At 39.9% G+C, this 117338-nt stretch overlaps 3 protein-coding genes across 10 annotated transcripts; 2 read left to right on the plus strand and 1 right to left on the minus strand.

Moving 5' to 3' along the window:
* Nucleotides 1-3561: 3561 nt before the first annotated feature.
* mmp16b (matrix metallopeptidase 16b (membrane-inserted)) lies at nucleotides 3562-28605 on the minus strand. Of its 8 annotated transcripts, none has more exons than XM_037788491.1 (11): nucleotides 27869-28604; nucleotides 23661-23809; nucleotides 23380-23394; nucleotides 22945-23061; nucleotides 20577-20881; nucleotides 14621-14800; nucleotides 14003-14220; nucleotides 13772-13910; nucleotides 12068-12218; nucleotides 9205-9338; nucleotides 3562-7368 (listed from the first exon to the last, which is right to left on the minus strand). In XM_037788491.1, the coding sequence occupies exons 1-11, from the start codon at nucleotides 27995-27997 to the stop codon at nucleotides 7007-7009; spliced, it is 1899 nt and encodes a 632-aa protein (XP_037644419.1). In that variant the 5' UTR covers nucleotides 27998-28604; the 3' UTR covers nucleotides 3562-7006. The 8 variants fall into 8 exon arrangements, with proteins under 8 accessions (XP_037644419.1, XP_037644422.1, XP_037644421.1 ...); XM_037788494.1 differs by having other exon boundaries at nucleotides 14639-14800; nucleotides 27869-28602; XM_037788493.1 differs by having other exon boundaries at nucleotides 9223-9338; nucleotides 27869-28602.
* Nucleotides 28606-38149: 9544 nt separating this feature from the next.
* egfra (epidermal growth factor receptor a (erythroblastic leukemia viral (v-erb-b) oncogene homolog, avian)) lies at nucleotides 38150-89784 on the plus strand. Its single transcript, XM_037787788.1, has 28 exons — nucleotides 38150-38466; nucleotides 63704-63855; nucleotides 65551-65737; nucleotides 65869-66000; nucleotides 66099-66167; nucleotides 67180-67298; nucleotides 67667-67808; nucleotides 68351-68467; nucleotides 69323-69449; nucleotides 69557-69630; nucleotides 69718-69805; nucleotides 69939-70138; nucleotides 70303-70423; nucleotides 70851-70941; nucleotides 72674-72831; nucleotides 74542-74580; nucleotides 74745-74889; nucleotides 75167-75289; nucleotides 76348-76446; nucleotides 78425-78610; nucleotides 78998-79153; nucleotides 80719-80794; nucleotides 81525-81671; nucleotides 81834-81931; nucleotides 82491-82658; nucleotides 85758-85805; nucleotides 85922-86015; nucleotides 87521-89784. The coding sequence occupies exons 1-28, from the start codon at nucleotides 38388-38390 to the stop codon at nucleotides 87862-87864; spliced, it is 3579 nt and encodes a 1192-aa protein (XP_037643716.1). The 5' UTR covers nucleotides 38150-38387; the 3' UTR covers nucleotides 87865-89784.
* A 1780-nt stretch (nucleotides 89785-91564) lies between these two features.
* Nucleotides 91565-116719, plus strand: npc1 (Niemann-Pick disease, type C1). Its single transcript, XM_037787676.1, has 25 exons — nucleotides 91565-91724; nucleotides 96535-96663; nucleotides 96834-96940; nucleotides 97331-97476; nucleotides 97729-97896; nucleotides 98185-98434; nucleotides 98586-98668; nucleotides 100432-100802; nucleotides 101013-101239; nucleotides 102610-102710; nucleotides 104199-104301; nucleotides 104409-104598; nucleotides 104841-105023; nucleotides 105880-105994; nucleotides 106208-106335; nucleotides 106592-106726; nucleotides 106882-106971; nucleotides 107258-107448; nucleotides 108147-108262; nucleotides 109063-109192; nucleotides 109400-109585; nucleotides 111092-111323; nucleotides 112343-112456; nucleotides 112697-112859; nucleotides 114414-116719. The coding sequence occupies exons 1-25, from the start codon at nucleotides 91647-91649 to the stop codon at nucleotides 114494-114496; spliced, it is 3819 nt and encodes a 1272-aa protein (XP_037643604.1). The 5' UTR covers nucleotides 91565-91646; the 3' UTR covers nucleotides 114497-116719.
* The last annotated feature ends 619 nt before the right edge of the window (nucleotides 116720-117338 follow it).

The following is a 117338-nucleotide window of genomic DNA, read 5'->3' on the forward strand; positions in this document are numbered from 1 at the left end:
AATCAAGTCTTTCTCTCCACAACTAATAGCCTTTTAGTTTTCACTTCAGGGTGACCTCTAAGTACCATGGAACCTTTAAATTATAGCATTATAATTATCATTTGTATAATTTATTACGTATTTTTAGGGGCAACTTTAGAGAGCACACAGGAAATGAGAGGAGAGAGACGAGGAATATTGACTCTAAATTGCCTGTAGGGTGAATGTGAGCGTGAACGGTTGTCTGTCTCTATGTGTGAGCCCTGTGATAGTCTGATGACCTGTCCAGGGTGTACCCCGCCTTCGCCCAACGTCAGCTGGGATCGGCTCCAGCTCCCTCGCGACCCTGAATATAGGATAAGCGGTTACAGATAATGGGTGGATTGATGAGATGATGAATATTGTGCAACGAAGGTCCACAGCTACAATCCAATGGGGAAGATTTGATTACATGGTCATCACCCCCAAGCCCTCAGTCCATCAGGGTGGGGGATCTGATAGTTATGAATGGAAAGGCAGCCCTTTAAAAGGCTTCACAGCAGAAGGTCTGAACACTGCAGAAGACATCACCTCCAGCTACAACCAAGATGAGTATCAGAGCTCTGATCATCACCTCAGCTTTACTCCCGCAGCTTCTGCTAGCAGCCGGCTCAGCTGACCAGTCAACATGCAGAGCAGTATGGTAAAGTATTATTTTGATTTTTAATGTTGTTGTTTTTTAGCAAAATGCAAAAATAAGAAAGAGAATGTGGTTGTAATATTTCCTTCCTTCCTTCCTTCCTTCCTTTCAGGCTTTTTCAGTTGCCCTGCTCTGAACCTCTCAGTGCTCTGGTGACCCAGGTGAAGGCTTGGAGCACACAGAAGTGTTATGGCAGCCAAGAGAAGTGCATATATGAGGTAATTTGAACATCTTTGCATTTTTTTAGTGACCAGCTAAAACTGTGCGTACTAGGAGAATTGTACCATTACATCTGTGTCTTTACATACAATTTTATTTGTCAAGTATTAGAAGCTTCACTTTTTAGATGTTTTAGATGCAAGCAAACGCCTCACAAATGGTAATGAATGTCTTTTCTCATTTTTGCACATTTAGCTTAACATGTTTGAGTGTTTTTGTCTGTTAGATAATCAAGCAGCTCCCCGCATACCTTGAGATCAGGCATACATCCCGCAGCACCAACAAAACTACTGCAATTCTCTTTGAGTTCATCCCTGCAGCACCCGCTTTCTGCAAAATGAGGGTAGGTTTGCTTTGTTGACAATCAAACACCACTATATAGGGTATCTTACATTCATATTTAACATGTCTTGACATTGCTTTTGTTTATACTTGCACAGGCTCCTGCCGCAACAATGACTCAGAATGCCACTAGGCCAAATGACTACTGCCTACTCCACAATCTAATCACTGGTATGAGACTCATTTTTTATACATACTTATAGCAGTGTTTCAGAAATAATTATAATACTCTGAAAGGTGTTGTGTCGCCTAACGCGTGTTTGTGCACTTTTCTGTCTTTGCACAAACAGGAAGTGGACTGACTCATGCAGAAGGCTACAGAGAGATCTGCGACGAGACAATGTGCCCCTCGAAGCGATCAGCAGCATGCAGCGCTGAAGGATAAGTCCTGCATTGAATTGTGTTGCTTATTCATCAAGACCAAGCACTTATCAATGGTTTTCCTTCGATAAAAGCATCAGCTAAACACATGTAATGTGAAAAATAAATGCCAAATTAAAATTAGAATAAAACCAATATTATATGCATGGCTTAATGGCTTTTAGATAACGTACCCCTGTAAAGGTTAGCTCATTTAATGGACCAGTTTTAGTATAATAGGAAGTGTGTACTTTAGCCTGTTACCAGAATAATGCCTGTTAATGCCTAATGTGCATATTTTCTGTATATTGAAATTTTTTTTGTGCTTTTATATACCGTTTATGCAATATACTCCACTATCTGTACGCACACGCACATAGGCACACGCACACACACGCACACACCTCTACAACATCGAACTACAACAAGTATCACAATGGAATTTTTTTGTTATCCTTGATGTTCTTTTCACTGTGTATGCACATTGCTGTAGTAACCATGTAAGTTCCTTTAAAATAAATATTCAAATAAACAAAACAAAAAAACTACATGTTTGCTTCTCTTCAATCCACATATCCAGCTCAACGAAGGTCAACTGATTTGCGAATGACCACTTTACAATGGTGATGAGAAATCTAAATGATTTCATGCAGATTATTTGTTATTCATGTGTGTCTATATGCGCTTATCTGCTATCTCTAGATGCAGACAAACACATGCACATATAGCATGGTAAACAATTTGAAACATCAGAACAAAAAGGTACGGTATGTTAATAAATTAGTAGGGTATATCTGGTGATCCGGGCCATCACATTGAAGTTAGCGTGACTAGTGTTTAAAAGCAGTGCACCGAAACTCAGATTATGTTACCAAATAAAATAAAATGAACAAAACATAGGCCAGGTCTTGTTCTAGTTGTCAAGTTTTATTGTTTCGTACCTCTACTCTTTCACGATATCACAAACAGAGACAGAGCTCATTTATTTAATTATGTTTAAGAAATCTCTCTTTTTTGATCAATAATTCATGTTTTAAATGTGTATGGATGAAAGCAGTCAGCAACATTTAGTAGCACTTCCATACCATGTCTTTAATGACTAAGAATCAGCAACATGCAGCAATGAATAATGGGTCCTTCAAACTGAGCTGTCCATTATGCAGATATCAATATCAAGGATCTATCTGTAGTTTCCTTACTGTATTTCCTGTCTTTCTAAGATTAAGACCTTCAGAAAAATGATTGAATTGTATTGTTTGTGCTGCTTGACAACGGTAAATATAGCTTCCTTCTAATTTTTTTTTGTGCTGAACTTTAAAGAGGACCTATCTTGCTCATGCATACTTGTATTTTGGGGTTCTACTAGAACATGTTTACATGCTTTAATCTTCTCATACTGGCTAAAACGCTCTGTTATATCTCCCCCCCCCCCCCCCCCCCCCCCCCCCCCCCTCCATCCCGAAGAGCCCAGTCTGCTCTGATTGGTCCGCTGGCCCACTCTGTTGTGATTGGTCAACCGAACCGAACTCTTCGGACTCCGCTCCAGCTCCGCTCTAGCTATCTTTGTATGAGGGCGTTCCAAACTAGCCGCTTTGCAGGTATAATGCAAATGTGTAACTTGGTGACATCACCATGCTACGGAAGAAAAGGCGGGACTTCAAGCAAGGTGTGTCAGGCAGTTCAGCAGCAGTGTTTCTGTGGGGGAGAGTAACTCTTTTTGGCGTGGACTTTGGACTTTGTAACTTTGCAGACTTTTGAAATGCACAAAAAAACTAAATAACACACTAAAGGAAAGGGGAAAAAACACAAAAGCATAACAGGTCCTCTTTCATCCAAGTTTCCTGAATAAATACTTCTTCAAAGTTGCATCTTAACTGGCTTATTGTAGTGCATCTTCAGGCTGCCACTTTGCTGGAGAAGATTACTGGCGGTGATGAGCTATAAAACGTGTTTGTGTGTGAGAGCATGATACGAGGAGACACTCATTATGCACTTGTTTTATTTACAACACACAGCATTTTCTTTATCCATGGAATGAATGGCTTAAAAACAAAATACTCCCAAGCAGACAATATACACTCTTGTCTTTATGTACATATTATGCAATATGTTTACTTCTCATACACTATGCCTTGGAGTATATACTGCATGAATCTGTGTATAAGATCTCGACTGCAATGATTGCAAAATGCTCCCCGTCTCTTCCGCACCCTCGCCTCTCTGGTGTATCGACTGCTGTCTATCGGCCCCATCTACTTCCTTTAACGACGCTCCAAATTAGCCCTAATGCTTAGCAGCGTGTGTCAAGGCAGACGAAAAAAAAAAGCTCTGAGGAGTCTGGAGATAAACAAGGACAGGTCAGAGAATTGACACTTCCCGCTTACGCTCAGTCCACATCTAAAATGTCAGTTATTTCAAGTGATTTAAGTGTTAAAAAGAGCATTTTAAATATGTAACCTTTTCAAGTTAGTGATTTACTTCTGAGAGATGGAAAAGCATTCGCACCAGATGAATTATTTGTTGTTGAGGCAGTAACAGAAGGAGGAGGATTATTTGTATAGAAAAAAAAAACATTGCATTTTAAACCCACTTTATTGACAGCTTCTTGCCCTCAGTACAATGCAATGCAAGATTTGAGGTGCTGAGCACAGAGGAATAAATGTGGCGATAAATACAGTACCGACTCGCCTCGCCGGCCGTCTTTAATTCACTCTCGCTGGAGCCGTCACACCCTCGCCACAAACACACAAACTGATAAGACATCACACACAACACTGAGCCAAAGGTTTTTGCCTCCACCTTAAATTACAGTGGCCGCTGCGATTCAACACTGCTTTAGGACAGCAAAGATGTTCCTGCCTTTAAAACGTGTTCATTTTCTTTCATCAGTTTGACAATCGCCTGAAGATTGGAACAGGGAGGACCGGCTGGAAGCTAGTAGTTTCACACGGTTTTATAAAAGATGACAGTTTGGATCTGTCAACGGCATCCAACAGAAACCTGCAATGCTGATCAGTCACTTCGTTTAACCATCATGGGAGAGACTGAATAAGCACAAGAGCGTCCGAATGATCCTTGAAAGAATGACATCTTAGTTTAACAACGGCATGCATTGCCCTTACATATGTAGGTTTTTATCCCTTACGAATGATGATAAGATAAAACCACCATCTAAACCGAGGTCCAACCACTTTTACCCTTCTTTAGATGATTCATAGATTATAGACATTTTAAAATCACTTAATTCCTTCTGTGATATGGCAAAAAATGGCATTACCTTGATATTAACGGAAGATTATGTATCCTGTACAGTTGGTGTTGATGACCATTTCAAGTAAAAGAGTAACAAAATCAAGGAGCACAAATATATTAAAAAAAAAAGAAATAGAAATCACATCATGAATGCTCACAGACAGGTCATCCGGCAAACTGAGAAACGCTACACCGCACAACCACATTGTTACATGTATGGCAGCAATCGAAGGCAATTGCGAGACGATATATTTCATATGCTGTGTATTGCATTTTTAATACAATACACAGGGACAGAAAAAAGCTCCTGCTCAGTTTAGCTCCATCTCACCTCAGAGAGAGTTGTTTGTTTTGCTTTATATCACTAAATTGTGTCTCATAGTCAGCTGATTAAACTCTTTGAAACATATTATGGTTCACGTATGACGTCATAAATATATACGACATCATAGATCAAGATATATACGTGGAATATTTGTCATCAGATTAAGTTTTGGTTTTTCCGATATGCCTGTTAGTTAATTCCAATGTTAGTTTTATAAACATTTATTAGTAATTTGTTAATATAACATAAGTATAGTTTTTTGAATAAGTACAATTACAGTTCATAAAACTACCTGGTTCCATTATTGAACACACAGGTTAAATCGGTTGAACTTTTTTTATCCTGACATCCAGAATTCAGACATCAATAAGTTTCTTTACAACAGTTGCTTCACTTTGCATTTCCTCAAAAAAACTATTTGCAATAACTTAGCGAGAAGATGGAGCCACTGAAACAAGGCCTGTGATGACTAGAGATGCAGTGATGATGGCTTTTTTAAATGAGAAATACTGTATCATTTTAAAAATGGGTACATGTAGTTTTTACCACTCTGTGTCCTTTTGCTATGTGAAATATTATGTAAACTTACAAACCTTGTACAAAAGTTGAAAAAAAAGCTGTTTTAAAATGCATGGACTGACACTGTTTGGAGTATTAGTGTCCAAACTTGGCAGGAAAAAAAAGGGAAGCATGATTTGTTAGCTGTTGACAATACAGTACAGTACATATATCGTGTGGCTAATCACTGTCTCTTTCACACACTCACACATACGCTCACAAACACACGCACACAACTAACCTTCCCTTTCTCTCTCGTACCCTCCGGTGAGGCAGTAAATGAAAGCTGATAGCCTGCTTGCCATCAGGTATTTAGCACTGCTTAGCACATTTTCAAGAGCAATGAACCCATTGTGGATCAAACTGTCCTACTACATGCTTCTGAAGTTGCATTATGGGCAGTAATGAATGCATTTATACACTGTTTGTATTCCTACTGTGTCACTCGAGTATCCAGCTCCCACACCAGAGAAGCAGAGAGAAAGAGAAGGGAGTTTAAGCAATCTGTGATTAAGGCAGTCTCATAAATATTGCAGAGAGGTTTTTGGCCCCCGTTTTGGAGATACACTGCCACAACAGTCTTGAGTTCCTAGCTCTTACTAACGGCTGCTTCCTATCCCCACAGATTACAGAGCAGACGGGTGGATGTGAATACCAATGGCGAAAAGAAAATGTGAGTATGATGCCACACAATGTTTCGATCCATGGAGGAAAAACATCCCATCAAAAAACAACATCGAGCAGTAATCCTCTTTGGAAGAAAAGGTCATATTTGGTTTGTGTATCAGTCCTCCACACAATGAATAATCTTTTACAGGGACCGTAAATGAAAAAAAGAAAAGAAAAAAGAAGCACAGCTCAGAGCGATTTAATTAAGAAATGAAAGTAAAGTAGGAGCCTATATCTAATTTGTCCACTGAAGTTAGTGCTAGGGGCTTTTTAAGCGGCGTGCAGAGACGAGGATAGACAAAGGTCCCACTTACAGTAGCTTAACTCTGTCTCACTTAATTGAGTTCATTCCAAGATACAGAAAAAAAGTCAAAGCAGATACATACATATTAGTTGGACACAGGAGATGTGGCTCCCTCACTGTCTTCGCTTGAGTTCTGCTGATCGTTTCGCTTCCTTGCAGCTTGTTACGAGTTCAAGCAGTTTTAAAATCTGCCAACATGGCAATCCTCATGTACTGCACCCTTTACAGTGCTTCCAATTACTGTACTTAGGGCTTCAAGTAATAACTAGACGTCTATCAGAGCTTCACACCCCTCCCTATACAGTGCGATAACAGTCCCTCAGACCCACTCCTGCATGGAGCGCTTGCAGTACAGTATGTGGCGCTGCGTGCTCTTCCTCCTGAACTGGAAAACGGTGTAGAGGAGGACCATCATGCACAGCGCCAGGACGCAGGGGATGGCGATGGCCACCGCTTTCTCCGTGCCCCCCGCGCTGTCCAGTTTGATGACGACGTCCACGTCGCCGTTGTCGTAGTGGCGTTCCTCCACCGCCGGGGGGTTCCAGTCCCAGTCGGGGTCGGCGGGTAGGCCGTCGCAGCCCATGAAGTCCCTCAGGATGGACCTCGGGTAGCCGGGTTCCACGCGAAGCAGCTGGTTGTTGAACTTCCAGTACTCCTTTCCCTTGTAAAAGTAGGTGAAACCTGGAGAGAGGTATTGTGGGACACAACAATGTCACTTCTATACATTGTGCCAGGACCCAAAAATCACCATCCAACACCGTGTCCACACTGAATTCGATATATAATGCACTTCTGTGACATCATGTAAGCAAACCATGTAGGCTACCTATCAGCTGTGAGCTCGAGTTCTGACTGGAGACGTAACCATTTAGTTTGTTCTTTTTAAACAGAAAACACACGTTTAATATTGTGATATTTACTGGAAATTATACAATATAGCCAAGAGCAGTAGGAAACTATCAGCTCTCTTGCGATCGCCCTGCAGCCAGCTGCCACCTTATTAAGAGTTTTGTAATGAAATGATGAGGTATCGTATAAATAACTCCTCATTTCAACTTCACTAATCAGCCGCTCCTGGTTCATTGAGGCGATTTTTCGAGGCGAGCGACAGGAATAAATAGAAACAGCTGGGCGTCTGACAAAAGTAGGCTACAGCTCAAAACAGCGTGCCACATTGCGCTGCATCCCTCACAGCCAGGACATTCCAATAAAAAAAGGACATGGTTCTTAAGCAGTGTTGTTAATGACTTTACGGATAGCACAATACCTGTAGGATAAACTTCTAATGGGTGAGTACTGGTTTGTTTTTGTTATTATGGGGTGGGATCAGGGATTTAAATCTATAGCACTGTAATTGTTGCATCTCATATGTTGCACCTACTGTAATCTGTGTCTGTGATAACATTTGGGTCCAGGGCAGGCTGTTGATTTAGCGTTGATAAATTTGGCACTCTGTGGTGCTGATTAGAGGCTGGTTTGCAGTATGGGAGTTGCATGGTGAGCCTCTCCATGGTGGCATAGCAATTGTCTGCTTTGTAATTGTCTGGAGTGGTTGTGTGTGTACATGTGTGAGCGCACAGGCGTGCCCTTGTGTTTGGGTTTGCACCAGGGCCAATCACAATTGTGTTACACTGCTTGCCAGATCAGTGACTATATGTTAAAGTCTCTCAACAGAAAACGATTCATAACCTGCTGTATGCTTTTGGTTGCTTAGAAATAAGGCTAGTCTTTCAGGTTTTCTACAGAATTTCACAGAAAAGCACAACTCTGAAAATCTTAGTTGAGAGAAAAACGGGAAGAGAACACAAATTAAATTCTGATTATGCGTAAAGTAAAAGAAGAACTTATTATTCCCAAATCATTCTCGCAGAAATGTTGTGTTTTGCTGATCTGAACTGCTTTAAAAGGCATTTAGAGCTGCAACTAACTATTATTTTCATTCATTCATATTAATCGTTTAGTCTATAAAACATCAAAAAATATCTAATTTACTATCATATATTGAAACAAGCAGCAAATACTCATATTTAAGAAACCGCCACTAGCAAATATTTGAAATTTTTGCTTGAAAAATGACTCAAACGATTAACTGTTTATCAAAATCGTTAACGATGCATTTGCTTTGGATCAATGAATAAGTGCTGCAGCTCTAGCGTAGTGTATTTCAACCGCAGTGTTCCTTTCTTCCATTGTTTATCACTCTCCTTTTACACTTGCTATAAAGACGTATTGTGTGCAGATGCTCTGACCTCTAGTAAGTGTTTTAAACACACAATTTACACTGGTTTAAATATTTACATAGAAAATCTGGATATGAAACCAGAAAACAGATAATGTTCGATCAACTTCCTGTTTTCACTCTGTCATGTTGTTGCAGTCAGGACTAAAACTATAGCAACACATTTACCAAACAAATGAGATCTCTCTACAGTAAGTGAAGGTTGATTTTTTATAAATATCACTGTGTCTTACAAACAATGGTTATGTGATGGTGTAAAACTACTTAGCTTCACTGACTATTCAAAGCTGCCATACCGTTGGCCTTATCCACAAAAGCCCCCTGTGGAGAGTCAGGGATGCCCTTCCAGATGGTGATGGGTTTGGGGTAACCTGGATCCATGGTCCTCATGTCCTCATTGTACCTCCAGTACCTACAACAGGACAGACAGAAATACAGTATACAGTCAGTCAGTGACACCTGACCCTGCAGTAACAGTGTGCTGATCTGGGTCGTCGTGTTATCAGCTCATTAAATGTGTGTTATCAGTCTTTATACGAATCATAAATGTGGGTCAGTAGGGGCCTGCTACACCCACGATGTTGTAAAGGTGAAAGCAAAACTTAAAAGGCAAAGGTCGAGGCAGTTGGCCGCCACCCAGAGCCGGTTCTGCCAAAGGTTTCTACCCGCTAAATGGGAAGTTTTTCCCTGACATTGTCACATAAGAGTGCATGCTCATGGGGGATCTCTTGTTGGGTCTCTAAATTATAGAGGACGGTCTAGACCTGCTCTAAATGAAAAGCGTCTCGAGAAAACTTCTGTTATGATTTGACGCTATATAAAAATAAATTGAATTGAAAAGGAACACGATCTAACAGATGTTGTAAAACTGAATGAAATGTTACATTTTGAACACAAACAAAAACAGCTTCTTTAGGTTTAGCCAACAAAAACACTTTAGTTTAGGGAAAAGGTTTGTGTTTTGTCTTAAAAAAAGTGAAAGTGAACCTTAATGTTTTTGAACACAAAGATAAATACACGTTTTTGTTATGCTATATTACGCCTTCCTGTGAGACCGGGTTGCCTATACTATAACTATAATGCAGCTTTTAAGACCAGGAAGAATACATTATCAAAGTTGTATCATGGCATAGTGCTGGTCTTCTACACACTGTGTTTACAGTGACAGTCTGCAGCCAGTCTTCAAAGAAAAAAAAAAACTCAATCTGACCATTTAAAGATCTGCGACTGACTTGATTCACATGACCAGAGAAAGCGGTCAATCCATCATCCATACTGTTTATCTGCCTGGAAAATTTGTTTCAGCGGTTGTTGTGATTGATCTGCTGTTCATACACTGGCGCCCACACATATAAATCTTGCTACACAACAGCGTCATTTCTTTGAATTAGAACAAACACCACCCTGTCACCGAGACAGAGAGAGAGAGATGAAATCATGTTTGAGACGATGGACAGAACGCTCTGTTTGTCATGATGTGCAGCAGCAGGTTGAGGGATGACAGTATCATGACAAAGCATTTTGTCAACTTTCACCATGGGTCCTCTAACCTCTTAGGATATGATTTATCATGACAGCTGAACAAACATGTGAGTCACGCTGGCATACTCTCAAACTTTAAGACCCTTGCAACGGACATAGATAAACAACACATTCTCTGATTCGGTTGTTTTGGAAAGACTCCGTTTTCAGTTCACTTCCATCTTGAAGTAACTAACTACAACCACAAATAAATCAATAGATGCATTCCAGTAAACCAAATAATATAACTACTTTACAGAAAAAAGACTCAAACCCTGAAGTAACGTAATCACAATCACAAATGTTGCTGTAACGCTGGGTCATAATGGGTTGAATGTCTATAAGCAGCATGTTTCAGTCCTTAAAGGAACAGTGTGTAACATTTCGGAGGATCTATTAGCAGAAATGGAATATAATATTCATAACTGTGTTTTCTCTGGTGTAAGCCGCCATCTGACTTCCGTTGCTCCTGAAGTAGTGTTATTACAGTATGGTTAGGATGGCCTCTGAGCGAGGTGAATGGCGTTACCACCGTTTTGCACTCGGCGGTTCACATTATCACAGTCTTGGAAATGGAGGAGTGAGCAGAGCAATTGGTTGCAATCTGCAACCACACCACTAGATGTCGCCAACTCCTACACATTGTACATCTACATAAGCAATCTGCACTTTCACAGCAACATGTGACAGTTTACAGAGCGTCAGGGATGCCAGCTAATCTATGCCAAAATAGAAGATGCACTGATCAATAAACCTGCAAGATTATTAAATATTTCATAGGAAACAATCCCAAAAATCATTAAATGTTTCAAACATAGACAAACTGCACTGATAAAGAGGAACAGAATGGAAGGAGCTGACAAATACTTCATATTTTTTTTCCTTTGTTTGTAGGATCCACTCCTCAGCATACTGTATTATACTTGTGTATACCATTTGGTAACACAATGGTATTACACAACCATCACAGCAAAATGTTAACGTATTTCTTCTCAAAACATTATTAGTTATTAGTAATTAATGTCATCTGAAGAAAAAAAAACAGATGATTTTTATTTTCCGAAAGTTACAGTTAATTTGCATATTGTGTAAAACAAAAATAGACAGAGCACATGAGGAAGTCTGTGTCTGCTGCATCTGTGTCTCTCTCCTTCGCAATGACTGACAGAGTGTCACTACCCCCCTGATGGTGTGTGACACTTTAAATTAGGACCCACGGCAAATTTTATCTACAGTATCTATTCTATTTAAAATATTTTAACTGCATAGGCTGCAATATGGTGCTTTTGACTCTAGGGTCCCCTAGGACCCAAATACATTGGTCTTTTCAAAAAGCACTAACTAAAACAGATACAGAAAACAAAGGCATGAAGTCATTAAGAACAAATTGATTGACAAAGTCATTCAAAATTGGAATGATAGAATAAAGCACCTGTGAGATATGACAAAAAGTATATCTCCAGAGTATATCTCTGGGGTCTGCAGGGACCCCTGTTGGTAGGATGAGGGTTTAATACAGATTTCAGCCATGGATGGTCCTCATAGTACTTTGTTTGCTCTGAAAGTTTCCAACCCAACTACTTAACCTCATAACAGTGCTAGTAATCGCTCCACACAGACCTGTCTCCTTTGAAGAAGTAGGTTTTGGCGACATCCTCCCACCAGACAGCTGTCTCGATACTCTGAGTGGGCATGCCGCTCCCGAACAGCGAGATGTCCTGAGGGTACGAAGGCTGGAGAGTTGTGTCCTTGAAGACCCAGAAACGGTTTCCTAAAATACACACACCAAGTTAGGAGGCTCTGGGACAAAAAAGACATTATCATAAAGATGACCTCAAAAATCGCACCAGACAAAAACACTGCCAGCTCATTCAAGCCTTCTGCGTGTGTTTTTTTTTTCCAGTGAGTCTGTTCATTTCTATTCACATGATTTCAAAGGTCAGATGTATCACCTCGTTTACAAAATATCTGCACAGCAGAAAATCTATGCAGTGTTATCTATAATACAATAAACAGCAAGATGATGCTCTGAAGGCAACTCCGCCGGGACTTGTTGTTTTCAGTTTTATTGAAGCTATTGTTGCATTTAATTCAGTTTGATCATAAGTGCCTCAGGCAGAGTGAGGAGAGCTGCTGTGGTGGTGTGCTTGCAGTAAGTAGCTAGACGCTCACATACACACACACACACACACACACACATGCAGTTAAGTCCCCTTGAGTGAATAAATAAAGCATGAGGCACTCTGATCCCACTGGGTGACAGATGTCATGTTAATCTGCCTGATGGACGGATGGCTGTACTGGACCTGCACCCGTTCTGTTACCGTACACAACGCAAATCAACCTCAGAGTCACCCGCTCAGTCGCTATATGATAAAAGATTATGGTTACATAGACACATTCACTTGTAGTGGTGGTATGCAACAAAATTGTTATTTTTTGTCATTTTTTACATTATTGTGGTATAAAATATAATAACTGCTATATATTTGTAGCTAAGGATAAAGGGTTGAAGGGTAATTTGCTTTATATAAATCTATTTTTATTTTGTTAGAGACTTTTTCAAATTTTTGTGAATTGACTTGATTTATTTACCTGAAGGCCACCGTAGTTCTCTGACAGGCTCGTGAAACTGGTAACGTGAGCCGCAGAGTGCAAAACCGTGGTACCGCCAGCCTCCGTCTGACTTCTGTTGCTCTTAGGTAGTGTTATTATGGTAAGGATGAGCGAGGCGAACGGCGTTATCACGGTTTTACACTCGGAAAGGTGTAGTGAGCAGAGGGGTCTTCAGTTGCAACACTAGATGTCGCCAAATCCTACACACTGTACCTTTATTTTTTTTTTTAAATTAAAGGTGCCATGTCGAATTTTCTTGTAAACACACAAAAGTTATGTTTACATTCAGTGTTTTCACCAAAATGCATTGTGTGTCTAACAAATTATGTTGAATGAATTTCCTTCCTCATAAAACAAAGCTGTTTTGTGTAAAATATTTTAAATCCTGCGTTATGTTTATATCCATGTTTGCTAGCTAGCAGTCTCCTTCTTTCTCCTTTGTTGGTGCATTGCTACATTTCTTGGTGTGTTACCACCAATTGTCAAGCAGCAAAATAGTGTGAAACCGGTGACACAAATGCATATCACATCGCCCGTTTGCTTTCACGTGTGGATGTGCATCATAGTGCATTTGTAGAATATTAACAAAATGGGTACCCACTCGTAAAAACGTAACTCTATAGCACCACTGGTGGCCAAATATTCCACAGGGTACCTTTAATAAATTAAAGAACTGAAAAAAAATGAAAATTCTTTTGCTTTTATTACCTTTGAAAAAGACGAACTTCCCTTCGCTATTTTCATACACGGCATCAATTTTGGGAGGCAGGCCTTTCCAGAAGTAGTTGATCTGCATGGGGTAGCCAGGGACTACTGAGTTGTCTCGTACCCTCCAAAACCACTGGTCCTATAGAAACAGATATGGTAGAATCATCATCATCATCCCAAACTGCTTTAAACCCAGCAGCCGTGTTCACTCAAGCTGATGATCTACTCTACCTTGAACACAAAAAGCTCCTGCCGGAGGATGGCCAGGGTGTTGAAGCCTCCATCGCAGATGTTGGGTTTGGAGTTGGGGTTGGAGGGCTTGGCCCCCTGCGGAGGGCGATGGGGTCTGGCATGGCGGTCATGCTTACGGGGGTCTGAGGGAGGGTGGAAGCGAGGAGGAGGGACCGTGGGAGGGGGCCTGGTAGGCTGCGGTGCTCTATCTGGTGGACCTAAAAATACCAAAAATTCAGTATTTGTAAGATGTAACTATTTCTTTGTCCACATTGAGACATTTAATACGTTTTCTGACCAATGCACCTTTTAATGTTGGCACAGATAATTTGTTAGATGACTCATGTTGCTTAGCTGTTGGCTGTCTTCTTTAACAGCTGACAAATGCTGCTTACTGGCAATCAACCCAATATAACTGGATGGTGCAGCAGCAATAGTGACTAAGTCATTGCAGGGTTTCAGTATTAATATTACTTTGTAATATGGCTTCAAAAAAGTTTTGGAACAATATAATGCATATGTAACATTGCTCTAAATAATTACTTTCTAGCTGCTAGAATTTACAGAAAACATAGTTATGTGTCTTTGTTTAGAGGTACTAACATATGGAAGGGTTACCATAGACCAGAGGGTTACCATAGATTTTCTGGATGCCCTGCAGGTCATCGTGAGGTAGTTTGAAGTTCTCTGTGTCCATGTACTGGTAGAAAGGAGCCATGATGGCGGTGGGGTCGTTGGAGTGTTCCAGGCCGAGGGCGTGGCCCAGCTCATGCACCGCAACCAAGAACAGGTCGTTACCTGGAGAGTGGGGGAAGACGGCATTGTTAATGCAAAAACCCTCCCATCATATTCTTTCACACATATATACGGGCATGTGGGGTCTTTTCCTTTGTCGTTGGAGCTGCAAACAACTGGTTTCTATGGAGGCGGAGGTGCAAATATCCATTGTAACTGATGGCAGTGTGGGTGGAATAGACCTTTTCAAACTTGACAACATAAACATTTTAAATGGGCCCCTTTGTATGTCCCATTGTTAATGCAGTAGCTGACAGGAAGTAATCTTGGACCAAAACTGTTGCCCTAGCAACAGAGTGGCAATGAAAAGATCTATATGGCATACAGTACAATACATACAGTACTTAATAAGAGGTGGATAAGAATGAATGTGACTCTATGTGTGCCGTGATGAGAAAGAAGAAGAAAACACACCCATGCACAGGCACACTCATTAACACAAGAGACAGTGATAAACAAACACATCACTAAGAAATAAGTTAATATGGACATCGCGGTTTTTTTACAATTACTGAGCATCTACTTTATTTAGCCAACTATATATTTCATAAATTATTGTTTTCCCACTGAAGCTGAGCTCATGGCTAAAATGTGGAATCATTCCAAGAGATGGGAAGATGAGACATGTGGGAGCATACGTAGCGTAGGCACAATAAATTCAAGCTCCTCTCATGTCTTGTAGTGACTACTTTTATTAGTCAGAATCAACCAGAAAATAAACCAACAACAAGTTTGATCATCAGTTAACCATTTAAGACATTTATCAAGCAGAGAGTGTGAAATATTTGTTTGTTCCAGGCTCTTACATATGAGAATTTGCTTCTTTCTCAGGTTTACGGTATGTCATTGTAAATTGCAGCACGAAAAGGCGTATTAATGGGACGATAATGTGCAAAGCATTTAGCATGTACTAAGAACGCCTTTCTTACGTAAGGTGTGTAATTTGTACGCCATGTAGTCTGTACTGACTGCAATGTAAACGCTCCTTTTAACCAGGAGACCGCTGTTTTGTTTTCTAAGTTACATTAGTGACATTTGTGACATGTTTTCCGTATTTATGTTACGTTTATGTTACGTTGTTTACGTACTTATTTTAAGCCCAATCATGGTGTTTTTCCTAAACCTAACTAAGTGTTTTTTTGCCTAAACCTGACTGCTGTAGTTTTGTTGCGTGGCATACAAACACGACATGCGAAAAGCCTTACATGCGTCCTCATGACGCACAGAATGTCTGTGTAATGTCGTGTCATTTATACGCCTTCCTGTGAGACCGGGTTGGTAAATTGACTACCATTGGCTTTTGGACTGTTGATTGGACACAACTGAGCAATTCTTTGATATTTTATAGACAAATCATTGAACACATAATTGACAAATAACAGGTTGATTAACAATGCAAATAATCATTACTTGCAGCTCTCAGCTCTCTCAACTTTTAATCTTTTATTTAGATTATTGGAGGTAAATGAAAGGGCACTTTTCCTTTTTTTTTACTCCGTAAGAGAAGATACGCCCCATGTGAGTCACAGCTCACAGCGGGACACACACTCACGTTGCTGCCCAGGGCGCCAGAGAACAGTGAAAATACAAACATTCATATAATGCACCTGAACACATACCAATGTCGGCATAGCAAGAGGAAACATTGTGGGTCTAGTTCGTATCACATTCAAACACACACAGACAAATAAAACAAGAAAAATGGCACAGTCAGTGTCTATGGTCAGCACTCAGCTCATAGTGTCAACCTGATTTAGAGAGAAGTACACCATTTATGTACAGCTTGTGACTGAAGCTGTCCCCAGGAGATTGTTGCCCTTTAAAACATGATATCCACTCCTGCCAGCAGCACTGCGCAGACCAACCACTGACCCTCAGCCAGCAGCTAAAAGGTTACACCTCCCCCTCCCCCATTTATCTAACACAACCGGCCTCTTCCACCAAACCAAAAATGTCCCATAAAGACTCCCAGGAGACAGGTCCGAGCTACCATTAGCGCACATGTCAACATGCAACATTTACAATTACATCGCTGTGAAAGCCCATTAAAGGTTGCACAGCTTCCCAGACACATAAGCAGAGACAGGAGCTTTTCAGAAGCAGCCTCAGCACTCCACATGGATAACCATGGGACACTGCGCAAGGGTGAACATGAATTTGACTTGGGAGTCTGAGACAATTACCATTGGAGTAAGAGAACAAAAGAGAGAGGTAGAGGGAGGGGAGCTGATGGGTGGCAAGCAGTTTCCCAGAACAAACACAATGTGAGCCGTTACCCTCCTCTTCCACTAATGGGAGGATAGAATGTAAGCGTATGGCACATGGGTATTAGCGGAGCAGCCTGGTGGTGCTCTGACAAGCCTGGCGCCCTGTAGGTAGGGTAATTAAAGTCTGTGTGGATGCTTGACTAAGAAAGGCATCTCATCTCCCTCTCTAGGATGCCGCACCCTGCTAGAATTCACATTGGCAGGGTGGTCCACATTACAAGATATGTGGGCCACTGTTACAGTATATTTTATAATATAATCCACAGTAACGTAACTTGATCTATCATAACATTATCCAAAATAACACAACACGCCACAACATAATATAACATCACATCACATGAGATGACCCACACTAACTAACATAACTTAAGATAATATAACATAACATAATGTAACCCATAGTAACTAACGGAACTTAACCTAATAAACCCATAATAATATATCATAACATAACATAATATGATATAACCCATACTAACTAACCTAACTTAACCTATTATACCCATAATAACCTAACGTAATGTAACGTAACGTAACGTAACGTAACGTAACCTAATAGTCTATACCCATAATAACATAACATAACGTAACAGAACATAAAGTAACATAACATAATGTAACAGAACATAATATAACCCACAGTAAATAACGGAGCTTAAACTAATATACCCATGATAATATATCATAACATAATATAATGAAACCCATATTAACTAACCTAACTAAACTTATATACCCATAATAATATATCATAACATAATATAATTAAACCTATACTAACTAACCTAACTTAACTTAATATACCCATAACAACGTAACATAACGTAACGTAACGTAACGTAACGTAACGTAACCCATCCTAACTAACCTAACTTAACCTAATAGCCTATACCTATAATAACGTAACATAACATAACGTAACATAACAAAACAAAACATAACATAACGTAACATAACATATCATAACAAAACCAAACAAAACCAAACATAACGTAACGTAACGTAACGTAACGTAACGTAACGTAACGTAACGTAACGTAACGTAACGTAATAGAACGTAATGTAACATAACATAACATAACATAACATAACATGATATAACCCTCTCAAAATAGCCTATAATAAGGGTGAGTTTATTTCCAGTCTTTTCTTATTTATATATATGAATAAGCTAAAATATAATTAAGGTCAGAATGAATTTAGAAAAATGCTGCTCAAGTTGCTGTGTGGTATGCTAGCACCAGGGTTTACATGTGCAGCAGCTAAGAGGATTGAATGTATAGTAATCTCGAACAGTGTTGCCAGATCAGATTTACAGTTTACAGCCAGATCACAACTTAAAAATCCATCCAATTCAATAAAACCATTCCAAATTACAACCCTTCGAGAAACACTTGTTAAAGCATAAAACCATTACATGTGCAATAGAAAACACATCATAAGCATACAAAGCTTCATATCTGCATCAAATAACCAAAGAGAAAATGTTAGATAAACAGGCTATCACAACCCACAAAGAGTGCAGTCAGACAGCCAAAAACACAAATTCCCATGCCAATGTCAATGACGATGACGCCAAGGTAAGTAGGCTCTATCCCTAATGATGATTGAAGAGATCGTTTCAATGGAATTACATCGCTAGGCAACAGCTTGGGTCCATGTTTACTTCCTGTCACCTAATGTCATTCACATACACTGCAACAGGAAATAAGCTGTGACACATTTGGACTGTTTATGTTTACAACTGTGACATGGTCTATGCAATTCATGTCAATCAAATATTTCTCAAATTAAATGAGTCAATAATATGACTGAGAGGACACAACAAAGTTTACTGAATTTTTGTATCTATGTTTTTGATACCATACAATGACAGCACAACGCTATTTTTCCAAACTTAATCAAAAGCATTAATTTGGATTTTAGAGTGATATTAGTTCCAGATCTGGTAATATTTTCATTTAGAAGAGAATAACCAAATGTTGTCCTGTTTATGTAGGTTGTTTTTTTTTTGCACTTGATGATTTGTGAGAGAAAGCGACTGGTCGTTGGATAAACTACGGACTAGCAGAGGACGAGCAAGGAGAAGAGCAGAGGACGCACAGCGGGTGTGCAGAGGAGCGTCTCACCAGTCGAGAGGACTGATTCTCTCCCCCATCTCCATCACATCGTATACAGATAAGTGCTGCGATCGCACCACTCTCCATTTAAAGGGAAACAACACACTACCCAGGTAGATGAACATTGGTTTTATTTCATTAGGTTTGTTATTTTTTCAGAACTCTGAATTGTTTGTTTTGTTTATTTTTGTCCTCAACCTGAGCTGGTTGAAGGGACAAGGAAAAGATGGTGAGTTTCCCAGCTTAAATCCCAAAAGAACAGGGAACCATATTATGTTTAGTGTAACCGTTTTATAAATGCCGGTTGTATGTTCTGAGTAATCTAAGCAGGTGTTCATATGTTTTCATTCCTCTACTCCTCCTTCAGAAGTACTTAGGTTGAAGGTAGGGTGTAGCATTTCGGGGGATCTATTGGCAGAAGTAGAATAAAATATTAATAAGTATGTTTTCTTTAGTGTGTAATCACCTGAAAATTAAGAATCATTGTTTAGTTAGCTTAGAATGAGCCGTTTATATCTACAGAGGGAGCACTTCCTCCTCACACAGCCATGTTTCTACAGTAGCACAGAACGGACAAACCAAACATTGGCTGGCCAGTTGGTTGCAATCTGCAACCTCACCGCTAGATGTCGCCAAAATCTACACACTAGCGCTTGTGCTTATATCACTCCATAGCGTGCTAAGGAAGTGCTTGCAATAACATAACATCATATCACATTATTTTCACATTTTGTAATGGCATGGATATACACTTTTCTGTCTTCTGTCACCTCTCTTGAAGCATACCACTGAGCTAAATTCACTAAAAACAGAATAGCCATAATCATGTGCCAGCAACCAATGTCTTAAAATAGCAGAGAGTTCTATCATCTCAAGAGCTTATTATGCTGAAAAAAACACCCTCAAAATCCTGACAGATGGGTTGATGTGACTTTACAGAGCACAGCCCGATCAAAAGACATCTCTGCGTTCTTTGTTTTTGGTTAAGCATCCCTCATACCCTGCCCTGTGATACCATCTTATATTGCCCTCCTGCCAAGCCATCTGTATTTCCAGTTTTTGCTTTCCATCCATCCTTATCTGTCTCTCCTGATGACTGCGCTTTTCTTCTGTTTCTCAAATCTTTCCTCATTCCTTCCACACCCCTTTACGTGTTTACCTACCTGCCAACATTCTGCATTTAACAACATTTCTTTCTCTACTTTCTTCCCTAATCTTAATCTCCTTTTTTTATAATATCCTTTCCTCTCTCCTGCTGTAGCTTCTCCTTACTTTTTCTTTCCTCACTCCTTTACCTGTGGCTCTTTGTAGCCTTGTCTTACCTCTTACCATCACCTCATTCTCTCTCTCTCTAGATTTAGGTTTAAACCCACGTTTTCTTTCACATACCGTCATGGTTGGGGTTCCCCAGGGTCCAGGGCTCATCAGAGTCAAAGTGCGTGTCCCCTCCTATGCCTGGGCCCGGGAAATAGGCGTGGGCTAGGAATCCGCCCTCCCCGTCGAAGGGTGAGCTGTCACCGTGGAAACCCGAAGCGAAGATGATGGTGATGTCCACGTCACGCCTGCCAGTCTCCAGCGCGCTGTATGGAACGGCCTCAAAGCGTAAGGGAGTCACACCCTGCCACACGTCAAACGCCCGCCGGATGGCATCGTGAGTCTCCCGGGCGCCCACCTTTGGTGTGACATTTTTTATGCTGTGGGAGGAAAGAAAGCAAACAGATTTGAAAAAGCTGCAGAGAGGTAGAGGCTGAGAAAATGCCCTGTAGGTTGTAGTTTACACTTTGTGTTCATAGCCGTGAAAAATTCCATACTAACATAGTATTAAATACGCTAAAATAGTATGTGAGATTTTTTTAGTATGTCCGAAACCTTAGTATGAAACCAATAGTACGCGAATTGCATACTATTTACCATGAAATATTACAGTATGCAAACACTGTACACTTTGGCGGCATAAATATACCATAATACAATGCGGTAGTAATGACAACGTTAATAACAGACATCGGCAGACAGCCACTTTGCTATATGTGTAAATTAGTCAAATTAGTTCAGACTTTATGATTCTCAAAAATCCTTGTTTGGTCACATGAGATTGGCACGTGTTACCATGGTTACCCGTCTCCATCTGCCACGGAGGCTCTCAGGGAGTGACGTGGTAATAGAGTGGTGCAGGAATGAATTTTAAAATATGGAAATGAGTTAGCATTTTAGCACTTCCGGTTCCCTCGTCTGGAAGTCAATGGGTTATTTGAATGGGTTTTTAGTTAGATGCCTGAAATAAGGTCTGTGGTTAATACAAGCGTTAGAGATTTTAACGTTTTGTTCTACGATATTAAACCAGTCAGTAAACATCCCACTCGTGAATTTTGAAGCCTTTATATGTCTTTAAAAAGGCGGTTGCTAACGTGCTTCGTTGCGTATACTCGCCCTCATGCGACCGTGCTGTAGTTTGTTTATAGCCTAACGTTAGCTTTTTACTTGTGACGATTGCATTCATGCTTCAAGAAAAAAAAAAAGTGGTGTTCATTTATGAAGATTATTTTACGGAACAAAACGTGTAAGTATCAGAAACGTTTGTTTGCCACAGAGCTTATTTTCTGCAATAATCCAAAACCCAATGGAACAAAAATACATCATCCCTGGAGCACTCTATTACAGTTCATTGTGTCCGAAAAGATACATACTACTGTTTATTCACACAAAAGTATGTTGAACGATAGTACACATATTGAGTACGTAGTTCATAGTATGCGTCTACAGACACAGCCTTGGATGCAGATGGTTCCGCAGTCACACATTAGTTTAAACTACAGGGAACAAAACATTCAGCAGAAGCAGAAATAAAATATATACCGAGGCAACCCCGTGCATCGTTATCCCATTAATTTTGAGTGAACATTTTTTACTTTTCAAAATGAGGAGACACTAAAAAAAAAGTTGCACTTGACACAACTATTTCAAGCCCGGCAGCTTTTACTGAACTTTTAACACAGCAGTCGTTATCAGTCCCGAGCAGGCAGAGAGGAATGGGAAATCTTCTCCCTCTCTCTGCACTCATTTTCGTGAATAAAGTGCAGTCAGCAGCAGCACTGGCTCAGCACTGATTGACATTCCATTAGGAGAGGTGGCTCATCAATTCAAATTCGTGGAGGAAAGGAAGGATTTGAATAAATTGACAGTGTTATCGTCTATTACTGCTGTAACCTGTCAATTTGCAGTTGTGCCAGAGACCCGTTTATCAGTTCCTCCTCAGAACCTATTAAAAGCTGGAGCTTAATCAGGCCAGATAAGATGAGAGTTTGAATATTTCTGCTGAGATTACGGACAATTTACACTCAGGATTTTATACGAGGGAGAGCAAAGCCTTCAATCTTCATGCTACTCAGCTAAAATTGTTTTTGTTTTATGAAAAGAATAAATTCGAGGAGGATTTAAGAACTGCCTGATCCCATTTTTCATTCTGCCAGCAAGCTATTTATAACCTGGAAAGTAAACATACTCACAGCACACATGGGCGCATTTATGTGTGAATCTGAATGTGTGATGTTGATGATATTTGTGTGCGTGTCTGCCCCCGTATGTGACGTATTTGCGCGGTCTCTATGACAACACGGAGCATGTGATCCCAGGTGGTTAAAAGAGGAGGAGATGAGAGACAGAGAGCTGAGAAAATGAACACTGGCACATCTGAAACCTACAATAAGCGCCGCTAAGCTCAATGGTCGCCATGACAACTGCCTCCACTATCTCTCACCTGTAGGTGATGTGTGCACGCTGCCACCTCTGTCCTGTCAGCGCGTATCTCCGCTTCCGTGACCTCGCAGCACTTTTGAATTTGTCCGGAACGCCACAGCGAGGCTTTTGCATCCAACTTTAAAGAAGAGAAGAAGAAGAGAAGCTCAAGTTTGCTGAATAAAAGTCGGGAGGAAAATCACCATCGCAAGACAACACAAAGCACTGAAGTGAACTCAGCAGTTCTCTTCCTGACAGCAGCAAAATAAAGAAGCAAAATAGCACTAAAACTACTCCAGACTACAGTCATTGATTCAAGTGTGGGATTAAATTCTAAATGAGGGTTGAGTGGAAATCAAGTTTCATGTTTTCTCATTCATACCACATCAGATTATCACAAGTACTGAACACACACACACACACACACACACACACACTGTAATAGGCAAATTCTCACCTCAGCGTGATATCACTGCATCATCATGCAAAATGAGAAGAAAGAAAAGTGTTAAAACTTTCACCTGAGGTCGTTTCAGAGAGACGAGGTGATGGGGGGTGAAATGAACATCTCTATTTCTGTCCCTCGCTAATTCATTGAAATATTGATAGCCATTCCTTCTGCATTTTTTAAATGAATGAGCGGAGCATTTGCATTAATGTGACATTGATGGCCTGCATGGTGAAAGTACATGTGCACCTCAGCTGGTAGTTTGTACTAGTACTTGTGTGTATACTCACTCCTTGGTTTTCTCATCCAGTGTCCCTGTGACATTGAGACCATAGACGCGCTGCATGGCAGCAATGGCTGAGTGCATGGTTTGGGCCGAGCGCAGGACGGACATTCCCGGTTCTGTGCGGGGAAGGTAGCCATACCTCTGTAGCCATCCCTGCAAGGGGGGAAGAAGGAGAAGATTTAGGCCTTCATATTGTGATTTTAAAGAGGACCTATTTCTACTAAAGCATGTTTACATGCTGCAATGTTCAAAAAACGCTTTATTTTTCTGCTGTGCTGCAGCACCTCTCTTCACTCTGTTTGAGCTCCTGCCCACCCAAAAAGCCCAGTCTGCTCTGATTGGTCAGCTGTCCCACTCAGTTGTGATTCATCAACTGAACCAAACTCTTCGGACTCCGCTCCAACTACCTTTGTTTGAGGGCGTGCCAAACTAGCCGCTAGTGAGGTATTATGCAAATGTATTACCTGGTGACATCCAGTGGGAAAACTGAAGCCAATGCAGAAGTGCCTTAAACTTGCATTATTTCTAATAGCCAGCAGGGGGCGACTCCTCTGGTTGCAAAAAGAAGTCTGATTGTATAGAAGTCTATGAGTTAATGAGCCTACTTCTCACTTGATTTATTACCTCAGTAAACATTGTAAACATGAGTTTATGGTCTCAGTCGCTAGTTTCAAGTCTTCTTCAATACACATGATGTTCATTTAGTAAATTATGGTCTCATTTAGAGTCAAATAGATGATAAAGCAGGGTATGCTTTAAGGCGTGGCTACCCTTGTGATTGACAGGTCGCTACCACGGCGTTGTCCAGTCTGGAAGTTGTCCATGTTTTCGTCTTACAACTTTAACCCTTTCACAGTGTGTTTTCAGTTCATGAAAGTTAATTATAACATTTTTGGTCGCCTAAAAACCGTCTTATTCAGTGTTTGGTTGTACTTAGCTCCACCCTCTATTGTCACTTCTGGTTGTAAATAACCAAGATGCGATGGCCAAAATGCCAAACTTGAGGCTTCAAAACAGCAGTCCACAAACCGATTGGTGATGTCACTACATCCATTTCTTATATACAGTCTATGGTGACATCACCACGTTACGGAAGAAAAGGCAGGGCTTCAATCACGGCGAGCAGTGTTTCTATGGGGGAGAGTAACTCCCTTTGGCGTGGACTTTGGGCTTTGTAACTTTGCAGACCTTTTACATGCACAAAAAACTATATAACACACTAAAGTAAAGGGGGGAAAGCACCAAAGCATAATAGGTCCTCTTTAAGACTTTTCTTAGACTCTTTGCCTTTTATTAGAAAACCCAGTAGAGAGAAAGCCGGAGGAAAGACGTGGAGATGGAGCAGGAGATGATGTACGCAAAAAGACCGTAAGCTGAAATCACATCCAGGATGTTCATTTGCATTTTTTCAAGTATGTTTGGATAATAAATGAGTTAATCATCTATTGCAATGTACATATATCAACCTGAGCTGTCAAAAGTGAAAGGCTATAAAGTCCCATTTGCTGCAGCTATGAACTTGAATCTCCTTCATTTTGTGTTTGATTAGATTTGGTCCCACATGTAACTGGTTCAATATATTTCAGCATTCATATTTCACTTAATGCCGAGAGGCTGTCTAGTACAAACACAGACATTCCTCCACTGCAGTGGTTGGGCTACTTTGCTCAAAGGCACAACAGAAGCTGTTTAATGAGGGCAAAGTATTATTTGTTTAGTTACCCTACCCAGTTTTTCCCAGTTAAATGGCCAATCCCATAATAAAAATCAACACGAATATAGCTGCAGGTTATTCATTCTGCATCTCACAAAAGGCTGTGAGTTGACTAAGCATTGCTGCAAGATCTTGTTATAGAGCTGTCAATCGATTGAAGTACTTAATCACGATTACTCGCATGATTGTTCATAGCTAATCGTGATTAATTGCAAATTAATCACCCATTTTTAATCTGCTCAAAATATATCTTAAAGAGAGATTTGTCAAGTATTTAAGAAAAGATATTCCTTTATTAGTCCCACAGTGGGTAAAGTTGCAGTGTACAGCAGCAAAGGGGATAGTGCAGAAACAAGAAGCATCAGTAAAAACAAAAAGCAAGATACAACACAGTAAAAAAGCAAAACAAAAGTAGACAGACATATAAAATATGAACAATTTAAATAGAAGTAAATATAAAAAATGGGAACAATATAAACAAGGGAAAATATTAAAAACAGGAACAATAAATACAGTATTGCCAATAAACAGACTATTAACACAATTGCACAAGTGGAAAATTGATATTGCACAGTGATTGAAATTAAATTTAATATGTAATTTAATGAAATTGAATACTCTTATCAACATGGGAGTGAGCAAATATGCTGCTTTATGCAAATATATGTATATAGTTATTATTGGATATCAGTTAACAACACAAAACAATGACAGATATTGTCCAGAAACCCTCACAGGTACTGCATTTAGCATAAAAAATATGCTCAAATCATAACATGGCAAACTGCAGCCCAACAGGGAACAACAGCTGTCAGTGTGTCAGTGTGCTGACTTGACTATGACTTGCCCCAAAACTGCATGTGATTATCTTATTATCTATTAGACTCGTGGGTACCCATAGAACCAATTTTCATTCACATATCTTCAGGTCAGAGGTCAAGGGACCCCTTTGAAAATGGCCATAACAGTTTTTCCTCGGCAAAAGTTTGTAGCGTTATTTAGCCTGCTTCGCGTCAAGCTATTCTGACAGGATGGCACTGATGGATTCCTTCGGCTTTCTAGTTTCATATGATACCTGTATCTTCACTCTAGCTTTAAAACTGAGCCCGCTACAACCTAAAAGTTGCAAGCGGCATTAAAGAAATTAGTTGCGTTTAAACAAATTTATGTTAACGTGTTATTATCGCGTTAACTTTGACAGCCCTACTTTTTTAATAGCACAAGAAAACAAACTAATGAGCTGCTGTAGTTATATATCTATATTGTCACAGTGTGGATGAAATGTTGAGTATAGCTTTAATGTTCACCGAATTTGCATGTCAATAGTCTATTGTTTTGCAGAAGCTGTTTATCCAGCAGTGGTTTCGGTTTATATGTGTCTGTGTATGTTTGCTCAGAGGCACATCAGTGCAGCTGTTTGCATTTGAATCCCTCCTAGTGACCTTAGTCAGTGTTTGTGTCTTGCGGCTGCCGGGTCAGCGTGCATGTGCAGGACTGTGGCCCTGCCTCCTCTTGCCCTACAAAGCCAGAGTGCGGCTTGATAACAGAGGATGGGGATGCGAGGCCAAGCATCATCACTGCCAGACTCAATCCTGAAGCTTGAGAGGCCACGAGGTGCCCACGCTATCCACAGCTGTCCACACGCCAACCAGCTGCCTCCCCATCACCACACAGCCTATGAGATATGCTCCAGCTAGCTAATCTGACTCTCTCCTCCATCCATCCCTCCCTCCCCCCCCTTCTGCCTCCATCCCTCTTTCTGCTGAGCTAAACGCCTTGTTTATCCCTCTCTTTTTTTCTCCCATCTCTCCTGTGGGCGTGTTTTTCCTGTGAGTGTGTTTGTGTTGAAAAAGGCACAGATCTCAGAGAGATATCCAGGCAGATTCCAGTGAGCCATAAAATTGAATAATGATGTGTTTGTGTGACTGTAAGCATCAGCATTTAATTTCTTCAGAGTGGTGGTGGTGGGAGGGGAGGAGGATGAAAATGACATCAATTAATAAGGTACCAAAAAAAAAAAAAAAATCCTATTATGCAGCTTGTGTCTGTAAATGTTTAATCTCCTCCCAACACTGTGGTGCATGCCAAAGCATGTCTGGCTTTATGTTGGTTGGCCTGTCACACACACACACACAAGTATATATATAAGCATGATGCTGGAGGACATCTCTCAGCTAAAATAGACCTCTCTCTTATCTGGGTTGCACATTTTAGGATCAGTGGAGCTGGATCAGCTCTGCTCGTGGACTGCAGTGTAATAAAAATGAGCATCCTTCTGTTTTATTCTCACACTGCAAATGAGGGAATATTTCAGTGCGTGCAGCTTGTCCTGATAGGCTTACAATGTCTCCATGTTATTATTATGCATTATGGTAATTGTGCCCACGGATAAGCATGCATATATATATGTTTTTTTTCACGCTGATGATGAGGATGATGAGGAGGAGAGAGCTCGGTCCTTTATGATAAGCAGTGAGGATGAAGGCCGTTTATCTTACCTCAACGCTGAACTGATGATCCTCCTCTCCGGACACAGCACACGAAACCCAAAGCAAAAAATGCAAGCAGAAAGCTGCCGCGTAAAAGCAATCCGATGGTTTTCTTTTACTGGAGGATACTAAGGTCATAATGACCTGTTTTATCCCGAGTGTTTATTAGAAGAAGCCGCCCGTCTTGCTTTTTCTTTTGCTCTCTCTTGTGTCAAATGGAAATCATCATCAGGCGAGCTGTCAAAGGCAAAGATGAAGAAGACGAGGAGGAGGAAAAAAAAAAAAAAAAAAAAAAAAGGCCCTCGCGCGTTTTTCTTCTGCACTATCAAATCCCGATGATGATGATGATGGTGGCGTCAAAAATGATCCGATGTCAAGCAGAGATTACGCGGCATGTTAGACCCGCTGGCCTCGCCATTCTTATTGACATCAGGAGGGGCTACATCTATCCAGCAGCATCAATGGCCATGTACAGTACAGTAACAGCCACCACAGTCTGTCTGCAGCAAAGATATCAGGCTCCCTCCCGACTCCACGCCTGCGCTTTGATTTCTCTCACAGAGCGCAGCGCCGCTTGGCAGCATCAGGAGAGCTGAGTGCACGAGAAGAGAGATGCGATGCTGCCATGCTTCAGGACTGCCTGTATACCTTTCACCTTTTTTTTTTTTACATCGCAAAGATGCATGGATCTGGTGCAGGTTGATGCACATGTGCAGTCAGATGGTCTGATCTTAAATTCCTGATAGTAAACCCCAAGCCTGATTATATAGCCTATACATTCCTCTGCTGATGATGCCTTTATGTGCACTCATAAAACTGCCTGGTAACACTATAATAATAAAAAAAAAATACATCCTGCACTTTGTCAATAATTGATGAATTAATCAACTATCTGGTCTTAGTCGTCATTAGCAAAAATCTATTGAAAAAAAACATCTCCTAGCTGAACAGCTCTCTGTGTCTGCTGATATTTAGCTAACATCAAATCATAAAAGGTTTAATGTTGGATAAATACAAAGTCCCGTTCATATTTATGGTAAAATAAGTTGTTGCTTGTTCTGTTTTTGTATGTTTTTGTATTTTGACATGATATGCTATGGTCCAACCACTAATGAAGCCTAACAGTTCAAAGTGATCTAAGTGGACTCCAGGAAGAATAGCTGAGCTTCAGCCACAGCTAATGGAGATCCGAATAAAAGAAAGAAAGGAAAGATTAGCTTATGCACAGGTAGACATCAAGACAAAAAGCTGGCCATTAGTTGTAATTATGCTCTCAGGGCCGGCTCTAGCCCTTTTGGTACCCTATAGGTGAAATTCAGATTTGGACCCCCAACCCCCCCCAGAACCCCTAACCCTGGCCCCGTAAACCGCAACACACATCAGTTTAACACGATAGTTGTAAGACAAAAATGAAGATTTTTATTTTCAAAAAAATGAAAAAATGTGAGAAAGAGAGTTACAGGGGTGAAAAATGTATTTCTTTTCTCTTTCTTTCTTTCTTTCTTTCTTTCTTTCTTCATTTGCTGCAATTGTTTCAATGCAGGAAATGAGGAAGGGTGCCCATTAAATTTAATTTTTTCCTATTGAAAAATATATTATTATTTATTCTTTTTTGAGGGCGACCAGCTCCCCTCAGAATGTGGCTTCCTAGGCGACCGCCTATATGCCTTAAACCGGCCCTGTATGCCCTTTATCTCAAAGTGGCAATCTCGATTTTCATTTAAATAAATGTCTGTTAAGTCACTCTCTATTCTATAGCCAAATGAGGTAACACAATAGTGATTGAACCTATATGGCTCACTGATGAAAATATTGCAGTATTTATATATTTGCAGTATTATGAAATGTCTGTGGTGACATTCGTGGAAAAAAAATGCTGTTGTATACACACAAAATGAAACTATGTACACAATTCTGAAAACTTGAAGCTCATGTTCATATAAATAGATTTCTTTTTTATTCTATTTCTATGCTCACGTATCAACAAAAGACTGCTAAACTCTGAGCACAATTCCACTGTTTTCACTCAAATATATAAATCCTAAATCAAGCAGGACTGAAGGATTGCCACTTTAAAATATGTGTCCCACAGTTTAGCCCTGCTTGTGTTGATCTCTGGCCCCGAAGACCCAGAACAGACGACCTGTCAGCCTCCACAAGACATTTATAGCTCCTGCAGCTCTTTATAGCCCAGATCTGCTACAACAACCTGCCTCCAGCCAACGAGCCAGCAGATGGCGGTGTTTCATCGAGGAATTATGGCCATCAGCTGTTTTGCTTGCAACCCTCTGAGGGCTCACAGGACACACTGGAACCTGAATCCACCCCACGTGAACTAATGAGCCGAGAAATTGATCTGACACTGAGTCGATGTGACAAGCAGAAAGGGCGTAGGGAGAGGAGTGAAGAAGGAGCTCATGATGTGCTTACAAATGTTTGTCACACTAAAAGTTTTTACATTCCTTCAAAAAAGGAGCCAGCAGCATCTTAACTGTCTCTTTTGGCTCCTGACTCTGACGTTGCCCTGCTGGAAAGAGTGTAGCTACCTGCAGAGAAATCTTACATTTGAGCTGATTACATCCATGATCTCGTTCTATCAATCACTTGTACGAGAGTAGAGTTGGAATGAATATCATCTGCCAAGCTGACACATTTGTGGCTTGGCAGTATTTTTTGTAACCGCGGTCCAATGCAAGCCAGTCCGCTAACGGACATCTTTATATCCCTTTTATTCACACTTGTGAATGACTCAGAGATTCCTGTAGTTAAGGACACTTTCTCACAAGTGATTTGAATGGATTTGAAGGACTGGGCCACCATTTACTGGAAAATCATGGCAGCAGCTGTGGGAATGCAGACCCTCGGCCTCACCCCAAACTGTGCCACAGTTAAGCACCAAACCACTTCACTCTGGTAATCAAAAGCCCCATGAACCATAAGGGCCGCCTCAAACATCAGAGATGTCACATTAATGAGATCAAACTCTCCTGACCTTGATGCTGGATTGTTATCGAGGAACTAGTGGTGGAATTAGTACTCCAGTAAAAAAGTACTAATTCCACAGTGTAGAAATACTCTGTTACAAATAAAAGTCATGCATTAAAAATTTTACCTAAATAAAAGTACAAAAGTATTAGCGTCAAAATATACTTTAAGTAACAAAAGTTCTCATTATGCAGACAGGCCCATTTCAGAATAACGTATATTATATAAGTGGATTACAATTAGTGATGCATTAATGTGAACATCACTTTAAAGTTGCAGCTGGAGATAGTGGGGCAACTTTTAACAAATGTTTATACTGCCGTGTTGCTTAATCTATAATAATACATCGTAATTCATTTGTTAATTATATTTTGTATTAATAATCTGAATCTGCAAAGTAACTGAAGCTGTAAAATAAATGTAGTGGAGTAAAAAGTAAAACATTTTCCTCAGAATTAGTGGAGTAGACGTAAGCATAAAATGGGAATATTCAAGTATAGTACAAGTATCTAAAAAACATACTTAAGTACAGTACAGTAAATGTACTTAGTTACTTTATGCCACTGCCAAGAACATCATAGAAACCAAACAAGACACATTTTTGACTGACTGACACCCACATTTTCTCTATATGACCAAATAGGTTGCAGCACCCACAGTACAGGACACCTGAATGAGAATCCATATTGGCCCTTTTAAAGAACAGCCAAGTCATAAAGATATTTTTTTATGTTTTTATGTTTTTTCCTCCCACTCCCACATCCTCTTGTCAAGGGTCACGCAAATCACAGAAAGAAATCAAATGCAAACACACAGAAAAGGTAAGTAGACAAATAATAATACTGATGGTAATAGTAGGCATTTAGGAAAAATAATAATAATAGATAAAATAAAATACAAGAAAATATAATAAAAAATAATAGTAATATTAAAATAAATATGTAGGGTTGCAACTAATGATCATCAGATTTTATCTCTAATAACAATTAAAATAACAGTTACCAAATAACAGTTTTAATGACATGTGACATACAGTATTTACTGTATATTTTTCTCTGTGTATTTGTATTGTATTACTAATTGTATTATTTCCCCCCATTTTTTCTTACAGTTTTCATTGTCCTATTGATTCTTCCTACTGTTTTATTGCTTTATTTTTGGCTTTTGTAAAGAACCTGCTGATTTTGAAGCGCTTTATAAATATCACTATTGTTATTACATGCAGGCATGCCACTCACATTACGTTTTATTGAAACCAAAATTGCTAAATTACCTTTTGAAACCTGCACACACAGAACCTTGAGGAAATCATTCACATTACTCATAACTGCGAACAAGTTGTTCCATGTTATGAAACAGGATGTGACTGGTTGAGAAGTTGAGAAAGGGATTCCTATTGGATTAAAACGGGTTCATTCATTTACTTTGAGGTGTTTACTGTGTAACCTAATGGGCTGCCATGGCGACCACATGCTCCGGCAAGTGAAGATGGATCAGAGCCAAAGACTGGGGGCCTCTTCAGGAAACAGAGCAAGGAGATGTGCACATGTTCGATCGCTCTTATAGGAAGAGAAAACAAAGTGTGTGTGTGTTTACTCACTAACACAAAACAACAATCCATTCATACATTCAAATATTTGCCTGCAGTATATAAATTTAGCTGCGTTTCCTTTAGGGGGGGGGGGGGGCAGATGGTGAGATACAATGTAATCTCACTGGCTTCTCTAATTAAACCTAATTAATTGGTACTTGACAGTTTGTTCTGATCGCCTGAGGCTTTTCAGCCATACCGCTGAAAACAGGGTTTAGAAAGCCATTATTAAAGCTTTTATGGATTCAGTCATATCTAATCCACGTCTTATCTCACATGTCAGCGATATGGCAGCCATGACAACTGCCTAAAATAGTATAGAGATTCACAGCAAGGACATCCGAAATTAAACATTTAATGCTGTTTATTACACGGTTTACTTGAATACTCGATTCTGATTGGTCAATCACGGCGTTCTACGGTCTGTTATTTCTTTATAGCAGACCGTTGCTATGTATAACAGACCGTTGCTATGGGTGCAGTTCTGATGTCGGAGTCTGGCGGATTGTTTTTGTGTTAAATTATTGATTTCTGAAGTAAGTAGCCGATAATGTACAGCCAGTGTTTAACTGTTGTGAAATAAATCCCTTTGTGTCGGGGTGCCGCATTGCCCTGTTGGGGTTTATTTCACAACAATGACTGGCTCGCTGTACATTATCCCTTACTTGATTACTTTGGAAGCAATATCACTCAATATAACCTATAGTTAGTGTATCTGCACAAAGGTGATTTGTTTGTGTTATTTGTTCATCTGGGCAATAATTGAATTACTTTTCTAATTAATTGCATGACAAAATAACAGTTCTGAATTATAAGGCACAAAGTTGTTGGTAGTAATAAAGATAATTCAGCCTGTTCTCATTCCCAGGGCATCAAATATTGCCTAAATATAAGCAAGTGTTTTTGTTTAATTCACAACATTAAGCACGTGTTTACTGTGACGCCGAGGTGTCTGACAAAGCGTCAGTTTGTGACGAGTTGGGATCAGAACGTTGCATGATTTTGATACAGAAAGTTGGTTATAAGCTGATAGTGTTCGCCTTTCTTTTGTTCGATCTATCTCTAAGCACTTTTGATCTACTGTGTTGTGTGTAGAGAGCTACATAAATAGTGTTGAGTTGAGTTCAGGTGTCAGAAAACACGTTTAGTTGAAGAAAAAGGCACCCACACATTGGATTAAAGCTCCCAAAACCTTCTCTTCTTAGCAAACAAATCATAATAATTGTAGGAGCTATTTATTTGTTGTTAGTATTAGTTTTACTAATATTGTTTGATTTATTTTTTTAGATGTTTACTTTATTTACATTCAATTTTTTGATAGTGTTCTCTTTTGTTAGTTATTTGTTTACTTTAATTATTTTCTTGTTTAGTATATTTAGTTTTTTTGGCGTAATTTGTATTTTGTTTTCATTTGTTTATGAATTGGGTAAAACTGTGCATTTTATAGGTAGGCAGACAGGTATAGGACCAGAATGCACCTGGGTGGGCTTATAGTTTTTTACCAGAACAAGAGAGACAACGACATCCATGTTTTTATTGTGCTTCGTTTGCTTGCTTTTTTGTATAAATAAATCATCAGAAACACACACGTATTGCATGGACAATGGACTCTTCTGCCTGCGTGAACCACATACCCATGGTGCATCAGTGGCCCTTTGAGTTAAGTTTGATTTAGATCCTTGCGACAAATGGCCACTACAATAATTATTATTGTGATATAACATAACCCGAGCCCTACTTATTCTCATGATATTCATTTTGGATATCTCATAATTAAGTGTGATGTCTGTTTGGGTGGATGCAGCTGCAGCAGATGTTGTGCCCTTGAGTGACAGTGAATCCTATATGATCCCATATGTTTTTCTTTCCTGCATCTGCAGCTCATCTCTACCATGGTCATGTTGTTAGTGTAGTGGGGGTCGGTACTTCCCCGTGCACGTTTTTTTTTTACAAAAAATGTAGTGAGATGTTGCTGGTCCATCTGGGCCCTGTCATGCAGATCAGACTTCAGACCTCCAGGACATCGAGTCGTCTCCCCTCACAACACAATCACATGACCTTTCTGCCTCACTGAACCACTTAATTAAGATTCCTTGTGTCAACATTATTCTATATTGTTTGGCTTTTACTGTACCTGAAAGAACTCAAATATGAGCAGCATTAATTAACACATACTGCTAATCCAAAATGTCCCTGAAGACCAGTACGTCCTGAACAGAAGAGATGGAAAATGTGAGAATATTGCAAGGTGGGACACGTATTTACTTTGCCAGCCAGTAGCTGTCAGCTCTCCTTTCTTCTTCTTCTCTCTCTGGTTCTTTTTTTCTTACTCTCTCTTTCTTTTGAATCCCTAGTGGTCTGGCCATTATTCTGTGTTTGTTTAATGTTTCTGCTTGGCTGACAGACAGACAGCTCTGGTGTGTGAGGCTCTGGATGGATGGTGATGTGAAACGCTGTAACAACCGGGACGTGTTTCTTTCTTAACTGTGGAACATTTCGTAATTGAGACGTTGATCAGCGGTGTGGAAATCGACCGCTGGTGAGAAGCCAAGGTGATTTCTTAAGTTTTCTTTTTTTTTTAACCAGCCTCCCTTGTGACAAAGCTTGGCTCCAAAACATTTAGAACCAACCGCTGAGTTAGATTCAAATGTGTGACCCTGAAGAGAAGCTGAAATTTGATTTTCACTAAAAGTAAAACTGCATTATTTGACCTCTCTTGATCCTCTTTGACACTTGGACAATTTAAAAGTGCTGTGAAGGGAATAACTTCTTCAGCTACCATTTCCCTCCCTGAGTTACCAAAATGACAAAGGCTATGGATTTATTTTTCTGTTTCCCAATGACAGTACTCAGAACAGCCATCACATCCACAGCACACTGAATATAGCTCACTGTGCCGTCTCCTGTGAAACGTTAGCCTCACATTAGGTAATTTCTCCTCGAGGAAAACGGTCATAATTTCACCCAACACAATAACCTCTTCCTCCAACAGTACGACCAAAGACGATTTGCCGAGCCATTAGGCCGCGGTAATGAAATAAACACCAGTGTGAGGAATGATTTCTATCACTCCTGTCCCCATAGAGTCTGATCTGTGTACAACAACAAACACATTTAAGCAGCTTGACATACAATTAGACTCGGCTCCCATCAGACGGACACTCTGTCAACGGTCTAGACGTTTTGTCTGTTCAACCCCTGCCTGACACTGATACCGAAGGCTGTCTTTCATATACACGTCAACAAATAAATAAGAATGATTTTAGTATGCCAGAACGTATACTGTTGAGGTTTGCTATTATGGGCTGAATTTATTGAAACGTCTAGCAGTCAGCTTTGACGTCCCAGATGAGTCAGCATCATCCTTTTTTTTTTAACTTTCTATATCTAGGTGTTCACCTCAAATAGCTCCAGTGTGAAAAAAATCCAATAAAAAGTAGATATTGATCTGTGAAGTCATCTCTAAGTCTTTGATTACGCTCAGCATCATCAGCGTCATTCGTAGAGCTTAATCTAATTCAGATCATTTGTGGTGATCTCAGCTGTTTGTGTTGTTTCTTCAGGCCTGACAGTACTTAGACTTGACCAGTCTTCACAGGGCATCATTGTCTGAGTAAACATCTTTTTTTCACGGCAGATATTTCAACATGACATAGCAGTAAAAGCACAGGTGGAGTTAATAATATTAAAAATGACTCCACTGCATTTGCCTGTTCCAGGCTCCTGATAGGACTGGGCAATATACTGATATTGCATCGATAGGATGATATGAGAATCGATATCATCTTAGTTGTTAGATATCGTGTAATATGGTAATATAATGGCAAGTGCTGTCTTTTCCGAACTTACCAGACTGTTCTAGCTGCTCTATTATTTGCCCTTACCCACTTACAGTAGCCATAATGGAACTGAGCCATCATAAATGTTATTAGCTTGTGCTTTTCCTGCAACGACAAGTCAAATGTCTGCTGCGAAAAAGGCCTATTGCATTCCTAGTTAATTAGCAAATTAATCAAAACATGTTTTCATTATTTAGTTTTCCTTTTCATACACATGCTAAAGGGGTAAAGTCACATCGAAAGCCTTACTCCCTATAGAAATATAATCAGAGGATTGTGCCAAGGGCGACTTAATAATGCCACCGTCTCACTCTAAAATATAACTACTGAGCATTAAAAGCTGGAAGAGAAGGAAACACATTTAATCCACCTTTCTAACTGCACAAAAAGTTGTGTTTTTACAGCTAATATTCATGTTTTTGAGTTCATTAAGTAACTCATGGCAAGTAGTGTCAAAGAGCTGGACAGACATGTCGGCCGATATCAGCTTTTTGCATTTATATCTGTATCAGCTTATACTGTATATCAGCTGATAAATAACAAGAAACTGCAGATGGTTTGTCCACTGGATAGATCAGGAAAAATGATTATTTAACTCGCTCCTTCTCTGTGTCATAATCTAAAGGTGCAGTGTGTAGGATCTCGCAGCATCTAGCGGTGAGGTTGCATATTGCAACCAACTGAAACTTCTCCCGTGTGCCAAGCGTGAAGGTGAAGTGAAAACGCGAAAGGCTCAATGTAGAGCCAGTGTTTGGTTTGTCTGTTCTGGGCTACTGTAGAAACGTGGCAGAGCGACATGTGATGAGGACCTGCTCCGTATGTAGATATAAATGGCTCATTCTAAAGTAACGAAAACATAACAATTCTTATTTTCAGGTGATTTTACACTAATGAAAACATTTATAGTTACAAATATTATATTCCATTTCTTCTAATAGATCCCCCTAAATGTTACACACTGTTCCTTTAATAATATAATGACCAAATTTAAAGGAACAGTATGTAACATTTTTCGGGATCTATTAGAAGAAATGGAATATAATATATGTTTTCATTAGTGTATAATCACCTGAAACTAAGAATCGCTGTGTTTTCGCTAGCTTAGAATGAGTCCTTCATATCTACATAGGGAGCGGGTCCTCTTCACGGAGTCCGCCATGTTTCTACAGTAGCCCAGAATGGACAAACCACTGGCTCTAGAGAGAGCGTTTTTACCTGAAGGTCACCATAGTTCTCCGACACGCTTGTGAAACTGCGGTAACATGAGCCGCAGAGTGCAAAAACGTTTTTTGTTTTTTTTTCAGGTTACCTGTCTCATGCCCTACTGTCAGGATATATAGCAACCGTTTTATAAAAATAACTTTTTTAATCAATTTGTTTTACTAATAAAATAAATAATAAAATAATAAAATATTTTTTTTAATAATTTGCTCCAATCTCGCCTATACTTCAGCTTTAAAGGATCCTTATCAAAAAAGTTTGAGTCTATGTAAAATAAAAAATATCGGTTGATATTATCTTTTTTTTTTTAATAACTATCAATTACAAAAAAAAAATAAGAAGAATAAAGTATTTTTATCTAGCTAACCTGCCTTTTCCACCTCCTCCTTCCCTTCCAATTTTGCTCACTAAAGTTTATCCAGCTTTCAATCACTTACTGAGTGTAACTTTGGGAATGACAGTATTATTAAATCATTACCTGTGCTTTTTTTTTTTGCACGTTGTAGCCCTTTTAATACGAATCATGTGTACTTTTCCATACTGCACACTATTTCCCGACAACACTATTACAACATAACCGTGTGCACATTTAGTTGTTTTTTTAGAAACCATCCCCTCTCTGGATCTACCTGAGCAGTCTGAGAGGCGCATCTGTCCTTCCTCCTGCTGACGTCAGAGCAGCCAGTAGTTTGTCCTCGCACTGCTGCTCGAGCTCGGACTGCTGGAGATAATCTGCGAGGAGGAGGAGGAGCTGTCAAAGTTTGACTTTCTTTCCCAGAAGAAGGAAAAGTCTTTAACTCAAAGGAGAAAGAAACCAAACAGCTTTCTGGATCTATATCTCGTGTTGTTGGAATGGACTGACACCTTTCTCACCGGGAGCTCCAGAAACACGATGGCGACCCGTTTAGTTTGGTGGATCAGTCTCACCTCTCTGCTCTGCCTGGGCTGCTCTGTGCTGGCGGAAAAGAAAGGTATGTCGAGGGGGGAGCTATTGCAACATGTACGTGGCTGGGTTGTAGCAGGCTTTCGCTTTTCCTCTTTGCTTTGTTTCCATAAATCATTTTTTCAGCCGCAGAGAAACTTGATCCAGCGTGGGGAGAAAAAGTTTCTCACCGTCTGTCTTTCTGCTCAGCTTGTGTTTGACCTGGTAAAAAGTTACACACAGTGGCTCTAACAAAAGTTTAGCGTCCAGTGATTGTCATTGAGGAGGAATACAGTCGCAGTTTGTGTTGTTGGGAAAGTTGTTGGCCAATTAGAAAAATGCGTAATGACGCATCTTTGGGAAATCTAAAAGCGCGTGAAATATGACCCAAGTTAAGTGCGCAAATTTGCACCACAGTGATGATGATGATGCAGGGAGGGGATTTGATTGTGCAATTTACTGGTGTGCTTTATTTTCTAGTCCATTTTTTTTTCTTCTTCTTTTATTTGTAATATTTTGGATCTTTTTTTGAGCAGTGTGACATTTTTTTTTGTCTTAATCCAGTCTGCTGTTGGCTTATCCATTAACTCAAAATAAATGTACTCTTTAATAACTACTAGGGCTGTCTTCAACCAAAGAAATTCATTGTTGACTGACGATTTTATCAACTAATCAATTAGTTAATTAGTTAATCGACAGATCTGTAAAACTGAGTTTCTGCACAAAGAATCACACAAAAGCTTGTGTTTACCAGAGATGTGCTCAGAAGTTTTGTAGAAATAAGTCACTCAGCATGAAAAAAAAGCATAAAAAACAACTAATCGACTAAAGAAATCTTTGTTGACTAAGACCAAAACGACCGATTAGTCAACTAATCGATTAAGAGGGGGCAGCCCTAATAACTACTAGCCACTTTGGCTCTCTATGAGATGATGATGTTCCTGGTGGGCTGGCCATGTCTTAGTGAGGTTTGGATATCTCTTAATGTCGTGTTTGACCCATTTTGTAGGCAAAAATAGAATAAAATCAGAGCGATGCTGTCACCTTGAAACACACTAAAAAGCTCTTTGATGCATCCACTAACTATTTCTTTAACACAGAACCTGTCCTTTTTTTTTCCTCATTTACCTTTCCCTCTGTTGCCACTCAGCTATTCACATTAATTTATTTATCTTTTTATATATATATATATATATATTGAGCATCCTCTTAAAAAACTGTTCCCAGTTTGCATCTGGCCCTCAAAGGAAATTAGACCAAACTGTGAAGACAGTCACTTCATGGCACTTGCACAAATGATATAAAGCAGACAGAGAGCGAGAGTCCAGCATGGAGAGAGGCTGATAAAAGTATGAAAACAAGTGCTGAAGTAGCAGGAACAGGTTTCTTGGTTTCTCTTGCTCGGCTTGTGTTAGTGCGTCCTTTTGGCCTTGAAGTAAAGGTCACAGAAATCTTATTTCTTTTAATGACATGGCAGTGTTTTGACTGTTACTTCAATGTTTTCATGCTATCTTTTTCTTTTAATAAGCTGTAATTTCAGTCTTTCAGCCAAGGGCGATATATGACTGGCCGGAAAATAAGCACAGGAAACATCCCGCGTCTCAGTGGTTAAATTAAATGTTATCATAAGATTCAAAAAAATATTTAAATATATTCCACATGTACTTGGAGTGACTCAAACCTCATAAAGGCCAGATGTCGGGGAGGGGGTGAGAAAGTGACCAGAAATATCACTTTACTCCCTAATGACTTTAACTTCCTTTTCTCATGAATCATCATTGTCCACACTCATTGCACCGTGGTTCCTCCTTATAAGCAGATAAGCACAGTGTGTTCGGTGCCGGGCAGCAGCAGCAGCAGTGCACGTGCAAGTTGCATCTTTCCCGTCTGCTCCAACAAGTAACAACCAGTGCCGGTTTTCAGAGAACCATAACAAATCAAAAGTGTTTGTGAGCCAAAAAGACAGAGTCCCTAAATATTTCTGGGCTTCTAAACAAACTGGACAGCAGCACATTTCACGCTGCAGCGAGTCTCCCACAGTAAATAAAGATTGTATTAAGACCAGATAAGATTAGAAATGAACAGCTGTAATGATAGTTATGGTATGCAGGACAATTTGGTTTAATTACTGTTCATTTCCATTTCCAGGGAAACACAAGCTTCACCATATGGTCTGACACTTTTAGTTGTTGTTGTTGTTTTTTGTTTTTTGGCCAGGGGCGAAGACAGATGTTTCTATGTGGAACGCCGTGTTTTCCTAGAACGCAGTGTCCATAATAGTCAAAACTTGATTTGAACAAGATGTCAAACTCCAGTTAACGGCATCAAAACTTCTTCAAAACACCTTGATGAACACAAGTAACACATGCATGCATTTCTGTTATTGATTAAAGTAGTAGCTGGAGGGTGCCACAATGTGTTCATGGGGTTGTACCATCCAGTCTGCTGTTGGCTTATCCATTAACTCAAAATAAATTCTTTAATAACTACTAGGGCTGTCTTCAACCAAAGAAATTCTTAGTTGACTAAAGATTTTGTCAACTAATCAATTAGTTGATTTAATCGACAGATCTGTAAAACTGAGTTTCTCCACAAAGAAGAAGGTGAAAAATGTTGATCAGTGTTTCCCAAAGCCCAAGATGACGTCCTCAAATGTCTTGTTTTGTCCACAACTCAAAGATATTCAGTTTACTGTCATAGAGGAGTAAAGAAACCAGAAAATATTCACATTTAAGAAGCTGGAATCAGAGAATTTAGACCTTTTTTTTCCCTTAAAAAATAACTCAACCCAATTAATTGACTATCAAAAAAGTGGGCAATTTTAATACAGTAGTTGACAACTAATCGATAATCGTTGCAGCTCTAAAAAGAACTAAGACTGGATTTGGAAAGTATTGCCCTAACAGGCATGAGACAACTTTTATTTTGAAAATCTGAGGTATTATTTTCCTGTCTGGATGAATAATGAAGGATTACTGCTGCTGACTGAACCTGTTCTGTGTTTCAGTTGTAAATCCATCTAAATTAATAAAAATAAACACGATTTCTTTAACTTTCTTAAACTGTAAAGTAATTAAAATGGTACATTAACCTTCCAGTGTAAACAAAGTATCTTCAAAATGTCCAATCATAAAGAAAGAAAAACAGTCTTGTTCTAAGCTCAGTGACAATGCATTTCTGAGTTAATCCAACGGGGTTTGAAAGAGTTTTATAAGCCTTAAGAAGAAGGATAATTTTACTCAGCCCACAAAGGAGCATGTAATCCTTCGACTTATTCTAAAATCACCAAACCGGGAGATACATGGTATTCAGGGATGGCTGCCTCTTGATGATCTATATTAGTAGTGTCTGTTTGACCTGAATGTGTTTGTGTTGCTGGGAAGCAAGTGAGAACATCTGGCCAGCTGTTTACACTGAGAAGAAGTGGCAAAAGATTTTCAAGTTAAGAAAAACTTCAAATTGATGGAGAGCATGAGTGGAAAATAAACCGTGGGTGCACATTGTTCTCTGTTTTGGAGTTCTCTTGGGAATTTTGAGTGGTAAATCTGTCGCCGTTATCACTGTAAACTGTGTGCATGGACCGAAAAACTTAACAGTTGTAGCAACAGTTAAAAAGGGGGACTTTTTTGCAGTAATTTAAAACAGTCAACAAAGTATCAAAAACAGACATCAAATGTGTTTTTGCCGCATTGCATGATAATCATTAACAGATTATTTACCACATGGTCATTTAGCCCGCCCCTAGTTGCCGCCCTGTTATGTGGAGGACATTGAGGCCTTTTGGAAATAACTTTAAGATTTGCTAATGCACCTGACAGCGAGCAGCCTGTCCCGCAGGAAGCCCACCTGACAGTCCTCCGCTCAGCGACAACCTGCCAGGGCCTGATGGCGTCTGTGGGAGTCAGACAGGACTTGCTGAATAATAGAAAAGCTCCTCGTCCCGCGCGCTGGCATGCTCAGTTTATTAACTGTCATCATCTGTGGGGAGGTTGTAAATAATGCCCACAGCTTCACCCAGCAGCCAGCCACAAGTAATAACTGTGGTGATTTATTTCCCAGATGAAATGCTAAATGGTCTCGGAATCAATCGGACTCCTTCTGTTTGTGACTGCAGTTGTACTGAAGAGGAGATGATTACGTTTTTTATTATAGGCTTAAATATTTCTTCTTCTAGTCTCCATGCTGAATGTTGCTATACAGATATGAGGTAAACCTGCCTGAGAGCCCCTCTAACTCAGGGTTCAATGTTAACGTGTCTACTTGCCCGAAATCAATTTTTGCTTGCTCCTATACAAATTGTTTTATTTATTAGTGGTTATCAACAAAGACTAAAGTTAATTGTCATGTTGGTCTAAAGTTAATTGTCATGTGTTACCCTCTCAAACTTGCGGGAAACTGCGCAATACATAGTTGGATTTTCGCCCACATTCTGTAACACCACCCAACTAAACTCCTGTTTGCAGTATAACTGAAATGTTCGCTTGCGCTTCACGTCATAAACTAGTTGTGTCTAGAAGGTAACCCGCTAATCGCGAAATTTGAGCTGAGATCTGCAAAAACTTTGGCGAGACTTGCTGCCCGACGACCTATCCTAACCTTAACTATTCGAGATCAATACCTAACTTTAACCATCTCGCGAGAATTTCCCCAACTTGCAGGTTCCCTTCTAGACACTACCTCATAAACTTTGTCTTTACTTGCTGCCATTTTCTCATGATTGGCCGACTGGTCAGCCGGTTTCCAGGAAAAGGCGTATGAATACCATGATAATTGACAAGGCATTTAGCGCGCAGTAAGAACGCCTGTTGCGTTTAGCATGTCATTTGTATGCCATGTAGTCTGTACTGACTGCAATGTAAACACATCTGGGTAAATATGCTACAGTCGGGGCTAGAGACTTAGAATAAAAAGTGAGAAAGACTGCTTATGGGTGGGTTGGAGGTCGATGGGTCCAACAAACACAGGACTTTCAACCAGGAGACCGGTATTTGTTTTGCAAGTTACATTAGTGACGTTTGCGTGTGTTTTTTAGTGACATGTTTTCCGTACTTTTGTTACGTTGTTACCGTACATATTTTACTTAGTTTACATACTTATTTCAAGCCCAACCATGAAGTTTTTCCTAAACCTAACTAAGTGGTTTTGTTGCCTAAACCTAACTGCAGACGTTACCATAGTTTTGTTTCCTGGTGTACAAATGAGACAGATCCGGGTTGGATCGGTACTGTGCATGTGCAACTCTCAACAGAGATGAGAAGGAAGCGAGATGGCTCACTCCTTAGCTACTTTCATCATCAGCTCTGGAAAAAAACAATGCGTTAAATTCCTTTTTTGGCAAGTGAGTTGCTAGATTTACGAGCCTAACATGGCATTTTACTTGCCCTGGGCAAGCGGGCAAGCCTTATTGTTGAGCCCTGTAACTGGGCTTTGAGTTAACCTGTGAAAGATCAAACTAATCTCAGGGGCATGTCGACGGCTAAACCCTTAATCCTTTATGCAAGGCTCCCTGGCTCTCTTTGGGCATAGGGTAAACCGCTTAAATATCAATATGCTTTTTCAGAGTTAATGGGTTATTCAGGTTCTTGACAGAATGAGATTGGAAGATTATATATATATATATATATAGATGAAGTCCAGCTCCATCATTTCTGCATTTAAATGTGCTTGCACACCTGCAAAAGTTGAGCTGAATCATGACAAAATTTCACTCCTGCAGTGCATTTCAGCATCCTGAGTAAGTGCTTTTCCCTCTGTGTTGTGTTGGGATCTAACGAGCCAGCTTTCCTCATCAGTCATCTATTTTTTTCCATCACTTTCAGAAAACCGTGCCTTTTCTTTTCATTAAAGCCCACTCTCTGGGATTAGATGGATGTGTGTAGTGAAATATAGGTTCATGATCCTGTGTAATCCGAGAATCTCTAGTCTGCGTTTTAGGGTCCAGAGTGGCCCTGGTGCTAGTATGCTGCTGGTCCTCTGATGACCTTCCCAGACTTCCATCTGCTGCAGCCATTGTTGGAAATATGGCTTGTTATGGCCGTGGGAGCTGGAGGATAATTTCTTGCCTTCCCAGCTTTGATAAACTCCACCGTGTCTGAGTGGTAGAGGTTTTGGAGAGCTGCTAGTGAGGTGTAGGATTCTGGTTTCACTCCGGGACAATAGTGCCTCTGTAGAGGGCAGGTTATCTGGCAGACGTGATACTTTTTACCGAGATCTGTGCCGTGCAGCAGACGTACCCAAGGCTAGACGTGTATGTCATCAAGAGGGAACACAGAAGTGAAGTCAAGCTTTTGTTCTTCTTTTTACCTTTTAACCGTAAATATGCATCTGAATACAGTAAATCTATTGTGTAGCCCTAAAAATCAAGTAGTTGCTTCAGTTCCTTAACCATCAATTACGTGTCTGCTTCCACTGCTTTAAACAAACCACAAACAGTGAAGTTTTATGTATTGTTCTCATGTCTGCCACGACTACTTAATAAGCTGAACGCTCTTCTTTTGGCCTCTCATTCAAAGTAAACCAGTGTTTATTGTGTTGCAACTGCAGCTACTGAAATCTAGTTTGTATACATCCACTGAGAGCCCAGCATGGAATAAGTGAGTGAATGTGGTTACTCATTGAACTGATTTGTGTCCTTTGTTTGTACATGGTAACAAAGTGATCCGCTGCATTTATGGCCTTTCCATGATCCACTGGCTGTGCACGGAGTCTCCACAGTGGAAAGAGACCCAGGAATTCAGGTTGGAAAAAAAGGCCTTCTGCTATCTTACCATCTCATCAGATGCAGCGTCGTGTTAAAAGGGAAAAGAGGCCACAGCTCCAAATGAGTTATTGAGCCTGTCTGTGTATGTCTATCTCCTACAGGATATCTAAGTTAGGGGGTTTTGAGGAGTGCTCATAATTCTGTATCATTTCTTTCTTTTGCCTTTTGCGGTAATGTTTTTAGCAAGAAAAAAGACGTTATCTTTGGAAAAACAACACTCACTGGTAATTATCATTGTTTGGGATGCACAATATATTGATAGATATAACTGTCAAATTAGAAAAAGGAAAAATCAACATGAACATTTGTATGAATAACATAGTAAATCTGGCAATACGGTACATATCATGATACAGTGGTTACAATTCAATATATGGCGATTTATTGCTATACTGTAAGCAAGGCGATACATTGAGAGAAAAGGTTTGTAAAGTATAATGAAACCACCATATGCATAAAATCTGAGTAAAAAAAAGTTTACTTTTTTATGCAATGAGAACAGTTGGATCTGCATTTATCACAGTCCCTGTTATATCATCCAATATCATCTACTAAGCACTTCTTTTAGAGGGCTCATACACTACAGGGTGCATATCTTTGCAAAAGAAATAACATATTGACGGAGTTAATCTTTGCATGCAAACTATTAATTAAAAATTGATACAGTGTTTTTGAGAAATAATACAGTGTATCACAAAACATAATATTGTATATATACTATATTTTCAATATTTTCTTACACTCCGAATTAACACAAACAATAATTAAACTTTTCTTTGTTTTATGTGATAGTAAATTGAATATCTTTAGGTTTGTGACTCTTGGTCAGGCAAAACAAGTTGCTTGAAGACATCCCTGTGAGCTTTAGAAAATGGCAACAGGAATTTATCTTTTTTTAAACATTTTATTGACCAAACTATTAGTCAAGAAAATAATCTGCAGATTAATTGACAGTTATTTCAGAACAAAAAAGTATACAGTATATTAAAGGTGCAGTGTGTAGGATTTGGCGGCATCTAGTGGTGTGGTTGCAGATTACAACTATCTGAGTACCCCTCCGCTCACTCCTCCTTTTCAAGACCGCGGTAACGTGAGCTGCCGAGTGCAAAGCTGTGGTAACGCCGTTCGCCTCGCTCAAAGGCCATCCTTACCATGATAACACTACTGTAGGAGCAACGGAAGTCAGACGGCGGCTGGCGGTACCACGGTTTTGCACTCTGCAGCTCACGTTACCACAGTTTCAAAAGTGTGTTGGACCACGGTGGCCTTTTGTAAGAACCTGAAAGGCTCTCTCTAGAGCCAGTGTTTGGTTTGTCCGTTCTGGGCTACTGTAGAAACATGGCGGAGCAACATGGCGGACTTCGTGAAGAGGATCTGCTCCCTATGTAGATATGAAGGGCTCATTCTAAGCTAAAGAAAACACAATGATTCATAGTTACAGGTGATTATACACTAATGAAAACATAGTTATGAATATTATATTCCATTTCTGCTAATGGATCCCCCAAAATTGTTACACACTGTTCCTTTAAGCATCCCCAACATATTGATGCATCCCCTCATTTTATTCTTTATAAAGAACTGTTTACAGTATTCATTTTAGCTCACAATGGACTGTTAACCACAGAAAAATAGTGTGGGAACAAAATGCATGACTTACTTTCAGCTCAATGTAGCGGTTAAAAAAAAGGAAATAATTTTGGTTGGCTGGTTGGTAGATGTTTGCCAATGCACACCCTTTACATTTGTTCCAGTTGCAGCAACTGAAACATTTCTTACCAATTAATTTCCTTTGTGAATGAATTACTTGTTTTTCATGTGTTTGACAAAGCAGTTTCTGAATGTGCCCTGTCGGGCTGGAACTGCTGAAACAGGAAGTCAGCTCTACTAGTGAAGGTAAAAATGGAAAGTGGGCACCGAACATGTTTCCATCCTGGAGGCTTTCAGCTTGGATGAAACCCATCGCTCTAACCCGCTCAAAAGAAATTTGCAGCTCTGTTCAGTTCAGAAAGGCCAGTGAACAGGCATAGTATGGGAGTCTGGGGCCTTTTCTTTCCTTGCAGATAAATGAGGTTTTGTATTCAGTAGTGAGCTCAATGGATCTTCGTGTCACAATGCAAATGTAAAAGATGTCAATGGGATGGACAGGGGTGGTGCACGGATTAAAGGAAGGCTCACAGCAAAGGGAGCAAAACAGGAAAGTCGACGATACACAAACAAACATCAGACAGACGGGGTGAGATCTTTGACTTTTGTATTCATGCCCTTCCTTAATCACAGTCTGTTCTTTCTTGTTGCTGTTGTTTCACTTTGGCATTCAAATTGGAGATGAGAGTCTCTCACAATTATCCCAAAGACCTCCTGTAGGTGTGGCATCTTTTCTAATGACCTGAGGGTCATTCTGAGGAGCAATGCGCTCGCCCAAAAGAGGAATCCCCTACAGGGAGGGGAACAATAGCTTCACAAACAAATCTCCATCTCAGAACATTTCTGAAGAAAGCATTGGTTGAAGGGTGGCGGCTGATCTCTGAAACGTGCTTCCCTAACAGCATTTAGCCTCTTCCTGTGTGGTCCATTAGCCTAGTAAACTAAATGGTGCATTCTAAGATGTGACTCACTGTTGGTGGTTTGGACCTTGTTGTGGCACATTCTGGTTAATTTATCCAATTTTTGTAAATGAATCCCTGCATTTGTGAAAAGCCATCGGGATTGAGATCCAGGATGTTTAATTTGTAACCCCAAAGAGAGGGGGGACTTCCTGCCTCACATCCTGATTAAAAGGATGTAGGAGCTCTTTAACAGCTTTAACCTGAAGCATTAGTCTAGTTTTTTGGCTCTGGTTTAGTCTGTTGCTTAATGGTTTAGCTTTTTCCACGCTCACACCTGTAAACAACGGAAAATCTGTGACTGACATTGACGTAAAATTGTTCTGCTTGACTTGAATTGAATGGTTAGGGTTACAGGGGAATATGATAATATCAAAAACTATATCCTGTTCATTTATAGCATACATAATTATTTATTTATATTTCTTATTTATTTAGGTAACCCTGATCAGGCTTGTCTTCATCGCTCGACTACTTATACAAAAGAGTGTTTTCTTTGCTAATGTTCTTAAGGCATTACATGCTTCATTGCAAGGGCGTGGTAGCGTGTCAATCAAGTCCTAAGGTAGGTGACTTTCCAGTATTGAAAAGATAGTAGTGGCGAGTAATAACTAGTCAAAAAGAAACAGAAGGAGTTTTGCCTTGTTGCCAAATACTAATGTATCCTCTACAAAGAAAAGACAAACAACTTCAGTAATGTTATAACCTTTAGTCTTGCTTTCAGCGGCACTTGGACGCCAGCATTAAAAGAAGAATGGTTTATTAACTCGCTGATTTGATTTGCACCGTAGGCGCGTAGGGAAATAGGAAACTTTACAGCTTTACAGAAAAAACTTTCTCATATGCAAAAACAAATACAGACATGTAGAACCACTTGTTAGCTGATACCTGTATTGCCTCCAGGTTTCTTCCAGTCTAGACCCCCTGTCACATCTTTGAATGGGCTGGGTATTGACAAGTTGCAGAATGCAAAGCTTGAATTCTCGGCTTACAGTGTGCCTATTGTGGTTGGCTTCCTAACAGGAGTGTCTCCAACAGAAAATGATAATAAGGCTGAAACTTAGCCAATGTACATAGTGAGTGGGTGGCCAAAATAAGATAATGAGGCAACATGCATGATTGGAAAAACATACACAAAGAAAAAGTAAAGTGCATGAGACAAATGAGTTCTCATCCAGCCCCCGTGGCTCATGTGCAGACCAAACTTGAATGTACGTCTCCTTCCCCGCTGAAACCCCAAGTCTTTGGACAAAAGGTTCTTTATTCAGGACTTTGTTGTCTTCTTTGACACAGGCTTATCTGTCTTCCTTGACCTTAACTTGCCATGTAGACATGACTTTACAGACTTGTGTCAACAGTGAGGAGAAAGGCATCCCTGTATGTTACAAGTTATGAAGGCTGCTCGGGTAAGAGAACCCATTTAGCTGTTTTTGGAGCTTTGTGTTGGATCAAGGCGTCTAATCCTACACACAAATATCAAAAGAGAAAAAACATTACGGCCTTGAAATGGTATCAAGACTAAGAAGTTTACAGCCATGCTAGCGGCTCTGTGAAGCTGCACTTAGGGACAGCAGTTCTTTGAGTTAAATGCTTAACGCCAACATGCTAAATTGCTCTCCGTGACACTGCTGACATGCTGGTAGACAAGGGACGATATGGAAATTTAATTTCACCATTATCCAAGATAATTGAGATTCACAGTATTATCCTGATAATCATCAAAATATGCTTAAAACCCTTAAAATGACACTAAAAAATACTGCAATCACTTATACAAATATGTTTTATTGCATTCTCTTTATGGCTCACTCGACCACTGCTGCACTCTCCCTCTCACTTGTTGAGCCGGGGAGGAAGGGGAAATTTTGAATGGTTTGTTTACAAAAGCCAACAGATAAGGCTGCATATATACCTTTTAAATCAAGCTCTATTGTTCACTTCTTTATCATGATTGCGATCAAGACAGCTTTTTTCAAGTCAATCGTGGCGATATTCACGATTATCCTGATGATGGAAATTCACAACACAATCAACTTTTGTGAGTGTTTTTTATTGCGATCGGTGATGTAATCCTATATCGTCCCATCCCTACATGCTAGCAGGTATAATGTTTATCATGTTCATCTTACTTTACCGTGTTAGCATGCTGACATTTGCTAATTTAACACTAAACACAAAGTACAGCTGAGGCGAGACTATGGCGTCTAAAATCTAAGTAACTACTAACTAAGCAAACTCACTATCGACGCGTCCAGGGGAGGCACCCTATTTTTTCCCTGATAATGCTACATTGTGAACAACAAATTTGTGATGAGAAAAGCTAGTTGACGTTTGCTGTTAGCAGCCAATGGGCAGCACAGTCCCTTGGAGCTAACCGCTAATGTTAATGGCATGGATGTCCATAGATAACGGAGGCTGATGTGTTCAAATGTAATCTTGTAAAATTTAGTTTTTGGCAAGAAACTTATCGAATACAACATTTCTAGCATCGTGACATCCCTACCATGAATGTCGGTGCAAAATTTTATTCCAATCCATCCTTTAGAAATATTTCAAAGTACAATATAAGAAAAAACTGAAGAAATATTGTTGGATCAACAAAGTCATTGGGATTCATCTTCTCTGCACCAAATTGTGTTGCAATAGATCCAATAGTTGTTGAGATATTTCAGTGTGGACCAAAGTGCTGGACCAACCAACTGACCGTGACATTGCCATCTAAAAAAAGTGCTCTATGAATGCTTGATTAGGTGTTTTCTTATATGCCTAAAGTTTTGTCTTCAAAACTACAAGAACTACAATCTCCTCATAGACCAGTGAAGTATAATTCAGACAAGCAAATAACAGACGCCCCTCCTCATGACATAGCTTTCTGAATTACGACAACAATGATGATAGGGCTGCTGGCAGTGTATCGCGGCGGGGTGTGTTAGAAAAAGGAAAAGAAGATGTCAGCCCTTCTCTTACCATGGTTCCAGCGTTTTACAAGCCAACATCACCTCCCAGGGATTTCATCAGCTTCGTAAAATGTATTTCATCCAAGCCATTTATAGACGAGATGACAGCATTGTTCATAATATTGTAGTGGTGGCTCGGCTCGGCTACAGAGTCGATCTGTGATTTGTTTAACCCCCGGAGCGCTAAAACATAATGTGCTCTAAACACAACACGCCCTCTCTAGTACCTTTTCTAATTGCCTAGTAAGTTTCAACAACACCAATGCTTCGTTGAGCTCAGAATTAATTTCCTGGTGGGACTTTGAGCGGAACATCTTCATTACCACATGTTTTCATAATTGAAGCCAGAGGCCTGTAAAAGAGGAGGAATTCTGCTTGCTTCACTTGCAATGTTTCCCTCCATAAAAACGGTGGAACTGACCCTCTTAATGCAAGATTGCCCTCTAAACCATTAGTGAAGGCTATATATTATAAGTATATTCCCATGCACTGCATCATATTACATCCCCATGACATTTAAAGCATCGCTGATAAATGATCAATATCTGCTACTCTATTTTCATTTTCATAACAAACCACTTCAGCGGGGTGGAAAATGGCTTCCCTGGTAGAAATACCCTGGAGTGCATAGTTGGACTAGTGCCAGGCAGTAAGGATTAGCCCTCTGGACCTGCAGTATATCCACTATAACAACAACCGCTTCCTGAGCTGATTAGAAGGCAGACTGAGATTTTTTAATATGAATGCCCTTGTTTAGTTTTTATCCGAGTATTATTTAAATAATCAGGCACCCACAAGATTTCCAAGAGATTAGAAATACTCTAAATCTAATTGGGTTTTGGGGTCAAAGGACACGTAAACAACCTACTGAACTTGATTTCGTTAAACAGTCAAGCAGGAGGTATTTGAAATATTCACGTTAGCCTGGCAGGGGAGTTTTGCTTTTGTTCTTAGTGTTATTCTGGCTCAGTAAATCAGCATTTTGTGCACTTTTTATGTGCGTACGCTTCCCAGAAATAAAGTCATCTGAAGATTTATTCTGGGTTGTAAATGCTCTGCACCTGTTGGTTGATTGAAAAACATCCGAAATGAGATCCAGGATTTGAAGCTGGAAACGTCATTACATCTGTTGAGCTGTTTGTAACTGATAAAAAAAAAAAAAAGAAATCCCACAAGGTCCATTTAGGAGCTGTTCTGGAGCTTTTGATCGTTTTACACAATCTTCCTCAGCAACCAGAGTTAGCCCAGTTGTCATGGAACAGTTTACATTTCCCTTTTCCTGGGAACTTTAAGGACCTCTTGTCGATGTTGGCTTTAGAGTTGAGATTGACAGTTCATTTGTGACCATTTATTAGCTGTCTTTGTGGAGCTTTCAATTGTATCACACAATTTTCCTCAGGAGATGGAGTTTGCCCAGTTGCAGTTTGAGCACTCAGGACTTCTCATCCATTTGGCATAAAAGTTACTCTTTCCAAGGTGAAAAATAAATTTCCAGTCCTAAATTGTTTATAATGGTTGCACATGTGTCATATTAACCAAAATGTCTCTCCCCAATATTATAGGGAAAGTCCATTATTTTATGTATTTTTGAGGTTTTTATATCATTAAGCAATGTAGGCTACTAGTGAGGACGCCACAATCCATAGTTCGGATCTGAAAGTCACACGGTAACACAAACAAACTAACCGATCAAAGCAGCGGTAGAACAGCAACTCCCGTGTTCTGCGAGGTAAAACTACTGTTTTTGTGAATGTAGTCTGGTGGCCTTGAAGAGAACATACGTAGATAATGGCTCCAGTCCCCCACCTGAAAGGGCTGTCTGCAGCGGCAAGGTAAAACAGTGAAACTATTCTAAATACAGCACACAATTTAAATTGATATCGGGGTTTTTTGGGGGGTTTTTTTAGGTGGCTAAAATACTTTTTTTTTCTGCTGCTCCAATCTGCAGCCACTTTACCTCACCATCAGACAGCCCTTTCGGGGAATTGAAGCCATTATATTGCTCTCTTCAAAGCAACTAGACTCCACTGACAAAAAAACGTAATTTTACCTCGCAGAACACGGAAGAATAGCCTAGATACAACCACACTTCAAAAAAATCCAAACTAACCCTTTCAGGTATTTCCAAACGTTGACTCAGCTAGTGCTAGCATTCACATTATTCATAATCATAACCTTACTGATTACTTTGGTAACCTACGTCACTGCTTTTTGCTAACGGCTGTGATGGCGTATCCATTTGAAAACCCCAGAAAATAAAGTAGTTGGACTTTAAGGTACTTATTGTAGTAAAGTTGGTTGTATTTTATGTCTTACTATTCAACTCGTATCTGGCTGATTTTTCTCTTTTGTTTTTCCTTGGTTGGACATTGGATAGCTATTATGCTGGAATGGTTTTGTATCCTGACTCGTACACTGATTGTCCACTCTCTGGAGTAGTCCTGAGAGTTTGTAGTGTGTTTCCTACAGTACACAGTGATTCTGAGCCAGGGTCCTTGTGTTCAGCGGTGTAGCTGATAGCGACGAGGGTCTAGCCTGCCAAGTCTGATGCCTTTGATGACTGATGCAAAGCAGCCAGGCCTTAGGTTGTGCAAAAGCCCCTCTGTGTCTCCGTAGTGAGGGGGCGGCCTTGAAACAACCGCCCATCTCAGTCATAATCATCTTAAACAAGCTAACGCATTGTTCCAGAGCTTTGTTAACCATGTGTGATGTGCTTCTTTTTTTGTGTATGTCAGGAACAGGATGACGCCCCGCACGTTAACAATGGATGAAATCTGAGCCGTGGGCTTGTGGGAGAGGTGTTTGATGAAAATCTAGCACCATTTTCTGTCAGTCGTTGCTGCTCACACTATTTCAGCGGCGATAGAATTGTTTTGAAAATACTCCGAAGATTATAACGGAGCACTCTGGGGCCACAAGTACTTGGCTGGCAGCGGCAACCCGCCGCATTTCAAACATTTCAGTTTGATGTGTCATCAGGAAGACGTGGCTGAATTCTTACGAGCTTTTCCTGGGCAAATTAAATTGGTCACGCTTTTGGCCGAGTACAACGCAACATGTAACAAAATCCCCTTTCAGAGTGTTGAACATCATGAGAGCCCCGCTGCTGTCCAATCTGATTCCCCTGAGCTCCGTTTGTCCCTGACTCTTGCCCTCTGCCAGTGTGGATGAGGAAGAAACTACTCATCAGTGGATTTAAGGGCCTGCTGATGTGTAAACCAGAGTTTGAATAGTGAGTAAGGGCTGAGCAACAGAGTAAAGCTTACTAATGCAAACCTCAGGGCTTTTCTAGAATATTCCTTTTATGGGGTCTCTCTCTGTGAAGACTCCAGCAGGGCCGAGTTGCTAGAGACATGACTAAGGCAGTAACTGAGTTGTTGGCAGGCAGCGCTGCGAAACAGTGGTTAGACCTACACACAAATGAGCCCGTCAGCAATCGGCGCTAAAAATAAGAAACCCTTAAGCAGAAAGACTGCCTCAAGGAGCGTCTATCTCCTTTGTTTAGTTGAAGTGAGGGGTCCAGTGAGTGAGAGTTATCTGTCCTCTCTTAATCTGCTCCAATATGGGCCCTCTGCTCTGCACTGGGAATGCTTAAAACCAACAGGGGATTCCCGAATCACAGCTGCTTTCTCCTGCTGGAATGATGTGTGAAATGTGTGGGTTCCTTCGCTCGTGGTTGTTGTTTTTCTTTCTCTCTTCCTCCGCTCTTCTTTTCCAGGCATGGCTTAGTGACGGACGGACGGGGGGGGTAGAGAAAAAGACAGTGAGTTAGCAGCAATGCGCTCGCCGCCCACTCCCTCTCCAGTCTTCCTCCCGTGCTTCCTGTGGGATTGAAGAGGAGTATGGTTTTAACAGGGTAGGAGAAAGAGAGAGAAAAGAGAGGGGAGGTGGGGGTTGTCTTGGCTAGAATGGCCTTCAATAGGGAGAATGCCTGGACGTTAAAGAGGAAGTGGGTTTATGTTGGAACATTTCAGGAGAATGGTGGGTGCATTATGGGAATTTAAATGGGGCTGGAGGTGGTGTGAGTTTTGGGTAACAGGAGTGGGATTGTTTGGTGCCTTTTATGGAGGACTAATGGACTTTCCAACAGGGCAAGTGGGGGAATTGTCTGACTAATGATATGCATTGCTTGATTATTTGGTCCATCATGTTGCGCCCCTCATATATCGGTCACAGCTGGACAGTAATAGGAGTGCAGCTGTGTTTAACCAACACCTATAAATCAACTTGGTGCCCAGTAATTTATCCTTCTATCATTTATTGTTATTTATCTCTTCGGTCATGGATATCACTATTGGGTAATGAATGCATCATTGACTATTGAGATAAATGTGCAGTGTGTTGATTATTCACAGCAGTAGCTCAAACGATAACCAGTATGGATGCTATGAAAGCTCCTCTTGTAAGTCAGTATCCACATAATAAATTAATATTTTTCTAAATTAAAGAGTTGGCTCACTGAAATTACAAAAAAAAACACATTTTCTCATTTACATCTGGTGGTGTGCAAACAGTTTTGCTTTTATTTCACCTGGTTTTGAGATGTTTGTCTCTGAGATTTCTGCCTCCACCCCAATACAATGGAGGTGAGTGGACTTTAGTTTGTTATGGTCACAACGTTGAAAAGAACAAGCTGTAAAGACAACATTGACATATTATTTATGCATTTATTTTATGTCGTATTTCAGGCTACCAAATATAACAGTAATATTCAATCTCTTTTTAGCTCTTTGCTGGTTTCCTTTAACTTTTTCTGTCCAGGATGTTTGGCAGGTAGCGTAGAGTAGGTTTATCACAGCTTCCTTGCTGAAAACAGCTGCCTACTGCAGCTGGAAACGATACTGATGAGCAGTGAGAGTGAACCAAAGCAGAAGAGTTGCGAGTAGGGATGTCACGGTGAGGAAATTCGAATTTTCCCACCGGTTAATAAACTTGTGACCACACCGGTGTTACCAATTACACCTGACATTTTACAAGAAAAGATGACGCTCAATATATGTAGAGTGCTTACTTTGATCTTTAACATCGGATGGCTGTTTGTCTGGTCTCTCTGATAGCGCTTTCGCTGCGGGGCTGCAGGTTTCCACCTGGCGCCACTGCGCCGCGCACACTGGCTGTGACCGCTCCGTCCTCCGCACGGCGATTTCCTCATTAACTTTATGGTTCCCTTATAGCATTGAGTTTAAATCCGAAATATTGCCAAATAGCCTTTGCCTTGCTTTTGCTTTTTTTGCTCTGACACTAAATCCTCCACCATCGTCTTGTCTGTCAACTATCTCGTCCCATATGTCAAATCTGACTCCTGCTACTCTGTGCTGAGACTCCATACAGAGCAGACACTTTCACTTTCAGATTGTAGCGTCCGTCGTCCGACCATGTATTGATAACACGCCGCTGATACGCTAAAAATGAACTAAATGGATTTTAGCAGTGGACAAGTTATGTAATCGATGTATGCCTGAAATCAATGTAACACCAGTAACACCGACTACTGCGTCAAACCTAGTTGTGAGGCTGAAAGATGTTTTAGAACTGAGGGGAACTGCAGAGTTGGGTGGTATTTCTATGTTGTTGTATCCAGGAAAAAGACCCCCTTTCACAACACACATCTGACCCATTGTTCATATACAAATATTGATTTATGCAGCTTTAAAAAAAATAAAAGAAAGAAAGAAAAACAGTGTTGTTTTCCAGAAACAATGTCTCGGTTACTGTGACTAATCCACAGACTAAAATGGGAACAGTTTTCATTGGAACTACTTTTTGACAACGAATTTGTTCTCACGAAAACTGTTCACAGCGATATGTGTTGATTAACAGGGACATTGTATCCAAAACAACATGTTTCAGTTGAATTTCATAATTTGCATCTTTTATTTTTGTTAGCAGTAGGCTACAAACAAAATGTATTGGTATGGCACTTTTTTCTTTTATTTGGGTGAACCGTGGACCTTTAACCTCATGTAGACTTACAGTATATATATATATGCAGTATATTCATTTGAACCTAATAATTTAACTAAAAAAATAAATTGCTCTCAAGGTCCTCTGGCTTTTAAATCAGGCATTAAAGTTGACTGATTTCTATTAGAAATGCTGATCACAGTATGCAGAAGTGTGTGAGTATACATGCTGTATCCCTGTGTTTGTGCAGAACCTAAATCCACGGTTTCCTCACACCGAGGTGGAGAGTAAACATTATGATGGGCCCGGCCACAGGTATCTGGAGTGTCTCACCGACTGGTAGAGAGTGCTTTTCAGGAGCGGAGAGTAAACACTAGCCTTTTTGGTCTTTATTTGGTCACTTTGCTGAGCTTTTAACAGACTAGACTTCAATGATTGCGCTCAAACTCCGGCAGGGCCGGTGAGCAAAGTCACAGCGGTTGAACTTGTTTAGAGGACATGTGACGTATTCACTGGGATGCTTCATCTGCTTGTGTTCTACAGCTGTTTTGTCCCCTTTGTTAGCCTCCAGGGAAAGGTCAGCCACGTTCATACATCAAGTGTGAAGCTTTAACACCCACAGTTTGACCCACAGCCGGCTGCTACGTCCCACATCTCTTTCGTTCAGCTAAACCACAAACCACTCCTGTTCTGACTCTACTTTATTTTTTCCCCTCACTTCCTTTCCATCAGTCCTCTTTCTCCATAGATTCAGACTGTCCTCCTCCTCTGGAGACGACAATCGGCTACCATCTGGTTCGGCATCGCAGGGTAGCCGTCTGGATCTGACCCTGTGCAAAGATCAACTTCCTGTGATGTCAAAGGGACTTGTGTTGCTAGATTCACTGGGGATATGGAGGGAAAGTGGGGGGGTATCCTCTCGTTCTTACTGGCCCCTTTTTCTTTTTCTGAGGCCCCAAGATGTTTTCTCTAAGGGACTGATGCATCTCCCACGCAAAGGAAGATTGTGTTTCCCCTGTACAGAGAGCAGGATATCAGGGATTTTTATGTCAGACTACAAAGTGTGTTTAAACAAATATAGTACACACCACCAAAGAATGCACATATGACTACTTGTACTGCTGGTTTCGCCTTTATATGACACTTGATCCCTCATCTCCTCTTGATTTGAAGCCAGAGAATATAAGAGGAGGAAGTATGAGTGCTGAATGCACTGAAAGAATCAAGGAAGTGGATCTTTCCCCCTTCATTCACTGATAGTGGGCTTTGAGAGATTTATTCTTCCCTGGAATCTGGAGGTCTGGAAATCGGAGTCAATGCAACCCCCAACTCTAAACTAAGGCCAATAAAATGTATTTTTCCCCCATCTTATCAACATCCTCTTACCATACGTGCAGAGACATACAGTATGAGGGGGTTAACCATAATTCACCTCTAAATAAGGGGATTCATCTTGGCATTGATTTTTTATCAGCGGAGGAACACTGCTGATTGAGTTACATAAGATACTTTGCCGTAATGCTGTTGTCTCGGGGAGAGAAATAAACAAGTCATGTCAGTAAGCATTGTTACTTCCCTTTAATTATGTATAAGTTTTCAGATAATGTAATTATCAGACTCTGGACACGGCGTAATCGAATTGCAGGTAGTGAATGAGAGGAAGAGAACGCGGCAGGGCCATTTCTGTTGTCTGTAGTAGAAAGCATGATGATTAAATGTATAGTAGATGGCTCAGTGTACCAAAGGAAACCATTAGATGGGTTAGAGAGGGTTTTTCCGTGTCCCTGGGAAGTTCAGTTTGCATTTGTGGACATTTAGTATTTCCTCCCATGGCCAGAAAAATACAAAGTTTCATCCAAACATGTAAATGAGACCGCAAAATGTGAATTTATGGCAGACTTTTTTTCCCTTTGGTTGGTTTTGGTACTTAACATTGCACATTTGATCTCACCATGTTTAGTTAATGTGTCTCAAATATTTACTGGAACGTTCGTCCGCCGTGACTTTGGTTTTATACCCTGCTTCACTCGCTCCTCCTTTTTCTCTGTCAAATACGTTTTTCAGCTTCAAAGTTGAAAGAAAAGGTTAACATTTTATAGTTTGGTGCCAGCACTGTTTAGCCTTCATAATAAAGGAGATGGATAATAATAACACAAACACCTGTAGCTTATATGCAATTCAATAGCCCTTCAGTAAATGCTACCTTTTGAAAGCTTTTAAAGGAAAGTTGGAAATTTTGGGAATTCACTGTCTTGCAGAGGGTTAGATGAAAAGAGCAATACCACTCTCATATCTGTCCGTTAAATATAAAGCTACAGCCACTTAGCATAAAGACTGGAAACAGAGGGAAACAGCCAGCCTGGCTCACTAACCATAGACTGTATATAAAAAGTGGACATAGTCACCGTGATGTCACCCATTGGTTTGTGAACTACAGTTTTGAAGCCTTGATTTCGGCATTTTGGCCTTTGCCATCTTGTTTTTTTTTGCAACCAGAAGTGACACTAGAGGGTGGAGCTAAGTACAACCAAACTCTGAATAAGACATTTTTTAAGCGACCAAAATGTTATAATTAACTTTCATGAACTGAAAACACTGTGAAAGGGTTAAAGTTCTAAGACGAAAATACGGACGAGTCCCAGATCGGACAACATTGTGGTAGAGACCTGTCAATCACAAAGTAGCCACGCCCTAAAGCATACCCTGCTTTATGGTCTATTTGACTCTAAATGGGACCATAGTTTACTAAATGAACATCATGCTGTATTGAAGAAGACTTGAAACTAGCGATTGAGACCATAATCTCATGTTTACAATATTTACTGAGGTAATAAATCAAGTGAGAAGTAGGGTCATTTTCTCATAGACTTCTACACAATTAGACTTCTTTTTGCAACCAGAGGAGTCGCCCCCTGCTGGCTATTAGAAAGAATGCAAGTTTAAGGCACTTCAGCATTGGCTTCACTGTACAGACCTGGAAGAAGCCCATTATCAGGTATCACATTATACCTAGTTTGTTTAATCCACACAAAACCAATATGTAAAAACTGCATACATGGGGTTATAAACCAGACAGATTCAAGATGTTTCCCCCTGGTTCCCTATGTTTATGCTAAGTTAAGCTAACTTCCTGTTCGCAGTAGCTTCACATTGACCATACAGACTTGAGAGTGGCATCAATCTTTTCATTTAACTCTCCACCAGAAAGCAAATAAGCATATTTCCCAGTGTCAGCTTTTTCTTTTTCTTTTTTTTTTTTGTATTGTATGACCGTATATTGTAAGGTTTTCCTGTGATTTTGCACTCAATACGCAAATTTTACTCTTTAAAAGTAGAGATTACAAAAACTTTTAAGCATTATATGGCAAGATTTGAGTAATAAGTCCTCAATTTCCATCCCTTGGAGAGAAATACAGGTGGTTGAAACACAGATTTGACCTACATTCTCTGTAACATTATCATTCTCAATTTTGGTGTGGATTTGAGTGTGTGGACCTGAACAATGAACTTATTATCACACATAATTAGCTTAGCCAGTCTCTTTTTTTGTAGTCGCACAGATCCTGTAGCCTCAAGAAACAAATATCTACCCACACACCCAACACTAGTCCCCAAGTAAACATCAAAAGAGAGATATGCGACCGCACATTTCAACAAGCTTAGATGACTAATGATCGGGTTTACCGAGTCTTTTGTGTTGCTCTGACCGGGTGCCGATCAGCACGGCGCAATCCAGGGAATATTATGTACTCCTCACGGTGTTGCACACTCACACACGCCCGTACACACACCCACCCACACACACGCACATACATGCATAAAGAACTATACCAGACCTGCCACTCCTTGCTCATAGAGCTACCTCTTGGACATTTTGTGACGACAATACAGCTGGAGGAAGTGAAGCAATCTGTAATTAGTCTTTGTCACAGTATCAGTTACGTCACTGCAGGCCCCACCCGTACATTAAAGCAGACAGTAAGCTGAGTGAATTTCATGAGTCAAAACTGAATCAGGTGTTATGGAAAAAATAGAGTTCCCAGTAATTTCCAATCTGCATATTCCTTTACACACAAGCTGTCTCTACTTGCAGAAAGGTGTGACTCAAAGTTTCCAGCTCATCTAACTCAGACACTGTTTACGAGAGTTGTACAGTAAAAGGCTGTGTTGTTAGAAGAAAATAAAAGCAATCTTTTAGTTATAACTTCTACGTAGCTACAGCCTGACCTTGTTTCTTTTCTCATGGGCTGATGAGGAAGTCAGTTTATGGTCGTGCAATATCAGGTCATTTACCACCTGCAACCTGAGTGATGAAATCAACAAGTGGACCGAGGAGTATGTTTACTGTGGCTATACTGCTGCTTGCTTGAGCAATCAACTGTTTTTTTTTTCTTCATCGTGCACCACACAAGTCTGAACCTTTGGTGGAGGAAGTTTTATGAACCTTTACTCACCTTTACTGCTCATCATAAATATTAACTGAACAAAACATTGAGACAGGAAGCAGCCTGGGAGATATCCATACATAGATGTTCTGTATATGGTAATAATACAACACTAATTAACCATATTCAGCGTCCCTATTAGCAATTCAGAATGTCCAAATCAGGTTGATTAATATTCACAGCTGCACACTCATGACAACCTTTTTGTTTATTACAGTTTGGTTTCTCAGTCTGGGTAATAATTAGGAGGCTAATTACATCTCACATGGCTCCTCTAATTAAAACGGTCAGCTTGCCTTTGCTAGTCTGCCTCTGTTGCCTGGGCGTTAGGCTGCCGGACGGCAGGGTTCACGTCAGGGAGATCCCTCAGGGACAAGCTAATGAGGAGGAAGAGGACGGAGGGCGGGAGACAGCTGTTTGTGCCTAATTCTCACTGATTCGGTGCACCGTCGCTGTTGGTTTGCGTGAATTCAAAACATGGAAGAGGAAAAGTAAAAAAAATATTGGCGTCAGATATTAGTGTGCCTGAGCTGAAAGATGATGTTATGTCTCTTTCTTCAATATGGCAAATCAGTGCAATTAAGTTAACTGTTATGTGCAGTGTCGTGAGGTGTGTTTCAGGATTCGGAGCGCATGTTTTGGCTTTCTTTGCAGTCAAGAGCAGACACGTTGTGGAATGTGACCCAAGATACATTATTACACCAGCAGCACCATCATTTCTAATAAACAGGAGGGATCTTTTTTTGTTTTTACTCAACCTATTGCTCAAGTTAACCCATAAATTACGACTTCATTATCAATTATATGCTCATTATGTGAGTGTTTTTGCGTGCATGAATTTGTGTGTGTGTGTAGTGGAGGGGTGTTGAACACAGCTGACTCTCTCTTCAGTGGCAGTCAGAACCTGTCTGACCAGCTCAAGGGAGGAAGACGACCTGCTTTCTTAACACACATTCTTGCTTTAAAAACTGCATTAAGAAAAAAAGCCTCTCGTGCGTCCTGCGCTTATCAGCAACACTGCCTTCCTTATCCCAACACTTTATTGCATAAGGCCCGATAGGCTGCATTATCAGCCCACAATTGTAGTCCTGTGAATCCCTCTCTCAATGGCTTTGTTGTTATTGGCACTGAAAACTCGAGAAAGTGCAAGAATCAGCATTTGATGTGAGTTGTTATTTAGTCACGTCAAGAACATTCCCTAAAATCTGATATGCTTAAAGGTACAGTGTGTAGGATTTGGCGGCATCTAGATGCAGTGGTTGCAGATTGCAACCAACTGAATATCCCTCCGCTCACTCCTCCCTTTCCAAGACGGCGGTAACGTAAGCTGCCGAGTGTAAAACCATGATAACACTACCACGGTTCTGCACTCTGCGGCTCACGTTATCACAGTTTCACAAGCGTGTCAGAGAACTACAGTGGCCTTCAGGTAACGTAATGATGTGAAAGGCTCTCACTAGAGCCAGTGTTTGGTTTGAGGACCCGCTCCCTATCTAGATATGAAGTACACCGTCGATTCTTAGTTTCAGGTGATTATACACTAATGAAAATTAGGGCTATCAAAGTTAACGCGATGATAACGTGAATTTGTTTTAACGCCACTTATTTCTTTAACGCATCCATTGGTGCGAACCATGTCATACTAGCTCGTTAGTATAACTAAGTAAGTTACTTAGTTAGTTAATTTTGGTGAGAATAAACTGGCATGGTCATTTTCAAAGTGGTCCCTTGACCTCTGACATCAAGATATGTGAATGAAAATGGGTTCTATGGGTACCCACGAGTCTCCCCTTTACAGACATGCCCACTTTATGATAATAATCAATAATAAATATATCCATACATCTGCATAAAGCAAGCATATTTGCCCACTCCCATGTTGATAAGAATATTAAATACATGACAAACCTCCCTTCAAGGTACATTTTGGACAGATAAAAAATATGCGATTTATTTGCAGTTATCGTGATAACTATGGACGATCATAAGATTAATCGTGATTAAATATTTTAATCGATTACTTAAAAACATTATATTCCATTTCTGCTAATAGATCCCCAAAATGTTACACACTGTTCTTTTAATCTTGGCTGAAGTTATTGAGATTGTTATCAATTATGAGATTTAGAGAGCAAAAGTTCCCCGAAAGAAACATACTCACAGATCTCATGGAATCTCTGACACACCAAATCTTTTTTTTCTGAAATGACACAATGGGCCTGGAGACGCTGGTCACAGTGGTTGTTTTAACTAGCCCGCATAGCAGTGGAAAGATTCAGGCCTTCGCCAGTATAAATACAGCCAGCTCACTTTGAGTCATGAGCCAGAACTCGTTTCGTTGCTGAGATTTGATTCCTATTGTAGATGCAACCCAGAACAGTTATTTTCACATGAAAGTTGGCCAAGTTATGACTGCGCAGACTGAATTCACAAACAGAGACAAAGACAGACAGGCAGTCATAAATTGAGCCAGGGTGTTACATAAGCAGGGAATTTTTCTGTCAATGTGGGCCTCGGATAGATGCTTTTGTGACATTGCAGATGATATATGTGTTTCAATTCGAATAAATCTAATATATTCCCCAATTTATTATTTTTTTGTCTTTCTCTATAGTATGCCAAGGCATTACCAACCGTTTAAACCTTCTGGGTTCCAAAGAGGACCACTACAAGAACATGGTGAAGACCTACATGAACTGCACCGTTGTCCTGGAGAACCTGGAGGTCACCTACATGGAGGAGCACCGGGACCTGTCCTTCCTCACGGTAAAGACTGTTACTCCTTTACAGCAGCGGAGGCTTAACGTGCACATAACAGATGGGAGAAGTTTCCTATCATCTCTTTGGTGGTCTGAATCCAGTTTGCCAGACAATCTCTCCTGGATCTCTGCAGGCTCTTCACTGCTCTTATCACTTCAGTAAAGATAATTAAATCAGAGGAGAGTGAGTCCATAGTGACTCAGTGATTCAGTGTGTTTATGACGCTCTTTGTTTGAACCTCAGCTGTAACGACAAAGTTGTGAACACACTGGGCAGATGTGACGAGAGACCACACACGCACTCACATGCAAGCTTGCACACACAAACACAGAAAAACATACAGTCAGCAGATACGATGCAGTAGTTCCAACAGGTTCTCACTTTTCAAAATCCTATTTTTGCCCCCCCTCACTTTCTCATTTTCAGTTTGATAACATCTCTCTAAATAATGTCCCCTTACTGTCCAGCTGTCTTAATCAGGCGGCAACCTCCGGGTCTGAAAAGTGAAGCCAATGCAGAAGTGCCTTAAACTTGCATTCTTTCTTTAGCCAGCAGGGGGCGTCTCCTCTGGTTGCAAAAAGAAGTCTGATTGTATAGAAGTCTATGAGAAAATGACCCTACTTCTTACTTGATTTATTACCTCAGTAAACATTGCAAACAGAAGTTTATGGTCTCAGTCGCTGGTTTCAAGTCTTCTTCAATACAGCATGATGTTCATTTAGTAAATGATGGTCCCATTTAGAATCAAATAGACCATAAAGCAGGGTATGCTTTAGAGCGGTGGCTACCTTGTGACTGACAGTTTGCTACCATGGCGTTGTCTGGTGGTCTGGGAGTTGTCCGTGGTTTTAATCTTATAACTTTAACCCTTTCACCGTGTTTTCAGTTCATGCAAGTTAATTTGAACATTTTGGTTGCCTAAAAATGTCTTATTCAGCGTTCAGTTGTACTTATCTCCATCCTCTGGTGTCTGGTTGCAAAAAACTAAAACAAAAAATCAAGATGGTGATGGCCAAAAAGCCAAACTGGAGGCTTCAAAACGGCAGTTCACAAACCAATGGGTGACGTCACAGTGACTACATCCACTTTTTATAGACAGTCTATGGTCATAAAAAAAGAGAGAAGCTCTGAGTTGATTAAATTGCTGATACTCACATCAGTGTCATCTCTGCTCACTGCAATAAGCGCTACAAGTGATAGCGAGTACTTTTTGGACTTTTTTTGTCTCTCAGGCTACATTCATACTGCACTAACCATCTCATTAGTGGAGGTTGTCAGGGCAGCCTGAGAGGAAGACCTGCAGGGACTAGTCAGGATGTTAAAAATAAAGTTGCGCCTAGGACTGGGCAGTATGATGATATATATTGTCAAAACAATAAAAAAAATATCCATTGTGTATATTTTCTAAATTGTTTCTATCGTGATATAGGCTAGGCCTTTATTGATTTCCTTTTTCTTTATAATTTCCATTAAAACTGTTATGTTCATTTTGCAGTCAAAGTTCTTAAAATGAGAAAGTACATTTTATTTGTCACGTATTTAATTCCCACTGGAGTATACAAAAATAGGCTTTACCATGTGGTTATTTCATATAGACATATAGAGTTTTTATCCTATTTTACCTTGTTTTTTTTGCTTGGAGAACCCCTGACTTTGCTGCTTCATTTTACAACATTGCTTTCTCATGTTTTTCTTCCACAGTCTATTGAAGAAGTGGGCGGCTACGTGCTGATCGCCCTCAACACAGCGTCCAGGATTCCTCTGCAGAACCTGCGCATCATTCGAGGTCATTCGCTCTATGAGGGGATGTTTGGCCTCGCTGTGCTGACCAATTATGACAAAGATACCAATCAGGGCACCAATGAGCTTCTTCTGACCAGCCTGACAGGTCAGTCCACCTCTGCTTTTCTTCACTTCTCTGTGACATATCTGTATTATTATAGAGCTGTAAACATATTGGTGTGTTGTGAAATGAATTGTGCATTTTTATCGAATTCACGTGGCAGTTTTCTTTTGCAGAAATTCTTAAAGGAGGTGTAAAGTTCGGGACCAACCAGCCGTGCAATGTGGAAACGATACAGTGGAACGATATCGTCAACGCTGACAGCAAACCCAAAATGGTGCTCCCACAGGCCATCAGCCATCCACGTTGTAAGTAACATTTCACAGCAGAAGACAAAGACATTTTAATTTCAAGGTTGTGATGTAAACATTTCAACCTGTTTATTTCCTGTGGTTTGCTTTTACAGGTAAAAAATGTGACTCAAGCTGCTTCAACGGCTCCTGCTGGGCACCCGGTCCTCAAAACTGTCAGACCTGTGAGTTGTTATCCTGTGGTTTCATTTTATCATGAGGAAAAACTAAACAAAAAAATCAATGCTGTATTAAAGGAACAGTGTGTAACATTTCAGGGGATCTATTAGCAGAAATGGAATATGCTATTCATAACTACGTTTCATTAGTGTATAATCACCTGAACATAAGAATAGTTTTTGCTATCTTAGAATGAGCCCTTCATATCCAGATAGGGAGCAGGTCCTCTTCACAGAGACCGCCATGTTGCTCCGCCATGTTTCTACAGTAGCCCAGAATGTTCAAACCAAACACTGGCTCTAGAGAGAGCCTTTCCTGTTTTTACGTTACCTGAAGGCCGCCGTAGTTCTCCAACACACTTAGGAAGCTGCGGTAACGTGAGCCGCAGAGTGCAAAACCGTGCCAGCCACTGTCTGACTTCCGTTGCTTCTAAAGTAGTGTTATTATGGTATAGATGGCCTCTGAGCTAAGCGAACGGCGTTACCACAGTTTTGGGATCAGCGGCTCACGTTACCGCAGTCTTGGAAAGGGAGGAGTGACCAGAGGGGTACTCAGTTGGTTGCAATCTGCAACCACACCACTAGATGCCACCAAATCCTACACACTGTCCTTTTAACTTATTTTTCTATTTCATGTAGTATCTATTTATGTTTCGCTTATTTCTAGGTTTATTATGTAATTATGCAAAACTGAAATAGATGATATGATTTTGCTGAGTTAAAAAAGTTAAAAGTTAAAGAAGGCTGAAATCTGTAATATTTTTACATTATATCCATCCGTATGTATGGTGTGGTAAAATACTAAAAACAGTTAGACTCTACTATTGAGAAACAATGAGTCTCTTTATGTTTTCATATTACTTGTTCGTTTTCATTACGTACCAACAACAGCAAGGTGAAACAAATTTGAACATGCAAAATGAACCACTTTAATACGGCCTCAAAATAAAAAAATGAATAGAAAGAAAAATACTTGCTGCAGGTCGTTCCACTGACTCTGGCCTGTTCTTATTTCCAGTAACGAAGCTGAACTGTGCACAGCAGTGCTCTAAGAGATGCAAAGGGCCTTCGCCCAGCGACTGCTGTAATGAGCATTGTGCTGCCGGCTGCACGGGACCGCGGCCCACCGACTGTCTGGTGAGAGAGAGACACCTTCGCATGGGGGACAAGAGTCATGATATGACAAAGGAGCTGGGGAGGAGACGAGCTTAAACAACAAAACACACTGAATGTTTCGAACTTAAATCTGGATGAGAAAACAAAACAAAGCCGTCCCTCAGCAGCACCTGTTTTTATGATCAGAAATATTGTTATTGGTTAGATACGAATGAGACACATAACTGCAGATTAAATATTTCATTTGGCAGTGCCTCGAGTATCAGCGTCTGCTCTCCCTCTCTGTGCAGCTCTGAGGATTAAGGCTGCAGAGAGGAATGCAGTGTTATCATTAGTGTGGGGCTCTGTTATGGTCCCAGTGTACTGGATGACTGTTGTTTGTCCTGCAGGCCTGTCGGGACTTCCAGGACGAAGGGGTGTGTAAAGACGCGTGCCCGGGCCTCATGCTCTATGACCCCAACCTGCACCAGCTGGTACCCAATCCACACGGAAAGTACAACTTCGGGGCCAAGTGCGTCACAAGCTGCCCACGTAAGGACGGATAAACTTCAATTTGTTTTGTATTTTCAGCCAACATTGTCACTAAATTGTTCATCTTCCTAGACAGCGATATATTTATGGCATGCACTGTAGCTGAAGATAAATAAAGTAAAACAACTAGTAGGCTTCACTGGCCAATATGAAACACATCACGAGTGATTATGAGCTTTTTCACATTGTGCTATGCTTGAACAAGTGCCCAGGTTGTCCTTCAGGGTTGTTACACATTCAGAGGTTACAGTTTGTCCAAGTTTAATTATAAACTGTAGAAAATGATTGAGTTTCAGGGCGTGTTAATGCAACAACTGTTCTTTCTCAGTTTAACTTACACAGGTCTGTCCCAGTGTTACTCAGTCTATACTGTAAGGCCTGCAGCATTGTTATGTACCTATAGTCATACTTTTCGTATAACCCATACAGGTTATTAATGCTTAAAGGCACATTTAGATTGGTTTTTTTTATGTCACCAACCTGTAAATGTTGAATATTACATGATTATGAAGTAAACCGCTTGTCTTTTGGAATCATTCCAGATAACTATGTTGTAACTGATCACGGAGCGTGTGTGCGGACGTGCAGCGGGAACACATACGAAGTGGACGAGGAAGGAATCAGGAAGTGCGCCAAGTGTGACGGACTGTGTCCAAAAGGTAGGGGGTTAAGCCATCACTGTGCAACCTGGGGACATATTTCTGACTCATGTACACTGTGCAGTTTGCACTGTGCTTTATTATAGTTCAGAGTTACTCGAGTGCTTCCATTTTATACTATTCGAACTTCAGCTTCACAACATTTTAGAGGCCAATATTGCACTTTTTACTTTTTAACATTTTGGGAAATATTCACTTAGATACCACTGTCCAGTAAATATGAAGTTAGCTGTTAAAACCAGCAGCCGGTAAGCTTGGCACATAACTCCCCGTTAAACCACAACTTTATTATTTTTACATTTTGGTTTTTATACGGATTAAACAAACGGGATATACAGTGTTGACTAGTGAGCTTTAGAGGTGCTGGTAGGTGGATTTTTGTTCCCTTTGGACAGGTTAGCTGTTTTCCACTGTTTTCCTGTCTTATGTTTTACATACAAATTGTATCAAAATATGATACACTGTTATAATTTATGTACTTAATGTTATGTAAAATTGTTAAAATTCGCTCCACTTTGACCAAATACATCATGCACTGATAGATAGATAGATAGATAGATAGATAGATAGACAGAGCAGGGAAGTGATTGTCTTTTCTGTCCCCATGACATTACATGCATAAATATGCACGAAAAGTATCTGTATAATACATTATATTATCAAGCACTTTGCCCTAATTGCAATTTGAAAATGCATCATATAAAACCTTAATAAAAAACTACCTAGAACACTAAAAAAGTAGGATTTTAGTCTCTACTCTCTAACATTACACTTCACCATGAAATATAATGCTTAATACCAAAATAAGAGTACGGTCCAGAGCTTTAAACAGTTTCTGTACTGATTTGTTTACAGTGTGTAATGGACTTGGAACAGGAAACCTGACTCACATCTTGTCTATCAATGCCACCAACATTGACTCCTTCAAAAACTGCACGAAAATCAACGGTAACATTGCTATCATCCACCCATCCATTTATGGGTAAGTCAAGGACATTAGCAGCATTACAGCCTTCATGTATAGCCTGTGTATATCAACTGCAATGGATTATGGGGCACCTTTACCAATGACATTGTTGTTATTTGTAGGGATCGATTTACCAAAACACCAAAGATGGAGCCTGCCCAGCTTGATGTGTTTAAGACAGTGAAGGAAATTACTGGTAAGAGCGCATAAGACGTGAGTAATGCATGACACATTAAATGCATATTAGAGAGTCTCCCCATTAACAACCCATTTGTTGCTTCAGGATACTTGTTGATTCAGACGTGGCCAGAAAACCTTACCTCACTCAGACCTTTTGAGAATCTGGAGATCGTTCGAGGACGAACTAAACGGTATGTTCCTTGTAAAGACCCCCCCACCCCCCATAGATCCACAACCGCTGGATCACAAGAAATTAGTTTTTCAAGAGTTGAGTATTCAAGGCTGTCTTAAAAACTTCCTGTTCCACCTTTTTCTCTTAATCAGTGGTAGCCAAAGTTTGATGCTGGCTCAGCTCGATATCGAATACTTGGGCCTTCGCTCCCTCAAAGAAATCAGCGACGGAGACGTGGTCATCGTTAAGAACCGGAACCTGTGCTACACCAACAAAAGCCACTGGAAGGGCCTCTTCAAATCAGAAAGCCAAAGTGCCAAAATAGAGGAAAATGCTGCAGCTGCCACATGTGGTAAATTTGGTTTCCCACAACGAATGCAGCCAGATGCTTTTTGTTGTTTTGTTTTATAGTTTCTGATTACGTAATGCACAAGCCAGATTTAATTAATGAGTTTCAAAATTGGATAATTATGCAGGAAAGATCTCTTTGTGAGATTATGGTATGTTTGTTTTCAGCCCTGTGTGACAGGAAGTGTACCACGGACAGCTGCTGGGGGCCCGGCCCGGACATGTGCTTCTCCTGCCGTGACTACAAACGTGATGGGAGCTGTGTTGACTCTTGCAACATCCTGGAGGGGTAAGGGAGGAATCTGGACTTTAATGCCTTTTTAAGCTCTGAAATGTGCCTTGTTTTAGACAAACAAGTCTAAACATCGGATCTGTGTGCTCTACAGTTAACTCCTTCAAAGTCTATTTTCATACCAGGAGCATTTCCAGACTAGACATTAGACGTTGGGGATTTGTTATTGAATCAATTCAAAGACCGAATATGATCCGAGGTATTCTGAAGTTAAACCTCCAGTCGGTATAACCCAAACACTGTAGCTGAAATGGCACATTCTCTCACATCTGTTTATCTTTGCAGATCTCTGTCAAACATTAAAACTCGACATGCTTACAATTTAACTTGTGCCCTCAAAAAAAGGGATCAAGAATTTCACCTCACATGTAACTGTTTGAAATGAGGCGTCTGTCAACTTTGTTATTGTGTTTTGTTTTTGCAGAGAACCGCGGGAGACCGTCGTGAATAAAATCTGCGAGAAGTGTCACCCCGAGTGTAAACACATGAATGGGACTGCAACCTGCAATGCGCCTGTATGTGTGTCACATCTACACTATTATTACAAACATCATTAGAGCTGCAACAATTAATCGATTAGTTGTCAACTATTGAATTAGTTGTCAATTATTTTGATAATCCATTATGCAGTTTGAGTATTTTTTTTAAGAAAAAAAAGGTCATAACTCTCAGATTTTTAATAGAAATTGTTAGTTGCAGCCATAAACATTATACAAATTAGAAAACACATGTTAGAACAGCTTTGTGAACATCATTTATGAATCTAAAATGTCAGCAATAAACGTCATGTCTTTGTGTCAGTCACGCTCAGAATCAAAGAGCGCCACAAATGAACAATTATGAAGCATTAAATCTGTTGCCGAAGAGTCAGCACTTCCATTTTCTCCATCAACAGCAGCCTTATTAAATAGACCATAATTCACAAGAGCCACAAGATATGTTGTGTTTGGGAGGAGGGGTGTGGCTGTTTGATCTAGTTGGCACACAGTCTACTTTTAAATGCTCCTAATCTCGTCTTTGACTGAAAACAACAAGTCTCAGCCTCCTTTTTGGAGCCGTTGAAAGTAACTCTGGGAATGTAGAGTATTGTTATTGACAAGAGAAGTAGACCGTTTGAAAGAAAGTATTACATTGCAGCATTTGAGGGGAGACACCCCTGGTGGATAGGGTAACATTTTTAACTGATAGATATCACCATGAAACTTCCCCAGTTGATTACTTACATTAAGGCAAATCTTTTTTTGTATTACAAGTTTTCTGAAATTTCATATTTAAATATGCAAATAAGACATTATCTTATTATATATGCGGTAATTTCCATACATTTCCAGAACAGAAATCTGTACATTGGATAAAGCCAGGTTAAAAAAATCTTGTTTTATTTTGCTGACATGTTAGAGTCAAATGTTTCTACAGAGGGAATTATGGATATCTCTTTTTATCATGCCATAAATCAGAAATTACTGTCAACAGCCATAAAAAAATCAATTTCCGCCATGTTTTTTGGAATAAAATGTTCTATAAATCAGGCTATGAATGATATATGAACAAACCCTTCTGTAAAAACCTTCAGAATATAGATAGGGATGAAACTGGAAGGTTTGGTGGATGTAAGAGCTGCTGAAGTGAAGATTTCTGGATCAGAGTCTGAGAAAAAACACATTTTGGGAAAACGGCCTTTAAAGATATGGATTGAAAACACTAGAGGTGAATAGAGTAAAAAAAAATGAACATATAGATATCACCATGAAACTTCCCCAGTTAATTATTTACATTAAGACATATATTTGTTGTATTATTATTTATTATTTTAATTTGATGTTTGAATATGTAAATGAGGCATTATCTAATGCTAACTTTAGTGAATTTAGGAGAAATCTACATACGCAAATAGACAAAATGTAGTAAAATAAACACCAAAATGTGTATTTTGGATGTTACTAGTCTGAAAGAAGACATGTAATGGAAGCCAAATAGCCCCAAATCTCAAAATTGACCAATGCATGAAAAACAATGTTTTTGCCTGGAGTGTCTTAATTGCATTAAGTCTCAGAGAACAGAGTTGTACAGGCCTAAACTACACCACCAACACTTCTGGGTGGGTTTTCATTTCCAAACATTTGCATCTTTATGAGGAAGATGGACGCAGCTTGCTTTATTATTATGAGACAGGGCAGTTTGCACAATATTTACTACTCCTCTCTCGAGAGTTGTAAACATCATGATTTTTTTTTCTTTTCCTTTCAGGGCTCTGAAAACTGTACAAAGTGTGCCAACTTCCAAGACGGCCTGTTCTGTGTGCCTCGCTGTCCACAAGGCGTGCCAGCGGAGGACGACACGCTGGTGTGGAAATACGCAGACAAGATGAAAGTGTGCAAGCTGTGCCACAAAAACTGCACTCGGGGGTAAGAGCATTGTTCAGCAGACCTGGGAGCTGGCACTCCGTCTCTCTGTCGTAATGTTGAGGCAGTAACTTAATCCGAGCCAGAGGGGTCAGCTGTGGTTCTGTTGGCACAGATTGGGGAGAGAGAGGTCGGCTTCCAACATGAGGCAATCTTTGCTGAGATTAATGATGAAATCGGACAATTTAGGAGGGATGTTGAAGACTAAGATTAAACGAAAATAACCGAAATTTTGCATTTTTGCCCATTTACTAAAACTTATATTACTTTTGCTCTTCAAAGCATTTCATTGTTTTGTAGATTTCTGAATGCGTTTCCATTCATATTAGTTTACCAACGGAGAGAGTTCTGCAATGCCAACACGTTCTCATCCCACCTCGTCACATACTGACATTGTCACGGCCGTCGGCGTCACTTTTCGGTCGCAGTAAACACGTGCTTAATGTTGTAAATTAAACAAAAACATTTGCTTAGGTTTAGGCAACAAAACCACTTAGTTAAGTTTATGAAAAAACAACATGGTTGGGCTTAAAACTACTATGTTTGTACAGGGAAAATGTGACTGGATGTTGTGAACACGGGGCATGAACGATCAGCTGATTGTAACGTGAAAGTGAAACGTAACGCATGGGACACAAACAGCGGTCTCCTGGATGAAAGCCTTGTGTTTGTTGGACTCATCCACCTGTGTGTCTCTTTCGCGTCACCATAACAGTTTCCCTGTGCGTCTACTGTTGTCTGGCTGTCTACCACGGATAGGTTTACATTGTAGTTAACGAAAAGCCCGGTGCGTCGCATACCACCGCTAAAGGGTGCCTTGTTCAGCGGTATTGAACGCCGACAGCCGTGACAAAGTGGCGGTATTTGAAAACGGGCTGTATTGATGGACTATCAGCGGTGGTGGTGGCTGGTTGGTATACTGATGGTTACTGTGGTTTAGAGACGTCCTTTAAACCACACTTGTGTGGATTAGTTGTGCAACGGTTCAACAAGCCCACGGTTTGGTTTGAATTACGGTTTTTGAGTCACGGTTTTGGTTTTGGATCGGTTTGTTTTGCACATTAGAGAGAAGAAAAGCACAACCATTTCCAATGTGTTTGAAGATATAGTAATTGATTGATAGTAATAAATTATATTTCTATATTATATTATTTTATACATGAAATAAGGCATACTACTTAATGGTCAAGTAGGCCTATGTTCAGATAATTGCCTCTTCTATGTCTCTGCTACCTCATCAAATCTGTGTGGAAGGGCTTTTGTAACTTTATTGTAAAACTTTTTATGAAGTAAAATATGATGAAGTATTTCCCTAACTCGTATTTTTCACTAGTTTAGTATTTGGTGACTACATCGTTGTACGACATAGAACGAAACAGACCCCAATGGACCCCAGTGATTGATGCATTCAAATTATTTAGTCTTGTAGACTTGTAGCAAATTGCAGAGAACTTGGATGCTTTTGAGGGAAGAAATTAGCTTCTCATCATTTTTGCACTCATGCGATGAAATGAAAAATGTTAGGAAACATCGTAGTTTGGCAGCGGTGATTGTTTTTTTGATGAACACTGATTGCAGAGCCTTTCCCTGATTGTTGTTGCTTCATATGGAAACAATGGACTTATGATGACTTGAATGAATTAATGAATATGCAGCGTGAAATCAAAGTGATGGTATGCTTACATCCGATTCTTTGCATTGGCTTCTTTACAGGTGCATGGGTCCTGGTCTCAAAGGCTGCCAGAGTAAAAGGTGAGTAGATCCAGCAAACACTGATCACTGATGCAATAAGTGAAGTAAACACTGACTTTGCCTAAGTTAGACTTTCTAATTTCATCTCTCCTTTGTTTATTGAATTCGGAAATGTGCTCTGTTTTCTATCTGCGTTCTTAAATGAGCTCCCACCTGTCTTTCAGCCACTCTGGTCTTTCCATGATTGCGGCTGGTGTAGTCGGCGGGCTGCTGGCTGTTCTCGTTGCAGGCCTGTCTGTGTTTGTGTTGCTACGCCGACGCCACATCAAGAGGAAGAGAACCATGCGCAGGCTTCTCCAGGAGAGAGAGGTAAGATGAGGGGACTGAGTCACCTCGCTTGTAGGGAGACATCAAGACATTCAAGATGTTGAGAGGAGTATCTTTGAGCCTGTTGATGATTATTTACAGAGATACAAGTCTGCTGTATGCAGAGGTAGTCAATTTTACTTGTCATCTATTGCTTGAAAGGGAAAGTGAAGGCATCAATTTCATATTCTGTTTACAATATTGTACTGTCTACTACAGTTCATTTTAAAAGATGCTGTTTGCATGACAGTATGTGAGATATTCAGTCCTTGTTTTCCAGCTGGTTGAACCTCTGACTCCAAGCGGAGAGGCACCAAACCAGGCTCTGCTGCGGATCCTGAAGGAACCCGAGTTTAAGAAAATCAAAGTGCTGGGATCAGGAGCTTTTGGTACCGTTTACAAGGTAATAACATGCTCCGGGTTTGTGTCTCTGAACACCTTGCTGTCAAAGTTCCACTCGAGCGCTGAGCTTTATTGAAGCTGGAGCTCAGGAGTACGCGCATGAGCCAAGTTTACATAACCAACGCCCGTCAGTGTTTTCGCACATCTACATCTGTTGTCAATTTTTCAATTAAAAGACACATTTTTAACTTGCCAGATCATGCGTGAGTGACTCCACTTTCACTTTCAGTGCTGTGTGTATATACAGTATACTTGTATCAATCTCATTGTGGGGCTATTTGAGGGTTAAGGTTAAAGGGTAACTTCAGTATTTTTCAACCTGACTAATGGGGACAACTATTTTTGAAATTCTTCCAGTATTGAGGGATAATGCTGTAACCAGCAGCCACAAAACGAGCTGCAAGATCAAGTGAGCAGCGTCAATGTAACGTTACGTCCACTAAAAGTGCTTATTTTTGTCACTGACAGGCTCAAATTGTTATTATAAGTGTCTGACAACATTATGAAAAGGACCCTACAGAGAAATAAAACGTTTTTCTTACCTTTCGCTTGATTTGGTTTGTTATTGTGTCCAAGCCCAATCAAGGAGAAGTCTCGTTGTGAAATCTGAATATCCGTATACTCCAATAAATACGGGTGGCCATCGAATTCAAAGACATTATCTACATTGTCGAAATCATCTAAATATTCAGCAAAACAAGATGCTGATGTATGTTCTGTATGGAAAACACAGCAGCCAACTACATGAAGTGGATTAAAAAGTATAATATTACCCTCTGAAAATGTAGAATGACAGTAACATTAATGGAAGTACAAGTGCCTCAAAATTATACTTAAGCACAGTACTTGAGTGAATGTACTTTGTTATGTTCCACCACTAGGTTTAGTGGGGACTAAGGGTCCTCTCAAATGTAGTAGAGCACAAAGTGTTTGGGGGCGGGGTAATACATTAACGTCAGCATTTAATTGCACTGTGGATTTGCATGTATGCACTCGTGTTCACTTGATGATTCAGGTGTAATTAAAAGCATGCAAAATAACAAACGCGTGTCCTTACAGGGCCTGTGGGTTCCAGAGGGAGAGGATGTGAAGATCCCTGTGGCCATCAAGGTTTTGAGAGAGGCCACATCACCAAAAGCAAACAAAGAGATCTTGGACGTAAGTTTCATGATTCATGTGGTACATTTTTTTAACTGACGTTTACTGTAATACTGAGTCAGAACTAACAGAAGCCATTCATTTATAGTGTTATTTCCTGGACTACTTCAGTAAAGTGTGTGCTACTGGTGGGAAATGACATATAAAAATGAAAAACTATGCACATTATTATCATTTGACTGGAAGTCAGAAGTACCTCAATGTGTTGCACAAAGTGAATGACAATTATTGCTTCCCAGATGTCAACTTAACTGTAATGTATCCTGTAATTTATAGCACATGCATCTTAATTTGAAACTAATGACTACTTATTTTCCTTGTAATGGAGAATGGGTCATGCTTCTGTAGGAAATGGGATTAATTCATTGGAGGGCTGTGCGTGGGCGTTGGTTTGTAATCCAAGGCTGAGGTGTTCTGGAAAGGAATGCAGTCCTGTAGCCGCGCTGAGGACGCAGCTTGTTCAAAACGCATTATGCAAACGGCTGAGTGTGCATCTTTAGATCCTGTGATTTTGCGGTTGCTCAGTCACTGCACATCTGGAAATTGTGGTGGACATACACGTCCTCTGAACTTCATGACTTAAGGGCAGAGGCTTGTTTTTAAATGTGCTTTGAAGCCTCTTCTTCCTCATCAGGCTGTCAAAATTACAGAGCTCGCAACAATCAAGTGGTTATTTGCTGAACGGCGTTGATACTGTGGTAGTCATGCAGAGAATATTTGGGGTACAATTAATGTACTCACGACAGGAAATCTGCTAAATAAGGCTCAGTTTGAAGTGCTGTTTGCACGGGTCTCCTTGTAGGAGGCCTGCTGTCGGTGGCCGGTGTGGATTATCCCCATGGTTTTTCTTTAATTCGCTTTTCTGTTATGACGAGTTTCCACTCTGCTGAGCCACATACAATATGCTTCGCTGGGTATGACTGCTGCTAAGAAACTTATCACCAAACACTGGATATTTCCACAAATGTCATGTTTCTAAAGCTATCAGCTTCCAGGTTAAATATAGACTTTCTACCAATATTAGTTCAGTGGAAGATGGAAAGGGCTGTGAGACGTTTTTCTCAAACAGACAGAATTCATTTTTTTTGTCTTTGCACCTTTAATCCATCAATGTGAATGCCAATTATCTCCTTTTGCCCATGCACTGGATGAGATAAGGTAGACAGACTTATTTACTTACTTACTCACTTACTTACTTACTCACTCACTCTTACTCAGTTACTGACTCAGTTACTTACTTAATTATTTACTCTCTTACTTACTCACTCACTCGCTTACTTACTTACTTTCTTACTTACTTACTTACTTACATACTTGCTTACTTACTTACCCACTTACTTGCTTACTTACTTACTTTATTAATCCCAACAGGAAATTTCACTGTTACAGAAGCTTAGCAAAAAACACAAAAATACCAAAACTTATCAATACAATAACTCACTTACTCACTTACTTACTTACTCGCTAACTCACTCACTTACGTACTTACTTATGCACTAACTCACTCACTTACGTACTTACTAATGCATTTACTCACTCACTTAATTACTTACTCACTCACTTACTTACTTTATTTGTCCCAGGGGGAAAGTTCACTGTTACAGCAGCAAAAAAGTCAAAAATATATTTATACTTGTCGATACAATAACTTAACAATAGACAAATTTAGCAATATACAATAATTGTCGACAATAGTTTAAATAAATGAGAGGATCTTTACTGTACAGACAGTATGTGTGTAATGCTGTGAGGTGAAGTGCAAGTAGTGCAAAAATAAATGTTAAATGAAATGAGTACAGTTATGGGTCAGATAATTTAAAGGGGGGTGGAAAGGTGTATGAGTCCAGGGTGAGAACGTTTGTTTTAGTCTTTAGTCAAGGGGGTTGTTTTGTTGTTTGTATCACCTGACTGCCCCCAAATAATATCAAACATTGAATGACAAAAAAAAAAATGTTGTGTGTCTACATGCGCCCTACAGGAAGCTTATGTGATGGCCAGTGTGGAACACCCTCATGTGTGTCGTCTGCTTGGCATCTGCCTGACCTCCACTGTGCAGCTCGTCACCCAGCTGATGCCCTACGGCTGCCTGCTGGACTATGTCAAAGAGAACAAAGACAATATCGGCTCCCAGTACCTGCTCAACTGGTGTGTGCAGATAGCCAAGGTAAGAGAAACACCTCACAAAGGCATCAAGTTACATGGTAGGGTCTGTTCAATAGCGACTGCGCTTTACTTGCATTAACAATACAGTTAATCTCATGCCTATATGGGTTTTTTTTTTTAGTCGTACAGGGCAGATGATAAAAACTAAATCACCCGTGCATTTCTGCAGAGCAAGTAAAGTTGTTTTGTTGATACAACTGCTAAAAAGAACAGTACATGCTGCCTTTAACTGTTGAATGATAGGACTTATTAGGTAATGATGACAACTCTATCATGAAAGCACTTTTAGATCGTGTCTGATCAAGCAATGTTTCCATGCCACATCAGACAACTCGTGAAAAAGAACAGTGCGCTTATGTAATGACTTGCATCGTTTGTTTGACAAAAGGGTATGAACTACCTGGAGGAGCGCCACTTGGTGCACTGCGACTTGGCAGCGAGAAACGTCCTAGTGAAGACTCCTCAACATGTCAAGATCACCGACTTTGGTCTGGCCAAACTCCTCAACGCAGACGAGAAAGAGTACCACGCAGATGGAGGAAAGGTTGGTTGGAGATTAAAGTATAGCATCTGTCTGTCACGAGTATTTCAAAAAGATAAAAATACATTTAAAATAAAGTTTTTCTGCCCTACAACTTAGATTTATTTTTTCAGTTTTATAGTCATCGATTGTTGTACTCAAATAGGCCTCAGAGCAACAATATTTGTACATTTATAGCCTGTTAATGACTTCCTCTAGATGAATATATTTTTGCTCCGTGTCATGAAAGATGGTATTTTTGCATTTGTAGTTTTGCTCTAGATTGTATCTTATGTAAGTGAGTATAAATAGTTCTGTCAGAGAGAAAATAAATTACAAATCAGATAAGTTCTTTCTCTTATCAATGTTTCTTTGTGCAACTGAAAGCACTATTTTCTGAGGAAAATGTGTGTGTGAAGTGCTTGTGTTAACTCGCAATTACAGGATGACCTGTACACTTCTTTCTGTTGTACCCAATGATGTAACAATTTTCCTATAAAATGATAATTTCCAAAACTTTGTATTAAATTCCAATAATATGGTAGAATATCCTATATATTGGTGTATTACCTTATTATGTTATCAGAACTTCATTACATCCGTGGTTTATTTTTTATTTTTTCCAAACTGATGATATAATCATTTTGACTCATCATGTACTACAATGTTCAGTTTCTTTCCAGACATTGTATTGCTCTTCCTCAACAGAGGAACAGATGTCCAGTTCTTAGAAATTCATCTGCTCAAAGCTGGACTGGATCTCAAACATACACGCCTGCTACTGTTGGCATTTCCTTCATTTGTTGTAGTTCGATGCTATTCGTTATTCTGAGAAGCGTTGTTAATTAAACTTTAACAGACAGGGAAGCGTTTTGTTACAGTAACAGTAATTCATTTAGTATGGGACTTCCTTATGCAGGAAACCATACCAGAAATATTTTAAAAAGCTTTTTGTGACACAAACTGTAACAAAAACGACATTAATACAATTGAAATCTATGTTAAATGTTAGCATTTTCAGTAATTTTGTGCTAAAATATGGATTATTTTTTTTTAGGTGTGACTATTGCAATTCTGCACCACTAGGTGACAGTGCAGTTACATTATATACTGTATGTGTTAAAGTCAGAATAATGGATTTCAATTTAACAAAGTGTACTTTGAGTGAAGAAGCCAAATTTGACTTGATGTTATTAGGATACAAATGAAGTTATTTCTCCTTTTTAATAGGCTATTACAGACATTGCTGTTGAGAGTCCATTGGCAAGTGTACAGCTGAGTCTCAATGCGCTCATTAACATTCTCTTCACCCACCTTTAAAAAAAACACCCTCCTGCAAACACAGACATGTACAGCATAATCTTGCCAGCAAAAAGTATCTGTGCTGTATTCATTAAAAGACTGCATGCTTTTGCAGGAAAATATCTTCTATGTTAGTGGTCCAGTCAAGCTTATTGTCCAGATGTACTCAAAGGAAAAATATGGTGGTGCATTAGTATCATATTAAGTGTAAATCTACAGGTATATTGCCTTTTTGGACATTACTGCAATATTTGTAGATTATTACATTACTACTTTTTGTTCCGCAGGTACCAATAAAATGGATGGCTCTTGAATCTATCCTGAACAGAACGTACACACACCAGAGTGACGTATGGAGTTACGGTAAGTCTTGTGCTTTATGTTGTGAATACCTTTAACCCAGCGAGGCTTGAACCCTGCTTGCGATGCAGACTGAGCTTGGATCTTTGTGTAACTTCCGATATGTAAAACAGCTGGGCTTCTGTACTCCTGAGTTTTGGTGACAGTCATTGATTCATTGTTTTAACAGCGAGTGGGGCGAAGAGAGGAAAGGCAGTTTTGAAGCTTCAGAAGGGATGTTGTTTTTGGATCTTTTAAGACACAAAAAGAGAAGAGAGAACATCTTGCTTGCATCTGCGATTTTTAGGACACAGGTAGCACACACCTACACACCAGCAGTCTCGGATGGACGATATCACGTCAGAAGAGATTGTTGCCACAACCCACATAAACAGTTCAGTTCAGTACACACATACAGCATTTGTTGTGTGGGCCTGCTCTAAACCTTTTTTTCCCGAGGGTTTTGATCATGCCTTCCGCTCAATATGGCAAAAGCATCAGCAGACCCTGGCAGAAGTGACAGGCTTCCTTTCCTCCTTTTCCCTCCTTCAGTTCCTCCAACACAGAGATGCATCCTGCTGACTCCCACTCCTGCAGGCTGAGCCAATTTGTCAACATAGCTATTTTGATACTGTGTGATATTTGGGAAGCTTACATCCTGTCACTCTCATTTCCTGTCTTTTATTGGGGGGCAAAACAAAGTGAATGACAGCTCAGCAGACTGACATTACACCAACTGTCCTCCTTTCTGTAGGAGTAACCATTTGGGAGCTCATGACATTCGGGACCAAACCGTATGATGGGATTCCGGCCAGTGAAATAGCCAGGGTCCTGGAGAAAGGGGAGCGACTGCCTCAACCACCAATCTGTACCATAGATGTCTACATGATCATGGTGAAATGTAAGCTTGGTGGGCCGTGGTTGAAACATTCTGCTTTTCTGTAGTGTGTTCACATATTTTTTTCCTTTTGAATCAGCTGTTGCAGCTGAGTTCTGATAATTTCCCCACAGACATTTTAAGTTTCATCTTATCTTCTTGTCTCATGATGATGTGTCTGTGCAGGCTGGATGATTGATGCAGATAGCCGACCTCGTTTCCGGGAATTAATAGCTGAGTTCACAAAAATGGCTCGGGATCCTCCTCGATATCTGGTCATTCAGGTATGGTTGTACCTCAGATCTTAAAGGGGACCTATTATGCTTTTGTACTTTTTTCCTTTCCTTTAGTCTATTATATAGTTTTTTGTGCATGTAAAATGTCTGTGAAGTTACAAAGTCCACACCAAAGGGAGTTACTCTCCCCCACAGAAACACTGCTCCTGAACTGCCTGAAACACCTTGCTTGAAGTCCCGCCTTCTTTTTTGTAACGTGGTGATGTCACCAAGTAACACATTTGCATAATACCTGCCTAGCAGCTAGTTTGGCACGCCCTCAACCAAAGCTAGTTAGAGCGGAGCTGAAGTGTAGTCCAAAGAGTTTGTTTAAGTTGACCAATCACAACAGAGTGAGCCAGCAGACGCTGACGGTATGAGAAAAATGAAATATTTTTTTTTAACATTAAAGCATGTAAACATGTTCTAGTAGAAATAAAAATACAAGTATGAACCTGAAAATAAGCATAATATATCCTCTTTAAATCTCCACTTTATTTGACGATGAATCGTAGTAAGCTGTTGGACACATCAAGCTGATGAGAAGAACACTTTATTTCTATTCCAGGGCGATGACCGCATGCACCTGCCGAGTCCACAAGACCCTAAATTGTACCGCAACCTGATCAGCGTGGAAGGCATGGAGGACGCCGTGGACGCGGACGAGTACCTGGTGCCACAACATGGCTTCTTCAGCAGTCCGAGCACCTCCGTCACCCCACTGCTTCACTCCTCGGTAAGCTGCTTCATATATATAAAAAAAAAACAATCAAAGGTTTTGGATGGTTGGGTTTCCACCAAAGTTTCTGGGACCTTTAGTCCCTGGAACTACTTTTCAAGGAACTAAAAGGTTCCTTCAGCCCACTGCATTTCCACCGCGGACCTGCGAAGATTAGGCAAATTAGTTTGCTGACGTATGAAAAAGCAACATGACATGGACGAGGGCTGCTGGTGGTCACAGCGGTAAACACACTCTGCAGCCTGCAGTTCAGTGTGCCGGGCTGTTTCATATAAAAAACACGTTGGAAAACAATAAACCTTAGTTTTTGTCTCTCTGCGATGATCTGTCTCAGTTGACATTTGTGTGTCATACTGCGGCTCGGATTTGGGTAAAAGCTAAGAAAATGTTACACCCTGCATGGCACAAAAAAGAACTTAAATGTGATTTATCCAATACCACTGCTGATATTTCAGAAAAACTTTGAGGGGTGAATCATTTCTGCTTTGCAGTCATGAGGCATTTAAAATAGAAAACGAATGCTATAATTTAAAGAAAACATTTCAAACTTTAAAAAGCCAGAACTGGCAAACCACTATTCCCATTTTGATGGAAGTTCAAGGCATGAAGCACAGTTTTTTGGTCGTATAATTATTGTAGGCAAGCAGTCGACTGACCAGAAAAATTACTTATTAACACAACTGGCCTCTGATTAACTCATGGTGAAAACTGACTTTCTGTCTGTATATGTAGAACTTCCACAAGGTGGCGTAGTTTTTTTGATTGTCCACCTATAGTAAACCTACAACTACAGAGAAAAAAGTTCAATGAAAGAAAGTGCTAGATAATGTAGACAGAGAAAGGTCCATTTATGAACTATACACTCACTATACAGGTTGGAAAATACTGGGCTGCAGTCATTTGCTTTTAAACTATAGCAGCTGTTGACCACATTTACTTCTAATCATTTAAAGGTTTTACACAAATCTGAGATCCAGAGCCAGAATATAGTCACAATATTTTATGCAGTGAACTTTCAGCCAATAAAGAGTCAACTGAAAAAAAAGGTGAATCTGTACATGTAATGAGACACAGATACCTTTTACTACAGACACACACGGCAGACTCGCTCACATTGGCCTTCTCTATCCAAACAGTGAGAGAGGAATACCAGCTGCTTTGGACGAAGGGTAAAATTTCCCAGAAACGGCAGCATTAATTGATTTAAGAAACTGCACCACATGCACCAGCGGCGCACGCTTTAACAACACGCAGTCAACTGTTTGAAAGTGTAATTGTGCTATTTCAACTGTGTTTTGGGAAATGGGATTTCTGCATAAATCATTACCCTGTGAGTCAGAATGGAAATAAACGCAGAGTCATTTTTCAGCTTGTCGAAAGCAATTTAGCAGAACGCTGGCGGTTAAACTGAATCCAGGTTGATCGAACAGCGAGGACAGTTGAACTAATCGTCTCAACTTGAATCTCATCCCATCTTATTTTCTTTACACTGGCTTCCCTTGAAATTATAAAACCTAAGGAATCCATTGGTATGAACCATGTCATACTAGCTTGTCATGAAGGAGGTTAAATAGTGCTCCAAACTGGCATGGCCATTTTCAAAGGGGTCCCTTGACCTCTGACCTCAAGATATGTGGATGAAAATGGGTTCTATGGGTACCCACGAGTCTCCCCTTTACAGACATGCCCACTTTATGATAATCACATGCAGTTTGGGGCAAGTCATAGTCAAGTCAGCACACTGACACACTGACAGCTGTTGTTGCCTGTTGGGCTTGAGTTTGCCATGTTATGATTTGAGCATGTTTTTTATGCTAAATGCAGTACCTGTGAGGGTTTCTGGACAATATTTGTCATTGTTTTGTGTTGTTAATTGATTTCCAATAATAAATATATACATACATTTGCATAAAGCAAGCATATCTGCCCACTCCCATGTTCATAAGAGTATTAAATACTTGACAAATCTCCCTTTTAAGGTACATTTTGAACAGATAAAAAATGTGATTAATTTCCGACAATCATGCGATTAATCATCGAATGACAGCCCCAGTTATTATTAATCTAAGTGGCCGGTCGTACCTGGTCTGAACCCTGCTTACCCCAGCTGCCCTCATTCTGTTTAACTGTCACCAGAGGTACTATTTCTCCACTTCCTGACCCCTACCCACTCGTCCTCATCATCATCCCCTCTCCCACGTTTCCTCCCAGGTGCCCTTTGATTGATGAGAACTCCTCTACCTCAGGTTCAGTGAAGGCCATGCGTAGGTCTGGCTCTTGCACCTGGGAACATTGCCGGCCTCTGACAGCCTGGTTAGCCCATACAAGCTTTAAAGTATGATTACCTTTGCAGGCAACTTTTTAAGATCTTTGTCCAATAAAAACTCAGCATAAGCCTGCTTTTGTAATATCACTGTTGGGGCATGGCCCACTATGGGACCAGAGGTTTTTTGCAGCGTGTTTAATTTCCTTTTCTTGTTGAAAATAATTGCATTGCCACAGCTGTCACTCTGCTCTCTTTATTCACTCGGTTTCCGTGGTTTTAACACCGTTCACAGTCCTTTGACTCGAGAATATGACAGACATAACAAAGCTTGTCAGATTGCCTGAATGAATATGAATCTGCTTGCTCAACTTTTTTTTTCTTTTTTCGATCCTCATCAGCTTGTACTGAGACGACAGCTATAGTTCCTCGGGTACCATAAAAACACATTATTGTTCTATCGCTATTCAAAGGGAACTTATTTTCCCCTGAGAGGCTTTAAAATAAACCACAGTGACTGAAAGAAACACACACTTCAAAAAAACTAAATAAAAGAAGGAAGTCAGAATCAAATACTACCAAAGTAAAAGACAAAATATAGGACAGAAATAAAGGGTTTACCTAAATAAATTGAGCACCGCAGACCATCTTGCATTGCACTGAATATGCCCATTCAGTTACACTTTAAACCATTCTTCTCTTAATGTCTGCTTTATGGATAACAGAGGGATATTCAAATGTGTTATTGATCTATAAAACACAATTTCCTGCTCTGCATTTGATGTGGTGTCATCATGAGACATTAACTCTTGTTTATATTGTCTGTTTTGCAGAGCCTCAACAGTAGCACTGGAACATACCACGGCAGAAATGGCTTATTGGTAAGAGAAAATCAATCCTTTAAATTGCACTTGAAGAAAATTAGTTTCCTCTTTTTATTGATTTATATGTATTATGTGCCACAGCACACTAAAAAAAACTCTGTCCTCTGTTGCAGAATGGATTCCCGAGCAGAGACGGAAGCATTGTTCTCCGATATATTCCCGACCCCACGGACAAACTTTTAGACGAGGCCTTCCTGCCGTCTCCAGGCAAGTACCCTTCAAAACCCCTCTTTTTTATGTCACTCAAGTGAATCTCAGTAGAGCTCTCCCTTTGTCCCTCTGTTTGATTCAGTGAGAAAGAGGGGCATCTAGTGGACAAGAAGCGTATTGCTGACTGTACTTATTGCACTGCTGCCACAGCTGAACAGCATATGCCATTTATTTCATCATTTGGGCAGTGGTGGCCTAAAGGTTAGAGAAGAGAGCTTGTGACAGGTCGTCGGTTCAATCCCCCGAACAGGCAGGATAAATCTGAGTGGGGAAAATGAAAAAAGCCGTGCTTGCCCCTTCCCTCATTACCACCACTGAGTTGCCCTTGAGCAAGGCCCGTGGCACCAACCTTTTTAGTTCACACAAACTTCTAAATTCTCATTGTCCTTTTCACAACATCAGAATTTACTTAATATTTGATTTTAGTACTTTAAAAACATAGCTTATAATTGACAACAAATAACTTCCTTGAATGCACCATTGGGAAAGATTTTAACAGAACAGCCGCTCCTCACAACTGTATTGCCACTTGATGATAATGTAACAATGATTTAAAAAAGTAAAGCAAATGAAATGCTCACTTTGATGGAATGGTTGTCTAAAGCAGTCATTCCCAAAGACTGGGTCACGAAGAAATGAAAAGAACCTAACTGCCTGTTAACTCATTTATAAAGTATATGTTTTCAATAACACATGCATAAAGCAAAGTTATGATTTATCAAACTTATATCTCTTCGAAATGGCTGGTTTATCTTTTCAAGATAATATAAGGTGATGCAGAAATGGCAGTAGAAATGGTCAGGAACGTTTATCTACGCACAAATTCGCTCATCTCATATTGTGAATTGGGTCGCGATCGTTTGTCATTTTTAAAAAGTGAATCCCCAGAAAAAAAGTTTGGGAAACTCTGGTTTAAAGCAAGTTTCAAGTCTGCAAGTTGATTTTCACCACCTGCTGCCATTAAATTGATACTCTACTGTTTTAGCATTGCCCTTCCATAAAGTTTGGGGATTTGCGAGAGACAGATTTATAAAAGATTGCTCAAATTCGATGCGTCCAAGAGGCCAAGATGTCCTGAATTTTAGGCCCTAGTAAAGATGAAGCTCCACAAACACTGGATCCTACATTTCCCATAATGTGTCGTGATAGGACTTTGTAAACATCCACTTCTTTCAAACTCCACGCCCCCAGTTTGTAACACAGAATACATTATATAAATGTTTTGACAGACCGAGTAGTATAATTAATAAACGGATCTTTATGTGGAAGATGAGTGGAGTGGCTCTTTAACTCCACACAGTGGCTGCCTGGAAGGTTGTAAGTCAATCTGCAAACTCGGGGGTTTGATGATGATCAGCATTGCAGTGATTTGCAGTTAATGGGCTGAAACCTGACACCATTATGTTCTGTTCAGTTTTATAAATGAGATTCTATTGAGGCTGTGTATACACTTAATGAGAAACTATCTAGGTTCCTCGCTAATGTCAGTGTCTTTCTTACAGACTACATGAACCAGAACGGAGTCTCAGACATGATGAATCCCATTTACCAGCAACCGGGTCCGCCTCGCACCATCCTGCCCACCATCTCCTCAGACGACACAGAGACGGAGTACCTGAACTGTTTTAAAAACGGGACCAACGGACCCGAGTACCTCAACGAGGTCCCGTCCCCCGCCATCCTCCCGCTCACCTCCAACGGCACGGTTCACAGCATTCAGAAATACCAGCCGCAGAACAGCATAGACAACCCCGATTACCAACAGGACTTCACTCCCACCTTCAAGACCCACGCCAACGGACACATCCCAGCGGCGGAGAACGTAGAGTACCTGGGCCCAGACTGAGGACTTAATGGATACAGACAATAAATATGAGACTGTTTCCCTTTCCATTAAGAAGGGGCATTGATGTCTTGATGGCTGAGAAGGCATCGCTAAGTGGTACCATCAATTATCATATATGTCTTACGGAGTCAAGTGACACTTTGTGCAAGCTTTCCGTGTTGTTTGCATGCAGTCCGACTTGTCACGCAAAAAATCCCTCTCATTCCAAAGAGTTTTTTTTTTTTTATCACCAAATGACTTTTTCTTGATGAAAGCTGGACGAAAGCTGCGTGACTCAGTTGACCTGAGAGGTGCTGGACCAGCTGCGCTCCGTTCATACGTTGTAACCCCTGTCAGAAAGCTAAAAATCTCTCTAAAGGTTGTGGACAAAATGCTGTATGTGATCCAGATGTGTCAGTGGAGGACTGCTGAAAAAGGTCTAAAAACACCCCCTTTAAGAAATATGAAAATGCCTCCATTTTTTGGGAAGCAGAAGCTCTACTGCAAAGAACAGAAACCGGCAGCTCAACCCAAAACACAACCCAAGGTACATGTGTTGTAGAATCACAAGTTAGATACACAATCAGTCAACGGTGTGTTGGAATTTAAAGGGTTGACGACACACAGTGGTGCTCTCACTTGACGCTGAAGGCTTAGGACATTTCGGCGCGGGGAAGTCAAGACAATGAAAGGGAGTTTTTAAGAGTAAAATGCCGGCTCGACTGTTGAGCTCCTCGGAGGCCTGACGACACTCATCCTGAAGGATGAGTCAACGAGGACACTAAATGTTGCGATTGTATAGAATGTAAAGGGGAATACTGGTGAAATGTATTGTTTAAATATGTTACTTTTATGCTCTAAGACAGATCTGTATGTATTGTAAACTGGTTGCTGTCTCTCTTAGATTGAAACAAGAGAGTTCCCCGTGTCCCCTGATGTGTGATATCACACTAGCTATGTAGAGAATGTAATGGTAAATATAGCGGATGTGCTTGCGGTCATATTCACACTCTGAGGTTTGCAAGTGGAAAACCTGCAGCCCTCTTGTAGCGTGATGCATATTGTGTGGACCCACAAAGCTGTCTAAACTCTAAGCTAGTTTGTGCACCCAGGAAGTATTTTCTGGCCCTTTTACTGATTATTTCCCACCGTTCTAGTATCTTTTGTAGCAGCTTATCAAGTTTTAACCGATACAAAAACATAACCAGGACAAACTGGTCTAACTGATTATCCTATACACTACTAACACAGGGCTGACACATATAGACAGACAACCATTCATGTTCACATTCACACCTACGGGCAATTTAGAGTCAACAATTAACCTGACCTGAATGTCTTTGGACTGTGGGAGGAAACCGGAGAACCCGGAGAACCTGCAAGCTAGGACAAACTAAAAATATATATATATATATATCTATCAAACACAAAAAAGCTGGTAGAACTGTCTTAGGTCATGTGAGTAACTTTTTAGATTAGAAGTAGCGTTTCCCTGTAAACACAAGTTGTTTTACAGACTATTTGAATGGCTCAAGTCAGAAACAAAATATGTTTCTGATGTTCGTGGTCTAATGTATCTTTAATATTACCTTTCCTTGTCTGATTTTTTTTTTTTTTTTTTTTTTACAAAAGTGTAGACAGTTGAATCTGCTCTGAGCTTTAAAGTCTTGTAGTCTCGCAAGAGCATTAAACTTTGCAAATATTATTCCTAGTTTTAAAGGAATATTCTATTGTAGCAACCTGAAAGCCTACTTTTGCAGATTTTACACAGGTACATGTACAGAAAACCGTGATTATACTGTAATATGCCCTAAAATAGTCACCTATAATTTATACTCAGTACACTGTTTTGTCACATCATACGTGAATATGCACTTATTCCTGAATTGTGATTATTTCATTCAAAAGTGAACATGAATAAATCTTTTTTTTCTATGGAAATACAGTTTGTTTGTTTTTCCCCCCCACAGCTTTAACAAGGAAGAAGGAGGACTGTGAGCCCAATGATTCACTTATCTACTCAGTCGTTTTATCTGGATGCCTGCAGAACTTCAAGTAACACTTTGATCAAATGCATTTAGCAGATAATCAGCTGAACGAGAGCAGCATCCACCCGTCAGTGTGAGCCTTTAACCGCACTGATGTGACTTGAAACCATCACTGATAAAAGGAGCTTGATTGAGCACAGGGGACTGAACTTCATTAAAACAATGGCTTTTTATTTTTAATAGGTCAAAGGTGATATTTGTTGTAGATGTATTCTCCTACATCTGCCCTTACATTGCTAATAGTTGAACACCTAATTTAGGAGTTTAACTTCTATTTAATGGCCCTGTTCTAAACTGAGTAATTAATTTAAATGAACAATGGTTTTCTTAAACACCAGGGCAAAATATGGTGCTTTATGCTATGTTCAAGACATAAAAAAAACCTAAGTGTAATTAAAATGTTGACCTGAGGGGAAATTATTAGATTAAACACTCCAGTTGTAACGAGCTGCAAGCATAATGAACTGACAGATTTTCCCTAATTTAATACTTTAGAGTTAAAGATGATTAAATTTGGTATGGGGTTAGAAATGGGCATATTTAGTTTGCAGGTTTTAGAGACGTTTGAGTTTAGGTTGCAAACTATTTAAGCATTAGGGAATACATGTTAAAGTCTGAAAGGTTATAAACTATAACATTTAGGTTAAATATTCCTAAATTTAGATCTAACGCACCTGAAAACTTGGTTTCAAACCTCAAGTTGTTACTAAATAAGCAACTATCAAAGTTAGGGGGAAAAAATAAAATAAAAGTTACCATTACTGACAATTTAACACAAAGAATTGTCAGCTAATCTGCTTCATTAGGACTGTTTGGGTGCTTTAATCAGATTGACAATTTCCCTGAACGAGAAACAAATCATTAACAATAACAGAGACCAGGAGGATTTTCCCAATGATGCACTACTGCCTGACTGTATTTAAAGGGATAGTTTGGGTGTTTTGAAGTGAGTTTGTATGAGGTACTTATCCATAGTCAGCGTATTGTATGAATCTTTAATGATTTAAGTTTGCTGCACTGGCTCTGGCGTTATGACTGTGAACTTCCCCCACCTTCTTGAAATAATGGGAAAACTAGCTATGAGCACCTCCATGTTAAATCCTTTACACCATGTTAAACTGTTTTACTATTAAACACCAAAGTTAGAACAATTCTGGTTTTGTTACACCTATGGAATTGTCTTTATGCGGAATCTTTATGGAAATACATGATAAAATTCATTACTAATTTAATAAGAGAAATATAAGGATAAGCATGTATTCGATTAATTTAATAATAACATTTGTGTTTTATAAATAAATTAGAATGCTGTCAAAAAACAGGATCTGATCTATAAGTTTTCATAGCCTATATGTGGATTACAGAGTATACTAATGTAGTTATTTATTTTTGTTTAAAGCTTATTTTGTATATTGTATATTCTTAAAATTTAAATTTTTTTTAATTCTATTTTATTCTAACGTTTTTATCTATTTTGTTATTATACTGTTTGACTTGCACCAACATAACCAAAGCAAATTCCTAGTGTAAATCTCTTACACCTGGCAATAAACACAATTCTGATTCTGATTCTGATTACAAAACAATGGTGTTTAGGTGTAGTGCGTCCGCACCACCGTCTGGTGGCAGCACTGAGCCAGCAGTTTGTCTCCGCCCCCAAACAACGACGAAGAAGAGGAAGCAGAAGCCATCAACAAGATATGTGAAACTTCTTATGCGAGCTGCCACTTCGATCAGACCGGTTCACTGAGAGGGATGGGAGTCCTACCGGGGAGAAGCCTTTTATCTGTGCTCTTCTTCATTATACTGCTGTCAGAAGGACACTTTCGATGGGTAAGTTGTTAACTCACTAAAGCTCGTGTTCTCGTGACTAAAACATGACTCAGCTCCTTGCTAGTGTGGTGTGATGTTTATTATCTGACGCGGCTAGTAAACGAAAGCTTAGTTTAGCTAGTTAAGCTACTTATCTTGTATCCAGGGCAACAGTAGCGTTAGACAGTTATTACCTCAAACATAAATCTTTGTTGGAAACTGAACTAGCCTCGTAAAATGGACATAACATAGATGTCAGCTAGCTTCCACAGAGACGATCAGGTTGTATCCTGGACCTGAAGTTTCCTGCTGTCATGTCTTGACAGATTGAAAACACCGTCCTGTTTCAACTACGGTAAAGTTTAGGTTAAAGTGTCCCAGGCAATGTTGGGATTATATACTAAGCCTATAAATGTTAATGTTTAAATGGACACAACGTTAGTAAGTTAATCAGTAAAGTAGGATCGTCAACAAGCAGATGTTAAGCAGATGTTAGAGGGCTGGGGAAGGTAGCTAGCTGAAGTAATCTCACTATCACTGTTTCAATGCAAGGCAGCTTTATTTGTAGAGCACATTTCAGCAACAGGGTGATTCAAAGTGCTTTATATAAACAATCAAGAACATTAAGACATAATTAAACAGTTATAAAAACATTAAAGATTAGAACATTGTGTTTTTTTACTGATAGAGGTTAACTGTAACTTACTTAAAATTGTATTGTTTACAACTTCCAGAACACTTGACATTTTATTCTTATTTTATTGTTAATAATTGGTGCTTTCTATATATATTTTATAATATTTATATACACATATTTTGGCACTACTTGTGTACATAACAGTCCTGTCTATTCCTTACCTTTATTTGTCTCTGTGTCTGTGTGAGGCAAGGCAAGGTAGCTTTATTTGTAGAGCACATTTCAGCAACAGGGCAATTCAAAGTGCTTTACATAAACATTCAAGAACATTGTGACATAATTAAAACAGTTATAAAAACTTTAAATGTTAGAAAATAAAAACAAGCTAAAAATAAAAGCTAGGATAGAAACTTAAATAGACTATATAACACACAAGAGTAAAAGCTCTAGTGCAGTATATAAGATCATTATCTGGTTTAATAAAAGGCAGCAGCAGCAGACAGGAAAGTTTTAAGCTTTGATTTAAAAGAACTCAGAGTTGTAGTTGGTCCTGCAGTTTTCTGGGAGCTTGTTCCAGATATTTGGTGCATAAAAACTGATGTAATGTCTTTTTTGTGTGTGAAATGTATTTAGATTTACCAAGTGTACAAATAATGTAGTCATTGTGACCAAACATTGTAGTCTTGCCTGTCTATGCTTTTTTTTTTTTTTTAAAACAGTTAAAGGATAAGAATAAGAGCTAAAATATAAATAATAAGATTTCAAGATGTTTCTACAGGTGCAATCGTGTGAAATGATTTTTGCTGGGAAGCTCAATTAAAATAATAAGTTATATTACAATTATGAAAGTAAATACTTTGTACAAGGGCATATTAAGAACATATACAGACATATTAAGAACAAATACAGTTTATACAGTATAAGATATATTTTTGTGTGAGAAGGTGTCGTATGAATTATCTATTTATATAGATAATACATAAATAAGTAAGTATATAGACATTACAATCTAAAAGAAAACACAATCTTATGGGTGTAACTTGACGATATTGATGATAACAAACAAAAACAAAAATTCACTTTAAACAAATTATGGTCTTTTTGGTTTAATATACAAGATCCACCTTTTCCATATGTCCTGTTGTAGTTTTATAGATACTTTTATACTTTCTTTATACTAAAGACACCATACATTATGTCAATCTAATAGGAAATTGGGAGTATTTCTGGGTGGGGATGTCATTTCCAAAACAAGCCAGACAAAAACTTATGTTACATGTGTCCCTGATCCAGGACATCCATTTGATTTAATCAGATGTGGATGATCACTCACTCGCTTGTCATCAATAGTCTGTCTCTGCTGCTTTGACTGCATTGTTTGCACACCTATTCATGAAGTAATCAGGTCAGTCCACTGTGAAGCATAGAGCTACTTCGAAACTATGCTGTTCGATGTGAATCTGGTGAATCATTACTGTTTCAAGATAAGATATCAACAACCCTGATTAAAAACAACAAGGATGTGGTATGTGTAACAATTAGGGCAGACCCGAATGCTTCGAATCTTCGACCGTTGCTAAGAATTCAACCTCCAAATCAGTATTTGAATGCTTCATTTTTATTGATTTATTTTTTTTATGTATAATTATGTAATAATAATGTATAAATCCCCAAAATAGCTCATTAAATAAGGCATAACCCCACAACATTATTCATATTTAATTATTATTAGTTATTCTCAGACTGATATTGCTGTTTGTTGTGTGTAGAGGTGTGTGTGTGTGTGTGTGTACATTAGTGCGGCAGCGAAACGGTTGAGCTGGAGACAGACAGACAGACAGAAGAACATGTCAGCCTGCCGTGCCGTGCTGCTCTGCGAAGCTTCGAATACCTTTGAATATTTCTCACTGTAGCTTTGAAGCCCAAAAAATGGTATTCGGAACAGCCCTAGATATGGTATGAGTAAAAATACTGGTTCTTTGGAGATTGCAGTGGATAAGCAGAAAGGAATTTACAGAAAGGTGTGTGTGTGTGTGCGCCAGTTGGTTTTATGGGGTCGTACATCAGGTTTCTGTTACTTTAAGCAAACCTTGCAGGGTTCTGGTTCTTACTCAATATAAACAAGTATCTTACAACTAGTTCTGAGTCCTGCAAGTTGACTTTGGACAGATTGTCTGTAGCTGTATGAAACTCCAATTGAAGCAATAGTGACATACGAATGCTGCCCTCGAACTCAACCCCACAAGGCACAACTAGAACAGAGTGTACCACTGGCTGACTTATAAGACAGTTTGTAGAGTAAGTGAATTAACTTCCCCTCCCAACAAAGAACCCGTGAGAGCGCTGATGCTGAATAGACAGATAATGGACTTTGAGGGCAGAAGCTATACATTGTGTAAAATGTATTAAACATGCAATTATAATCGTAGTAGTATGTTATTGTATTTTCAGACTTAAAACAAATGTTTCAAGTGCTCGAATTGAACTTGGTTGTAGCCACAACAACAGTGGCCGAGTGTTGTTATGTTGCCGTGGAAATCTGACCACATTACTCCTCACTCTGGCCTTCTTTCTTGACGTTGAATGTCGTGTTAGTCAATATGACTCCGTCTGCATTACAAGGCTTACTCTTCAAATGCACGGAAACATTTTTGGGGAAGTGAAATTTTTATTTTCAGACTTAACAGAGCACGAGATATTAGAAACACAGGATATGAGACATGATCAGAGGTTTAACTTGACAACATTTTAAACCTCAAGGTAAATAGGTATAGCTTTAATCTTGTCCACTCCACCCCTCTTTTTTATAGACCAGTTCTTGTCTTTTTTAGGGGGGTACTGGGGGTCTTTAGGGGGAGATAGCAGGTCAACAGTAGATGTCACATAGAAGTGGTGTACATCATCTGAAAGCTGGGAACCTGAAGATTAATGAGATGCACTGTATGCCAAGTTGTTCTAGTCATAAGTCATAAATAAAAAATAATTAATTGAAATAAATTATGAAAGTGTATAAGGTTTTAGAGCATTATGATAGAAGTATATGATGGCCATTCCCATGCTCCCTTGTCTCATAAGTTGTTGCAGCAATTTTTGGGTTAATACCATTTATTACACCGATTTAGTGCTGCATTTAACAATTTTTTACCACTTGAGAAATGATAAAAATGATGAATAATCCCTCCATAATAAAACATTAAGACACCAAGACCTTGTAGAAAAAACCATGCTGTGATTTGGTTTCAAAAACTTTTGACATTTGGAGATTTCTACAAGAGTTTGATATTTTTTTAGCGATTGGATGGCGAGCACTTCTGTTCTGGAAACTGTTCAGAAACCCTCTTATTGTCAATCTACCTAGGAAAGCTACCCATCATCTGAATGCCCTAGGGCTTTAGTTTGTGGTTGTAAAGTTTCATGAGGCTGTGATTATCCAAGTTTCAAAAACTGTATGAGATACAGTTGGGTTCATTGGTTCCACAAGAGTCTCAGCTTTCCAGTATATCCAAATTTATGTAATTCCAAGACTGTTTAAGGTACCCAGTATGCAGAAATATTCAAATACACCATTTTAGTATAGTCAAAAATAACACATTTGTACTGCATGCAAAAAACTGCATGTGATTATAATAAAGTGGGTATGTCTGTAAGCGGGGTACCCATATTAACCATTATATCATTCAGATATCTTGAGGTCAGGGGTCAAAGGAGCCCTTTGAAAATCGCCATGCGTAACTTTGTAGCGTTATTTAGTGTTCTTCCCAACAAGCTAGTATGACATTGTTGGTAACAATGGATTCCTTAGGTTTTATACCGGCACCTTCACTCTAGCTCTAAAAGTGAGCCTGCTACAGCCTCTGAAAAAAGTAAAGTCGGCCGAGAGCGCTGGCCCCTTAAGGAGTGGAAGAGTTACCGCAGATCAGAATTGTGAAGTCCTATTGAGAAGTCAAAATGAAGTCACATGCTTTCCTTTAGAGGAACTCTCAGTGTATTTGGGCTATATGTATTTAATTTGTTGGCAAGACCTTGTCCTCGCTAGATAAAAATTGAAGTAGGGTTCTATCAGTTAGAAGCTACACACGATTCAACAGACTCTTCAAAAAAGAAATATACTGCATGTAGACCATCATACTGAAACAAATGAATTTGCTCTACACTGCACAAAGGATCACTGTGTTTTTGTTGTCTTTCTGTCAGGTTGAGGCCCAGCACTGTGTGTGGTATGGTGAGTGTGGGGAGTCCGAAAAGGTGCACGGAAAAAAGTACAACTGCAACTACACTGGTCCTCCCCGCCCGCTGGACCCTACGGGTTATGACCTTCTCACGGTACATAGCATCTTGATGCTTTTTGTCCTGTTATTGCTGACATTTGATGCTCAAACCAAATCTCCTGTAACATACTTCTGCTTTCCAGCGGTGCTATATATTTCGCACTGTGGACAAATTCTACTAAAAGTGAATCAAAATGACGTCATCCCTGTTGTGTTTACTTGCAGGAGCTTTGTCCTGGATATGACTATGGAGACCGAAGCCTCTGCTGTGATGTGAACCAGTTGCACACTCTCAAAGGGAGTCTCCAGCTGCCCCTTCAATTCCTGTCTCGGTATGCACTGGGGTTATAACATTAGCTAATGAAGCACATGACATGCTTGGAAGGGCATTATCATTCCCTTTCTGGATTTCTAAAGACAAGGAGTATCTGTCTTTTTGAATCCGTCAGTTGTGGTGTTGTTTAAACATGCAAGTCTTTGGCTTTCTATGTTCCGGGTTAGAGACAGACTGGCTCACAGGCCAAATGACTATGATTTGATGAGGTTGTTTTCTTATCTTCGTAGGTTTTATTTACTTCACCTCATTCGTTATTGCCTTGTTTGTTTTTTTCCATGCAACTGTTATACACTCTTAAACTTTAACTGATTTTATTATTCTGTAAGTTATACAGTGAGCCCCTTTCTTTCCTTTAAATTCTGCTTCTCACTACGTCTGTGTGCAGATGTCCCTCCTGTTTCTTCAACCTGATGAACCTTTTCTGTGAGCTGACATGCAGCCCTCACCAGAGTCAGTTCATGAACGCCACCAAGATCAACGCGACCAGTGTGGAGGAAGTGCAGTATTATATTGGACAGACATTTACTAATGGTGAGGTTGCAGCCAGATGTTGATTTAGATATGAAGAAACAGCTTCCCCCCTCATTATTTTCATGGCATGTCACATCTGAGTAAAAAAGTTCCCTACTTAAACATGAGGTCATGCTCTCGGTTGTGTAATTCTGTGGGTGATTAACAGTCATAACTGTTGCATTTTTAGTCCAATAAAATAGGTAATGGGCAATTAATTTAATAACAATCTCGAGTTTTGCCCTAAAATAATCCAAATGTGACTTTTTCCAGCCATGTACAATGCCTGTAAGGACGTCCAGGCACCATCCAGCAACGTGAAGGCCTTATCTCTGCTGTGTGGGAAGGATGCAAAGGACTGCAATGCTACCAACTGGATCCAGTATATGTTCAATATTAACAACGGACAGAGTCCCTTTCCTATCATCCCGATATTCACAGGTAAATCATTTAGTAGTTCAGTATTTTTTTCTGCTGTTTTAGATTATATTTTACAGTCTTTCATGCACATTTTTAGATTCTACTTTACAGTCTATACAGGCTTTTTTGATAATATGTACATATCATCTGTCACTGTCAATATAAATCCTACTCACTGTACATACAGTATATAGATCCTGCTGCAGAAAATATCCCTTCTGCTTCCTTTATGCGAGTTAAATAGATGTTTACCTGTTGCTCTTTTTGTGATTAATTCACCACGCTGTTATGCTGTTTTCTTTGCTCTAGATGTCCCGGTGTCTGGTTACACTCCCATGAACAACAAGACATATGCCTGTACAGAGGGCCTGGAGGACGGTTCAGGTCCCTGCTCCTGTCAGGACTGCGCAAATGCCTGTGGACCCAAACCTGTACCTCCCCCTATCCCCCCTCCCTGGACAATCCTTGGCATTGATGCCATGAACGTCATCATGTGGATCTCTTACATGGCCTTCCTGCTCATCTTTATTGGAGCTGTACTGGGAGCTTGGTGTTACAGGTAAGGGAGTTTTTTGCTTGTGGTGTGTTTTGCTAGGATTCATGTTTTTATACCTGCAAGCTCTCATCCGCTGTGAAACAAACACGTCGGTACTGATGCTTGCTTTAGAAGTTAATATCGAATTGGCTTGTGTGGTTCTTTGTGCATACAGGAAAAGGACCGTCATGTCTGAGTATGGCCCCATATTGGACAGCAACAACCCACTGTCTCTCAACAGTGATAATCCTGACCAAGGTATTGTACTGCATGAAACAAGTGAAATTGACCAATCCTAAATCCTGCCCCCCTTAGTTACTGTTGCTAGGTCAGACAAGCTTGACAAAAAGAATCATGGCAACGCCGGTTGTGTGTATTAGATAGGTTACAGGCGCCAGGCAATATAACTTCAAGAAGCCGACCACAAGGTCTACAGTTTGTGGATATATTCATGATAGGGGTGGGCGATACATCGTATATAGTCGATGTATGTATCTCTCCTGGGCGAGTGTGTGTGTGTGTGTGTGTGTGTGTGTAGGGTTTTCTCCTGCATATAGAGAATTACGAGGCGGCCACCTCCGTCAAATTTCGCCCCGCCTCCAGCTCGCGAAAAAACTCTGACGGGTGTCTTCATGGAAAACACTATTTTCTAACAAGCATTGCACGTGATGGATCTTTGTCAATTGTAACTGCATTTGCATTTGCGCTGTAACAAACAGCACAGTGAACCAGAAAAGCCGCTGCCAAAACTGCCAAAGAGGAATAAACAAGCCGTCTCTTTTGGTTTTCGGACGGATCGCTGCAAAGCGGGAGCAGCAGTGTTTTCCCGCTAGTAACGTTTTCGCGACCACAGCAAAAAAAAAAAACACTAAAGTAAACAAAACTCCTTTTCCCTCCCGTTTCATGTTTTAATGTAGTTTTATATTGCCAGTTGGCATTTATAAATGCTGTCGCAAGCTGCAGTCTGCGTTTGCGAAAGCCGTTCCATCCGCCTCTTTACATGTGTGCCATGAACAGTTTCATAATGAACCGAAAATACTTTTACACTTCCCAGTGGGTGGTGCTGTCTGGCCCTCACCGGACGCATTTCCTCCGCGACAGTCTGCACACTGCTCTAGTTCGGCTCAGTAAGGCCCGGGGGCCGGGGGGAGGAAGTGTCTCGTGGCTCCGCGAGGCCGTTGAGTGAAGGCTCGCTGTTCCTTCCTTCGCTGCTCGGAGGGGCACTCCCCTGCTCCGTACTTCAGTACAGTACTTGAGTAGCCTACAGTCCACCACTGCTAGAGAGCACGACATTACAAATTGTTCCAAAAGAAACCACTAATGAATATAAACAAGAATGTTTTAATGCAGACATACAGTGTGCTGCAGTGACTACAAGAATCATCATATTGGTGAGATTGTATGCATCAAAAGGATTAAATTGAGCATTTATGAAGTGCTTAGAGGAGATTTGAAAATATCGCGATATAGCCTAAAATTATCGCGATATACTTTTTAGGCCGTATCGCCCAGCCCTAATTCACGATGATAAACTTTACCGAGGTAACTTCTCCCGTTGGAATGCTATCAAAATCGACTGGCAGACCCTGCTGCTGCAGTAAAATGAGAGGTTTTTCTTAAGGTGCTTGGAAACACTACCGCTTTTATCCACAGGGACCGCCAAAATCAACACAAAATGAAAGTTCCTCGTAGTAACTGTGACTAAATACAATGTAATGTGTCCGTGAAGATTGTGACACCAGTGTAATGTGACTTACATAGTGATGTTACCTTTGAACAGACGTAGTATATCTAAGTATAACCCAACAGGAAAGGGGAAAGTCGAGGTTCCAAGCTTGCTCAACATGTTATTGGATCACAGAGTGAAAAGGGGTGGGACTAAGGAACGGTCAATTGTTTGTCTTCATTCTGTAATCTGTTTGTTGTGCCACTAATTGCATTGCTCTTTAGTTGTAATACATGTAATAACACTGTCGTATCATTGCATGACGTAAGATAACTCAGTGTTTTTCTCCTCTTAGTAAATGCATCATGCTGTGAAACATTGGGCGAACGCTTCGAGAACACTCTGCGGACCCTCTTCAGCTCCTGGGGTTCCTTCTGTGTGCGGTATCCCTCTGTGGTCATACTGGGCAGCCTGATACTGGTGGTTGCTTCCTCTGGGGGCCTGGTCTACATGCGCATCACCACAGACCCTGTGGAGCTGTGGTCTTCTCCCTCTAGCCAGGCTCATCAAGAGAAGGACTACTTCGACAGCCACTTCGGACCCTTTTTCAGAACTGTGCAGCTCATCATAACCACTCCACTCAATGACTCGTTTATCTACTCCCCGTACTTTGGAGGATCAGATGTGCCATTTGGAGCCATCCTGGACAAAGACATCCTGCACCAGGTGGGCTAGTGGGAGAGGTCGATTTGGAAGATGGATCATTAGAAATAATTTGTTAGAGCCGCTGCACGTTCTGTTTAAAGAAGTGTGATTTCTGTCACCAGATTAGATAGAATCTTTGCATAGATAAGGGCAGCCGCATCTCTGAAACTGTGGTTTATCAGTTCTCCTTTCTTTTTCTACTCTTAATTTTTTCCAACCATAACCAACCAGGTGCTGGATCTGCAGCTTGACGTCGAAGGCATTGTAGCCACATATGAAGGCCAAATTGTCACCTTGGAGGACATCTGCTTGGCTCCGCTGGCTCCGTACAATAACAACTGCACCATCTTGAGTGTCCTCAACTACTACCAGAACAGCCATGCTGTGCTGGACCACAGCATAGGAGACGACTTCTACGTCTATGCCGACTTTCACAGCCACTTCCTCTACTGTGTCAGGTGATTTTTTTTTTTTTTTTTTTTTTTGTTGGTGGTTAATCTTTTCAATTTCAGATGTTAAAAAATAAACTGGCACTCATATAGTCTTAAACTTGTCTTAATTGCCAGCAGAAATCTGCTGTAGGTTTAGGAAACATTGGTATAGTAAAAAGGTCAAACCAAAATTGAAGACCTGCAGCTCACATGCATCTATTTTCTCCAGGCATTTGCATTTTCTAAGAACTGCTGTGTGTGTCTTCCCAAAATAGCACAATCTGACTTCCTCATTAGTTGTCACACAGTGGTTCTTTATCTTTTAGTCCTACACTGCACTACAATGAGGTCAGGCAATGGCAAAACCTGTACTGATGACTAATCTAATAAGGACTGTTATTTGTCAGGATTTTGAAGTAGCAATCCTTAAGATTTCAGTCATGGTTGATTTAGTAAAAACAGTGGAATTGTGCTTCGAGTTTATCAGTCTGGAGTCTTTTTGTTGATACATGAGCATAGAAATAGAATAGAAGAAATCTATTACTATTGGTGCATTCAAATGGGGTCGTGTTTACTAGGGGTGGATAGGTTCACAAAATTCACGGTTTGGTGGGTCACGGTTTTCGGTTTGGTTCGGTACATTTGTTACAGCAAGGAGGTAAATTTCTGATTTCAACATGCTTTTCATTTATTTGGCAAAAATAAGTTAACAAATGTTTGCCTTAACAAAAGTATGGCTTACATAAACACAAACACTTCTTCATTGACAAATCTTAATTGAAAGAATAGATCTTCTATAGTAATTAGTACAAACAAAAATGCAGCTTTGTTATTTTTATATATAGATATGATGAAATTATAAACTAAGGCCATACATTGAAGCATAAGCTCAACCAGAACTATGCTAAGAAACGGATAGCTTTTCATCTCCCACTCATTCAACACTGGCTCATTGGTCATAATTCTTACTATAACAGTTAAGGCACTCAAATACTGACATATTGTCAATGAGAAAAAATAAATTACAAAAATAAAATCACAAATGTCTGTAATGTAAATGTAATGTTCCATCTTAAGGCTGTTGGGAAATCCTCAACTACTGCTTATGCTAGTTTATACAGGGCAGGCACAACAGACCAACGTTCACACGTGAAGGCTCACGCACTTTGACCATATGCTTTAGTTCCATTTTCGTGTGATTACAACAGCTTTTTTTCCGGGAATGTCACCACAGACACCCAGTTTTAATACTGCAGATATATAAATATGTCAATACATTCATCAGTGTTTTGTGTTACCTTATTTGGTTATAATATAGATAGTGACTTAACAGACATTTATTTAAATGAAAATCTTCAAGATTGCCTCTTTAACTCTGTTGGTCTTTTCTTCCACAGTGCACCAGCATCCCTCAATGACACCACTCTCCTCCACGACCCCTGTTTAGGCACCTATGGTGGCCCCGTCTTCCCTTGGCTGGCCCTTGGGGGTTACGATGGTGAGCTGGATTAACATTTGTAGAAGGCCGAGAATAATTTACTGCAGTTGCGTATCTGTTTCCAACCTCTGTAGATATTGGACTATGATATATATATATGGTCACTGAACTTAGCCCTATACGGTATACGCAATATAATCACTTCTGTGCAGCAGTTAAGGTTACAAGTGCGCTGTATGACATGATAATGAAAAAAAAATCAAGAATAAGCAAAAATGTCCACTTCTTCCTCTTATTATGACCTTCCATAGCAGCCAACCACAACCCCTTATCTAAGACGCATGCAAACACGTCACCTTTGAATCCAAAATAGGTCACACAAGTGATTCATGCAGATCCGATGATGAGTTTTTTAAATGGTGGGGGGGTTTATGGATGCAAGTGAACACATTGGCGTTTACATTGGCATATAGCCAGCGTAGAACTAATTGAAACACTCCTCCTGATGCACCAGTTTTATTTGTTTTAATTTTATTGAATTTGTATTTTCCGTTTCATTGCATTATAGATGCTTTTCAGTTTTATAGCCTATTGTGAGTGACCCCTTGCCTTTTTCGGGAAAGTATTTGTTTAGTGTTTGTACAGTGTAATACAGAAGTGTTTGAAATATTCCTTATTTTGATATTGAAAATAGTTTACTAAAGTTGCTAGTGGGCAAAGTGCTACCTCAGTCCCCAGCAGGAGGATTGTGTCTGTCTTTGACACTTAATGCTCTACTGGGGTATTAGTAAAGATTGTCAGTGTGCAGTCGGAATAAGAAACGGTGTCGATTCTGGTTGCCTTTAATGATAATAAGTACAAGTAGTCTGCAAAATATACCACTGAGTTTGAAGATAGGTGTGGTGCTTTACGCCTCTCACCTAATTTGCCGTCGCGGCTGGTGTGATTTAACCTGACGGTCCAGATGCCGTCTTTGGAAACTGTTTGGCACTTTCAAAAAATACTTGGCAGTTGATTGGATGAACCATCTGTCAATCAAACTCTTGCCGAAGCCAGTCGGGAGCAGAACGAAAAAGATCTTTTGCATCTAGAAAAGCCTTCAGTGCCGTACTTTTTTTTTATTCTTCTCTCAATGAAGAATTACTCTCCAGTTCTGATATAACTGATGCCACTGCAGCATCTACGCTAACCTCTTCAGGAGTCGCTATTGTTGTTTTGAACGAACAGTCGCTTCTCCGTGTCGTCGCGTCCCACACGCCTAAACCACGCTCGTAGCTGCCAGTAGCCCCTCACAGGATGCTGAATGGCTCAGACTCAAGCGCATTACTTGAAGCCTGACTGGATTTCCGTGCGATCTCATAATCCTGCAAATCTTCTCGCGTGAGCTTGTCATATCTCAAGAATCCAGCTGCTGTGCCAAGGTGGTGATGTGTGATCCTATTGCAAGATGGTCTCTAGTCATTAATGTGGTTGACAACTAAGGATTGTTTAAGTGACTTTTACAATGAATGTCTCACCCCCCCCCCCAATCCCCGCCCCACATTACAGAAACCAACTACAACAATGCCACTGCTCTAGTGATCACCTTCCCACTCAACAACTACCTGAAGGACCCTGTCAGGCTGGGCAAAGCTCTGGCATGGGAGAAAGAGTGAGACAACTATCTGTTTCTAAAATCCATTAGAGAGAGAGCTCCTTTGGCTAGCACTAAATCACTGTTAATGGTGTCTTTGCATTTACTGTATTTGTGCATTTCAGATTCATCAAGTTCATGAAGAACTTCAACAATCCTAACCTGACCATAGCGTTTAGTGCTGAGAGGAGCATTGAAGATGAAATAAACAGAGAGAGCAACAGTGACATCAGCACCATAGTAGTCAGCTATGCCATTATGTTCATCTACATCTCCCTGGCTCTGGGTCACATCCAGAGCTTCAGGAGAGTGATGGTAAGAGCCAAAGCACAAAGTCATTATCATCATCATTCTTACATGTCCATTACCATAATCCATATCTGAACTAGTTTTACAACATTACACAGTGTAACTCCTCTTTCCTGTCTGTGACATAAGAGCCTTGATTTAACTGGAACTAATAGAACAAGCTTGACAACTTCCTGTTACTCAAGCATAAAAGGGAGCAGCTAAAGGGAAGGGCATGACTGATCCTCTTATCTTTTTTGCCCGTACAGGTGGACTCTAAGATTTCTCTGGGTATAGCGGGTATCCTGATTGTGCTCAGCTCTGTGTCCTCCTCACTGGGGATCTTCAGCTATTTTGGCATCCCCCTCACCCTCATTGTGATCGAGGTCATTCCTTTCCTGGTGCTGGCTGTTGGAGTGGACAACATCTTTATTATAGTACAGACGTATCAGGTAACCTCCGCAACCCTAATCCATTAAACTGTTATATGATTACTAGAGCTGTCAATCGATTAAAATAGTTAATCGTGATGACAACAATTTTTATCCGTTCAAAATGTACCTTTTTAAAGGGAGATTTGTCAAGTATTTAATACTCTTATCAACATGGGAGTGGGCAAATATGCTGTTTTATGCAAATTAATGTATATATTTATTATTGGAAATCAATTAACAACACAAAACAATGACAAATATTGTCTAGAAACCCTCACAGGTACTGCATGTAGCATAAAAATATGCTCAAATCATAACATGACAAACTGCAGCCCAACAGGCAACAACAGCTGTCAGTGTGTCAGTATGCTGATTTGACTATGACTTGCCCCAAACTGCATGTGGTTATCACAAATGGGAGACTCGTGGGTACCCATAGAACCCATTTTCATTCACATATCTTGAGGTCAGAGGTCAAGGGACCCCTTTGAAAGTGGCCATGACAGGAGCGCTGTTTAGCCTCCTTCCAGACAAGCTAGAATGACATTGGTTGGTGCCAATGGATTCCTTAGGTTTTCTAGTTTCATATGACACCAATATCTTCACTCTAGCTTTAAAACTGAGCCCTCAACCTCCGAAAATATTGAATGTGTTAAAGAAATTAGTGGCATTAAAACAAATTTGCGTTAACATGATAATGCATTAACTTTGACAGCCATAATCATTACCCATTGATTCATTAGAAATGTGACATTTTGTTATGTTTGGCATGTCAACTGGTCTCCCTTTTTAAAAAGAGATTTTACTTTCTTTTTTGCCTGCTGCCAATAAAACCTGTTAAACCTGCTAAAAAGTGATTTGTATTTCTGAACAGAGAGATGAGCGGATGCCCCAGGAGGAACTACACCAGCAGATTGGTCGTATTCTTGGAGACGTAGCCCCGAGCCTGTTACTCTCCTCCTTCTCAGAGACGGTGGCCTTCTTCCTGGGTAAAAAAATAGATCACCTACACCCTACATGTACACAGACGATGTAAATGAAACTATATGTATCCTAAATGATAATGTGCCACTTTAAATTGAAAAGAAATATATATATATGTATATATTTTGTGGACAGGATTGACACAGTTGCTACAAAAAGTGCCATAGTTTGCTATTGAGTCACATGCTGATTGAACTGTTGACTTTGTTCTTCTGTAGGAGCTCTGTCCAACATGCCTGCAGTGAGGACTTTCTCCATGTTTGCTGGCTTGGCTGTTTTTATTGATTTCCTGTTGCAGATCAGTTGCTTTGTCAGCTTGCTCGGCTTGGACGCCAGACGACAGGAGGTGAGTCTGACGGAAATGGTGGTGACAGATAATGATACTGGAAGGGTTACAGATGGCGGATTGGGAACTTAATGTGAACAGGGTTTCCTGCAGATTTAACTTCCCCAATTTAATATTGTACAAATATGTGACTAAGTTTTCATCCTAACAATCTCTGCACTAGCTAATTTAAATGATTACTCCTCCTCTCTGGTTGACTGTTTTGTAGTAGTAGTCACACTTATAAAATGCTGTGTTGTCTGTTGTGTTTAAAAAGGCGAATCGACTCGACATCTTTTGCTGTGCGGAGCTGCCGGACGGTCAGGAAGCTAAGACGGACAGCTTGCTCTTCCGTTTTTTCAAGAAAATCTTCGCCCCGTTCATCCTCAAAGAGTGGGTGCGACCGATCATAGTAAGTATCTCAGTGACACTGATTCTGCCAGTCATGTCAGTATTATTCTAACGTGTTGATTTAGTTGGACTCATTGAGTAGAACAAAGTGGCTGTTGACTATATGATGATTATGTTTTTCTGATGAAGTTTTTCTTGTCATCTCTCTTTGTTTAGGTAGCGGTGTTTGTGGGAATGCTCTCCTTCAGTATTGCTGTAGTGAATAAAGTAGAGATTGGACTGGACCAGAAACTCTCCATGCCTGATGTATGTTTTTTGCATTTTCTATCATAACTGTGTGTTCATGGATTGCTAGTATTGCTAGTAGATGTTGGCAAAATAGAATGGTTATACTTTTTGTAGTCATGTAGTTTTATTTTGTGGCAGATTTGACTGCTCCTGTCATTCAAACATGAAGCTAAATCAATTATTTGAATTTCCATAACACAACATTTTTTGCAACAGTCTTCCCCCATACAACATGTGTAATAGCCTTGCCTTTGCATTCCTGTACTAGTAGATGTATATTCTGACTATCTGTCTCTCCATCTAGGACTCGTACGTGCTGGACTACTTTAAGAACCTGAGCATGTATCTCAACACGGGAGCCCCAGTGTACTTTGTGGTAGAGGACGGTCTCAACTACAGCAATCCAGACGGCCAGAACGCTGTGTGTGGAGGAGTCGGCTGCAACAACGACTCTCTGGTCCAGCAGGTCTACAGCGCCTCACTCATCAGCAACTAGTGAGTCTGAGCTATAAACAAATAACATCACAGATGGTTTAATTGCACAAGACAAAAGTGATATAGAGCGCTGCAGGGATGATGTATTTTTGTAGGCCAACCAGGAAGTTCGCATCGCCCTGGGTTCCCCCTCGACAAAAAGCCAGTGGGATTTTTCCGTTGGGTTTTGGGTTATTGCCGAAAATAAGCTCTGTGGCAAACAAACATTTATGATACTTACATGACGTTTAGTAGTCTCATTTAGCCACTTGTTAGCAACTGCCTTTTTTTAAGACACGTAAAATCCTCAAAATTCACAAGTGTGACATTTACTGACGTATTTTATATCTTTAAAATCTCTTAAACTTGTGTTAATCACAGACTTATTTAAGGCATCTAAGCCAAAAGCCCATTAAAAAACCCGTTGACTTCCAGACGAGGGAACCGAAAGTACAGAAATGCAAATTTTGAATCTTATCTATTGAAGATAAGAACTAAAATGAGTTACAGGAAGTGTCTGAGAACATGTTTGAAAATGATTTATTTTTAATTACATTTAACATACAACATACATTTGAATGCATTTAGCATTTATCAGGCACCACAACCTGAAAACTTGAGAGTTCAGATTAGATGAATGTCATGAAAAGTCTAAAGTCTGTCTGATCCAACCTCTGATTAAATGATTTATTCAATTTCACTTTTACTTTTACTCCTAGCACAACCGTTGCCTTCACGCCGTCCTCTTGGATTGACGACTACTTTGACTGGGTGAAGCCGCAGTCGTCCTGCTGTCGATACTACAACACCAGCGGAGCTTTCTGCAATGCCTCTGGTACATTTTTATCTAATGTCAACATACCTTCAACCCTTGTCTCATGATTCTTTCGTCACAAGCTGCTGGCTGACTCGAGTTCAACATTTTTGCCAGTTTTTCATACACAAAATGAAGTGAAACAAATATTGTTTACGGACATAATCCATGGCAATACAAAACAAAACAATGTAATTATTGTGAAAGTAATATGCATTTTATTTTGCAGAACTAAAACTCAGGTATTACGATATTAAAACTTTATGAATGACTTATACAAACTAATTCAAGTTTTCAAAAGGTGTAATTATTAATGCTGCAAATTTAGATATTCAATTATTATTAAGTTAAAATGACTTGTGTACAGTTAAAAGTCACCTGAGTGTCATCAAGAGTCAGAGTATTTGAGGAAGAGAAGAGAAACAAAAAGAAAGGAGGAAACAAAAGTAAGATTCTTTGCCAATATTGTAAATTATTTTGGGCAATTCAGCTGCATGCAGTTTCAGGGAGGATACGCGAATAACCAAAATGTGAATACAGTCATGGGGCTTCAGCATTTAATAAAGACATCTATAATAAAAACAAGCATTGTTTACACCTATACTGTTGATTTTTAGGCTCATAGTGCTCAAAGTGGTTCTTCTTTATTCTATTATTTAAAAGTCTATTTTTTGTTTTTGTGACAACTTTATTGTACAACTTTGAGGTCATTTGTTTAGTCATTTTGTTTTCAGTTCATGACTTTGTCTCAGAACAAATATGTATATTTCTCCAATCCTGTTGGTTAAATGGGTGAATAAATTCCTGATATTGTTTTCCAGTGGTAAACTCCTCCTGTGTTCACTGTCGGCCCATGACCCCCAGTGGAAAGCAGAGGCCAGAAGGAGAGGACTTCATGCAGTTTCTACCCATGTTTCTGTCAGACAATCCAAACATCAAGTGTGGAAAAGGGTAATTTTATAGCTGCGCTGATTTTTTTTTCTGGGTACTTTTTATTGAAAACACATTACATGTCATTGAATACTTTCACTTTAACTTTCTATGTGTTAAAGAGTATCTCATCACAGTATGACTAGTTTCGTTGTGGTTGGTAATTTCCACCCTCTTTTATCTCTCTCTCTCTCTCTCTCTCTCTCTCTCTCTCCAATGCTCCTCCAGCGGCCATGCAGCCTACGCCACAGCAGTTGACCTTTATCCCAACAACACCGGGGTCGGAGCCACCTACTTCATGACCTACCACACCATCATGAAAGAATCCCCAGACTTCATAGATGGTTTAAAAATGGCCCGAATCCTGGCCCACAATATCAGTCAATCCATGAACCACACAGTTTTTGCCTACAGGTAAGTCCTGTTATACTGCATGTAGTGCGCTCACCTTTGCTTATTTAACAGTATAAATCATATAATAATTAGGCTGTCAAAGTTCATGCGATAATAATGCGTTAACGCAAATTCGTTTTAACGCCGCTAATTTCTTTAACGCATTAACGCTATTCAATCTTTTGGAGGTTGGAGCGGGCTGAGTTTAAAAGCTAGAGTGAAGATATTGACATATGAAACTAGACAGCCTAAGTCCAATCCAATAGTTCTAACCATGTCATACTAGCTTGTTGCAAAGGAGGCTGACCTCTGACCTCAAGATATGTGACTAAAAATGGGTTCTATGGGTCCCCACGAGTCTCCCCTTTACAGACATGCCCACTTTATGATAATCACATGCAGTTCGGGGCAAGTCATAGTCAAGTCAGCACACTGACACGCTGACAGCTGTTGTTGTCTGTTGGGCTGCAGTTTTCCGTGTTAAGATTTGAGCATATTTTGTTATGCTAAATGCAGTACCTGTGAGGGTTTCTGCACAATAGTTGTTATTGTTTTGTGTTGTTGATTGATTTACAGTAATAAATATATACATACGTTTGCATAAAGCAAGCATATTTTCACACTCCCATGTTGATAAGAGTGTTATATAATGACAAATCTCCCTTTTAAGGTACATTGTTCAAAATGTTTATCCGATTAATTTGCGATTAATGACGATTAACTATGGACAATCATGAGATTAAATATTTTAATCGATTGACAGCCCTAATTATATATTTTTTTGTGACCGTAATAAGGTGTTTTCAGTTTCACCCACTGCTTGGTTTTTCCAGTTTAAGGTTTCTATGATGAAATTCTTGTAGCTGAAGTTTTGCTTGTTTTGAAGTCAATGTTCAAAGGTATTGGAGGGGGTTTGCTGAGTAGGTCATAGATAAGCACACAGGAAAGAAAACATTGTAAATGGCAATATAGCTGATGTTTGACCTTAAGTCCTGAAGTTATCTTCCTGTATTGCCACCACTAACGGAGATCACAACTTCAGATACTGAGGTTGAGCAAAAGTTTAAATAAGTTGACTAATAAGTCTCTATTGCAATTCATCAGAATCAGAAATACTTTATTGAATCCTGGGGGGACAGCTACAGTTGCTCTTTTATAAACACATTACAAACATAACAAATGTAAGAAAATAGAAATAAAGGAGTATGTAACATGTCATTTATGTACATAATTCTAAAATGTGTACATAATGCTACAATACAAACAAAATATATGTAAAGAAATTATAAGTACTAAAATTAAAAATGAGAATATAAAAATGTGAAATATGTACAAATGTTTGCATTAAGATGTGCAATGACAGGATAATAGATTGAAAAAACATGACTAATCTACTTATAAAAAAATAGAAAATGAATAACTGTACATACATAGACTAGCCACATCCTGTTCTGTCCATTTCAAAATACCAGCAGTAGTTAGTTTTCTTAAGGGGTATTCACTAAAATATACTTTCCTCCTTCACAGCGTCTTCTATGTGTTTTACGAGCAGTACCTCACCATTGCGTACGACACAGCTCTGAACTTGAGCGCGTCACTGGTATCCATATTTGTGGTGACGACGGTGCTGTTGGGCTTCGAGCTGTGGTCAGCCGTGGTCGTCAGCCTCACCATCGCCATGATCCTGGTCAACATGTTTGGCGTCATGTGGCTGTGGAACATCAGCCTCAACGCAGTATCCCTTGTCAACCTGGTCATGGTAAGAAGCAACAGGGAACACACTTAGAGCGGGTGGAATACATGAATAATGTCCCAAACACAACAACAAACAGACATATGTTTTAAGTTAAGCAAGAATTACTTTAGAGCTACTTTCACAGAATGATTTTTTGGATTTTTAGCCATTATTTCTATCCCGTCATGGCATTGCATTAGTAAACACTTTAGCATGGTACCAAAACCAATTATTTGAAAAAGAAGACAAAGATGAATGTTACCATTATTAACCAAATTCTCTGAAGGCCTGTCACAATAATTATGTTAGCGGCTTATTGTGTGTGTGCATACTATAGTATAGTATGTCAAAAAATGTCATAGTATAGTACGTCATTGAAATGCAGTATGTCATAAAAAAATCACGCAAGGCATAGATGGTCCTCGCTTTAGATGAGGTCACACAAAATACTTAACTAATGACTAGTAACTACCTGAATTAAACCTGAAATAATACATTTTACAAACTATATTATGACCTTTTTTCGGCATACTATGAAAACCTGGTCCTCACTTAAGACGAGGTCACACAAAATACTTTACTAATGAGTCTGACTAGTAACGACCTGAATTAATCATTAATTGCAGTATTAAGTGTTTATAAAACATCTATTAATACACTCACTAACCATTAATGCATGTTTAAATCATTCTATCTAAATGCAATAATCTAATCATTTACCTACACTTTCTTAATGATCTTATGAACCATTGACAACTCCTAAATAACTGGTTTGTAATTGACATAATACTTAATTCAGAAATGGTGAATCCATCGTTCATGTAGTATGAAAATACAATCATTAAACAAGAATAAAACATTTATTACTGTTTATGAATTACATAGTGATGTGTACTAATGTAGGAACAATGCTTTATAAATGATGAATAATGCTTCATAGCGTGCAGTTATTAGTGTTGCCGAACATCCATTTGAAGAGCAGCAAAATGTTGCAACATTTGGGCGTGTTTGGGTGCTGAGCTGTTTCCTGTCCTCTGTTGCAGTGCTGTGGCATCTCGGTGGAGTTCTGCAGTCATATTGTGCGAGCTTTTTCCATCAGTGTGAAGAAGAACCGAGTGGAGCGGGCTGAGGAGGCCCTGGCTCACATGGGCAGCTCTGTAAGTCTCGTGTTACCTCTCACCAAATTCACATTTTTTTCTTGTAATGTGGATATCAGTGTGAAGAAGCTTGTAAGGCAGGATAAAGCAGTGCTGATACAGTATTTGCTGTAGCTGACAAAGGTCAATTTTTGACATAAAATCAGTTGTGAAATAATTTTGGTTCTCCGTTCATTTATACAAATTTTGGTCATCATCATCATATGACATGACATTAATGTACTGTTTCCTTTTTCGCAGGTATTCAGTGGGATCACATTAACAAAGTTTGGAGGTATCCTAATCCTGGCGCTTTCCAAGTCACAGATCTTCCAGGTCTTCTACTTTAGGATGTACTTGGCCATAGTGTTGCTGGGAGCCACGCACGGCCTCATCTTCCTCCCTGTACTGCTCAGTTATATCGGTCAGTAATCTCACACATTTAAAAAGGACAAGATATGCAGTATACAAGATTTAAGCACTGATTTAAAGGGTAACTTTGGTATTTTTCATCCTGGACCCTGTTTTCCCATGTTTTTTTGTCTGTAACTGACTAATAGCAACAACAATTTCTGAAACTGGTCCAGTATTGAGGGAGAGCGCTGTAGACGGCAGCTGCTCACGGACTGCAATATGGTGCTATAGGGGCAAGCTGACGCCTTCATTTACGTCCACTTAAAGTGTTTGTTTTTGCCGTGACAGGCTCTGATTGTTATTATAAATATTTGACATTATGGAAAGAGTCTCGCTCAAGGAGAAGTGTCATTCTAAAATCTGGCGAGGTGACGTGTTACTGGAAGACAACGGTGAAATAGTGGAATACATCCATGGTGGAAACGCGAGTGTCACCCGGGCAGAGTTTGTTGTGTTGGAGCACAGAACGCGTAGCTTAGTGTTATCTGAAAGATTTCCAATGTCATGGCTGAATATTTAGATGATTTTTGACAATGTGGATGAGGTCTTTGAATTTGATGGCAGCCCGTGTTTATTTGAACCAGAGTATAGACAAATGCCAAGTCGTAGTGACTCTACTCTCTGCTAACAGTATTAACTGGTGACTTTCAGACAAATGCGTCCGTGATTGCTCGTGGTAACTTACGCAAATGGTTGGAGTATTTAAAATTGATTAGGCCGCCGTCACTACGAGCAACCATGGTGCATTCGGCTGACACTCACCAGTTAACAAATTTGTATGTGTTCTGTTTGCGATGGGTCCGAATGATGTTTACTCTGTGGTCATTAGCCTTCCCTAGTTACAGCAACTAAGGTTTTCTTTCACAATAACGCTGCAGTTAGTAGATTGAATAAATTTATTCTGTGGGACCACCTCAGCTCTTAGACAGTGTCTCAGCCCACTGACATTAGCTCCACCAGCTAAGCAGTGTTAACTTAGCTGACGTTACTTGTTTCAACATGTTAAGGCAGCTGAGAACTGCTCATTTTCTACCCGAACTCCTAGACATCGTTGTTGCGTACAAATTAAAAGGTAAAAGTAGAAAATTGTATACTTCCTGGGACAACTTGCATTTATATGCACATGTATTATAGAGATACGCCACTGAAGTTATGGCAACTTGTTTACTTCTTCGGATTCGTGTATACGGATATTCAAATTTCATGAGACTTCTCCTTGAGCGGGACTTGGACACAATAACAAACATATCGGTAAGGAGAATGTTTTCTCTGTTGGGTCCTTTCCATAATGTTGTCAGACATTTATAATAACAATCGGAGCCTGTCAGTGGCAAAAACAAGCACTTTTAGTGAACGTAACGCTCCATTGAGGCTGTTTGCATGATCTTGCTGTTTGTTTTGCAGCTGCCAGTTACAGCATTATCCCTCAATTCTGGACCAATTTTAAAAAATTGTTGTCACTTAGACACAAACATGGGAAAATGGGGTCCAGGTTGAAAAAAATACCAAAAGCTACCCTTTAATTTTAAATTAAATCTAATATGTGACTTTTTTTCTCCTACAGGTCCTTCAGTGAACAAAGCAAAGGTGTTCGCTGATAACAAGCGCTATGCTGGTACAGAAAGGGAGCGCCTCCTCAACTACTAGCAAGGCTGTTTGGGACAGTGAACAATGAACTATTTGTCTGAGAAGGACTGTGTGTGGGTGTGAGCGCAAGCCGTTTCTATGATTACTGACACACTCATCGTTGCCACTACTATGCACGGATTAACTCAGGAATATACTTGGAAATAGGAGTGTCAGAGGACTGCAGACTTATTGATTTTTTTTCTCAGAAGACTTTGGACTCCCACCATTCCTCCTCCTCACACTACAGGACAAGCCTGACTTTAGCATTTGAGGCATGAGCGACGTACCACTGAACAAAAAAACGCCACTTTGACGTTGTGGAAGTAGGAGAGACGCCACCCCCAACATCAGTTTACAGACAAACTCTCAGTCAGTTCCATATGCTATGAGCTATTTTGATTTTGGAAAAACTTAAAAAGGGTAAAACTAGTTAGTTTTTTTCATGTTTTTTAAATATATACCAGAAAGACAATGCGTATAATAGGAAATTATTTTGAAACGTTTACTTACGTGGGACTTTTGTAGAACTATTTGATATATTATGAATCATTTATTGACCCGAAGACGGCGCACAATGGAGCTAACAGATAAAAATAATGATATCATAGGCCCTCATAATACCTGGCATTAACATCATATCCGGGGCTGTGTCGACATACTGTATTATAAACCAGACCAGCTTGTTGTAGCATTCTCACCTAGCAATAATGTGCTTCCTGTGCCTCTTGTACAAATTTGGACAGCAATGTTTTCACTCCAGCACACTGGATTTGAAATGAAGTTTGAGTTTTCAGCTTAAACGGTTTTTAGGCGTGTTCACATCCATGAAGGTCATGTTGCCCCTTTTACCTTTTGGGAGTGTACATAACAAAAGCCTACAACCTCAACATGGATGTGGATGTAAACAGCCTCAAAACTGAAACCTCAAAGTCATTGCTTCATTTCAAAATCAGAGTACTGATAGAGGCAAAACAAAAACAGTCCACGTTCTTGTGCACACAGCACTCTTCATTCAGGTGTTGCATGTTGCTCTCCAACCTGCATCCTGCCTCGTCTTTTTATTTCTACATTGGAAGCTATTTACATGATCCGGTGCAACATTTCATTTTAGAGCTAGTTAATGTATCTTAAGTGTCCTTCTGAAGTGTTCGCATGACTAGATTGTTGGTCCCTCTCGGGTATTGTTACAAAAAAAACAAACTGTGACATCAGTCAAGATACATGTTGATGCCAGGTGTGAAGGGTGCTATAAGGCGAATAATGGTTTTACATCGACGTTTAAATGAGACATTTTGCAGTTACTGAACAGAGCATTTGTTGCATTAAGAGGTGACGAGAAAAAGCTTTACATTTAACTGTTAATAGCTTACACAGGACTAATTTAGATGTATTCCTTCATCATCTAGAATGTGTTGGTACAGAATACTGTAGAATGATTATAATGGTACAGTCCTGAGTTTTTCCATTCCAACACATTTAAGTTATTTTTATTTTATTTTAACTATTAACAATTTGTTAAGTAAAGGAATCTTTTTTTTTTATCTTTTATTTCAAGGAAAACCAAAAACATCCCACTCGGACATGTTGAGGTGCATCGTTTAATTTGAATAGGGTTGTAACATAATCGGAAGAGGATGTTAACATTTTACCCGCATAAAATCTGCATGGATCTTAAAGGTGCTCTATACAATATTTAGAACATTATTATAGCAGCATACAACAGTCTGCTATGTAAAGATATAGAGGAGTAACATCTACCTGAGCAGAGAATGAAGTCACTCTCTCTGCATGTTGTAAACCGAGCTTCTCTGTGCTTTATTGACATAGCCGTGTGTGCTTTTAATTCATGTGAGCGTACCCCACTGGCTAGCTCACATACGGTGGTTACAGCTGATAACGTCGTTCCAGCCGTGCAGAAGCAATAGAAATGCTCCCAATCTCTCATTTAGCACCTTTTAAAAGGAACAGTACCATCCCTTGTTTTTAGTTTTTTTGGCGCTATTTGTTTTCCACGATGCAGTTTTTTTTGTGTGTTTTTTTGTAATGTAAGAAAAAATTGTGAAAAATGTTTATGAGCAGCCGACTGAATAAGTTGGAACATGAATAACAAAGGAATATTGTGCTTGTTAACAGTGCTGTGCATTGATGTGGACAAATCATCTCTGGCATTGAAGAATATGATTGTGGAAAAAGAAAGTTTTTAACAATTTTAACACACATTAAATAGTTCACAGAAAAGTATGTGTTGGAGCCTGACTCTCCTTTTTATTTCCCAAAGGAATGTTTTTGTTTGTTTTTACAGATGCACGGTTAATTTAATATAATGTATTACATTAGTTAGAATGACGTACCAGGTAAACATAAAAAGACACTATAAAAGTTCCTCTTAAGTCAGATGTTGTTTTTCTGCTCCTAGAGTAGTTATATCTTTTAAGGTGAGTATAAGTGAAGCAGATGCACACAGTTGACATTTTTCCGACTGACCACCATGTGGCGCCTGAATCCCTTCATGGAGCTCTGTCTGCATCATGCTCAAAGTGAGGTAGTGGGAGTGACCTAATTTTTATGTCTTGAAGAGCAGCAGTCTTGCCATGCATTTACATCGTCCGTGAATTACATGTCTGCAGGGCCCAAGTATCAAATGCCAAGCCTAGAGAGCATATGAAGTAAAACATCTGAATGGAGCTGGTTGTTCAGGGTCTAAATCTGAAGCTTTTGGATGTTTACAGCGAAACTTCACAGCCCATCAGTCACTCACATCCCATTTGAAAGTGGCTGCCAAACCTCATCGCTATGTACTTCCTCCCAGCGTGTGTTGTTGTGTCTGTCTTGTCCAGCTCTGTTGTCACACAAACCTCCA

This window comes from Sebastes umbrosus, chromosome 12, assembly GCF_015220745.1.
Source record: "Sebastes umbrosus isolate fSebUmb1 chromosome 12, fSebUmb1.pri, whole genome shotgun sequence".
NCBI classification, from domain to species: Eukaryota; Metazoa; Chordata; class Actinopteri; order Perciformes; family Sebastidae; genus Sebastes; species Sebastes umbrosus.

What these genes read in the sequence shown, in the direction of transcription:
- mmp16b (XM_037788491.1), bottom strand. Translation starts at nt 27,997, where the DNA reads ATGACCTTAGTATCCTCCAGTAAAAGAAAACCATCGGATTGCTTTTAC. An exon ending in CGTGCACACATCACCTACAG is followed by an intron (nt 20,882 to 22,944) that starts GTGAGAGATAGT and finishes TTCCTCCCACAG; the next exon opens with CATAAAAAATGTCACACCAA. An exon ending in TACTTCTTCAAAGGAGACAG is followed by an intron (nt 9,339 to 12,067) that starts GTCTGTGTGGAG and finishes GTCCTGTTGTAG; the next exon opens with GTACTGGAGGTACAATGAGG.
- egfra (XM_037787788.1), top strand. Translation starts at nt 38,388, where the DNA reads ATGGCGACCCGTTTAGTTTGGTGGATCAGTCTCACCTCTCTGCTCTGC. An exon ending in GGTGTGTGCAGATAGCCAAG is followed by an intron (nt 78,611 to 78,997) that starts GTAAGAGAAACA and finishes GTTTGACAAAAG; the next exon opens with GGTATGAACTACCTGGAGGA. An exon ending in ACCACGCAGATGGAGGAAAG is followed by an intron (nt 79,154 to 80,718) that starts GTTGGTTGGAGA and finishes TTTGTTCCGCAG; the next exon opens with GTACCAATAAAATGGATGGC.
- npc1 (XM_037787676.1), top strand. Translation starts at nt 91,647, where the DNA reads ATGGGAGTCCTACCGGGGAGAAGCCTTTTATCTGTGCTCTTCTTCATT. An exon ending in AGAGCTTCAGGAGAGTGATG is followed by an intron (nt 104,599 to 104,840) that starts GTAAGAGCCAAA and finishes TTGCCCGTACAG; the next exon opens with GTGGACTCTAAGATTTCTCT. An exon ending in AACATCAAGTGTGGAAAAGG is followed by an intron (nt 109,193 to 109,399) that starts GTAATTTTATAG and finishes ATGCTCCTCCAG; the next exon opens with CGGCCATGCAGCCTACGCCA.